At 37.8% G+C, this 105799-nt stretch overlaps 9 protein-coding genes, 2 long non-coding RNA genes, 1 other non-coding gene and 1 pseudogene across 15 annotated transcripts; 4 read left to right on the forward strand and 9 right to left on the reverse strand.

Moving 5' to 3' along the window:
* Positions 1-10590: 10590 nt before the first annotated feature.
* Positions 10591-10663, reverse strand: TRNAA-UGC. The gene has a single exon. It is a non-coding gene; the product is annotated as a tRNA-Ala (tRNA).
* A 12202-nt stretch (positions 10664-22865) lies between these two features.
* LOC122058248 (probable polygalacturonase) lies at positions 22866-25243 on the reverse strand. The gene is made up of 6 exons (XM_042620848.1): positions 25096-25243; positions 24517-24834; positions 24316-24436; positions 24032-24206; positions 23871-23941; positions 22866-23765 (listed from the first exon to the last, which is right to left on the reverse strand). Exons 1-6 carry the CDS (start codon positions 25126-25128, stop codon positions 23080-23082), a joined length of 1404 nt encoding a protein of 467 aa, XP_042476782.1. The 5' UTR covers positions 25129-25243; the 3' UTR covers positions 22866-23079.
* Positions 25244-28087: 2844 nt separating this feature from the next.
* LOC122094792 lies at positions 28088-33893 on the reverse strand (annotated as a pseudogene).
* Positions 33894-35030: 1137 nt separating this feature from the next.
* Positions 35031-37357, reverse strand: LOC122057404 (probable polygalacturonase). Its single transcript, XM_042619484.1, has 6 exons — positions 37199-37357; positions 36597-36914; positions 36396-36516; positions 36112-36286; positions 35951-36021; positions 35031-35844 (listed from the first exon to the last, which is right to left on the reverse strand). The coding sequence occupies exons 1-6, from the start codon at positions 37229-37231 to the stop codon at positions 35159-35161; spliced, it is 1404 nt and encodes a 467-aa protein (XP_042475418.1). The 5' UTR covers positions 37232-37357; the 3' UTR covers positions 35031-35158.
* Positions 37358-40238: 2881 nt separating this feature from the next.
* On the reverse strand, positions 40239-44147 carry LOC122058173 (probable polygalacturonase). The gene is made up of 6 exons (XM_042620705.1): positions 43988-44147; positions 43458-43790; positions 42756-42876; positions 42486-42660; positions 41210-41280; positions 40239-41127 (listed from the first exon to the last, which is right to left on the reverse strand). Exons 1-6 carry the CDS (start codon positions 44012-44014, stop codon positions 40406-40408), a joined length of 1449 nt encoding a protein of 482 aa, XP_042476639.1. The 5' UTR covers positions 44015-44147; the 3' UTR covers positions 40239-40405.
* A 12890-nt stretch (positions 44148-57037) lies between these two features.
* Positions 57038-63491, forward strand: LOC122057431. Its single transcript, XR_006133528.1, has 2 exons — positions 57038-57415; positions 63210-63491. It is a non-coding gene; the product is annotated as an uncharacterized LOC122057431 (long non-coding RNA).
* On the reverse strand, positions 59430-60202 carry LOC122057430 (protein SPIRAL1-like 5). Of its 2 annotated transcripts, none has more exons than XM_042619532.1 (2): positions 59903-60202; positions 59430-59799 (listed from the first exon to the last, which is right to left on the reverse strand). In XM_042619532.1, the coding sequence occupies exons 1-2, from the start codon at positions 60110-60112 to the stop codon at positions 59725-59727; spliced, it is 285 nt and encodes a 94-aa protein (XP_042475466.1). In that variant the 5' UTR covers positions 60113-60202; the 3' UTR covers positions 59430-59724. The 2 variants fall into 2 exon arrangements, with proteins under 2 accessions (XP_042475466.1, XP_042475465.1); XM_042619531.1 differs by having other exon boundaries at positions 59885-60202.
* Positions 63492-70397: 6906 nt separating the features above from the next.
* Positions 70398-72451, forward strand: LOC122057800 (beta-carotene hydroxylase 1, chloroplastic-like). Its single transcript, XM_042620072.1, has 7 exons — positions 70398-70937; positions 71068-71127; positions 71216-71287; positions 71375-71509; positions 71743-71868; positions 71962-72018; positions 72111-72451. Exons 1-7 carry the CDS (start codon positions 70536-70538, stop codon positions 72186-72188), a joined length of 930 nt encoding a protein of 309 aa, XP_042476006.1. The 5' UTR covers positions 70398-70535; the 3' UTR covers positions 72189-72451.
* A 7647-nt stretch (positions 72452-80098) lies between these two features.
* Positions 80099-85284, reverse strand: LOC122057798 (putative septum site-determining protein minD homolog, chloroplastic). 2 transcript variants are annotated; one of them, XM_042620071.1, is made up of 3 exons: positions 83847-85284; positions 80403-80510; positions 80099-80293 (listed from the first exon to the last, which is right to left on the reverse strand). In XM_042620071.1, exon 1 carries the CDS (start codon positions 85015-85017, stop codon positions 84016-84018), a length of 1002 nt encoding a protein of 333 aa, XP_042476005.1. In that variant the 5' UTR covers positions 85018-85284; the 3' UTR covers positions 80099-80293; positions 80403-80510; positions 83847-84015. The 2 variants fall into 2 exon arrangements, with proteins under 2 accessions (XP_042476005.1, XP_042476004.1); XM_042620070.1 differs by lacking the exons at positions 80099-80293; positions 80403-80510 and adding an exon at positions 81159-81596.
* A 1334-nt stretch (positions 85285-86618) lies between these two features.
* Positions 86619-87853, forward strand: LOC122057528. The gene is made up of 3 exons (XR_006133549.1): positions 86619-86775; positions 87099-87247; positions 87344-87853. It is a non-coding gene; the product is annotated as an uncharacterized LOC122057528 (long non-coding RNA).
* LOC122057527 lies at positions 87595-89574 on the reverse strand. The gene is made up of 6 exons (XM_042619653.1): positions 89151-89574; positions 88961-89075; positions 88499-88580; positions 88361-88412; positions 87855-87909; positions 87595-87770 (listed from the first exon to the last, which is right to left on the reverse strand). The coding sequence occupies exons 1-6, from the start codon at positions 89529-89531 to the stop codon at positions 87595-87597; spliced, it is 861 nt and encodes a 286-aa protein (XP_042475587.1). The 5' UTR covers positions 89532-89574.
* A 4110-nt stretch (positions 89575-93684) lies between these two features.
* Positions 93685-96016, forward strand: LOC122056941. Of its 2 annotated transcripts, none has more exons than XM_042618906.1 (2): positions 93685-93920; positions 94785-96016. In XM_042618906.1, the coding sequence occupies exon 2, from the start codon at positions 95202-95204 to the stop codon at positions 95856-95858; it is 657 nt and encodes a 218-aa protein (XP_042474840.1). In that variant the 5' UTR covers positions 93685-93920; positions 94785-95201; the 3' UTR covers positions 95859-96016. The 2 variants fall into 2 exon arrangements, with proteins under 2 accessions (XP_042474840.1, XP_042474841.1); XM_042618907.1 differs by lacking the exon at positions 93685-93920 and adding an exon at positions 94042-94452.
* Positions 96017-98372: 2356 nt separating this feature from the next.
* Positions 98373-105594, reverse strand: LOC122058172 (deubiquitinase DESI2-like). The gene is made up of 4 exons (XM_042620704.1): positions 105158-105594; positions 100805-101066; positions 100089-100156; positions 98373-99437 (listed from the first exon to the last, which is right to left on the reverse strand). The coding sequence occupies exons 1-4, from the start codon at positions 105290-105292 to the stop codon at positions 99189-99191; spliced, it is 714 nt and encodes a 237-aa protein (XP_042476638.1). The 5' UTR covers positions 105293-105594; the 3' UTR covers positions 98373-99188.
* Between the last annotated feature and the right edge of the window lie 205 nt (positions 105595-105799).

Consider the following 105799-nt stretch of genomic DNA (forward strand, 5'->3'; position numbering starts at 1 on the left):
TTTTTTTTTTTTTTAGTTATTAGGGGTAATTAATGCATTGGTTGATAAACTCTAAAAACCAGCAGTGAGTCGTAGTACAAGTGTTAGATCTGATGTGGTAATACTTGCAACGACATCATGATGTGGCAGTGTTGGAAGTGGTACACATGTGATTTGGTAGTCCAAATGCTGATGTGGCAATGTCCATAGTTGTCGGGCTAGTGCTAGCAGTCTCTGACAATGACTAGGTAGTAATTAAGGCTGAAACCTTAGATGAAAATAGAGCAAAGAACAGAACCTAGGGAAAGTGGGTTAGAATAGAACAAACTTGTATAGAACTCATGTTTCTAACCCTTTTTTGTCCTTTCAATGCATTAAACTTGCCAAAAAGTGCAGTTTAAATAATATCAGAACCAATATGAGCAATAAACTTTCATGGAGGAAAATTAAACTCTGCAACTTGTTGGATTTAGATCATGCACACAAGAAATATGATCATCCTTTTCTATGAGCTTCTACCGTTGATGGCAACTACATTTGAAATCCTCAATAAAAGTGTAATTAGGAAAGATTACAGAAAGAGTGCATTAGAGCAAATTTCTTGGGTTCATCAATTGATTCCCAAACCAACCTCCAAGACAATAAATTTGAGCCCTAACTATTGTACGATATTATAATAAGAAGAAAGAATGTTGTCCATTCACATTCCCCCGCCTAAACATGGCCACTGGTTTTAGGGGATTGTGAAAAGTTGTCCTTGTCCCTTAAAACCAAGGACTGTATCTAGACATGAAGAACCGGAATGGCGGTGTTCGACTTTGCTTAAAAATATTAAGGTTACGTATGAAGGATTTTCTAAGATGATCACGTAAGTATTGAGACTTAAAAAAGAAAATCTTGGTTGGGAAAAATTGAGCTCTTATGATGGCATTAATGTAATCTCGTAGTCAAAAGATGGTGGATAATAAGGATCATCTTTAAAAAGAAGCCCATTCAGGATTCAGGAAGGGAAGCTTTAAAAACAAAAAAGCAAGAAAGTGAGCTCATTTAAGGGCATTGTTAAGACATCCTGTGTTATCAGATGATGGTGGAAACCCAAGTCCACCGAATGCATATAATCACAGCTCACTTGATATGGATACTGGAGATACAGGGTATCGAACCCTGCACCTCTCGCATTCAAAGAGGCCATTGTGCCATTTGAGCTACAATCCCATTGTTGTGTAGGTATCATCCATTTTCTATGATACATAATATATCTAAAACGATTTTTTATTCAAGTAGCAATAAGTTGTACCTTCCTGGGAACTGTCGGATTCGAATCCAAATCATGGATTTAGTAATCAGTATTAGCTATAGGAAATGTCAATCTTCTTTGATTCGATTGATTGCCCCATAATAGTCCAGATTAGATGGATTTGCCCCGTGTTTCAATAAAATTCAGTTTTTACTTACATTTTTACCCTTGGTCCATATTGGTGAATTGATATTGTATGATTTGTACCAGCCAAGAATTGGTACCCATTGTGAGGATAGAATGGGTCCATGCAGCATGAAGTTCATACATATTTTCAATGTAATTTCCTTTTCTATCTCAAACTTTGTCTCTCTTTCAAGTCCTCTCACCCCATCTCAGCCATTCAAAAAGCTCTCGCCATGAGACCTCATCACTCTTTTATACCCTCCTTCCCTAATCCTTCTTAAACGTCGCTCTTACTTTTTGTACTTGATATTAATTTTCAAATCCATATTGCTCCTTTTCTAACCTTGTCCCCCTTTCCCTTACACCTGTATTCTCACCCTTAAACCCCCCTTCTCTAGTTTCGTGAATCTTTACGTATGTGAATGTATATGAACGTCATTGGTCCATGGATATGACATCTATTAAATGAGGAGAGAGTAGATATCATATTCACAGATCAGGAACGTTCATGTACATTTCTCTAGTTCATCTCTGCATTTGCATCCTTACTTTCTGGACAGCCGGAAGCGGTGCTGGTAGGTGTCTCTCTTCCTTCTCATTCCATTTTTTTGCTTTTTTTTTTTTTTTTTTAATTTTTGTTGTCCTTGTTTTCCTCCATGCAAATGTTATCCCCGTCCCTTGATATCTCTGGTATCTGCTTTTTCAATCAAACGGCTGTTAGCCTCTTGTTTTATTCTCATCACATTCATAAGCGGTCTCCACTTCCCCCTTTGTTTTTTTATTTTGTCTTTCTATTCCTGGTTGTCTCCCCTTACTATACTGTTTTTCTTTGTTTGTGGGTCTTGAGGCGGTTGTTCTCCTTTTTCCTCTTCAGTGAGGTTTTTTGTTGGTTTCTTTGCGACTTCTTTGACTCCTCCCTACCGGCCCACCACCTCAGCTTTCAACTATGCCTGCAATCCCAATTATCTCCACTATTTGTTCTACCACTAAAGGGTGTTAGATCAAACACCAAGAAATAAGAAAAATAAATAGACAAAAAATCATCACGACACAGAGATTTAACGAGGTTTATACACCGAGGTAGTGTGCTACGTCCTCGGGTGAAGAAGAAGATATTTCACCATGCAAAAGAGAGATTACACCCAAACAACGGCGAGAAAACTCGGCCTGAAACCCTAGCTCGAAAAACCTTCAAAATACAATGACTTTCTCAACAAGACAACTGTACATTATATATAGACTCCAAGTCACGGATCAAACCATCGGGTCAGAGTCGATCCGGTCGAACCATAACGCGAGGACTACGCCCTCGCACCCCTATACGAGATTAGTGCTGGGCTCCGACCTTGGACCTATCAGCCTAACCCCTTTACTTCCATCAAAGATCTTAGAAAATTTTCCATTCGGATTGCCACCAAAATATGTTGGAGCAAGTCAATCTTCAAAACATGTCAAAAATTCAAGACAAACTTAACAAAGGGAACCCAACCTCTATCGCCTCGGCTGTTGAAGCGCCCTATGTTCGATTCTACTATTCCTTCTATTTCACCATAAACCAAAATAATTACCATGGTATCACTGAGTCCTCTAATCCCAAGTTGGCCACAGTATCCCTTGGCCCTCCCCTGTTGGAACCTAATGTGGCGAGTGCACCTACCACTCATCTTGCTCTGAAAAAAATGCGTACCGAAACTGCCAAAGAAGCCGATGTGGTTGCTCTTGTGGATCTTATCTCGAGCACCACTGCCCGAGCTAATGACCCTCTTTGTTTCCTCAAGAGAGTCTCAGAGCTCATTCAAGATCACATGTCTTTCACCTTGCCAAAACCCTTTTACTCTCATTTTAGAACTGATATTTTTATAAACAATGAAGGATCGAGAGGAAACAAGGGTGGAATTTGTTGCTTAACTTTCAATTCTATCATTCTATCCAATACATTTAATGGATCGTGCTTCATAGCTATTTCCATTCTCTCCATATTAGGGAAGTGGATGCTTATTGGAATCTATGGCCCACCTCACCCTTCTCTGTATGGAGAGATTCTCTTCAAACCCTCCCCGTCCTCCTCTCAACTAGAGCACCTTTTTACCTCCCACAACCTACTGGAAATCCAAATTCCATCTAACCACTTCACCTGGTCAAATCGTCAGAAACCTCCAAGCCTTATTAAGGAAAGTCTTGATAAAGCGTTCACCTCACCTGCTTGGATTTCCATCTTTCCGAACCCTAGGTTAGCTAAATTATCCTCGCTCAGCTCTGACCATAACCCCATTTTCCTACATATACCCTCTCCCCCAACACCGGTCGAGGAAAATTTTTCACTTCCAGGATGCTTGGACGGCCCACCCTAACTTTTTTCACTCCCAGGATGCTTGGACGGCCCACCCTGACTTTTACTCTTTTTGTTGGAATAAATGGTTGGCCCTTGATTCTGATGTGCTCCCTGTTAGGTTGGCCTGCTTTAGCAGAGTTCTTGCTAAGTGGAACCGAGATTCTTTTAGGAATATCATTAACTTGAAAAAACTTTGTTCAAATCTCATTGTTTGGCAGAAGATGATGTCCATCCCCTCTCTGATGATTTGAACTTTGAGGCTTTGGCTGATAAATTCAAATGGGTCCTTGAGGCTGAAGAGATCTTTTGGTTCAAAAAAATCCAGACAAATCTTTCTCAAGGAGATTTGAATACTAAGTTCTTTCATGCTCTGGCAAAGCTGAACCTTAAAAAAAGAGGTTTGCATTTCATTAAATTAAGGGATGGCAGGGTTATCTCTGACCCGTGTCTTATTGCCAATGAGTTTTCCTCCTTCCTTTCGTCCCTTTTCTTGACCTCAAACCCGATGGATCCAACATTTATTGAGTGTCTCTTCCTATCAATCATGAGCCCTTTGGATGTTACCTCCTTACAAGCCATACCCTCTCTTTATGAAATTCGAAAATCGGTTTTCTCTATTGGTGCTTATAAAGCACCTGGCCCTGATGGTTTTCAGGTTATTTTTATCAAAAATTTTGGCAACTTATTCGTATGGATGTTATCAATTTGGTCACTAGTTTCTAGGGACAATCTGCTCCCGTTGAGTTTGAATCATACCCTTGTTTGCCTGATACCCAAAAAACAAAATGTTACATTTATCGAGGGATTCAGGCCTTTTAGTCTTTGAAATGTATCATACAAAATCATTGCAAAAATTTTAGCTAATAAACTCAAAGGTCTTCTCCCGCTTTTATCTCCCAGTACTAATATGCCTTTGTTCCGGGAAGACAGATCTCCAACAACATCATTATATCCCACGAAATCTTCCATTTTCTTCAGAAAAAAAACCAAAGGAAAAATCGGATATGTAACTATTAAATTAGATATGGCCAAGGCCTATGACAAGCTTGAATGGGGATACCTTAGAGGTATTTTTGAATTTTTAGGCGTCGGTGACAAATGGGGAGATATAATTAGCCTTTTAGTTAGCACCGTGTCTTTTTCCATTAAACTCGAAGGGGCTGCTTTCAATTTTTTTAAACCTTCTAGAGGTATCAAATAAGGTTGCCCTCTCAACCCCTTCCTCTTTATCGTGGCCATGGAGGGTTTTTTAGACTTTTATCAACATATAGGGATCTTAAACTTTTCAAAGGAATTAAGGTGGCCAAAAGGGCACCTGAGATTTCCCACCTCTTCTTTACTCATGATACTTTCATTTTTTGTAGAGCAGCCCCTGAGGACATTTCCACTATCAAATATATAATTGATTTATTTTTTTATTTGTTGGGCCTAACAGTAAATTTTGAAAAAAAAATGACATTTTTTTCAGCCCTAATGTTACTAATACTTGCAGATCTAATATTGGGAATATTCTCAATATTAAAGAAATGGGTAAAGTTGATGTGTACTTAGGAACTAACCTTTTCCAACCAAGGGCAAGATCTGCTAGCTTTGATAAAATTTTCCAATGGATTTCTAACAATATCTCCTTGTGGAAAGTCAATTTATTGTCTTTTGCAGGACAAACTATGCTCTTACAATTAACTTTGGCCTCTACTCCTGCATACCTTATTGTTTTGCTTTTCCTAAGAAAATCCATCAAAAGTTGGATTCTACATATCTGCATTTTTGGAATGGGGATAACAATAACTTCATTTAATTGGCTGGTATAAGATTTGCAAACCAAAGCTGCAAGGAGGCTTAGGGGTAAGAGACTCTGAAACCCAAAATAGGGCTTTTCTTTTCAAAGTAGGCTGGAGGCTCCTCTCCGAGGATAAAGCTCTTTGGTCTCAAGTCATTACACAAAAATATTTTCCTAATAGATCTATCTTTCATCCTTCGACATTGAAGAAGAAAGGATCCACCATTTAGGGAAGCATTGTAAGTATTCTTCCTACCATATTGTCATTAGAACGATTGGGAATGGAGATTCAACACACTTTTGATATGACCCCTAGATTCCAAACACTTAAGTAACCTTCCAAACATGGATTCCACTAGTTCTCCTTTACGTAAGGTAAGTGATGCTATCACTGCTCGACATTGGAACCTCGATGTGCTTTACGCCTCTCTCCCTATAGACATTATGAATAACATTTTGAATATCCCACTCCTACAATGTCAAGACTCTTGGAGATGCAACTTGTCTCATAGTGGAGAGTTTTCTGTTAAATTGGTAGCTAAATATTTGCAAAATATTTCAAACTCTGACCCCCATGGAAATTCCAATAGGTGCCAATGCTCTTATCCCTACTCACATTGGTGGCGTTTCTTCAGGAAACTGGACATTCACCCGAAATTTAGAGTCTTTTTCTGGTGACTTGTTCTTGGAGGGATCCCTACCAAAGATCTGGTGGAGAGATGGATGACAATAGACCCCAATTGTGGTTTCTATCATTCCCATCCTGAGTCCATCTGACACACTTTTTTATCATGTGATATCATCAAAAGGATTTGGGCTTCAAGCCCTCTCGGACTGAGAACAGAGGCTTTCACGACTTTTAATTTTCGGCAACTTATTTTGTATTTGTTTAATTTTAACACTGTTCCATCCAATTGCAAAAAAGTTTTCTTTAGAATTATTATTATTATTTTCTATTTTATTGGAAGCACAGAAATGAGACTACATTCTCAAATCAGAAACCAAACCCGTCTAGTATATTGGAAAATGCCAGATATTGGTTGAATGTTTCGAACATATATGAACCACAAAACCCCATACTCACTACCTCCCTCTGTTCCCTAGACCAAACTAACCCTAATCCATGCTGAAATCAAAACATTCTTGTCTGTTCCACTGTTTCTCACACAACATCAGTCATGATAGGGTGGGCATACTATTTATTCTTTCAAAACACTTATATCTCTTTTATGTCCAATTATGTGATGAGAGGAAATCATACTGAGGCAAGCACAAGAGCTCTACTATTTGGACTAAAGTAGGCCAAGGAGTTAGGATGGAGTGTGGAGGAGATTTGGAACGACGCCAGTGAATTACAATTTTTTTTGGAACCCTAGTACCAAATTGTGGCCTTTGAGCGTTTTACCAATGGTTTTTGATGTACAGTTTAATCCTAACCACTTTTTGGTCAAGCTTAGGCCTACCAACGAATTGGTACTCTTTGTTAGTAAATTAGCCAAACTCTCATTATCTACTAAATCTATAATTAATAGTGGTCCACAGAACATACATTCTCTCATAGATTTTAAATAGATTTTTACTTAGTTATCAAAAATAAAAAATAAAAATAAATAAATAAATAAATTGTGAGGATAAAGAAGGTTTGGTGAGCCCACCTTAAGAATGGGACATTTACAAGTTCATTAATCTTTATTGACTAAGAGTTGCCACCTGAAATTCAGGTCTATAACCTATATCTTAAAAAAGAACAAAATCCATTCTAAATTAATCTAACCAAGAGGTTAGTTGAATGGGTTGCAAGGAGAGAGAGAGAGAGAGTGAGATGAGCAACCAGTGGGTTGTAGTGGTGGCAAACGGAGAGGGGAGAGGGGAGAGAGAGAGTGAAAGAGAGATGGTGGATTTGTAGTAGAGATAATAAGGTTGCAACAACTGGAAGATTTAATGTTTAAGATGTCGAGAAGGAGATTCAATTAATGATCAATAAGATGCTAGTGTATAATTTTTCATTACACATTGCTAGTGTATATATCATTTTCCTTACTTTGGGATATAATAAGGCTCTGTACAATAGCATTCCAAAGAAACGATTCTAGTGTTTTTCCTGTTTTCGGACTTCAATTTGGCTGCCTTGCCGAATGCCTCCCTCCCCTGCCCCCCACCCTTTATGGATTTTCCTATTTTAATTTGTACAAGTGTTTCTAACAATGCCCAAAATATCTCTAGATGGGCTTGTGGTGTTTTTTCCATTGGACACTTTGTCTTATTGTGTGCAGATTACATGATTGGAAAAAGTATTGATGCAAATTCAAAAAGCTTATTCTATGGGTTAAAGTACACAACAAAAGAAGGATGTGATGTGATTGATGTTTGGAGTGATCCTGTGGATGTGCGTAACCTGATCTAGAATACCAGTACATGTTCCTAGCCTTGGAGCTCAATCCCTCTTTTTTTGGAGGTTTATAATTTCCTTTTTTAATCAATTTTTGACTCAAGTTCTCTGACAAATACATCCTTCTATTTAAGCTAATGGCTTACCTTGTTATGCATAGAAAAACTAAGTTATTTGACATTGGAACTAAGTTATCTCTGTTAATGAATTATTCTTGTCTCATAAAAATATATATTAAGAGGACATGAGTTCAAATTTCCTTGGGGTTAAAAAGAAAAAAAAAAAAAAAACCTAGCCTCCTACAGGTAATGGCAGATGTGTCAATAGATAGAGCAGGCGAGGCAACACAGTCGGCAACACATTACGGAACATATGATGTGGTAGTACAGAGTACAATGGCAGTGCTGATGGGGTAATTAATGCATTTTTTTTTTTTGTTATCAGGTGTAATTAATGCATTGGTAGATAAACTCCAAAAACCAGCAGTGGTTGTAGTACAAGTGTTAGATATGATGTGGTAATACTGGCAACGGCATCATGATGTGGCAGTATTGGAAGTGTACACATGTGATTTGGTGTGTTGGAGATGTCAAATGCTGATGTGGCAATGTCAATAGTTGTCGGGCTAGTGCTAGCACTCTCAAACAATGAATGGGCAAAGCAAGCAATGATTAGGTAGCAATTAAGGCTGAAACCCTAGATGAAAATAGAGCAAAGAAGATAACCTTGGGAAAGAGGGTTGGAATAGAACACAATCTTGTATAGAACTCATTTCTCTAACACTTTTTAACTTTTTGGTGCATTAAACTGCCAAAAAGTGCAGTTTAAATAATGTCAGAACTAGCATGAGCAACAAACTTTCATGGAGGTAGATTAAACTCTGCAACTTGTTGGATTTAGATCATGCATACACGAAATATGAACATCCTTTTCTATGAGCTCCTACATTTGATAAAATTCGGCAATTACATTTGAAATCTCAAATAATAGTGTAATTAGGGAAGATTACAGAAAGAGTGCTTTAGAACAAATTCATGGATTGATTCACAAACCAACCTCTAAGGTTCACAGCAAATTTGAGCTCTAACTATAGTACGATATTACAAATAGGGAGAAAGAATGCTGTACATTTGCGTTCCCATGCCTAAACACAGCCACTGGTTTTAGGGGGGTTGTGAAAAGTTGCCCCTGCCCTTAAAACCAAGGACTATAACTAGACATGGAGAACCGGGCTGATGTGTTCCACTTCGCTTAAAAATATTAAGGTCTCGAATGATGAATTTTCTAAGATGATCACATAAGAATTGAGACTTAAAAAAGGAAATCTAGGTTTGAAAAATTTGAGCTCTTAGAAGGGCATTAATGTAAGCTCGCCAATTACATTTGAAATCCCAAATAATAGTGTAATTAGGGAAGATTACAGAAAGAGTACTTTAGAACAAATTCATGGATTGATTCACAAACCAACCTCTAAGGTTCACAGCAAATTTGAGCTCTAACTATAGTACGATATTACAAATAGGGAGAAAGAATGCTGTACATTTGCGTTCCCATGCCTAAACACAGCCACTTATTTTAGGGGGGTTGTGAAAAGTTGCCTCTGCCCCTTAAAACCAAGGACTGTAACTAGACATGGAGAATCGGGCTGACGTGTTCCACTTCGCTTAAAAATATTAAGGTCTCGAATGATGAATTTTCTAAGATTATCACATAAGAATTGAGACTTAAAAAAGGAAATCTAGGTTTGAAAAATTTGAGCTCTTAGAAGGGCATTAATGTAATCTCGCCCATTCAGGAAGGGAGGCTTTGAAAAAGATAAAGAAAAAAATGCAAAAAACTGGGAAAAAGTGAGCTCATATAAGAGCATTATCATCTTGCGTAATGAGAAGATGGTGGAAACCTTTAGGGGGGTTGTGAAAAGTTGCCCCTGCCCTTAAAACCAAGGACTATAACTAGACATGGAGAACCGGGCTGATGTGTTCCACTTCGCTTAAAAATATTAAGGTCTCGAATGATGAATTTTCTAAGATGATCACATAAGAATTGAGACTTAAAAAAGGAAATCTAGGTTTGAAAAATTTGAGCTCTTAGAAGGGCATTAATGTAAGCTCGCCAATTACATTTGAAATCCCAAATAATAGTGTAATTAGGGAAGATTACAGAAAGAGTACTTTAGAACAAATTCATGGATTGATTCACAAACCAACCTCTAAGGTTCACAGCAAATTTGAGCTCTAACTATAGTACGATATTACAAATAGGGAGAAAGAATGCTGTACATTTGCGTTCCCATGCCTAAACACAGCCACTTATTTTAGGGGGGTTGTGAAAAGTTGCCTCTGCCCCTTAAAACCAAGGACTGTAACTAGACATGGAGAATCGGGCTGACGTGTTCCACTTCGCTTAAAAATATTAAGGTCTCGAATGATGAATTTTCTAAGATTATCACATAAGAATTGAGACTTAAAAAAGGAAATCTAGGTTTGAAAAATTTGAGCTCTTAGAAGGGCATTAATGTAATCTCGCCCATTCAGGAAGGGAGGCTTTGAAAAAGATAAAGAAAAAAATGCAAAAAACTGGGAAAAAGTGAGCTCATATAAGAGCATTATCATCTTGCGTAATGAGAAGATGGTGGAAACCCAAGGTCCACCGAATGCATTTAATCACAGCTCACTTGTGAATAATAATGGAGATGCAGGGTATCGAACCCTGTACCTCTCGCATGCAAAGCGAGCGCTCTACCATTTGAGCTACATCCCCATTGTTGCTTAGGTATTATCCAGTTTACAATATAAATAATATATCTACGATTATTTATTCCCCATTTTCTTTGTTGTTCTATATATAGATCTACGGACCAAGTAGCAATAAGTTGTGCCTTCCCGGGGAACTGTCGGATTCGAATCCAAATCATGGATTTAGTAATCAGTATTAGCCATACGAAATGTTATTCTTGTTTGATTCAATTGGATTGCCCTATAATAGTCCAGATTAGACGGATTTGCCCTTGTTTCAATAAAATTCAGTTTTTATTTATATTTTTACGATTGATCCATATTGGTGAATTGATATTGTATGATTCGTACCAGCCAAGAATTGGTACCAATCGTGAGGATAAAGAAGGTTTGGTGAACCCACCTCAAGAATGGGACATTTACAGGTTCATTAGTCTTTATTGACTAAGAATTCCCACCTAAAATTAAGGTCTATAACCTAAATCTTAAAATAAGAAAAAGATCCATTCTAAATTAATCTAACCGAGAGGTTAGGTGAATAGGTTGCAGGAAGGAGAGAGAGAGAGAGAGATAAGCAACTAGTGGGTTGCACTGGTGGCAAACGGAGAAAGGGAAAAGAGAGATAGTGTATTGGCAGTAGAGATAATAAGGTTGCAACATCTGGAAAATTTAATGGTTAAGATATCAAGAAGGAGATTCAATGATCAATAAGATGTTGGTGTATAATATTTCATTACACATTGCTAGTGTATATATCATTTTCCTTATTTTGGGATATACTAAGGGCTGTTTGATTTTGTTTTTAAAAATGGTTTTTCTGTTTTTGTGCTCAGAGACTGAAAAATACTACAAAAACAGTTTTATTTTTTATTTTTTTGGAAACTAAAATTGAAATAGAAATTTATGACTATTTTGTGTCTGGAAACAAGAATGGAGCAACAGTCCACCCTATTTTCCTGTTTTTTGAAACAAAGAGGGGAAAAAATTCAAAAGAATCTCGATAGATTAGGCGATCTACCCAAAGCCCTTCTCACAAAATCCCGATAGAAGGCACTCCTCTCCATATCTCGCTAAAACTCTCAAGTAACGACTCCAAAGGAAAACCTGAAGGTGAACCTGCAACTCCCCTTCTCCACTCATCTTTGTCCAAACTTTCGAAGTGGCAACTCCATCTCCAAGCTCTAGAAGCTCAAGGTTCCTGAAGCTCAAGGTTCCTTATAGTTCCCGTAACCCAGAGCTGAGGAACTCTCTCATCCCTATAGTTCCTGAAGCTCAAGGTTCGTCGTCTTGCATCGATCAGTTAGATTCATAGGTAGTATCTCTACCTACAATTCCACTGTCATCGTCCAACCCATTCCAGAGTTCCTTCTTTGGGCCTAATTTCTTCTCTGAGAATGGTGGGGGTTTGGGGTTTTCTCTTGTTGATCTTTGTGGAAAAGATCAACAAAATCCCTTTCTGATCTCTAGCTAGATTGCGTTTTTTTTTTTGGATGCTCTAATTTGTGTTATTGGGGAAGTGATTGCATTTGGAACTGAAAATTTCATTAGGTTTTGGGGTTGCTCTATGCATCTGAAACTGGATTTTATTTATTTTTGTTTAGATATTTCTGAAACTGGTATGCATCATTAGAAGCCTTCATCCCTGCGACTGGTTATGCATGGTCAGGATATTTTTGAAACTGAGTATGCATCATTAAAAACCCACCTCCATTTTTACTCTGTATTATCAAAAGATAGCATTTTTTCCCTTTTTTCTTACTTGGCTGTCTCTGAAACTCAACCCATAATACCAAAGTGAAATCTTTAGAAACTCTCCCTAGATCAGAACTTCATCAATTGATATGAAAAAGCTGAGGTAACTGAACTAGAGAAAGACCATTCCTTACACCAGAATGCTTATGATTAGTAACATAGTAGTTTTCTCTCATGATCAATTTCACTTTGTTTTTCATTTGTCTTTTATAATAAACTCTAAACCCAGGGATTGTTCTTGAGATGGGTCTTAGCTCTTCACAAAACGAGAATCTCAGCCCCTGCAAAAAGACAAGGATAAAATGTGTTTTGTTTTAACCATTTTCATAAAACCAAGCTTTGAACATGGACTCTTCCCCTTCAAATACATTATATATATGCAAGAAATCGAATTAGCAACTAGTTACCGTATCACTCCATTGTTATTTCTCCCTATTTCCTTCCAACTACTACTAAATTAATTAACCTGCAAAAAAAGTGAACTTTACTACTACAAAAGCTTTTATGCATCAGATCTCAGCGGTAATACTTCGTGATCAAGATCCCTACCAGCTCCTACTCTTAATCATGGCCTTAGATCAATCTTAATTAGTGAGACCCATTTACTTATAACTCCAACATTATGTCTTCACTCGTGAATTACATTCCTATAACGTCGTGCCTTCACTCATGACCTGAACTCGACTATACTGTTGAAAACGTTTTAGGAAACAAAAAAATTAAACACTTTTTTACAATTTCAAAAAAACGTTTCTTAGCACAAAAATGACAAAAATCGTTTCTACTGTTTCTAGATACAAAAAAAAAAAGGAAAAACAAAATCAAACAGGCCCTAAGGCTCTGTACAATAGCGTTCCAAAGAAACAATTCTGGCGATTTCTTGTTTTTTGGGACAAAATGGAGTAGATTGTATATGTCTGGTCCGATCTGTTTCTGTGTTTTTGGAATGAACTAGGTTAGAGAATTAGTTTTGAGTCTTTTGACCACATTTTAGAAGAAAGGGAATTTACTAAATTGAAACATGTGAACAACCTAAGGCTCTGGACTCACAAAGCCTAGAAAGCCAAGGATGGAATGTGGCCTGTTTGTCCTACACATGATAGACAATACCTTCCTAGCCAGGGCATCAACAACATTGTTCATAGCCCTTGGAATACAAGAGAAAGAGATAGTTAAGAAAGAGGGCAGAGAAAGCTTGATGTCCTGTCATAAAACAACAATCTCTAATGGCGGTGGTCGAGTCTGATCTTGAATCAGGTCGTAAACCTCCTTATATCTCCACAACAAGGCTATCAAACCCCAACTCCCAAGCATGAGATAATGCACTTCGAATAGCCAAAGCTTCACCTTGAATAACTGAAATAAAGAACTGTGGAATATTAAAGGATTTAATAATTTTCCCCTATGATCTCCGAAAATAAATCCCAAACCACCCTTCCAGAGTGCCTCTTGATAATGCAGCATTGCAATTCACTTTCAAGACGCCTGTGTTGGAGCCTACATGATAGAAAACATATACAGAACGATTCATGAAGATCGATAAGCATGCACGACAAACACTATAAAATATATGTTTTAGGCATACCTGAATCCATGGTTGAAGAATAAGAACTTCTCAATGTCTTCTTGTATGCTCCTTGTATAACACGATCAATGTTGGTCTGGTCTACCCTCTTTCCCTTATGCTTTTGATTGTTAGCTTCACTTAATGGGTCAGTGATAACTATATATAGGGGTGAGGGTAGGGACCAACCCTGCAATAAAATTAGGGTTTTCTCCCCATTAAGGAAACAATACCTTAGGTCCACACATAGAAATAAATATTTCATACTATTAAGGTGTGCTAATAGAATCCAATATCTCCATAAAGATCACTTACCAATAATATTGGATTCTTTATGCTTACTCCATCTTTAGTCAACATCACTAAATCGGTTTTGGAAACAAATCTTTGACTATGCTAGCCCACCTAATAGGAAATCTTACAATCTCCCACTTGGGCAGCATATGTCACAAGTTTTAGATTTTAAAATTTATTTAAAACGACTTTCCGGTTTAGATAAACTGAATGTGGCCACAAACAAAACAGTGCCGAATGGAGTGCACCTTAAACCAAATGCCTTGGTCCGAATGAGAATTACAAACACCCAACCGTATTGATCATCACATCTAAAGCGATATGAGACCACACACGTCAAAGTGCTCATAACATCACCGACTTGGGCTGAACAATATGAAAGTGTGGTATGGAAATAACATGCAATAGTGATCATCATGTCTATTTCCAAATTGGTCCTGGCTCGAAAACCAAATGAGCCTTATGAGACAGATACCGAAGGTCTCATTAACTATAAGCGTCTCCCAAACGCTTAAGCTTCAATCAAAGAAGCTCATTGGGACTAGATCCGGATGTCCCACAACACTAGCACTAGACCTCAATCAAACGAGGCTTTACTAGTGACTGGATGTATGTGTATTGACTGGAACCTCAGATACCGAATGAGGTAAATACACCACATATAACCTCAATTTTCTGTAGGAGGCAAATAGATAAGTGTATACACATAAAAAAATGGTCATAAAAAAATGCATATATATATATATATTCTTGAGAACAATAATAATGCAATAAAACTGAAAGTTAAATGCAAACATATTGAGCAAAACTCCCACTAATAAATTGCATCAAAAGAACTAACAAGTCCTATATTAGTGACATGCTCTTGAAAAACTTTTGGAGTCAAGCCCTTAGTAAGAGGATCTGCAATCATGTTTTCTGTAGCAATCTGCTCCATTGTAATCTGTGACTCTTGAACTTTCTCTCTGACCAAAAAATACTTAATGTCAATGTGTTTAGAGCCTGAAGTACTTTTACTGTTATGAGAGAAACGTACCGCAGCGGAGTTGTCACAGAACATCCTCAATGGTTTAGATATAGAGTCAACAATCTGTAGCCCTGAGATAAAATTCCTTAACCATAAAGCTTGAATAGTGGCTTCATAACACGCTACATACTCAGCTTGCATAGTAGAAGATGCAGTGAGTGTCTGCTTGACACTCTTCTAAGATATAGCCCCACCTGCCATCACAAAAGCATATCCAGAAGTAGACTTGAGGTCATCTAGGCATCCAACAAAATCTGTGTCAGTGTAACCAACTACATCAAGAGAATCGGTTCTTCTATAAGTAAGCATAAAATCCTTAGTGGCCTGTAAATATCTCATGACTTTCTTAGCAGCTACCCAATGCGCTTCACCAGGGTTGCTTAAATATCTCCCAAGTACACTAACAACATAGGCAATGTCTGGCCATGTACAAACTTGAGCATACATCAAACTATCAACAGCAGATGCATAAGGTATGTTCTTCATCTGATTGCACTTCAATTCTGTCTGTGGACATTGAGACTTGCCAAATTTGTCCCCTTTTACAACTGGAGCCTTACTAGGGGAACATGCTAACATATTAAACCTTTTTAATATCCTCTCAATGTAACTTTTCTGAGACAAACCAAGAACGCCACAAGACCTATCACGATGAATTTCAATGCCCAAAACATAAGAGGCCTCACCAAGATCCTTCATATCAAAGTGATTTGATAATAATCGTTTTGTCTCATGCAAAAGATCAACATTATTGCTGGCAAGAAGAATATCATCAACATAAAGCACAAGGAAAATGAACTTACTCCCACTGATCTTCAGATAAATACACTGGTCCACAAGATTTTCTTTGAAACCACAAGAAGTGATAACTTCATCGAACTTAAGATACCACTGTCTAGATGCTTGTTTCAAACCATAAATAGATTTCTTAAGTTTGCACACAAGGTGCTCTGTATCAGCTTGCCTGAAGCCAAGGGGTTGTTGCATGTAAACATCCTCTTCAAGATCTCCATTTAGGAAAGCTGTTTTGACATCCATCTGATGAAGTTCCAAATCAAAATGTGCTACTAAAGCCATGATGATTCTGAAAGAATCTTTTGTCGAGACTGGTGAGAATGTTTCCTTGTAATCTATGCCCTCTCTCTGGCTGAATCCTTTTGCTACAAGTCTGGCCTTGTAACGCTCAATTTCACCTTTAGAGTTCCGTTTGGTCTTGAAAATCCATTTACAACCAATCGGTCTGCATCCTTTTGGTAATTCAACCAAATTCCAAACATCATTAACAGACATAGAATTCAATTCATCTTGCATGGCAAACATCCACATTGATGAATTGGGATCATTGGCAGCCTGGTCAAAACTGATTGGATCTGAATCCAAAGTAATATCAAACTCATGTTCTTGTAAATAAACAACATAGTCATCAGATATGGCAGGCCTACGAGTTCTCTTTGATTTCCTCAAGGGAACATCAACAACAATATGGTTCTGAATCTCATCAACAACATGGGGTGCAGGCTCAACCACTATAGGTTGCACAGGTTCGTGAGTGGGGACATTCTCTTGTTCAATGTGAGGCTGTAATACAGTAGACGGCAGTGTCACAGGCATAGGTACAAGAACACGTTCCTCCTCAAAAACAAAGTTACGTGGTTGAGCAGACTGAAAATCTAAATCATCCTCAAAGAAAACTGCCCGATTTGATTCCACTACTCTAGTAGAATGTGTAGGACAATAGAATCTATATCCTCTTGATCTTTCAGAATAACCGATAAAATGACCACTAATGGTCCTTGGATCAAGCTTCCTCATCTGAGGATTGTAAAGTCTCACCTCTGCAGCACATCCCCATATATGAAAATGAGATAAATTTGACTTCTTACCAGTCCACAATTCATAGGGAGTTCTGGGAACAGACTTGCTAGGCACTTTATTCAAAATATATACTGCTGTTTTCAAAGCATCACCCCATAAGAAATCAGGTAAAGTTGAATTACTTATCATGCTTCTCACCATATCCATAAGGGTATGGTTTCTCCTTTCAGCCACCCCATTCTGCTCAGGTGATCTAGGCATAGTGTACTGAACGTCAATACCACATTCTTGTAAGAATCTGGCAAATGGTCCAGGGTTACGCCCAGTTTCATCATATCTACCATAAAACTCTCCACCTCGATCAGATCTCACACTTTTTATCTTCTTTTCCCTTTTAAGTTCTACCTCTGCTTTAAAAACTTTGAAAGCATCTAAGGATTCAGATTTTTCTTGAATAAGGTAAATAAAACCAAAACGGGAAAAATCATCTATGAAAGTAATAAAATATCTGTATCCACCCATGGTAGTAGGAGTGAATGGACCACAAATATCAGTATGAATCAGTTCCAATGCTTCATCCTTCCTGGTTGCACCTTTCTTTTTAGCTCTAGTGTGTTTCCCCTTAATGCAATCAATACAAATTCCAAAATCTGAAAAATCCAATTGAGGAAGTGTACCATCCTTAATCAATCGTTCTATCCTCTGTTTAGAAATATGTCCTAAACGTTTATGCCACAACATAGAAGAATTTTCATCAAATCTAGCACGTTTAGGATTTGTAACCACATAATTTATAATAGAAGAACTGTTGGCATATTTGGAAGAACTAATATCCAAATCAAATTTATAAAGACCATCATATAACAAGGCAGATCCAACCATGAGAGAATCAGAATAGAGAGTAAGTTTTCCATTGCCAATATTAAAAGTGTAACCACAACTGTCAAGTTTAGATACCGAAACAAGTTTTCGTCTAAACGATGGTACATAAACCACATCATTCAAATTCAAAACAAAACCAGTGGATAAAAGTAATCTAACTACTCCTATAAATTCAACTTTGGTCTTCTCTCCATTTCCCATGTAAATCATCATCTCTCCCTCACTTGGTTTCCTCCTGCTTCTTAATTCCTGCAAACAATTAGTGATGTGAATAGTTGCTCAAGTATCAATCCACCACGAATCAGGGGAAACATCTACAAGATTGGATTCAAGACACACTAGAGCTAAAGATGTACCTTTCTTTTCAAGCCATTTCTTATAGCCATAGCAATCTGTCTTCATATGTCCATCTTTTTTGCAGAAGAAACACTTTCCCTTAAAAGCCTTAGTCTTTGGTTTCAGATTCTGATCGGTTTTCTGTTCTATTTTTCCTGATTTTTCTTGCTTGTTGCCTTTCCAATTTTTCTTGAATTTCTTCTTACCCCCATTATTGGAAACAAAATAAGCAGAGTTAAATTTTTCCTTCTTCTTTCTTTCCTCTTCCTGTACCAATATGGAAGTCATGTCCTCAAGATTCCACTCCAATTTTTGTGCATTATAGGAGGTCTTAAGAGTATCAAACGATGATGGAAGTGATTGCATAATTTGCCACACAAGGAAAGAATCAGATATCTTCACTTCCATCTCGCCCAATGTGGCAGCATAATTGGTCATTTTCATAATGTGATCACGTACTCCACTTGTGCCATCATATCGAGTGGATGAGAACCACTCTAAATATGTTCCCTTCTCAGCCTTATCAAATTTGGTAAACTTTGTATTAACGGCTGCAAGAAAATCCTTAGCATTTTCTTTCGAAGGCACACTTTTCTTAATGGTCTTGTCCATAGTATGCTTCATAACAATCAGGCACAATCTATTGGACTCCTCCCACTTTTCATAAAGTGCTTTTGCAGTAGCATCACTCTCAATTGTGGGCTCGGGGGGTTTATCAGTTCTCAGGGCATAATCGAGTCTCATGATTGCAAGAGACACAGTAAGAGAGTCTATCCACTCCTCAAAATTGGAACCATTCAGGACTTTGATGGAAGATAATTGGGAAGTCATAGCTGGCAATAATAAGTACCAAAATTTTACCAAAACATAAAATATGCAATAACCAAAAACATATCAACATCCCAATAATATAATGAAAACTGACTAATTAGGGCTTATTAATCAGATTTATCCCAATACCAATTTTAACAATTGTATGAAAAACATAAATTGGGAAAAGATCCAGCATCATTGGGGTCACACCTATGGTGGCAAGATCGCCCAACATGCAGTAAAATCTTTCACATGTAAGGCGAGACACCAAAAAACAACACCATATTGTAGATTCCGTCACCTGTGGTGGCAAGACAAGAACCTCAAAAATAGTGAAGCTCAAAACGTCACCCTCACACCATCAAGCAAAACCGACCAAACGAAGACTCACCTGTGTTGGCAAGAGCACATCGTTCGCCATATGGCTTTCTTGACTGCAATCCATCTGGATGATCTATAGTGATTCTGCATCTTTAGGAATTAGCCCACTAAGTGGAAGTCTAATCTCTAAAGTTACGAAAACTCTATAGACTTGGATTGTAACTGTATGCCCATTATATTTTTAATAATTTTTCATCAAAGAATTACTGAATAATAATATGAAAAACAAAAACACATAAAATTTTAATATATAAAATCATCAGTGTTCCTATTATGACAGATCAGAACAACATCATGGGTTATTTTCTTTGAATAAGATCTGTTTCGATAGAAAAAGAGAGAAAAAAAAAAAGGAAAGACAGTAGAACTGGAATCAAGAAGAGGGAGGATTGAAGAGGAAGAGATTCATCTTTTTATCGTCTCCTTAAGTACACCAAAATAACACGCATAAGAAACTGGAAATAGTAGAATGGGAGTAGTCAAGATCTGACAAAACCGTACTTACCTTTTACCCTTTTTTTTTATTTTTAACCAAACCGTAAAAGCAAGTACAGTTGCTTTTGTCACCCTTTTTTTTTTTTAAACCAAACAGTAAAAGCAAGTACGGTTGTTTTTGTCACTTTTTTTTTTAAATAAAACTTTGTAAGTTTTATCCTTTAGTAATAATATATTATTTTTCTTGTTTCTTCAAAACAAAACGACTCGAGGAGAAAAAATTGATGTTTATTACTGGTGGTACAGCCGATCGATTTTTCATGAACGAGGCTCTGATACCATTGATAGAAAACAGATACGGAACGATTCATGAAGATCGATAAGCATGCATGACAAACACTATAAAATACACGTTTTAGGCATACCTGAATCCATGGTTGAAGAATAAGAACTCCTCAACGTCTTCTTGTATGCTCCTTGTACAACACGATCAATGTTGGTCTGGTCTACCCTCTTTCCCTTATGCTTTTGATTGTTAGCTTCACTTAATGGGTCAGTGATAACTATATATAGGGATGAGGGTAGTGACCAACCCTGCAATAAAATTAGGGTTTCCTCCCCATTAAGGAAACAATACCTTAGGTCCACACATAGTAATAAATATTTCATACCATTAAGGTGTGCTAATAGAATCCAATATCTCCATAGAGATCACTTACCAATAATATTAGATTCTTTCTGCTTACTCCATCTTTAATCAACACCACTAAATCGGTTTTGGAAATAAATCTTTGACTATGCTAGCCTACCTAATAGGAAATCTTACAGGCTGCAGTAAGACTCTATGGCTTCGGTATCCTTCCCCTGCTTCCAGTACCAGTTCATGAACGTCACATTGATGACTCCATCATAGACAAGGCAATGTTTTCGAAGCTCATCAAAGAGTTCATTTGCTCTCTCTAAGTTGCCCAAATTGAGGAACCCAGCGACAAGAATGTTGAAGACTAAAGAGTCAGCACCATGGCCCTTGTTGACCATCTCACGGAGGAGATTCATAGTGTCAGAGATCCGACCAGACCAGCGTCAACTAAACCCTTCTTGAGATGAAGGTAAGTCACTACCGAAGGGCTAAAAGGTGCGTTTGCGAGGATGTGGTGGTCAATTTCGATACTTGTATTGACGCGACCAGCAACACAATGGGTGTTGATAAGGACAGTGTAAGAGACCGCATTGGGAACAAAGTTCAACTGCCTAAAGAAAAAGGTGAAGGGACTGATAGCGTCGCCGTAGCGGTCAACGCGATACATAGCAACCATGATGGCATTGCAGGTGAAGACGGTAGGGTAGGTATTGAGAAGACTACATGGCGGGCGGTGGCGGAGGCACCATCGAGGTTGCCCGCTCGAACGAGGCTTTGGACTTTATCGTGAAGGTTTAAGCAGGGACCAACGAGTGCAGAGGTGGAATCAGGGAGGCAAGGAGCGTTAGGTTCGACGCGAGGGAGAGGAACGCTTGGGTCGCGACGGAGTTCGTGGAGTGGGGGGGTTCGATTCTGAGGCAGCGCTTGCAACAGCGTCGCTCTGCTGCGGCGTCTTCTGCCGAGGAGAAGACAAAGGAGCGAGATGAGAGTAGGTTATGATTCAGCTGTTGCTGCTGGTAGAGAGCAGAATTGGTGCAGGTGGAGGAGTAGGTGGTGAGTTGGGAGAAAGAGGGGATGATCGCCGGAGGGATCTGAAAAGGATACGATTAGAATGCCGGTGAATTTTTTGCATTAGCAGAAATTCAGGTCATTTGGGGTGCCCCGGCGAGAGGTTTCACTCTGAACAATAGAGACGAAAGGGGTAGCGGCTTGGGTTGAAGACAATTTTGGGATTTTAGGGTTTGATGTTCAAAGGGTAAAATGGTGATTGACTCTTTCTATTTTTTAGGGAAAGATATCATAAGGGTAAAATTGTCTTTTCAAATTAAAAAAAAAAAAAATAACACCCGTCTCACGATGTTAGGTTGACTAGATTTATTTGTAATAAACGAAACGCGAGGGGGTTCAATGTAATAAGGGAAATGTAAAGGGAGGTGGATGCAAATTTTCCTAAAAATAACATCAAGAGATAGTTTAGGATTTCAATCGTTGCCTCTACTTTTTTTTGTCCTTATGCTTAAATAGGATAGGATAACAATTACAAAAGAGTTTCAACCTTTTACTCTACTAATGCCACTTCTTTAATAACTACTACTATAATCGATAACTCCTGCATAATTGATAATTTCTAAACAAACAAATTCTATCTCAAAAGTAACTATTCCTGCTCATATTTGCACGTAAGACATTACTTACAATTGAAAAAAAAATATTGTCAGTTTTGCATGCTTAGACTATTAAGGGCCTGTTTGATTTTGTTTTTAGAAACGGTTTTTCCATTTTCTTTGTTCAAAAACGGAAATACACCCCAAAATCCGTTTGATTTTTCTGTTTCGTTTCACTTATTTTTGGAAACAAAAATAGAAATGTATGCCTATTTCTGTGTCTAGAAATAGGAATGGAGAAACAAGTTTGACTTGTTTTTCTGTTTCTATTTTTGGTACTTCACTCGACCTACCCAACCCATTGTTGACACTTTTCGCTATCCAAATGTGGCAATTCCAACTTGGTTGTGCGAAGCTCATAGTTTTGGATTGCCTTCATCCTTCTGAAGCTCATCTCCATGAACCATACTTGCAACTCCGACGCCATACCATCACTCATGAATTGCATTCCGATAATGTCGTGCCTTCACTCATGTCTTAAACTCAACTACACTATTGAAAACGTTTCGGGAAACACAAAAATCAAACACCTTTTTGTCTTTCCAAAAATCGTTTCTTAGCACAGAAAAAGCGAAAACCGTTTCTGCTGTTACTAGACACAGTAACAAGAGGAACAAAATCAAATGGACCCTAAGAATAACAGACATATTGATTCGATAAACTACATAAGCAGCATTGTGGGTTTGAAGCTACACTTGAATACAAAAAGTTCAGTAAATTTCAATACTGTCTTTTTATTGTTTCCTACGTTTTTTCTGGTCCAAAAATGCCTTTGCAAAAGCTATGTAGTAGGAAATTAATTTATAGTGATAGAACTAGTACAGTATCATAGGTTGCCTCAGTAAGAACATGTTTGCAATTTGACATCTTCGATTGGTAGCTTGTTGGTTGGAAAAGGGCAAGTGCTCTTGCCATTATCTAACAACAGAGAACAAGGTGGAGGAGTCACTTCACTGGTTGTTCCGGCGATATCGGTGCAGTTCCACTGCAATTTCTTAGGTTTTGCAGAGAGCCCAATTGTGACATTAGACATGCAAATTCCAGTAAAGGGATCATTGTCAATACCAGCCAAATTTGCAGCCATGGTGACATTCTGGGCAACCATGTAATTGTAATTAATCCCTTTAATAACAGGAAGTGCTTTGGGATCATAGCCATCATCTGGGTGAGAACCATAAGCTCCTGTCATCCAGAAGACATACTTCATTGTATTCAATGTAAATCTTCTTACAAATATGTCTTTCACATATCCACCTCTCCCAGGAGCTGATTTGATCCTCACCCCGGACTCTGAGTTCAAAGCATAAATGTCTTCAATCCTGACATCCTCGATGCCACCGGACATCTCACTTCCGAGAGCGATAACAGCACTGTCAGGTGAAATGCAGGTGAACCTTCTGATAATGACATGCTTCGTGGGCATCCCGAAAGCTATTCCATATTGATCCCAACCACTCTTTATTGCAATGCAGTCATCTCCTGAAACTACAAAACAGTCTTCAATTCTAACATTTGTGCATGAATCTGCATTTCATAGGAGAAAACGAAAACAACAATTCAGTGTCAACCCAGTTAGTAGAATGAATCAAGAATTGAATTGATACATAAGGAGCATCGTCTCTGACAAACCCGGATCAATCCCATCAGTGTTTGCTGAATCAGTTGGTGCAAGGATGGTAAGGCCCAACACTAACACATTACTGCAATGACAAAATTTTGATCAAAACTGAGAGATCTTGCTCATGGAGACAAATTAATGAGATTCGATTTAAGAATTAATAGGATCAAACCTGCTATAAACAGGATGAACAACCCAAAATTGAGAGTTAAGAAGAGTCAGATTGGATATCTGGACTTGGTTAGAGTACATGATCTCAATCAGGTGAGGCCGAGTATAGTTAGTCTGGTTATTGCGGAATTTTTCCCACCAAATAGCACCTTGGCCATCAATGGTGCCGTTATTACCTGAAATCAAAGAACCCATCACAGTCGAGCAATAAGGGAGAAAACCCAGAAATCCAGAAACCCAGAATCTATTTATTGTGATTTTGTTGTAATGAACAGAGACGTATACCTGTAATGACAATATCAGTTAGGTTTGTACCATAAATGAAAGCTCCATATCTTGGACCAGGTAATTCTCTTCCTCTCCCATAGGAAGGCAAAGGAGGGATAATGGGATAGTCTTTCTCATCCTGATCAAGCTAAGCAAATCAAAAACAAAACCAGAGAACAGGAGGTGAAGATTGAAGAACAATATAGATTAAACAGAGACCTGGGAAGCAAGGATAACAGCATCCTTGTGTAGAAACAGAGTGAAATGACTGGTAAGGTTGAAGCTCCCAGTGAGCCATTTTCCAGCAGGAACGATTAATTGGGATCCACCTTGAGCTCCAAACTGGCTGAGATGTTCAATTGCCTTACGGAAGGCAATGGTATTTGAAGTCTTTCCATCTCCAACACCTCCAAAATCGGTCAGTGACGCGCTGTGTTTTCTGCAATTTATCGCTTCGTAACTGAAGCTGGAACCCGATTCAGCTCCTTGTAAGCCCACCAATCCAAGCAATACTATCACTGCGACTGTCTCAATTATCTGTGATTTGCAGTTTTGGAAGCACAAAAATTAAATATTTAGACACAAACTAATAAACCCAACTTCAAACAAAAAAAATTGAACTGATGGAGGTGAAAGTAAAAAAATGAATCTGAAAATGAAAACCAGACGTTTTGTGATTTGAGATTAAAAAGGGGAAGAACAAAAGCTTCAGACGATACAGAAATGTTTAAAAACAAGAAACAAACAAAGAGAAAATAGGAAAACAGGGAGGAGTAGAAGAAGAAGAAGAAGTGTTACTTGTTTTATTCTGGGATTTCTAGAGGAAGCCATTGTGAGAAAGGAAATTCTTCAGAAAAATAGTAATGGGTTGCAGAGTCAACATGACTTGGCATTATTTATAGAGAAAAAAAATGAGAATTTTAAGGAAAACCCTCGACATAAAAGATTTAAATCCCTTAGTGGTAGGTAGTTTTGAAAATCTATTATAAGTGAGAGGCTCTGTAAGAGGAATCCATCTCTATCTATCACAAAAAACTGTTCTTATTCACATATGAGGGTAGATTATGAAACTACTGATCATTTTTGGGAAAAAAAAAAAGTTAGAAAAGATCAATTATTTATGGCAATTTTGGATTGATGAGTCTACCAGATTATTTTTTACTATATATGGAAAATTAGGTGGGATTTGAAAAATTCTATGATTAGTTAGCCTCTATATTTAGGTTATAATTGATTCCGAGCACTAAGGGTTAGTATTAGTATTATAACTTTTTTTTTGGTAAGGAGTATTAGTATTATAACAGTGTCTGTAATTCCAAAACATATATTCCTATTTATACAAATAATTAAGTAATTATTCATAAGCATAAAAATATCCAAGTATCCATCCATAAAGGCTTAGTTAGAATATTAGGTTTGAGTCAAAGTGAAAAATATTGAAAACTGAGTCAAAAGTCATGTAGACCTCTATATATAAAAAATAGCAAGATGTGGTCAAAGTCATTCTAAATTTCACTTGATGGAGTTTTTCCCAAGTCACACGCACGCGAATCTAGTTATCTCTCTCTCTCTCTCTCTCTCTCTCTCTCTCTCTCTCTCTCTCCTTTCGCTGATCTAAGGAGGTCACTCCCTCAAAGTGTAGTATGTCTTCTTTTTTTTTTCTAGCTTACTATGATTTGGAAATTCATGAAGAACTATGTTTCTAAACAAAAGAGTTCAACTGCGTTTGGTAGTCATCTAGAAAACGTGTTTGAAGTTTTTTCGTTCTATGGAAACAAAAAAAAAGGAATAAAATGTTTGGTGTCAACTTCTTGTTTTTTGGTTTTTTTCTTTGGAACAAAAAGGGGGAAAAATGCTAGAAACGTAAAATGATGGAACGACAAAGCCTTGTTCCGTCATTTCAATTTCATTCCAAATACATAAAAAAGTGAACAAAACTAGGCACCATATTAGATATACTCCAGTTGTTATGTATATTAGATCCACTCCAACTAAGGACCATGAATCGCTTTCTTATTTCCTGAAGATACTATATCCCATGCAATCTCCTATGATCCTATCTATACAAGGATCTCATATATCTTGCATGGGTTATCTAAGGCAGTGATGGGTTGTAATCTAGTGACTTTCTATATTATGTAATTGGTAATTTTTTAACAAAGTAATGAAATTATTCTTTAAAATCCCTGTACCATCACTGCCTTGTGATTCCTACCAATAACGTAAAATAGAAAAATACAGAGATAAAAAAAAAAAAAAAAAGGGATAGGATTGGCTTTAATGACAAAACCATAGCATCCAGTCTGTCTAAGTAGGAGGTAGCCCGCCTCGACTCAACAGTTGCGCATTACCGTTTTCCTTCGCTACTTTCTATACTAATTCCTATTATATAGGATAGGATAAATGGTTGCAACTTACAATCCACCCTCTCCACGTTTTCTTGGACCCTCTCTCTACTCCACCTTGTAACTCCTCCTACAACTTCTCCCTTAACCCACTAGTAATAACTCTCGTAACTTCTATTACCCACTAATACAACTTCTCACAAACGACACCAAGATGAAGCGGGATTGAGCTCCTCTATGGCCAACACAGTGTCCGACATGCATCCAATGGCTAGAAATGCCTTGGCACAGAGCCCAAGGTGGTCACACGTAGCCCAAGGCATTGTTAGGCATTGGATGCGCACCGGACATTGTCTTGCGCCACAGAGGAGCCAAATCCGATGAAGCGTGCAGAGATCTGTAAAGAGAAAATAGGAAAATTAAGACAAGAGAGGGATTGAGATAAAAATAAATAAATAAAATCTAATAAAGGATAATGTTGGCTTTACGGACGAAGTATGACGTCCCGACCTATTGGGAGGTAGCCGACCTCTTCTCAAGATAAAATCAAGAGATAGTTTAGGATTTCATTCGTTGTCTCTACATTTTTTCTCCTTCCTCTTAAATAGGAAAAGATAACAGTTACATAAGAGTTTCAACCTATTACTCTACTAACACCACTTCTCTAAATAACTACTACTATAACCGGTAACTCCTGCATAATTGAAAATTCCTAAACAATCAAATTCTATCTCAAAAGTAACCCCACTCATATGTGCACGTAACATTCCATCCCTATTAAGAATGGTCTTGTCCTCAAAATCACTTGTTGTAAATTGCATCTTCATTCTCTAGATCCTCCCAAGTCGCTTATCATGTTGGTTGTCTTCCCTTGGCTGAATTGAGGAAGTCATGATCTCGTTTCTCTAAAGAGAAGTTGTAGAAATTCCACTGGTGGATCCCTTGCCTGAGCGCAGATACCAGATGATGCGTGCAAGGATTTCGTAAAGAGAAAATAGGAAAATTAAGATAAAAGACGGATTGTCATAAAAAAAAAAATTAAAATATAATAAAGGATAGGGATGGGTTTATGGACGAAGTCATGGCATCCCGGCTTATTGGGAGGTAGCCGACCTCTTTTAATAATAAAAATAAGGGATTTTTACATCCACCTCCCCTTGCGTTTGCCCTTATTACATCGACCCCCCACGCGTTTCGTTTATTACAAATAAACCAACCCAACCTAACACGGTGAGGTTGGTGTTATTTTTTAAGTTGAAAAGATGATTTTACCCTTATAATATCTTAACCTAAAAAGGAAAATGTCAATGACCATTTTACCCTTGCTGCCCCCTTCATCTCTGTTGTCCAGAGTGAAGCCTCTCGCCGGTGGCACCCTAAATGACTCGAATTTATGCTAACGTAAAAAACTTTCCGGTATTCATGGCATAAGGCTTCAACTTGGGCTAAGTTCCAGCCTTCTTAAACACCTCAATCACCTCCGAGAACTTTCCCAATCGGGAACACTCATTCACCTTAATATTAAATGCATCCGTATTCACAGCTTGGTAACTTGGTGGGTGTGGTTGTCCAACATTTAGTGGAAAATAGTCGAAGCCTCTGCCTTCTTGTCATACTTGAGAAGTACTTTCAATAGGGAATTGCAAGTGACGGGACTCATCTTGAATTGACGAACAAGAAGGCTGTGGTAGGACTCCATGGCTTTGGTATCCTTCCCCTGCTTCCAGTACCAGTTCATGAACGTCGCATTGACGACTCCATCATAGACAAGGCAACATTTTCGAAGCTCGTCAAAGAGTGCATTTGCTCTCTCTAAGTTGCCTAAATTGAGGAACCCAGTGATAAAAATGTTGAAGACTAAAGAGTCTGCACCATGGCCCTTGTTGAGCATCTCACGAAGGAGATCCATAACGTCAGAGATCTGACCAGCATCAACTAAACCCTTCATAAGATGACGGTAAGTCACTAGCGAAGGGCTGAAGGGTGTGTTTGCAAGGATGTGGTGGTAAATTTTGAAACTTGTATCGACACGACCAGCATCACAATGGGAGTTGATAAGGATAGTGTAAGAGACCACATTGGGAACAATGTTCGACTGCCTAAAGAAAAAGGTGAAGGGCCTAATAGCGTCACCGTAGCAGTCAGCACGATACATTGTAGAAGTGCAACCCTAAAACGATGCAGAAGATAATGGAAAAACATAACAAACAATGCTTACAAATTTACGAGGTTCCGCAAGGCTTCCTATGTCCCTAGTGAGATGAGATCATGCTTCACTATCAATGGAGAATAGAGTTACAGTGCTTGTCCCTCACCCCTCTCAGTATTGCTTGCATTACAAAGAGAGAAACCTTCGCTACAAATATATAGTGAAAGACTCTAATCCGAAAAGTACACAATTATCCTCAAATAAAAAATTTGAAGTGCTGCACCAGTACTCCCTGGGTTAAACTGTGATGGAATACAAGACATCATACACCAACAATCTCCACATTGGCTTGAATTCTGTCAAATCTCCTGTAAAGATATCTTGTAGACGTCTTCATCCTCGTACCTCATCAGAGGTACAAACCCGCTCCTATTTGGTGCGCCCCTCATCTTCAACAATGAGTAACTTTAATCAAGTCCAAACAGGACTTGAACTTCTCTGTAGTAACTGGCTTGGTAAACATATCTGCAGGATTAAGATCTGTATGAATTTTTCTCAAGTGAATACTGCCTTCTGACACAAGCTCCCTGATCTTGTGAAATCTCACATAAATATGTTTTGTCCTTGCGTGAAACACCTGATTCTTTGCAAGATGTATGGCACTCTAACTGTCACAATGTAACACTATACCTCCTTGCTCCAACCCCAACTCACGAACCAATCCAGCCAACCAGACTCCTTCCTTGGCAGCCTCAACTGCCGCCATGTACTCTGCCTCTGTAGTGGACAATACAACTATAGACTGAAGCATCGCTCTCCATGATATAGGTCCACCAACTAATGTAAATACATACACTCTAGTAGACCTCCTCTTATCTTAATCACCGGCATAGTCAGAATCAATATAACCACCAATTCTGTGGAACTTCCCTTACCACTGAACATAACACCTATATCTTTAGTCTTATTCAAATATCTGAAGATCCACTTAATTGCATTCCAATGCTCCTTACCTGGATTACTCATGTATCTGCTAACAACACTGACTGCATGAGACAAATCCGGACTGCTACAAACCATAGCATATATGAGACTCCCAACTGCGTTAGTATAGGGGACTTGAGACATATGCTCCACCTCCTCATGTGTTGTAGGGCATTCCCTTTCAAATAACTTGAAGTGACTGGTTAACGAAGTGCTAACCGACTTGGAATTTTTCATATTGAAACGCTCTAGCACCTTTTCAATATACCTCTTTCGAGCTACCCAAAGTTTACCTGCATTTCTATCTTTAAGGATTTCCATGCTAAATATCTTCTTAGTAGCACCAAGATCCTTTATCTCAAATTCAGCACTCAACAAAGACTTTTAAGAGACTATATCATGTTTGTTCTTTGTAGCAATGAGCATGTCATCAACATAAAGCATCAACAAAATAATGGAATTATCATTTGACACTTTATAATAAATACAACTATCATACTCACTTCTTATGTAGTCAATCTTCAGCATGTGCGAATCAAAGCGCTTATACCATTGCCTAGAGATTGCTTAAGACCATAAAGCGACCTCTTAAGCAGACAAACATGATCTTCTTTTCTTTACACTTTGAAACCTTCAGGCTGCTCCATGTAAATCTGTTCCTCCAAGTCACCATGAAGAAATGCAGTCTTCACATCAAGCTGTTCAAGCTCTAAATCATACATGGCCACCAAAGCAAGTAATACCCTAATCGAAGTGTGTTTCACCACTGGAGAGAATATTTTATTATAGTCTATCCCCTCTTTTTGTGCATAGCCCTTGGCTACAAGTCTAGCCTTATACCTTTCACACTCTTTCTCAGATGTTGCCTCTTTCTTACGAAAGACCCATTTACACCAAATGATTTTTCTTCCCTTGGGTTTTTTCACAATCTCCTAAGTCATGTTCTTCTATAGAGACTCCATTTCCTCTATCATATCTACCATTTACCATGTTGTCCATCACTCAAAGCATCATGGTAGGAAGATGGATCACCTGTACCTACAGTGAGGGCGTAGGCAACTATGTCCTCAAACCCGTATCACATAGGTGTTTTGTGAGTACACTTCCCTTTACCCTTTTCCCTTTGCCACAGTATAGGGAACTTCTACTGCTTCCTGTTGTCTTAGTAAGTCACTTGATGACTCATTCCCTTATTGTTTTTGACTCAACTAACTCCACCTGCACAGTAGAACCTTCTTTATTTTCATCAACTGCTTATGAATTGCAATTTGACTTCACCATACGAGACTCATCAAACACAACTTCCCTACTAACTACAACTTTCTGTGAACTTGGATCCCACAACTTGAATCCCTTTACGTTTTTCTTAAAACAAGAAAGATACACTGCTTAGACTTTAAGTCTAACTTGGAACGCTACTCGCTCTCAATATGCGCATAGGCTGGACAACCAAATATTTTTATAATAGAATAATTTACTGGTTTTTCTATCCATACCTCTTCGGGAATTTTACAATCAATCACCTTTGATGGAGACCTATTGATGAGGAAACATGTGATATTCATTGCTTCTGCCCAAAATCTCTTGCTCAACCCTGCATTCAGCCTCATACTCCAAGCTCTTTCTAAAAGTGTTCTGTTCATCCCTTCAACTACACTATTTTGCTGTGGTGTCTTTGAAACCGTGAAGTGACGTGTAATCCCTTTAGCTTTGCATAATTCTAGAAACAACTTGTATGTGTACTCCCCTCTATTATCTGTTCTCAAGTACTTAATTTTCTTTCCTGTTTTCCTTTCTACCTCAACATTCCATTCCTTAAATTTAATGAACACCTCACTTTTATACTTCATGAAGTAGATCCAGATTTTCCTCGAGTAATCACCAACAAATGTCAGGAAGTATTCTACCTCACCCTTAGATTTTGTTGTTGAAGGACCTCATACATCACTGTGTACATAATCAAGCACCCCTTTACTCTTATGTTTTGCAATTTTGAAACTAATCTTGTACTATTTTTCAAACACACAGTGCTTACAGAAGTTCAGTTTACAAGTTTTCACTCCCTTCAACAGTTTCCTTTTATGAAGCTTCATCAATGCTCTTTATCCCATATACCCTAACCGCATATGTCATAAATAAGTATTATCTGTATCAAATCCTACATCTGTAGTCGTAGATGCTCCACCTGTAATTGTGCTCCCTATGAGTCTATATAGGTTTCCTATTAGCTGTCCCTTCATGACAATTATAACACCCTTAATAACTTTGAGAACTTCACCTTCTGTTATGTACTTGCAGCCATTTGAGTCAAGTGCCCCCAAAGATACTAAGTTTTTTTCTTAATTCTGGTATATGTTTCACATCTGCTAAAGTTCTTACTATCCCATCAAACATCTTGATTTTAATAGTGCCTATTCTAATAGTCTTGCATACAGCAACATTCCCCATTAGGATAGACCCACCATTATGTGATTGATATGTATCAAATCAATCCTTATGCGGACACATGTGATATGAACATCCAGAATCTAAAATTCAAGAATAAGAAGGTTGATTCTTACCTGATGATATAGAGAGTACATCTCCATCATCTCTGTCTGAACTATCAGCCACGCTAGCTTTCTCAGATGCCTTATCTATACCTTTTATCTTCAAGTCTGCCTTTTTTCTTCAAGCACTCTCTCTTTAGATGACCTTCCTTCTTACAATAGTAACAAGAGACCTTTATTTTTGCCCTTTTTGATTTCGATTGACTCTTCCCAGATCCCTTCTGATTTGATCTCCCTCTTTTTTGCTCCTTGTCACCACCGAAAAGACCATCTCTTTGAGATTTTTTACTACTAGCTTTCTTCCTTGTACCATTAGACATGAGAGTAGCTGCGATTTCATCAATCTCAAGGGTCTCCTTCCCGTACAAGAGAGTTGTTACCAGGTGAATATATGATTCTGGGAGCGACGACAATAACAATAACACATTGTCTTCATTTTCGATCTCAACCTCTAGGTTTGTAAGTTTACTTATGATCTGATTGAACATGTTAAGATGTTTTATAGATCCGTACCTTCCTCCATCTGTAGAGAATACAATTGCTTCTTCACAAATAACTTATTCGTTAAGGACTTTGTCATGTAGATGCTTTCAAGTTTCACCCATAACTGTGGTGCAAATTCGATACACACAGCATATTGTAAGGCATCATTAAAAAGATTCAATCGAATAGCACTTACCGTCTTTTCCTCCAACTCTTCCCACTCTTCGTCAGTAATTTTTGCAGGTTTCTTTGACTTTCCCAACAATATTTTTGCCAAACCCTATTGTATTAGAAGATCTTTCATCCTTTGACGCTAGAGAGTGAAAATGTTCTTCCCATTGAACCGCTCAATATCATACTTGACATTCGATCCCTTCCTTGCCATCGTGATAGTAAACCCTAGAAAAATGAAAACCTAGAGCTCTGATATCAATTTGTAGAAACACAACCCTAAAATGATGCAGAAGATAATGGAAAAACAGAACAAACAATGCACACAGTACTCCCTGGGTTAAACTGTGATGGAATACAAGACATCATACACCAAAAATATATAGCAACTATGATGGCATTGCAGATGAAGACGGTAGGGCGGGTATTAAGAAGACTACATGGCGGGCGGTGGTGAAGGCACCATCGAGGTCGCCTACTCGAACGAGGCTTTGGACTTTATTGTGAAGGTTTAAGCAGAGACCAACGAGTGCAGAGGTGGAATCAGGCAGGAAAAGAGCGTTAGGTTCGACATAAGGGTGAGGAGTGCTTAGGTCACGGCAGAGTTCGTGGAGTGGGGGGTTCAATGTGAAGGCGGCGCTTGCAACATCGTCACTCCGCTATGGCGTCTTCTACTGAGGAGAAGACAAAGGAACGAGATGAGAGTAGGTTATGATTCAGATGCTACTGTTGGTAGAGAATAGAATTGGTGCAGGTGGAGGAGGAGAAGGTGGTGATGCTGGGAGAAAGAGGGGATGATCGTCAGAGGGATTTGAGAAGGATACTGGTGAATTTTTAATGTTAGTAGAAATTCAGGTCATTTTGGGTGCCCCCAGCAAGAGGTTTCACCATGAACAACAGAGATGAAAGGGGCATCGGCTAGGGTTTGATGTTCAAAGGGTAAAATGGTCATTGGCTCTTTCTTTTTTTAGGTAAAGATATCATAAGGGTAAAATTGTATTTTTAAATTAAAAAACTAACACCAGTCTCACGGTTTTAGGTTGAATGGATTAATTTGTAATAAACGAAACGCGAGGGGGGTTGATGTAATAAGGGAAATGCGAGGGGAGGCGGATGTAAGTTTTCCTAAAAATAACATCAAGAGATAGTTTATGATTTCAATTGTTGCCTCTACTTTTTTGTGTCCTTCTTCTTAAATAGGATAGGATAACAGTTACAAAAGAGTTTCAACCTTTTACTCCACTAACGCCACTTCTCTAATAACTACTATAATCAATAACTCCTGCATAATTGAAAATTTCTAAACAAACAAATTATATCTCATAAGTAACTATTCCCGCTCATATCTGCACGTAACACATTACTTATAATTGAAGAAGAATATTGTCATTTTTGCATGCTTAGAGTATTAAGGGCCTGTTTGATTTTGTTCTCAGAAATGGTTTTTCCGTTTTCTTTGCTCAAAAACGGAAATACACCCCAAAATCCGTTTGCTTTTTCTGTTTCGTTTCACTTGTTTTTGGAAACAAAAATAGAAATGTATGCTTAATTCTGTGTCTTGAAACAGGAATGGAGAAACAAGTTTGACTTGTTTTTCTGTTTCTATTTTTAGCACTTCACTCGACCTACCCAATCCCTAACCCATTGTTAACACTTCTCGCTATCCAAATGTGGCAATTTCAACCTGGTTGTGCGAAGCTCACAGTTTCGGATTGCCTTCATCCTTCTGAAACTCATCTCCATGAACCATACCTACAACTCCAATGCCATAACTTCACTCGTGAGTTGCATTCTGATAACGTCGTGCCTTCACTCATGTCTTGAACTCGACAACACTGTTGAAAACGTTTCGGGAAACAAAAAAATCAAACACCTTTTTGTCTTTCCAAAAATCGTTTCTTAGCACAGAAATAGCAAAAACCGTTTCTGCTATTTCTAGACACAGAAACAGGAGAAACAAAATCAAATGGGCCCTAAGAATAATAGACATATTGATTCTATAAACTACATAAGCAGCATTGTGGGTTTGAAGCTACACTTAAATACAAAAAGTTCAGTAAATTTCAATACCGTCTCTTTATTGTTTCCTACTTTTTTCTGGTCCAAAAATGCCTTTGCAAAAGCAATGTAGTAGGAAATTAATTTATAGTAATAGAACTAGTACAGTATCATAGGTTGCCTCAGTAAGAACAAGTTTGCAATTTGACATCTTCGATTGGTAGCTTGTTGGTTGGAAAAGGGCAAGTGCTCTTGCCATTATCTGGCAACAAAGAACAAGGTGGAGGAGTCACTTCACTGGTTGTTCCGGCGATATCGGTGCAGTTCCACTGCACCTTCTTGGGTTTTGGAGAGAGTCCAATTGTGACATTAGACATGCAAATTCCAGTAAAGGGATCATTGTCAATACCAGCCAAATTTGCAGCCATGGTGACATTCTGGGCAACCATGTCATTGTAATTAATCCCTTTAATAACAGGAAGTGCTTTGGGATCATAGCCATCATCTGGGTGAGAACCATAAGCTCCTGTCATCCAGAAGACATACTTCATTGTATTCATTGTAAATCTTCTTACAAATATGTCTTTCACATATCCACCTCTCCCAGGAGCTGATTTGATTCTCACCCCGGACTGTGAGTTCAAGGCATAAATGTCTTCAATCCTGACATCCTCGATGCCGCCGGACATCTCACTTCCGAGAGCGATAACAGCACTGTCAGGGGAAATGCAGGTGAACCTTCTGATAATGACATGCTTCGTGGGCATCCCGAAAGCTATTCCATATTGATCCCAACCACTCTTTATTGCAATGCAGTCATCTCCTGAAACTACAAAACAGTCTTCAATTCTAACATTTGTGCATGAATCTGCATTTCATAGGAGAAAAAGAAAAACAACAATTCAGTGTCAACCCAGTTAGTAGAATGACTCAAGAATTGAATTGATACATAAAGAGCATCGTCTCTGACAAACCCGGATCGATCCCATCAGTGTTTGCTGAATCAATTGGTGCAAGGATGGTAAGGCCCAACACTAACACATTACTGCAATGACAAAATTTTGATCAAAACTGAGAGATCTTGTTCATGGAGACAAATTAATGAGATTCGATTTAAGAATTAATAGGATCAAACCTGCTATAAACAGGATGAACAACCCAATTTTGAGAGTTAAGTAGAGTCAGATTGGATATCTGGACTTGGTTAGAGTACATGATCTCAATCAGGTGAGGTCGAGTATAGTTAGTCTGGTTATTGCGGAATTTTTCCCACCAAATAGCACCTTGGCCATCAATGGTGCCGTTATTACCTGAAATCAAAGAACCCATCACAGTCGAGCAATAAGAGAGAAAACCCAGAAATCCAGAAACACAGAATCTATTTATTGTGATTTTGTTGTAATGAACAGAGAGGTATACCTGTAATGACAATATCAGTTAGGTTTGTACCATAAATGAAAGCTCCATATCTTGGACCAGGTAATTCTCTTCCTCTCCCATAGGAAGGCAAAGGAGGGATAATGGGATAGTCTTTCTCATCCTGATCAAGCTAAGCGAATCAAAAACAAAACCAGAGAACAGGAGGTGAAGATTGAAGAACAATATAGATTAAACAGAGACCTGGGAAGCAAGGATAACAGCATCCTTGTGGAGAAACAGAGTGAAATGGCTGGTAAGGTTGAAGCTCCCAGTAAGCCATTTTCCAGGAGGAACGATCAATTGGGATCCACCTTGTGCTCCAAACTGGCTGAGATGTTCGATTGCCTTACGGAAGGCAATGGTATTTGAAGTCTTTCCATCTCCAACACCGCCAAAACCCGTCAGTGACGCGCTGTGTTTTCTGCAATTTATCGCTTGGTAACTGAAGCTGGAACCCGATTCGGCTCCTTTTAAGCCCACCAATCCAAGCAATACTATCACTGCGACTGTCTCAATTATCTGTGATTTGAAGTTTTGGAAGCACAAAAATTATTTTTTTAGACACAAACTAATAAACCCAACTAGATATCAAACAAGGAAATTTGAACTGATGGAGGTGAAAGTAAAAAATGAATCTGAAAATGAAAACCAGACGTCTGTGATTTTTTATTAACAAGGGGAAGAACAAAAGATTCAAACAATACAAAAATCTGTAAAAACAAGAACCAAAAGAAGAGAAAATGGGAAAACAGGGAGAAGTAGAGGAATAACAATAGAAGTAGAAGAAGAAGAAGAAGAGTTACTTGTTTTATTCTGGGATTTCTAGAGGAAGCCATGGTGGAAATTCTTCCGAAAAATAGTAATGGGTTGCAGAGTTGATATGACTTCGCATTATTTATAGAGAAAGAAATATGAGGATTTTAAGGAAAACCCTTAAGACATAACAGATTTAAATCCCATAGTGTTAGGTAGTTTTGAAAATCTTTTGGAATTGAGAGGCTTTGTAAGAGGAATCCATATCTTTTTATCACCAAAAACAGAATTTAACGGCTGTTACTTGATTGGGTTTTTATTCACATAAGAGAAATTTAAGGTTATCTATCTTTCCTGATCTTGGAGAGGGTTGATTCTGAAACTACTGATCATTTTTGGAAACGATCAGTTATTTATGGCAAGTTTGGATTGATGAGTATACCAGATTTGTTTTACTATATATGGAAAATTAGGTGAGATTTGAAAATCCTATGATTAGTTAGCCTCTATATTTATGTTATAATCGATTCCGAGCTCTAAGGGTTAGCCTCTATATTTAGTGTTAGTATTATAATTGTGTCTGAAATTCCAAAACATCCATTCTTATTTATACAAATAATTAAGTAATTATTCATAACATGAAAATAACCAAGTATCCATCCATAAAGTCTTAGTTAGAAAATTAGGTTTGAGTCAAAGTGGAAAATATTGAAAATTTGGTCAAAAGTCATGTAGCAAGATGTGTTCCAAGTCATTCTAATTTTCACTTGATGAAGTTTTTCCCGAGCTCTCTCTCTCTCTCTCTCTCCTATCGCCAATCTAAAGAGGTTGTTTCCTCGAAGTGTAATTCGTCGTCTTCTTCTTTTTCTAGCTTACTATGATTTGGAAATTCATGACGAACTATGTTTCTGAACAAATAAGTTCAGCTGCATTTGGTAGTCATCTAGAAAAATATTTTTTCGTTCTATGGAAACAAAAAACGGAATAAAACGTTTATGGTGTCTTTTATTTTTTATTTTGTTGTTTGAACGAAAAGGGAAAAAAAACAATAGACATGCATAATAATGGAACGACAAAACCTTGTTTCGTCATTTCGATTTTGTTCCAAATACAAAAAAGGTAAACAACTAGACACCATATCAAATACGCTCCAATTGTTATGTATATTAAATCCACTCCAGCTAAGGGCCATGAATCACTTTCCTATTTCTTGAAGATACCATATCCCATGCAATCTCCTATGTTCCTATCTATAGAAGGATCTCATATATCTTGCGAGGGCTATCTAAGGCAGTGATGTGTTGAAATCCAATGACTTTCTATATTATGTAATTGGTAATTGTTGAACAAAGTAATGAAATTATTCTCTAAAATCCATGGCATGGGCCGGTGGAGGTGGGTTTCAGAGACATACTCTTTTGTCAAGGCCTTGGCGGCCATAGTACCTGTGGTGGTGGGTGTTGGCTTCCAACTTCCAAGTGAAAAAAGCCTTGGGTTTCCAAGATTCCCATGTGAATATTAGGCGAAGAGAAGTCTTCTACTATTACTTTCGCTCTTATCATTAAAAATGGAGTAACTTGTTGAATGTTCTTTCTTGGTTTAGTAAAGCAAGTATTGGACCAGTCAGTTTGGAAAAAAGATTAATGTGTTAGGGATGAAAAGAAAGGCTAATCTAAGCATAGTGATGACAGCTTTGTTTTGAAAAGTCGGTGGCAGTCAGCACCTAGGGAGGGAGGAGGTTGTTATTAATGGTGTCAAAATATAACTGAAACCGTTTATTAGAATCGAAATCAACCGGTTATAATTGAACCGATCCACATCATAGTAAATTGATCTGGCTTTGGTTTTAAAAGCCATAAATCCGATTCGGTTTAGTTCAGAACCAAAAAATCGATGGTTAACCGGCACCTAGTATTAAAGACTTAAAGTGTTTTGAATTTCGATACATCTCTACAAAAAAAAGGGGGAAAACAAAAAAGAAAAGTACTAACTAGAAGGGAATTTCACTTTCACACAATCACACCTCTTAATTTCCTAATTTCCAGAATCATAATTAATTAGCTATCATATGTGTAGTCTTTTACATAGAAAGTATATTATTCTTATCAAAATAAAAGTATATTGTGTTGACCCTTTAGGAAGTTTAGTGTATGTAGAACACACAATCATACTTATTGATTTCATAATTTCTAGGATCATAGTTAATTAGTTATCATATGTGCAGTCTTTTACATAGAAAGTATATTGTCCATATATTGTTTTGACTCTTTAGGAAGTATAGTATATGTAGAATTCACACTAGTTGTGGAATGCAAACAATTTTCTAAAACGGCACTATTAACCGCATATAAACCAGTTGTGAACCGAATAACAATAACCAATTAGAAATCGCTAAAACCGAAACTAGATGAAAACAATTCTGATTTCACCTTATTCCTATTCAATACAGTTTTGATTTCACCTTATCAAAATGTAAAACGAACCAAATAACCAAAACCACACCATTTGATAGTCCTAGTTGTTCTATGAATGGATGGATGTGTTTAGGAATGGGTGGCTATTGTCCCTATTAGCTCCCACTAGTTTGGCCATTGGTTGTCAAACCCTAAACCGAGTCGGTAAAATTGATCGGGCCAAACCAAACCAAAGCCTTATTGGGTTGGTTTTGACTTGGAGTATTGCAACCCCAAAATCAAATCAAACCACATCGAAAATCTAATGAACCTGAAACCAAACGAAACAGGTTTGAAACTTTGACCAAAATCAAAACCAAACCGGCTAGAAACCGAAAACAATCCAAAATTTATTGAAAAAAACAAATTTTACATAGTTTTGTATATGTTTGTATGGAAAGTCGAATCCAAACGAGACCGAAAACCGCAACCAACCTAATTATAAACCAATATAAAAAACCGAAGACAAACCCAAACCAAATCGCACTGAAACCAAAATTTCCTTATTGGTTCAGATTCGGTTTCAGCATTTCCACATTGAAACTGATTCAACCCATACCAAAACTGAGCCGGACCGACCTGTTGACACCCCGCTGACGGCACTCAGCACGATAGATTAAAAAAAATAAAAAGGAAATTGTTCAAGCAAGAATTGAACACCTATTATTCATGATCTATTCATATCCTCCTCCAAATTGTCCATCAACACTTCTATCCCAATTCACAGAAATGGTATATCACTACAACCATTACAATTACATTACAGAGGTCCCAAGTCTTAATCTGCAATTCTGAATTACTAGTTCATAATATGTAGTTTCTTTTATAAGAGCATTTTTTGAACTCCATATTGTCGACCGGAAGTGTATCAGTCGGAAAAGCACAGGAGGTCATCCCATCCGGCGACTCCGCACTCTTTTCCGGCAACAGAGCACAAGGCTGTGGAACAACACCGCTGGTAACCCCTTCCACGTCTGTGCAGAGCCATTGCACCTTCTTGGGTTTTGGGGCCAATGCGATAGTAACATTAGAGATGCAAATCCCGGTGAAAGGATCGCCGGAGATTCCTTCTAGCCGTCCGGCCATGGTGACGTTCTCCGCCACCATGTCACGGTAGTTGATGCCTTTTATTACAGGAAGTGCCTTCGGGTCGTAGTGGGTATCTGCGTGGGACCCATAGTTTCCGGTCATCCAAAAGGCCCACTTCATCGTCTTCATTGTCATCCCCTTAACGTATATGTCCTTCACGTATCCTCCTCTTCCAACTGCGGTCTTGATCCTTACTCCAGATTCTGTATGGATGGCTACGATGTCCTCTGCACGGACGTCCTGGATTCCCCCTGACATCTCGCTTCCCAACGCTATGACGGCACTGTATGGAGAGATGCAGGTGAGACGTCTGATGATGAGTCCCTTGGTTGGCATTCCGTAGGCGATCCCGTATTCGTCCCAACCACTCTTAACGGCTACACAGTCATCCCCTGATATTATGTAGCAGTCTTCGATCTTCACATTCGAGCAAGAATCTGCACCGTTCATCCATCATGATGGTCAATGTCAAATCTAATTCAATAAAATAAAGATTTAGATTTAGAAAGCTCAACGAACCTGGATTAATTCCATCAGTGTTTGGTGAGGTGATGGGGGCGATGATAGTAACCCCTTGCACTAGAACGTTGCTGCATTACAACATAACTTAACCTTTTAGTATATTTCTGTCGGCAAGACATCGCTGTCCGGTTCCATGGGCCATGAATCAATGTGGGGCCAATTTGAATACATGCATGAGCATCAATATGGAATAGATTTTTTTTTTTTTTAAATAAAGATAGGTATTAGGGGTGTCAAAAAAGTCCAATCAACCCAAACCCGCCCTGAGAATAAACAAGGCCTGGGCTGAGAAGTCAATTCATTAGGTGGGTTAGGGTTGAAAATTTTAGGCCCGAGGAAGGATTGGGCTGGGCTTGGGTTGAGACCTCAACCCAACCCAACCCAACCCTGTATGTTAAGTATATAATAGTATAAATATGTTAATAATTACAAATTGGTACTTTCAGAAAAAGATCTGCAAAAATGTTTCTTTTTCCGCAATCTACATATATGTAAAAATTTTGATCTTTGGCCTCTACAATGCATTAAGATCAAGCAACCAAGTAACCTATAGTATTTGGTTGGGCTGGATTGGGTTAAGCACAGCCCAATCAAGGTCCATCAGGGCGAGGCTGGGTTGGGCCTGGGCTGAGATATCCCAACCCGATCTAGGTCTGGATAGGGTTTAGATTGAGTTATGAGACCTTAGGGTTGGATTGTGCCCATTAACACCCCTAATGGGTATTTTGTACAGGGCCAATGAAGGTGCGCACATGGGCAATACCGCAGTGAGTTTATTGCATTTCACAAGGATGGAGTCACCCGTTCTCCACCCTGTGTTTGGGTGCAAGGACTGACCACAAGGGAGTGTTCTTCCCCACCTTTTCGCTAGTGCTTGGGCTAATGGTAGTGCATGACCACACATCCAACCAAAGTGGTAATGGTAAAGGGCAACACTTTTTCCCTTCCCTTCCTTCACGTTTGGAGAGAGATAGGTATGCTGTCAGTATGCAGTCAACTAACGGATTGTATATGTGACTCATTTCATAAAAACAGGAAGAGAGATGGACACAATGAATGATAGCTTACGCCTGCATACACAACCTTTTTTCACCCACTTTTATGTGAAAAAAAGCTGGGTATACTAGCTATCTCTCTCCTCTTCTCCATGAAAAAAACTTCATCCCTAATCCTCTTATTGGTTGAGCCGTTGGCTACATAAAAGCCAGCGGCATACCAAACCTTCAAATTTTTGTTCTTTTATCTAAATAAGAAATAATAATTAACAGAGCACCTGCTGTAAACGGGATGGACGTTCCAGGATGGAGAATTGACGAGCGTTAGATTGGATATCTGAACCAGATCGGAGTGCAGGATCTCGATAAGGTAGGGCCGAGTGTACTTCAACTTTTTCCCGTGAAATTTTTGCCACCACAGCGCACCCTGACCGTCTATTGTTCCATTAGCACCTGAAAAATCCATCCAACGGCACAGAATCAATCAATCAACCAACCGATTAACACACAACAGTGCAACACAACACACAAACTAAAGCTTTGCTCACCAGTAATTACGACGTCAGTGAGGTTTGTTCCGAAGATGAGGCTGATATACCGTCCACCTACAGCGTCTCTTCCTCTACCGTACGATGGCAAAGGATTGATCACAGACCATTCGCTCACGTCCTGACCCAATTCAACAAATTACATATAAGATTTAATAACTTTTCAGAACCATTGGATTCGAATCATCTCTAGAAAATGAGGATTGTTTAATCGGACGGCCAATTTTGACAGAAGTTCACTAATGAAGATCATTATTTTGTGTACACGTGTCGTTATTCCGTACACCCATGACCCCACCAACCCGTAATCAGCGCTAGTGCAGGTACCGTCATGGGTCCCACACATCACAAGTTTTCCTTAAACCTTGTCGGCTTGGCTTGTCTGTCTCTTTCCAGAAAATCCCAAAAAAAAAAAAGAGGAATCCCGTTAAAGCTTTTAACTGCTAAAGCTATGGCGTCCTCACCGAAAAAAAAAAATCTAAAGCCAAGGCGTTACATGAAAGACTATAATTTTTACAACTTGCAGAGGCGTTACGCGATTTCACTTCAAGTGCCCTAACTTGCGGAGGATTTCCAGCTTGAAGTTGAAGAATTTGAAGAAAAAAAGAGTAAAAAAGTTTGGATTTTGGGAAATTTGAAGCTGCCCTAACTCAAATTATTCTGAATGTGAAGTGTTAATGAAGAAGCGATGGATGGAGGAACCTGAGATGCGAGAAGGACAGCGTCTTTGTGAAGATAGAGAGTGAAGTGACTGGTGAGATTGAAACTTCCCGTCAGCCATTTTCCTTCGGGGACGAACAGCTGAGCTCCACCGTCTGAAGCGTACTGGCTGAGACTATTAATAGCCGATTGAAAGGCCTTTGTGTTCGATGTGATTCCGTCGCCGACTCCACCGAAATCCGTTATTGAAGCACTGTGTGTTCTGCAACTTATGGCACTGTACTCGAAAGAGTCCAAAACCCTTCGATTCCTGGATTCTGCTCCCTTGGAGCTCAATAATCCCACCACTACAAATGCTAAGAGTATCTCCATTACCTGTTAAAGATCAATGAGACTCGTTAATGGAATTTCAGAATTATAAAACCAAGAAAAGCCACACTTAGAAACCAAAACAGATGTAAAAAATCCCTAAGTTCAAATTTTTGATTTGAGAATCGAAAGAGCCATTAGAGGAGGAGAGGAGGAGTGGGGAGAAAATTAAAATGGTAAGAGGAGATGGAAGGTGGAAGTACTTGAGTTTGTCTGAGACTGATCTCCATTTGACGGAAAGTAGCTCTGTTCTCTGCTGTCGTTCTAGGAAGGAAAGGGATATTTATAGACACAGATTTGGAACTCGGAAGGAAGAAGGATACACAAAAATTAATTTTCTGACAAGTCTACCCTTGCGTGAGTCTTCCCGTCACCCCCTTCGCTAACGTGCTAAGAATTAAAATGTCTTTAAAGGCATTTACCAAAAAACAAATGTCTTTAAAGGCTTTTCCAGTTTCTCTGGCACAAATGCACAATCTATCCGTTTCTTAAGGACAATAAAAGGGTAAGGGTAGTATGGAAATTATGAGAATATGTATTTTTTTTTTCTCTTTTTTGGGTGTGTGTAAAAAGATTTTCTTGGGTAGAAGTTTGGTGAAAAGATTGGTAATTATCTAAAGAAATGTTTATGACTTTTTTCATTTGATGGGATAAAAAAAACAAAAAAATAAAGCATTTGGTGTCAAGTTGGTATTTTTCAATTCTATTTTTTAACGAAAAATGGGGGAAAAATGTTAGAAACACAAAATGATGGAACGATGAAATTGTGTTCTGTCATTTCAGTTTCGTTTCAAATACAAAAAGAGTGAAGAACAACTAAGGTAATCGTTCCTGAAACATGTTCAACAAACACCAAATTTTTTGTTTTTAACAGAATTTTGACAAAGAAACTAAAAATTCTATTTTTTACACGAAACATCATTTCTGAACTGAATGACTACCAAATGCAGTGCTAGAGTCAGAGTTTTTGATAGTTTCATGGGAAAAATATTTTCATACCATGGGCCGAAATGGAATGGTGGTCCCCTTCTTCTATGGTTTCGCAGACACCTCTATAGGTTTTACTATTTTTCAAAACATCACTCGAGATTTCATTTCTGCATGTGATTGCAAGCACTGAGAACATTCTTATTGCCAGGTGGAACATTTTGCCTAATTTTCCAATCTCAAGTTTTCATTGAGAGGCTCTGGTTGCTAAAGAACCAAAGGTAAGGAAGCTTTAGTATAAAAAAAAATTGAAATTTTTATATTAATGATGGTTTAATTTCACGTTATTTTGTAATCAGATAAAAAATAAAATAAATTTATTCATTAGATATAATTAGAATTTTGGGTTAGTTTATCATGATAACGAAAGCTTTCCTTTTTATTTTCAAATGTGATTCCCTTTCTTCTACTCTCTTCACTTTGCTTGCAATCAAACAAATTGGATTGCTGGTGACATTTTTGTTAAGAAGTTAGCAAACAATTCAAGACTATTTTGCCTTTTCTTTATTTATATTGGAAAGCAAATAAATAATAATAATAATAATAATAATAATAATAATAATAATAATAATAATAATAATAATAATAATAAAATAATAATAATAATAATAATAATAATAATAATAATAATAATAATAATAATAATAATAATAATAATAATAATAATAATAATAATAATAATAATAATAATAATAATAATAATAATAATAATAATAATAATAATAATAATAATAATAATAATAATAATAATAATAATATAATAATAATAATAATAATAATAATAATAATAATAATAATAATAATAATAATAATAATAATAATAATAATATAATAATTAATAATAATAATAATAATAATTAATAATAATAATAATAATAATAATAATAATAATAATAATAATATAATAATAATAATAATAATAATAATAATAATAATAATAATAAGCAAATAAATAATAATAATAATAATAATAATGAACTGTGCTAGTGCATACTCTTATTATCCTAGACTTTTTAAAACTCTATTTTGCTACTTGACAATTTTTTTTTTCTTTAATGGGTACACTAAAAAAAAGGGGGGGGGAAGGGGAGGTAACATCCAGGAGATTCAAACTCGACACCTCCTAATGAGTGTTAGCTTCGCACAGCACAATCTCATCAACTTTATTAAGCAATTGTTGTTCACTTGGTAAAGTTTATTTGGTTTAAAATTACAATTGTGTCAATTTAATGATTCACTAGGTTTCCTCTTGTTTTGAACTAAAAATCATATGGAGAAAAAACATTTTTTTTGGGGTGAAGACATGAAGAAAAATATATCAACATAAGAAAATGACATTTGACGAAAAAATTAATCCTTATGGGCCACAGGAGGATTAAGGGGGGAAAAAAACGGAGAAAGAGAATGTTAGTTTGCTTCACGTGACAGAACAAGGTAAGAACCTCAACCACGTAAGCTCTTGAACAATCTTAACCAAATTTGAGGAAGCTAAGGTAAACATGCCTGGGTAGTCTCTGAGAATGGGGAAAGGGAAAGGAAAACTACATTATTGAGGGAGGATTACATAAGTGATGATAATCACTCATTAGCAAAGGCCGGACTAAGGCATTTGACTCAAAAGGATTTGGCTCTTATTAGAACTGTTAAAACCCTAGTTTTAATTGTTGATATTGTATCGACCGGGACTGATACCAAGATTTAAAGTATTAGTATCGGGTATTATAGTGGAAGAATGATTTTAAGAGGAGTATTATATCGTACCAGAGAGATACAATATACGATAAAGATATGTATGAAAATAGTCAAGAAACATATGAAAAATTTTAAAATATGCAAACTACAATTTTTGAAGCATAAAAACACTATAAATGAGTATTATGTAAGACAAAAATTTCTCTAAACTAGGCGGTGAGGTTCACATACCCTTGATACCGCTCTTGCACTCCTATCCCCCATACCCCGGGTGAATAGATTTCATTCAACATGTATGCAAAATTTGACTTATATATAAAGCAAGAGAATAAAGTACGACGAGATGAGTGCATTCAATTAATTATATATAAAGGAGGAGATTTCTTACATGTACTAATACTAAATTTGTATTAGGTATTGAAGGATATAAAAAGATACTTGAGAACCTTATTGATACCAATACAATATCGGTGAAAAGTCAATGGGCAGACCAAATCGATTAGACTGACAGAAACTAGTCAGTTCAACCCTAAGTGCTTGGTGGGGGTGGGTGAGTTATAATCTTGCTAAAATGAAAGCCATATTGCATGTTTGCTATTCAACTCCTTTTGGACATTGAGAAATTTGAAGGCTTCATGATCAGAGTACAAAACAAACTCCTTTGAAATCAAGTAGTACCCTCAAAGTTGTATACTTGCAAACCCTAAATTTCATCAACCCCATAATATCCTTAAATATAAGTGATGACAAAAGGACCAATAACAAATCGGACTGAAATCGAACAGTCTTTAAAGGTTTGGTTTGGATTCGCTCAATAATTGATCAAATTCAATTCAATTAGACCAAAACCGGATCAAACCAACCGATTGACACCCTTGCATGAACCCTAGTTTTTAGGTAAAAATGTTGATTTTTTTTTATCCTGTACAGACCGATGACAACAATATGTATCGGTATCAGCAGTGACTGGTGCCAACACTAATACTAAAACCATTGTTAAAAACTTGTGGGAACCATGGATTTAGTGTATGGTGATGGTATCGGATACCAATACTGATTTGGATTGAATCAAATTGATGGGTATCGATCGATTTTGCCCTTGCTTTTCTTAAAAAGTACTACTTTTTTACTATATTACCCCTAAAATGATACGGATAATCGATCTGAATCAATTAAGGTTCGAGGATCGGTCTCAACCAATACCATATGAGACCGATAGTTGAAGCCATGGTGGGAACAAGACTACCCAACACTGTCCAAGAGAAAGGAATGTGGATGGGGAATGGCCTAGGGCAGTTGGGCCCTTAGCCTCGACAAGATTTGAGTCACATTTCTTTTGGCTAAATCTCCGGTGGAATGTAGTGTGGTGGGGGGCCTAGGCCTCCGCCACTTTGCTTTGGCGATTGGCCATATTCAGTGGTGGTGCATATCATCTTTGCCAACCCGTGAAACATTCTCTCTCTCTCTTCACGGATATGGCAGTTTGAAACAAGTTCACGGGGCCATGTCACAAGCTGCAACAAAACCATTTCTCTTCGTCTTGTTCCTGATGTATACCCATTTATACACGGGACTTCTGTTCATTAATCTCTGTAGGTTGGCTTGTGAAGACCTTCCAAACACTATTTTAATGGAGATGGGCGAAGTGTGGATCCCTTTCTCTTCACCAGGAAATCAGGAAAGAGTAAGCCCATACCCTTCTAGAGTATAAAATGTCGCTCTCCAGTCTCCACTCTCCACCGTCCCATTCAATCCCCATCTTAGTTCATTATCATCCTTACCCCTTAGCCTTCTTTCTTGGGAAGTGGAAGAAAAATCCCCAAACAGAGCATGATAGTGGGGGATTTTCATTTTGTGGTTTGGAGCTCAAATAAGCTTCTTTAATCATTAGTGTATCCCACATGAGTGCAGCCCACATCTACAAATCACTTCTGCAAATTTTACAAACCTACCGTCCAAATATCATTCAATATTTATATGTATACTATGTGTTTGTGAAAAGTCCTCAATGGTGGAACCCAGGTCATGCTCATGCACTTCTCTCTCTTACCTTTTTCTGCAATGGATAATGGAATACCTTGTTGGCATTGTATGGTCCAACCTTAAATTAAGCCTTGGCCTGCAAGTGAAGTAGAAGCAATGCCTGCGAAAAGTGGGTTAGATTGGAGGGGGGGTGGTGGTCACTAGTCCACCGTCTCCATTAACTTAAGCTGATTGTGATGCGTGGTTGGGTTTTGTTTGACTTTGCCTTCTTCCTCTCGTTATGGTAGTAGCTGAATAGGTGCCCCCACCATTAATCCATGAAGTGATGAACTTGATGTGCGATTTAAGTAGAGATCATGGTGGTGAGTTGATGTGCTAGTTTTCCCGAGGATTAGTCGAAGTGCACGTAAGCTGGCCCGGACACCTTGGTTAACAAAAAAAAAGGGAAAGCCTTGAAATGGTAAGGGGATGCGCCTTTGCAGGTCAAAGTTGCAATGGAAAGGTGAAAGGTCAAAGCCTAGGTTTTCTATACTAGCAGATACAAGAAAACGAAGAGAGAAACATAATAGGTGCTAGCTTCCGGTATATCGATGGCATACTCAACATTTTCCCTTAAAAAAAAATTGGAAAAATATACATTTGATCCTTTAACCATAAATCCAGTTTTGTTTGTGCATAGCAGTACAAGTCAATCACCTCATTTGGAGGTGCGAAACAAAAGTTGATCATTTTCGTCAATTGTAACACTTGAAAAGATAAAGATATGTAGGTTGTTCCATGGTCACTTGCACATTTTCGAATTCATCAAAAGTTGTCTCTTCCTTATCGAATCACACCAAACTTTCAAAATGCCTCAATCACAATCTTTTGCTATTTTCAATCCTTAGAGTAAAGAGTCTGCTCATAGTTAGCAAAAATGAGAACGGCAGAAAAAGGGAAACGAATGGTATGGCTTTTAAGTAGTGAAAATTTTCGTAAGATACGATCAAATAAACAGTAAAAAAGGGGGGAGGGGGGGGGGAACAGACACTACAATGTTTAAACATGTAGATTTCAAACAAACATGACCAAAAAAAGAGTAGTATGCTCTTATGAATTAAAGAATTATTACATGAATACATGCATCTAATGTTCAAAATAACTACAATATCCAACATTAATGCATATATATTTTATATATGATTACAAGTTCTAATATATATCATTGTAAATCATCCAACTCCAATTTTAAATTCACACACCACACATGTCCAAAGTCTTATTGAGCAATGTGGCTTAGCTATGATATTGTTCATTGTTGTCAACATAGTCGACACACTCTCAGAGTGATGTATGTTCACTTGGAGTTGGGGCTCATCACATTAGTTTATAGCTCAATTTTGAGGTCCGTGCATTGAATTTTAGTTGAAGGTGATCATGAGAAATATAAGCGATCGAAGTTTCCTTTAAGCTGGAAAAAAAAATTAGGTCGAACGGAGTTCAAGAGAGAGAGATATGGTTAATTAAGTAGACAATATGTTTAACAAGTCAAGTCTTAAAAAACGCCAAAAAAAAGAGAACATGTTTAGAATGGAAACGGTTGCCATTTGTCATTTTTTTTAGTATCTTTGGGAAGCATATGACAAAACGTGCTTTAAATGATTGAAAACGAGAACACATTTAAAATGGAGTTTCAAATGCGTGTTTTACTAATAGTGAGTCTACTTCAATAGTTTAAAACATTATTGTATCATGACCATGGTTTCAAGTATCAGCCTCGTATCACCCATATAGGCCGTAGCGGATTGGTATTGGCCGAGATCGATCCCCAATCTTTGACCGATTTGGATCGGTTATCTGTATCACTTTAGGGGTAAAATAATAAAAAAAAACTAGTACTTTTTTTTTTAAGGGAAAAATCAGCCAATACCCAGATTGGATCGAATCCCTAGATCCATAATCATGACTCCAATATGCCTTAGGGGTGCAACAGGCCGGGTTGGGCTGGGTTTCTTAAAACCCTAGCCCAACCCTGAGTCCCCTTAATTGGGCCCAAACCCACCCTCACCCTGACCCTGACTCAGGGCCGCAAAACTTCAACCTTGGCCCTACCCTTCAAGGTTCAGCCCAACCCTTACCTGCCCTGATTGGCCCTGATTTTTCAGGTTGTGCCGGGATGACCTTGACCCTGACCCTAATTGACCCTAACCTTGGTTTGCCATCAAGGGCTGGGTATACCCTGACCTTGCCCCTGCAAAATATGAAATAACTTAAAAATAAAAAATATTCATAATAAAGAGGAGATAAAAAATACAAAGTTACAAATTTCTTGGTAAAAAAAAAAGCAAGAGAGATCTTTTTTTTTTTGGTAAAAAAAACAAGAGAGATCAGTGAGAAGATATATTAGGAGTTTTGAGGTGTCAATGACTTAATGTCAAACAATATATAAAATTAGGTTAAATTCATGGTTAACACCAGGGTCACAACCAGGGTTAACATCAGGGGCAAAAATCAGGGATGGGTTTAGGGCGGGCTGGGCGAGCCAAAGACATCAACCCTTACCCACCCTGACCTTGACTCAGGGTCAGAAATTTCAGGGTTGAGCCGACCCTCAAGGCCAAAAATTTTGGGTCAGTACTTGTTTGGGATCAGAGCGGGCCAAGGGCGAGTTCGGGCCGTTAGGGCCAAGGGCGGGTTCGGGCTGTCAGTGCCAAACTTGCACCCCTAATAAGCCTAATACCATCATCGAAACAGTCAATCATACAAGTTTGGGTATAAGTGCTAATACCATTACATATTGGCCTGACTTGGGAAACCTTGAAATAGTGCGACCCTGCGAGTGTTTGTAATAACTGGGAAGACCTATGTCGATCAAGCCAATCCTTTGTAGTAGGGTTGTCAAACGATTATTTTGCCGGGCTAGACCGAAACCAAACTGATAAAGTTTCAACCTACGAAAGCCGTGTTGAAATCAATCGCTATTGATCCGACCCATTTCAATATGTGTTAGTGGTTCTTATCAGTCTATTATTGGTCGAATCTCAAATTTTCATATATGTAAAAATATGTTGAAGCAATAACGCTTTGATGCTTTAATTAATAATTGGAAGAAAGATTTTTTTTTTTTTTTTTTTTGATAGGTGATTTATATGTATTAAGAAAAAAGAAAAAAAATAATAACACAGAGAAAGGAAACCCCTACAACCTTCTTTGGGCATATCAAAAGAAAGGAAGAGAAAGAATGCTACCTCAAGTACCTGCGTCTAAACACAATGGATGCAGAAAGAAAGCTGCCCCTGTACTTAAAATGTTCTAGTGCGTCCTTCCATTGGTTACACCCGCTGGTGTGTACGCATTATGTTGCCTTAAAAATTATGCATCCCCTCCATCTATGAAACACTGGTTTTAAGCCTTCAGCGTTTTTGGGTGGAAATTAATTAACTAAAAAAAGTTATAGAGAAAGAAAGAGAATAAATTATGGTAACGAAGTAAGAACATTGTCATCCAATTTACAGCTGTTTAGAAATTGTTTCTAACCATAGCCCTGCATGCTGGGTAGGCCAAAAAAAAAAAAAAGTCACTTCATTGTTGGGCCTGAGCCAAAAGGAGAGAGAGGGGAGAGTACTATGAACATCTAAGAGGAGGGGGACTACGCTCCAAGGCCATGAAGTGGGTGTTCGGTTAAAAAAACAGGATATATAATATATCTTCAGAATTTGTCCAAAATTCCCTTATGCTCCAGCCCTTCACTTGCGCTTGTTGAATTCCCAAGAGAAACCCCCCTATGGTTGCTTCGATGGGATTCCCTATCATCAAATAATTGATTGTGAATGAGATACATTCTCCTTTATAAATTAAACAAGTTGCCCAATCACACAAGTTAAGACCTGAATTTGAAACATGTACACATAATTGTACCTTAATTAATTAATTCAACTTACAAGAGTTTCCTTCAGTTTTTACTTTAATTATGTGCAGGTACAACAAGTGCCTCAACTTTAAATTGCCAGCTCTAAGTCACGGTATTAAATTTCAGTGAAATTTTAAGATCAGTTTAAGAGACCGAAATTAAAATCTAAGAAATTTTCAGTACCTGACTAACATATCAATTGAATTTTTTAATAATCTTTTTTTTTTTTTGAGTAACTTATTTTTAAAGTATTAGTTAATACAAAATTCTCCCTACTCTAATATTGTTAACAGTTATCACTCAATTAATCATAATATTTCATAACATTATATATATATATATAAGAATTTAGACAAAATTTCCAAACTTCCATTTATTATCCTAACTCGTGTTGTCCATGTCTTTTCATTTTAGGGTAAAAGAATGGTCCCTAGTTGTGTGGCCGCTATGCTTAGACACAGGGGGGAGAAATGACGCACTCACCCTTGTGAAATACAAAATACCCACCACTACTGAAGCCCATGTGTGCCTTCTCATTGGCCTTTGTGCTGACAGTGGGGCTACACGACCAGGGAGCTTTTTTTTTTTTTCTTTTTTTTTTCTTTTAATTGTTGGGAAAAGGTCTAAGATGGAAACTATGTCAACATACATCTCTCTCTCTCTCTCTCTCTCTCTAGCTAATACTCTTTTCTTTCCCCTATTGATTAGGTTGTTTCCATCCCCAATTGATGTGCTCCTAATCATAGTTGGAAAATCAAATTTTGACTTAAGCATTCACCTAAGTCAAGTAAAAGGAAAAAATGAAACCTTGTCAGGAGCCATGAAGGTTTGCCTAGGATTAAGAAATGATAAAATCAGTTCCCAATTAGCCTAACTTGGTGTTTTTGCTCAAGTCATACGAAACTCACAACGTCTTGTTTGGTTTTTTATTTGGCCATATACTATTCTTAGGCCATAAATTTGGTCTACAAATAAACAAAATCCTAGAATTTTTGTTTGTTGTCTTCAATAGGTGGTCATTCTTTACATTTCATCTATGAATCAACCATAGCCTTAGTCTCTCCTCACTAACAAGATATTAAAAAATAAGAAAAGAGCATGACTTGCCTGACTTACTAGGTTTTGAAAAGAATGAATCAAGTCAAAAAGCATGGTTTTCCAACTATGCTAACATTGTCTGCATTGAGAACCCTCTCTCTTTAGCATGGACAAGTTGAAACCCTAAGATGTTAGTCCAATGGTGATTTGATTCAGATAACAACACCTCGGAAAGCTTCTAAACTGGGTTTGAATCACCTTGGTAGCACCTTTGGCCACTCACAATGAGATTAATTTGGCTTTTTGGTTAACGCCCTGTTGGTGACCCGGTCCAGTGATTCTTGGGTTAGCTGGACCCAGGGGAATAGTAAACCTTATTTAAGAAAAAAAAAAAAAGTTGCATGCTTAAAAACAAGTCCCAATTATTTACTCACATGATTGATGACCATGGATTAAGCACACGTCAATTATTAGGGGTGAAATCGGGCCGAGTTTCTTAAAACCCCTACCCAAACCTAGGTCCCCAAAACTCAACCCAGGGCCAACCCAACCCTATAGGATTCTTGCTCAAGCCCAACCCTTTCGGGCCGGGTTGACCCTGGTTGGTCCTATATTATTATTCCTACAAAGAATCACAAATGTTAAACCTATACTTACCAAAAGGGGATGGGAAGATGCTAAGACTATGGCCATCCCTTTTCCACCCCTAATCCATACAAATAATAATAAAAATTTGATAGAAATCCCAATCCATAAATTTGCAGCAAGCAAAGTTGTCAATTTGATTATTAGATAGACCTTCTAATTCCCTGGCATCACCACATCTCCCATAAAATTGGATATGTTAAATTTTGGCCCAATTCTTCATGATTGCTACTGTATCTAAAGTTGATATCAATACATGACTGGAGACTCAAAGATAGCCTATTTAAAGAAAAAAGGGGGAAATAGTTTGTCCATTTGTTTGTTTTAGTTCAACAGGTAAAGATTATGTGACTTTTGTAACATATGATTTGGTTTGAAGTCATATAGACAACTTGTGTAATGCTTGTGTGATACATGATGTGGGCCTAGGGAAAGAGAAACACTATTACTAAACACAATAATTGATCAAGGTTAAAATCGGGCGGGGTTAGGCCAGGCGAGGGCTAATTCTCAGCCCAGGCCTAGCCCAGCCCAGCCCAGCCCAGCCCTAGCCAACCCAACCCAACCCTGATCTAGATTGGGCCCCTAATAATCGGGTTGGAGAGGGTTCAGGTTAAGGAGGATTCGGGCCATCAAGGCCAAACTTACACTCTTACTTCAAATTATGCACAAAAATTATATCATTTGTTTCAATATTTTGGATGGTCCTGTTTAAATTCTTTTTTTTTTTTTTTTTTGGGTGAATAAATAAATATATTAAACCCAATTGGGAGAGAAAAATAAAAAGAACATTACAAGGCAAAGATGCCAATCAAAATTTGGACAATAACCTAAAGATACAAAAACCCCAAGATTTTTAAGAATAAGATATGTTCAAGGTATTTTCGAGGCATTAGGTTTTTCAATCGGTTGAAATAAGAAAATAAGGGCAAACCTCATACGGTGACTCTTCAACCTAGGCCAAACAGAGACTTAAATATCTTCCCAATGAAGCTCCTTCTCTTTTTAAATCAAATCTGAAACTTCCTCTATATTGCCAACATGTTGGATCACCTCTTCTATCTCTTCCTCCTTGGACTCTTCTGAGAGATCAACTAAAGAAGTTGCATGCTAGTCTAAAAGATGAAGGAATGATTTTCCCTCATCTGAATCTGTCTCATTATCATGCGAAAATGCCAAAGATTCTAAAAGCTCCTCCGAAGAAGCAACTGATGAACTTTCAGTCCCACAATTCAAGTTACATTGAGGGGCAATTGACTTCTTATTCTTTTTCTTCTTCCTAATGCTAGAAGAGGTAGATTCCTCCAAACGTGAGTGGGCATCAAACCCCTCACACTTATCCATCCCGCTCGAATTATGCTTTCCATTCTCAATTGAACTAATAGGAAGATCCCCATCCTTTAAATCTGGAACCATAATTGACTCAACTAACTCTTCGTTATTAGATAGAGTTGTAATTCAAAAGTAACTGGCTTCATCTCCCTTATTGCATATGTAGTAATGGCCACATCATCATCCTTACCCTCATCCACATTTCCATCAAGCACATACAGGATATTTAAGAAGGAATTTTCAAATTCATCTTTCTTATCCAAGTTGTCCTTCTCACCTTCAACAATTGACGAGATAATCTCTCCCTGATTTAGCAAAGCAAATTGATTATAATCAATAATCTCCTTCCCTTTCTCGTCACCAGCTGGAACAAATTTAAAATCTGAATTCCAAGATTCTTGAACAGCCTGAACCGATCCTCCATCCAAGCCCTGATTTGCTCCACCTCTTGCAGCCACCGTAGGAGGCTGAGCAACCACCTGTTTATCAATATCCTGGACACCACTAGCGACTGAGGATTTCTTGACCCACTCCTTAGGAAGAACCTGATTAATCCTACCACTACATTGGCTAGATGCATGGCCAAAATTTTTACAATGACCACAACATGGCGGCTTCCAATCATGGATAACGTTCTGGTAAAAAACCATACCATCTTCATTATGAATGGCCACATAATCAGGTAACTCCTTACCTGCATGAACTTCTATACATAACCGAGCATAAGATAGTCTTTCCATGGTTCTAGTTCTTTTATCAGTTGTAATAGGGGTTCCGATGACACTTCCAATAACACTCAAGGCGTCTGCAGTCCAGTATTGAAAGGGGAGATTTGGCAATGAAACCCACAAAGGAACTGAACTTAACTCCACCTTTCCCAAGGAAGAAGATGGACTCCATGGAAGAACAATCATTGGCCGTTTTTTGAACAAACCATGGCCCTCCTTCCTTCTAGTACTTTAGTCTTATCATCCTCCAGGTTGAAACGGAAAACAAAGATACCACTGTCCAGTAAGTTGAAATCTACCTGACCTGATACACGCCATTGCTTCAATAAAACTTCTCTTGTAAAACTAAACAGAGGTTTTCTCCCAATGAATTGACCAATCAAGGCATTTTCCCAATGTTTAATTCCTCCATTAATCATGTCTGAAGGGCAACAAGCCACTGCAATTCCATCCACCACTACTGGATCTACAAAATTTAATTTCATGCCTTCCTCATTCTCAATCGATTAAGCAGAAAATAAACCAGTCCACGGCACACCCTTGGCTTTCTCACTATCAGGAGTACCTTCATTTTCCACGACTCGAACCTGTTTGTTATCACCATGAGAAGACTTCAAAGTGCTCCCCCCAAAACTACTCGAACCTGCAATGTGCTTACCTTTTTCCTGAAACCTCTCACCATCAACTCTCCTGGGCTGCAACCCACCATTCAGGGTAGGAGGGCCAATAGCTTTACCGGCCATCAAAAGATTAGTCCCCTATCCTCCTATAGGAGGAGGTGGCTTTACCCATCAAGTACGAAACAAATCAAATTTCAGAGCTCCTTTGGCTAAGAAATTAGCCTCAATAACCCCCTGTTTAAATTTTTATTTTTATTCTTTAACTATTTTTTTTTTTTCCTACTTAGGCTATGTTTGTTTGTCAAAAAATAATATAAGAAAAAGAAAGATTTAAAAGAATTTAAATTTGAGAAAAAAGAGATTCACATAAATCAACCATGATGAAAAAAAAAAAAAAAAAGATTATAAAGAGGAACTGATGGAATTTTGTGGCCAAATGAATTGCCAAGTGGCAAATATTTCTTTAGTTGGCAAGACTCGTTTTGCTGCCACGTACCCTTTTTCTGCTTTCTGTTTTCTGTAAATTCATAAAGCAGCTTCAGCTTCAGCTTTCCATTCGTAGTTGGTGCCGGGCAACGGCATTGGTGCCTGAATATAGTGTGTTCGATCGAACGAGTTCCTTTTTTTTGTTTCTGCCTCTCGGCCTAAAAATCGTTCGATTAAAGAGGTTTCTCATGATGGATTTCACCCGCCACCTAGTTTTTGGCCTTTGGGAAGGTATCACTCTCTCCTACTTGTTCTTTAATTGGATTTTTAATGAACAATGAGTGTTCTTTTGTGATTCTTGCAATGCTTGTCCCTCACCGCTTTGTTTAAATTCTTACTGTTACATCAATGGTGCTGTTTTAGTATTCATGACTTACCACACGGCAAATCTTTTTTGTTTGTACTTCTTTGTGGGTTAGGTGTTTGATTAATTGTGGCAAAGACAGTGGCAAGCTTTGGCCCATCGCAGCTCCCATTGATGCCTGTTTGTGCTCCCTCCTAAGTCATATTCACATTCCTCTCTAGTTTCTTCTGGTCATTCATTGATACTTGAAATTGATGTCTAAATATACCTAATCAATTATTGCAATATTGCAGTAGTCACTCAAGTCAGGTTTTGGGTTATGGCCCATCTGTGAATATGTGGTTGCCCAGCTCTTGTACTGTCCTAATTCCATATGGGTACATGTAAAGGCCGCATTTATCCTAGGACATATATAGGTATCTTTTGTCTTCACATTTATGGGAACTATAAAAGGAATTATCTGGCTCTTCAATCTTGGCTGATGGTGATTGTAGTATTTGCAGAGTTATCCCTCTTTGCTCCGTTGGCTGGATGTGTTGTTAGGAACAGAATAATCATTCAAATGAGTTTTTTCTAGCTAACGTAATAACCTCAAAGGATTGTAGATGATGAATACGGGCAACCAAATGTGGCTGAGATTGCATTCCTCCAAACAAGTTACTGTTAGATAGTGAGAATTGACTGAACTTTTGATGAGTTATTTCTGCGGTTTGATATCTGTAGTGAGTGACAGAGTAGTTACTCTTCAATGAGGCTGGCGATATAGATCATGTGAAAGTTGGGGAGGGGGGGACTAATCAGCATGTTTTATACCTATTTCCAAAGGGCATGAGTGCACTATCTCATGATGCAGACAAGGATTGTCTTGAATGGCAGCTAGGATGAGGGTGGTACTAAATCAAGAATGCATATTGTTGTTGAGCAAAAGTAGTAGCTCTTTGCCTTCCTTGGGACTCATTTTCTGTCGGTGATGAAGTCTCCTCCTGGCTTGCTATTCTGTTTTGACATTAACAAACTGATCCAAGACCCAAATCTCTTGGCCAACAAGATTGGGAATAAAGTCTGAAAACCGAATTGACGATAATTTAGTCTGGATCCATGAAAACACTAACATATCAATCAACCTCACAATCAAGATGATATGGGGGAAAAAAATATTTTAGTAATCTGAGCCAGTGGATGCATCTCTTCACATTGGTGTGCCTATCAGCTAGTTGGAGTCACCAGTAACTTCACCAGAACCAAAGTTGAGAGTATCTTCCTCACTACAAGGTCATCTTGTCATTGTTGCTCCTTAGTTCCGTTAGCTGGGTCAGCAGTTAGTAGGTTATGGGGTCTCGACATTCACCAACTCACACAGTCAATAACCAAACTAGTTGGTTTATCGTTCTCCGAAGAAAGTACTCAGGAGTCAGGACTGAATACAATGGTCCAATTTATCCATATACAAACTTGATACATGTTGAAAGTTGGATATGAGACCCATCACTAAACTTGAGTATCTATTGACTCTTAAACTATGGGTGGAAAGCAGGCATACAATGGAATTTCATGGGATTAACCTTGGTTCCCACCAGATTTTCAATAATTGAAAAGTTGAGGAAGCAAAGAACACAGATAAATTTGGGTTTAGGTTATTATTAATTAGGGGGAAATGTTTGTAGGATCAATTCTGCTATGATGCCATGAACTTTTGAAAAGTGAGTTCTGTGCACTTCCACACTCACAAAACTTCAGTCACCATTGAGGAAGACATGGTGTCTTAAGGCATTGCAAGGAACAATCCCTAGAAAATAGATATCATTTTTCTGATTTTCTAATCTTTTGTGGGTATCTACTACCATTCAAGCTGTCATCATGGGGAGTCCCTTCCATGTCAGAAGCTCTTATACCTTTTTATTTGGATTGGGAGTCCATTATTTTAAGCAGTCAAGAGGCAACTGAACAAAGCTAAATAAGGGAAGTATCATTCTCATCCTTCAACATATTAAGAGCAAAAAACATCACCATAAATATATGGAAAAAATATACACATGCATTGAGAATAAGTTTAGAAACCCCAACTATTGTCTTTGTCTCATGAATATAACCCCTTTCCATATCTATACTAAATCAAACAACAGCAAGGCACTCAGTGAACCCATTTACTGATGGAAACTGAAGCCCTTATTTTACTCGGTGGAAACCCACAACTGTACTTCATAATCCACTAGAGAGAGAGTGGGAGAGAGTAACATCACTTTTCTCCAAACAAGTAGCCGAGAGATGAGTCTCCCCCAGGAACTGATTGAACCTTTGTAGTTGGACGCTCCTGAAATAGGGAAAGGTAAATAAATCCAAATAAATTAGAATAAAAATTGATCTACCAAAGAACTCATCTTCAAGAGGATACTCACAGTAATGATGTTTCCTACATTCTGGCCATGAGCTCTGGGATAGTTGTTGGATCTGTTTGATTTCGAGGAAGGTGCAGAAACGATGGGTGCTCTTTCTGTGCTGTTATCATCACCCCATGGCGGTTTGTAAACCACTGGAGAGGCTGGCGATGCATTTGGTTGCTGATCAGACCCAAACAAGTAGCCCAGTGAACTCTGACCACCACCAGAACTTTCACCTCTCTTCATGGCTCTAAATTCCTCGAATCATCTATTTAACAAGAAGGAGACACCTATGTTTATAAGGATTCAGAATTAAGGTAGTTTGGGGAGAGCGAAGGTAACTAGAAATAGTGGACATGTAATAAATTTTATGTATGTACTTAAGTAGTTCTATGGATGTTTTTTCTTAGTATGCATAATGTGCATAGGCATGATACACTAATGATATTTAACAATAATTTCATGAACTTGCACTGGAACTTCAATTCCCACATATGTTAAGTGTTAAGCTGTGGATTCACCTGCATGGATTCATGTGTGTGAAAATGTGTTGGAAAGCTTGAGTTTGAATAAACATGTATGGTGCGGCATATGTGTTACAGATTTTACTAATGATATCGTCATGCAAACGCTAAAATTAGAGAGAGCCAAAATTGCGGATAATTAGCTTTGTTTAGTCAAGTCAGTTGGCAATGAACCATTATCAAAACTGGTTGCGCTTTCATGATAGTTATTATTGACAAGAAACCCAACTTTATTATTCCTGTCATTTGATCAAGGGTCACATTTAAGTGACTGTGTCTGAACAATAATTTTGCAAACTCAAGCTGAGATATTTTATGAAACCAGTAAGAGCCTATTCATCATATATGTCTGCATAAGTATGTGATCAGTGGGAATTTGTTAGATATATGTTTGTGAGCACGTATGATGCACACGAATGGCAATCACTTGAGTAATTTCATCAATGTAGAAGGATCCATGATAATTAGCCTTCTTTTTTCCTGGTAAGTTGGGATGAAATAGTAATGCTATGCTTTTCCAACTTTTCTATGCTCAATAAAAATTCAACGAGCTATAGAGCCTATATTTATGGATAGGGTAAATCTTTCCTTCTATTGGATTCATGCATTCTCTTCTTTCCTAATGTTTGATCCATGGAGAAGAAAAATCAGTTAAGCAATAGAATATTGGGTTTACTTGGCTGAGATCAAATAAAAAATTATTCCTGCCTTGTACTTTTTATTGAGTATACTGGATCAAGCCTTTCAGTCTCTCAATAATTAACCCTGCAGAGTATTGACTTCGCCAAAATAATCACAGGGTGGGAATGGTGGTGTTTTTTTTTTTTAGTGGGAAACTAAAGATACTTATTGAGCTCATTGAATATAATATATTATCCATCCCAAAAAAAAATGAAAATTGGATAATAAAATGCACATAACTGAAACAAAATGCCAAACTATTAGTACACTGGGAATCCTACATACAATACACTCATATAGTAAGGATCAATATATCTTGATTTTCTGGCAAAGCTGTGCTTGGCTTAGAAGGTTCTACAATCCTAAAATGCACCCAAACAGGTATATTTCTTTTTACCCAAAAAATTAACCTGTTACTTAGCTTGTTTATTCACATTTGATTTGTTTGTCCATGTAGAAGACTATCTATCATGATTTACTAACAATAATGTATCAGCTTTTTCTCTCTCTCTAGATTATGCATTTATTTACCCCGTACATTGCATGCCTATATATATGAAGCAGTCACTCTCAGTTTCTGGTTATTATTCTCTGTGAAGAAGTAGGTCTTTTTCTTTCCTTTTTGCTCACTGGATCACTGGTTGTCTTTCTGTGGGTGAAAGTTTTGAAACCAGGTCCATGGTATGAACCCCCTAAATTTTGCAAGCTATTATTTACATATAATTTCTAAGTACATGGATTGATGCATTTGTTAGGTATTATGTATATGCTACAGTATTTGAGCACACAATAATGATTCTTCTTCTACAAAATAGAAGATGAAGTTGGTCAACTATCAATGTCTGGTGGGGCTCTTAAGTGACATGAATCATTCTAGAGTTTAACCATGGTTTGGAGAACTCTGGCATTGGATACCAAATCACTTGCCAGCAGTAAATACTTCTGGAGCATTTTGTCCAATAAATACTTGGTAGTCCAAGTGACTTGTGCTTACTAGCATGTAGACCCCATTTTGGGGCTTCAGATTGTGATAGTGGTGCAACATCCCAAGTGATTGGGATAGTGGTGCAACATCTCAAGTGGCTAGTGCTTACTAGCATGTAGACCCATGGGAGAAGACACCTGCATCATGGCTTCAGATTTTGATGGTGATGCAACATCACTGCTGAAGCCTCCATGTATCTATAATCTAAACCTAGGACTCACAAAGTACCTAGTATTGTGTAACCAAGAAATGATTCCACTTACCTAAATGCTTCTATTCAGCTGTGTCATAATATCTAATACAGAAATCCTCAATCAACATAAGCTTATGTGGATTGGCTGGCTCTAACCCCAATACCATGTGGACCAAAGAGATGATTACATCACATGAGATCAAAGGTACTGGTGTTGGGTAAATGGAAAGCTTGATTGACCTGGTGCTACTATTGGACCCCTCGATGACTGGTATCTTCATAAGTTAAAGTAGAAAAGGATCTGTCCTAGTTTTATTCAAAAAGGATCAGGTTCAAGTTGTGTGGTTTATTCAAGAAAGGAAAAAGAAGTTGTGAGGGAACTTGTAGGCCAAAGAAATTTTTATATCTTTCTTTTCCTCTGAAAAGACGTAAGCATCTATTGGCTGTAAAATGTGTCTTAGGTAGCCTGTAGCACTCCAATCATTTCCAGAACTTCTTGATGTAGTTGATGAACATTAGTTGTACCAGGCATATCTTCTTATTCAGATTTTTATTTGTGCTATACATCTTGGTGAACTTACCTCAAATAGCTCTGTTCCTGTCTTACATAGGATCCCATCATTACCTCATCAGCATTGTGATACAAAGAAATATTATTAATAGTACTTACTGAGACCTATAATGTAAAATGTTTGGGTGCATCGAACTTCTAAACAGAAATTTTTATGTGTACTTATGAACTAATATGTAAGAAGATAACTGAGTTTGCACTAAGCATGAAAATAGGCTTTTCTTTCTTTGTTTGTCTTGTTATGGCAAGGTTGGCCAAAAATTGTGCCCATCTGATTATAAGTTTCAATACCTGAAAATAGGCTTTTCTTTCTTTGTTTGTCTTGTTATGGCAAGGTTGGCCAAAAATTGTGCCCATTTGATTATAAGTTTCAATACCTTTCTTAATAGGTGATGGAACTCTTATGATGTCTGTGGGGCTTGGAAGATTCTAAATGTCGACTTCATTACTGGAAAATGGGTTCTGTAGTACATGGATGAGTCAATGAAACAGAGATTTTGGTATTTAAAAGAATCAGTAGAGTTAATAGATCCTATGAGAGGCATATTCAGAACTTAACACCAGATTGGGCTTTATTGAAATACAGTAGCCTTGGCTTCTCTATTAGACTTTTTTCTTTGGACCTTGTAGCCATAATAAAAAAGGTAGAAGTAGAAGAAATTCGTGTTTAATCTTGAGGCCTCTGGCATCAAAGTTTTGAACTTGTGAGGCTGTGACCAACTATTGCTGTCACATGTTCAAAACTTAGAAACAGCCTCTCCTGCGAAGGAAGGGATAAGGCTGCGTACGTTTGCCCCTTTCAGACCCTACAATAGCGGGAGATTTGTGCATTGGGTTGCTCTTTTTTTCTTTTTTTTGAAACCAATACTAATTACTAAACCATTAGATAATTGTTTAAGTCTCAGTTTCATATAAATTTTTCCTCCAAAATCATAATTCTGAGCTTTGGATGTCATAAACAGATCCTTCTTGCAATGGACCTTGAGCATTTTGGAAGCTTTTGTAAGTTCATATGTTAATATTTCAGATATATTTGTGTATTCCGAGGGCAGGCCTTGGCACAGTGGTCAGATTGTTTCATTTTGATCTAGTGGTTGCGGATTTGAGTCAAGAAATAGTCTTTTCATAAAATGGGGGTAATGCTGCAAACATTATGGCCCTACCCAAACCTGCAGTGGCAGGAACCTAGTGCACTGGGTATTCCCTTCTTGTAGCTGTATGAATCCGCAGTTGAGGTTGGGCTGCGTTGGTTTGGTTTGGAAATACCAGTGTTTAACACAAGCCCAAAACCCATAAGGGCTTAATATGTTTAGTCCAACCCATCTATCAATCCATTGTCCATAAGAGTGGCCAAGAAGAGGGCCTAGCTTGGTTTCAGTTTAAATATTCTGGACAAGCTCCTGGAAAACCTATCGAAAGAGGAAGGTACTTGGTTCTCCCCAGCCCGCTCCCCCAATAAAATGTTTGCCTTTAGACTCTCTCTGTTTCTGTTAAAAAAAAAAAGTCCTGATTTGTAATAAGGAACGTGGATCGAAGGGGGACAACAATTGAGACCCCTCTCCCAAATCAAGTGGCTTTAAGGCCATGCGGTGTATGCATACCCTTTCAACGTGGTCTTAGGAAAACTAGGTCCATAAAAAAATATGAACAAAAATACTTACGCTTAAGGGTGAGGATTTTCTTCATTTGAATGACTTTGTCGAAAAAGAAGGTAGGTTTTGGACCTTTGGAGGTTCATTGATTGGAAGACCTCCGGCTGGCAAGGTTGAGACTGGTCGTTCATCTTTGGTTTGCTGACCAATAAGATCTTTGAGATTGATAAGCACATGCGCATGCAGACAAATGCACACACACACATATGAAATGATCTCATTGTCGTCCTATGTATGAAGTCATTTTATGGCACCTTATCAGTGTGTTTCTCTATGCCACTTGCTCAAAGTACTCTCTTATATGCAAGTCTTAAATGGGGCTTGGTAGGTGGTTTTGGTTCAAACTTCAAATTGATCTTTTGGTTCTAGAACAGTTGAGAAACATGTCTTAGAACCGACCTATTCTGTTTATTATCTGATATTAAAATTCAGATCCAAAACTAAACCAATAACTTAGTATGCGCATTGGTCCAGCTCTTCATGGAAAAAATTAAATAAATAAAGAAAATTTTCAAAAAAGTTTGCATTAAAAAAAGATACGGAGAAAATTATTTATAATTATGATTTTTATCTTATTATGTTTTTCTTTTCTTTTCTTCGCTTTGCGCCCAAACATAGACTTAATTATTGTTATGTTTGTCTTGAATTCTTGACCCGTTTTGAAGATTGATCCGATCCGACATATTTTGGTGGTGACCTGAATGGGAAATTTTCTGAGATCTGTAGGCCCAAGCCCTCTGCTTCCATCACTGATCTCGTATGGGGGTGTGGGGGCATAGCCCCCGCAGTATGGTTTGATCGGATCAACTGTGACCCGATGGGTCGATCTGCGATTTGGAGTATATATAATGTACTGTTGCTTATTGAGAAAGTCATTGTATTTTGAGGTTTTTCAGTTAGGGTTTCAGGACTAGTTTTTCTTCGTCACTGTTAGGGTGTAATTTCTCTTCTGCATAGTGAATCATCTTCTTCTTCGTTCGAGGACGTAGCACATCACCCTAGTGTATGAACCTCGTTAAATCTCTGTGTCGTACGGATCTATTGTCTCTTTATTATTCGTGTTTCTTGGCATTTGATCTTACAATTACTAATAATCATAATTCACATTGAATCACAGGAATATGCAATAGGGACTGAGGGGACCTTTCCCTGTTCTTAGATAAGAATCTCAAGAAATAAAAAACGAAAGATAGTCAGTGTGAGGCATAGTAAGGACCAGTGACAGTTGATTGAAAAGGTGGTTTGTTTGGGAGGTACCTATCCCAATTCCATGATTTTCCTATCTATGGTTCGAGGGCTTTCTATATAATAAGAGAATCCAAATTCCAAAAGATACTTTTTCTCCAACCACTGATCACTCTTCGCGCCGCTCCTTCCGCCTCTCATTCTCCTGTGTCTTTTCTTTTGACATTTGTCTTCTTTCCTATTTGCCAACTCATAATTTCCACCATCTCATCTTTTGCCCTTCACCTTCCTTTTAATTACCAAATTGCCATTTTTCAAATTGATTTTCGATCTTAAACTAATGAGGTACAATTAGGGATGTTAATCAGTATGGTTTTTGATATTGATTCAGTTTCAGTATGGTACCAAAACTTAATACTAGATATTGATCTCGTATCAAACCGTTAACATTTTTAAGTTTGCAATACCGATACCAAACAGACTTGTTATGATTTTGGTACGGTTTGGTTTTGATTTACAAATGGTTTTGATATTCAGTATAGAAATGGTTTTGGTATTCAATATTTGGCATTCTGTATGCATTCGGTTTCTAATTCAGTACAGAAACGAAAAAGACAAGTGTCTAAAATGGTTAGGGTTTTGAGAGAGTTCTCATGTGAGAATAGAATTTAGGGATTTAATTTAACTCACTTTAAATGGGTTCTATCCCTAGAAAAAAATAAAATAACTTTGGGTTTCTCAGTTTTTGAATTCTGGTTTTGAGTTTCTCACGTTTTGGGTTTTTTCGCTTCTAAAAAAAGGAAAATTTTTGACGTTTTGACAGTTTCTCAAGAAGTGTAGGTATTTGGTTCGGTTTGGTATACCGAATGGTCAATATCGATACCAAAATGAACCAAAAAAGATTATGTTTTTTCATACCAAAATTGTATCGAAAATCCTTTGGTTTGATTTGGTATGGTTTTAAACGGTTGGTTTTATTATCGGTTTTTGGTATTAGTATTAAATTGACATCCTTAGGTACAATAAAATGGTATCGTACATTGAAGAGTAGTGAGGTCATTTTGTATGATAAATAGGGTGACTCAGAAGTTTGACTCCTTTGAGATGAGAGCGATGGTAAACTTTTTCTATCGTCGTTGGCACACATCATCTTATTATTTATTTATTCCTTTCGTTTTCTTTCGGTGGTCTCTCCACTTTTTTCCCACTCAAGTTATACCACAACTTTTATAAAGATAATTTGTTGAACATTCATAGGGATAAAAGCTTTCTCAAATCCAAATACTTTCGTGATGAGAATGAAGGTTTTTCTCTTCATGTTTATTTTGTGGTTGTCCATGTAACAATGGAAGGTGATGTTTTCAAAAATTACAAGTTAAATCTAATCATTTAATTTTATGTTTCTATTTTAGGGATTGAGTTCTCTGTTCGGGAGTATAACCTAAGCTAGCATTTCCTGTCTCTCTATCTTGTCCCACAATAGAGGGGCAGATATGTTATTCATTGGGGAGGCAAGAGATAGGATAGACTTAAGGAGCCTCTAGCATACATTGCTGCCTAACAAAGTTCATTTCCCTTTTTTTTTTTTTCTTATTTGAATTGTCAATTCCCATTTAGATTTGGGAGAGTTTATGGTAATACCTTGAGTATTAATATACATGCATATATATGAACATATACAAGATGTAAGTCAATACAAAAAAGGGTATTTGATTGAAAAGGTAATGGTTTCTATAGGGAAGTGTGGTTCCTACACTAAGACACATGAGAGTGCAAAATGATCAGTCCATCCCTATGAAATGAAAAATGACACTTCTATCAATTTTTCCTCATATGTTCCTATTGACCCTCACACGTGTAAGAGCCGCCTTCTCTCATAAAAAATTCTTACACTTGATTGAATTAAACTTTAAGATTTAAGAAAGGAAACATAGGAAGAAAAATGTAATACACAACACATGTGAAAATAAGGAGAAGACTCACCAGAAGAGACAGATCTCTCTGAGACCTACCGCCACTCTCTCCTATTTATATATGAAATGAAATATGAGAAGGATAAGACATTTGGGTGTTTTCTTCACGACCTTAAGAAAACATGTGGATCCCCCACCCTCCATGTGAAATAAGGAAGCCAATCTCTCTCTCTCTCTCTCTCTCTCTCTCTCGTGGAGGGAGGAGGTATAATAGTCCATTAGTGTATCTTATGCATATGTAATCTCCAGTGAGGAGGCTCATTGCCTATCGAGTAGGCCCCACCATGTGTATGTGTACCATGTAAAGCAAATCATTTTGAAGGAATATACTAAAGATTAATATCCTCTAGGACTATATATATATACACGGGTTGGGGTTTTCTGGTCGATTTTCTCATTTAACAATCTTCTGTATGGTATTTTTTAAACTATCTGATTACAAGTACATGAATTTAATGCATTGATGTAGGATATTCTATTATGTGTTTTAAAAGAATTCTATTAAAAATACGATTGGTATATACGATCTAGGCGAATACCCTTGGTTCCATACCGCATGTTTCATCTTATATCCTCTTCTTCCACCATAACAAGTAGTAGAGCTCTGCAGCAAAGAGCTAAGAGCAGGCAATCGAACATCAGAATAAGAACAATAAAATGCTCAAAGGCCATATCCTCGTTCCAGAATCACATTCCACATTTACTATTGTTATTCTTCTTCAAGATCACCTCAGTATCTAGTATCTGATTTCCCATATATTTGCACAGACCCACTAATTAACCTAAATCAAGAATTTCATAAACAAAAGAGACAAATTTAAAAGGTAAAGTCAAAACCAAATATCAAGTTTACAGAAATTCACAATAAAAAACCCTCCACTTCCCAAGCCCCTAGGATCTGAGATTCCTACCAGTTTCAACGAGATGTGAGATTTTTGTCAATGTGTGATTTCTGGGCAAAAGGCGAGAGAACCTCGCGCTTTTATAATCATGGCATGTGGATTTCGAATATGATTTTTCGGCAAAAATGGCCAATTTTTTTAGCTATTTTGACGGTTGGGTGGTATTGGGTTTTGTAAATTTCCGTCGGTCAAGGCAAACCCTCCCCATTTCCATCGGTCAAGGAAGCTACTTTCGCCGTCTCTCTGCTTCAAAATCACGGCACAATAAACACAGCCGAAGGAAGGTATGGTATAGTCTGCAGAAAATCCGGTGAGAAAATGACTATCAGCATTTCCGATGCGGGCTTTGAACAAATCTCTTCAATACCAATACCTAATCGAAGATCCATGCCTCTTATGAGTACCCCACAGGGTTGCTAGTTTTGATTTCTTTCTGGGTTCCGCCGAAGGAAACAGCAATCACCTTGCCGAGAAGGATGGTGAGCATTCATCGTCGTCTTCATCTGATTCAGATTTGGACTCTAATGATACATCGTCTGTCAACAATTACTCTGTTCCACCCCGCTGATAATAATAGGAATTATGAAAAACTGCCGGTATGTTGTATATACGAAAAAGTAATTTTAATGAACGACTTAGATTTTCTGATTCTATATGAAGGCATGAGATTATTCTACACCAGAAAATCCCTTAGCTGATTGGTAGACTAGAATTTTTTTTGCAAATATATATATATGAAAAATTATTAACATAATAAGGATATGTTATTTTGCATTATATATTTGCAATTATCTATCAAAGTTGCCACTAATTTGTCAACCCTGACACTATATACCGCACAAAGAAAAGTGATCTTCCACCCTGTGTGGTGTGTTTTTTTAGGATCATATGAACCCAAATATTTACTATTTTTTTTTAATAAATTGTATTTATTCCACATTCCTTCTTTTTTTTTTTTTTTCAAGGTCCATTAGGCTAGCAAGACCAGCTCGAGGGCCACATAAAGAATAATGAATCTTTTACATATACCGTCATCTATATAAATGTTAGAAAATGGGACAAATATTGATATTTGAAACTTCTGATCGAAAGAGGAGAGGAAGTTGTGGGTGTCGCCTATGCGGCTGCAGATGCAACATTAGAGAATTTGAGCCGGCATCACATTTTGCAGTTGGATGTGGTGGTGAATCAGAGGAGTAGGGTTTTTTGCTTGGTACAAAATGGAATTCTAGATATGATGACTAGGGTCGTGAAGAACTCGACGGCAAAAGCCTTGAACTCTCAACGTTGTGCGTTAGCGTTGACATTCAGGTCTCAAGTGATTCACCTTACCTGTCATCTCCTCTCATGTCCATCATCTTCTTCTTTGCCTTTTTCCCGGGCCACAACAATCTCCTTCAATAAATTATTATGTTGGTATATAATGTCTTGTATTCCGTCACAGTTTAATCTATAGAATATTGGTGCAGACGCCTTACAGTTTAAACATGTGTGCATTGTTTGTTCTTGTTTTTTCATTGTCTTTTACATCGTTTTAAGGTTGTGTTTCTACATATTCTTTCTCCCAAACCATTTCAATCAATCAAACGAGTTGAGGTGAGATGCTAGAGTAACTCTTCCCCCCACTTTAGACATGTTAAACTTTCTCACCCCATACTTCCTTCTTAAACAAATGCGGTCTTACTTAAAAAAAAAAACAAAAACAAAAAACCACCCAAGTTGATACTTGATTAAAAGTGGAAAATGGATCCAAACCGTAGTTATAATTCAAAGGCCTTTTTGTAATTTTGACAAAGGGAAGTGGCAATACTGTAGGGAATTCAATTCAAGAAGGACAAAGCTCAGAAAATGGGATTTTCTGAGGTCCCTGTGCATTTAACCTTTCTTTCGTTCCGGTCGATTCTCTCTCTCTCTCTCTCTCTCTCTCTCTCATAGTGTCTTTCCTTTCCTGTGGAGTTGTTTCTGCTTCTGAGTTCGTAGTTTGTTGAGCTTGCTTCCCGCACATGGCGACCGGAATTTCTGTCGCTACGAGCTCGAAAATGTTCCTAATCGACCGAAATACATCTCTCTTTCGGAAACCCAATTCCGTAAACAGTAGTTCCTCTTCGCTTTTTTCTCCCATCGTTTGCCGTCCACTCGGTGTTTTCCAGGCGAGGAAGAAGGTGAATGTTACTCTCTGCTTTGTTGTGGAAGAAAAAAATCAAGGAATTGGTCGTACTGAAGAAGATGATAGCAAGGTAGAGAGTCCCGATGAGGTTAATCCGATCTCAGACCGCATGGCTGAGAGATTAGCGAGGAAGAGATCAGAGCGGCGTGCTTACCTCGTCGCAGCAGTCATGTCCAGTCTTGGGATCACTTCGATGGCTGTTGCCGCTGTTTATTATAGATTCTATTGGCAAATGGAGGTCCTCCCTCTCTCTCTCTCTCTCTTTCTCTCTCTTCCTCTCTCTTCCTCTCTTTCAGTGTGTGCTTGTTCTTCACTGGCTCTTCTTTCTCTGTTAAAAATCGTGGATTCATTTTAATTGTCATTGGCAGGGTGGATTGGTTCCTGTTTCGGAGATGTTCGGCACATTTGCTCTATCTGTGGGCGCTGCTGTGAGTATAATTTTCCCTTTCTCTGCAAGTTTTGATTTCAATCAGTCTCTTTTGGGGCAATTTGATGAATTGTGCTAAGAAATTTCAGGTGGGAATGGAGTTTTGGGCTCGATGGGCTCATAGAGCTCTTTGGCACGCTTCGCTATGGCATATGCACGAGGTCCCCTTCTCTCTCTTGTTCTTAACCATTTTTTGAATTAAAAAATGTTGAATTTGAAGCTTAATTTAATGGCGATTTGATGCACAGTCTCACCATCGACCAAGAGACGGACCCTTTGAGCTGAACGACGTGTTCGCCGTCATCAACGCTGTTCCTGCCATTGCTTTACTCTCTTACGGCTTCTTCCACAAGGGTCTCCTCCCTGGCCTCTGTTTTGGTGCTGTGCGTCTCCCTCTCTCCCTGTAGAAGATGACTTCTTTGCAGTTTCCACATTGCTTTTCCAAGAACACTATAAAGTTCTACACTTTTTGGTTGACCTTTTGGGTCTTTGATTACACTATTTTAGCTTTAAAATTGAAAGAGAAAAAACACTTTTTCCAATTTTTTTTTTTCTCTGTTTTCGATTAGAGACTAAAGATTTAAGAATAAGGTTTTGCTGGTTTTGTTATTCTTAGGGTTTAGGCATAACAGTGTTTGGTATGGCTTACATGTTCGTCCACGATGGTCTGGTTCACAAAAGATTTCCAGTTGGACCAATTGCCGATGTCCCTTACTTCCGTAGAGTTGCTGCAGCTCACAAAGTAAGTAATTCTTCACCTGAGAAGAGAGAGAAGAAATCAAATTTGAGAGTTGAGACGGATCTGTGTTGATTACTTATGTTTGTTTATGAATAGATTCATCACTCAGACAAATTTGATGGAGTACCATATGGGTTGTTCTTGGGTCCTAAGGTGGGTCTCTGTTTTCTACATTTGAATCAATAAAGGAGGTTTAGGAACTGTGCTGTTCATCATTTATGTGCTTTATGTTGTTGTTGTTGCAGGAGCTAGAAGAGGTGGGAGGATTGGAAGAGTTGGAGAAGGAGATCAATCGACGGATAAAGCCATGGCAGAGGTCCTGATGAGAGCTGAGCACAGCCATTGACCATCTCTCTTTCTTTTTTTTTTTTTTTTTTGGGAGTTGGATTTGTTGGTGCTACATGTAGAGATGAAATTGAGTTACAGTGTTCTGTTTTTTTTGTTGGGTTTTGATAATTGTTGGGTATTGATAAATGAGGAGAAGGAAATGTATAAGATACTAACAAAAGTGAAATCAATTTCCTTTTGTACTATATTCCTGTATTTCAATTTCTAAGTCTGAATAGAAGGAAAGTGGAAAAGATAACAAACAGTGTTACATGGGGACTTTCTGTGTGTGTGCGCATCCAACTAACCATCCATTGAGAAATTCTACTCCAGAATGATGAACCAAGTATGTTCTTTCTTGTTTGGGCTCCAATTATACTACCATGTGATGCTGTGATGCTTATAAGGGTTTTGCAATTTTTTTTTTTAATTTATTAATTTCAATCTTTTACTGTTCTTTAAAATCAAAATCAATAAAAATTCAGTCAATCAAGTTCAGTTAATTCTAATTGATCCGGTTGCATTTTTAGAGTTTGGATCCTCTTTCCACATGCAGTGATCTCTTTACATGGGATCCCACCGTTCATAGAATATCTTATCTGATATCATAAGTCAGATGCATTAATCATTTTGACTCATGATCCGGATTCCATTTTAACTCTTCTCCCCATGTGAGGAGCTGATCCATATTGTGTGTATATATGTGTGATCAATTCAGTTCTCAATATTACAGCCATTATAGAAAAGGAGGATTCTTAAAAAAAGAGAAAAAATCCTGCATTGTTGCACAGCTCTACGTCCAAACACAGGTAAATACGAAAAGATTCTCCTCTGCCCAGATACCCTCGATTAGACAGACTCCTATTGTTTTATAGATTGGTTCAGTCACTGCACAAATAAATAGGGTTCTCTTATCCTCTAAAATAATAGTTGTTATGAGATGACTTGTGATAAGATAAAAAGCTTGAGTTAACTATATGATTGCTACGAATATAGGATGGGTGGATTGGTCGGCTAAGGTGCAAGGAAACTAATCGCTTGTGGTAGTGGAGGGGGACCTTTTGAAACAGAATTTTTGGTTAGGGTTGGATTAAAGACCCAACTTTTGAAAAAGCATTTGACACCATCAACATATTAGGGTTATACACGTGTCACATGCATAGCATATTCCAATATTCCAATATTCCAGGTCAAGTTCACCACCACGAAATGATCCCTCATGATTTACCCAATCAGAATTGGGATTGGGTCTATACAACAATCTGTTATATGATCTCTCTAATGAGATGATATTATAACTTCGCATATTATGAAGCCAACTATTAACTTAGACTAAATCAAAGTTTGAAGAATTGGAATTGATATCGAATTGATTGAACTTCAAATCGAAATGGACTATGATCGATCTTGATTCGAGCCGCAAATTCCCCGTCACATTTATAAAGATCAGTCAATTCAGGCTGATTCTTGATTTTAATCAATTTGGTTACCTGATTCTGTTTTCTTGAACCTTGGATTGATGATTTTTTTTTTTTTTTTTTTTTGTTCATCTTTCCCAAAGACTCGGGTCAAGATCCATACACATATGACACCCACAATAAAGAAATGAGTTTAGATATTTCTTTCATTTGATTTGACCATAAATATTTCCTTCTCCTTCTAACTATAAAGATAATATTTAATCGAATCTTCATATCTCTGTGTTGCTTCTGTCTCTTTTACAAATTAAACCTACCTTCAACCTCGAATCCTTTTCACCAAACTTCAAACTCATTTGAGAGAGAAAGAATGTCACATTTTCCATGCGGGGAGAAATTGGGCCAATTCATTAATGTGTGAAGAAGACATATGAGGGGAATTATAATCTTCTCTCAACCAAGGAGTTGTGATTGACCAAAGTGTCACACACGCACTAGACATGGTCCTACTTTGACATTGTTCATCTATCTCTCATTTCAAAGTTAGGATAGTGCATTATAATGGCTAAAGTATTGGTAAATATGCATGCCACTACATGTCAAATATTTGATTAAATTAGGCTCTAAATTTTAACACATGTGTATTATAAATTGTGTGTCCATTCTATCCACGGTTGGAATGAACACATCTTTTGTTCACCAGAGAGAATCATTGTCTTGTGATGTTTGAAAAAGTCGCAACTCTCAGTGACAGCAATATTTTTCCTTCATTAATATTATCAATAGGATACACCTAAATATTTTTTTTACTTATAAGGTCATCCAAGTATTCAAGTGTTCTAATTGATAATAATTCTTGGCCCCATATTGGCCCTTTTTTCCTAAAAATTGATTTTTTTTTTTTTTTTTTTTTTTTACCATTACTATTTACGGTTACGCTGATAGTATTGCCCAAGCATTGTTATAGCCAATACCAATCCGAGACCAAATACTTGAAACCATGATTATAAGTGGGATAGGCTACCTAGCCCTTATTTATTAGCCTCCCACCCTTTTCTCTCATCTGTTTCTAATATATGGCTGCCAACGAGGTTGGTATAGCCTAATGTAAGGAAGCCCTTGTCTATCACTGCTCAAGTCAATTAATTGTAGGTTCAAGTCAAGGTGCCTCACTATTGCTGCCAGAAGCATTGCTTGTTGTATGTGGACTTCAGCTTAAGGGTTATGATCACTACCAATAGTTTCTAACATAGGGCTGAAAAAAATTTACAATATAATCTCTAAAATTTAAGAAGTGGAAGGAAGAAGTGTCTATCAATGATAGAGAGACATACACCCGATAAGGTAGCTCAGTTGGGAAAGACCTTAACTGTTTGACTGATTTGGGTTGTGTGATATGTATTCTCAAAATAGATTCTGGGTTCATAACACATTATGAAACACAATTATTCTCAATTTTCTCACTTCAAAATGCGTCCTAGACCCAAAATTATTCTAAAAATATGTACCAAACACTGCCTTATACTACTCTGATGGGATAGTATCTGAATACTCTGTAGACCAATTTGATTTGTCGGGCTCCTAACAACCGGGGACCAATTAATTTCAGCCTGAACTGAACCAAACCTTTATTAGGCTGGCTTCGTTCTGGACAATTATGAAGCCTAGAAACCCAAATCGACCCAAACCAAAAGAAAACTTACCAAACCCGATAAAAAATTGAAAAAATAAACCGGTAACAACCCGATGATGGCCTGACAAGAGACCATGCCAAACTGAAACCAACCAAAACCGAACTTTGGTTTAACAGTTTGGTTTCAAGTTGGCCCCATACCATTCCAAGACAGGTTCAGCCCAACCAAAAACAAACCAAACTAACGGACATTCAATGTCACAAACAATATGTTAAGAGAGAGTGATAGTGTTACATGCATGAAGTGGATGTTAGAGGATGTGGCGGTAGGTGCCTGTTAGTTATTAAGAAGTTATTTTTATATTAATTATTATGTGGTTATTAGTAGTTATAGAAGAGTTAAATATTATGTGGGAAGCGTTGTACGTGGGTGGAAATTATTATTTAAAATTATAACTACTTGTATTACCTATTTAATAGCGAATAATCTTTATTGAATGTAGACTTTCGAACTAAACAAAACTCTATGAGTTAAGGTAGGCTTCCTTATTCAAGCTAGACGCCAGACTTTGTCCGTAAAACCAACCATTTTTCCCTAATTTATCTCATCATTCCTCCTTTATTTTCTCTTTTATCATTTTTTATTTTTTATTTTTCTCCCTATTTTTCTCATCGCCCCTTGTGTGCACGTAACATATAGGGAATGGTGATTTCCTTTGATGCCTTCTCTACTTCCATGCAAAAGATTATGTTTCTTTAAATGCAATTTTCTTCAAATAGTCCTGTTTTGGTACTAATAAAGACTGGAATGGAGATAGCCAGTTAGCCACTCTATTGTTAATTATTATAAGGAAGAAAGGAGAAATCGAAGTTTGGAGTTGAGACTTGAGACTTGAGACTGATCTGTGTGGGTTTTCTTTTTTTTTCTTTTTTTTTTGAGGGGGGGTGTGTGGGGAGGCGGGGCGTGGTAGAAGTTGGATTTGTTGGTGATGTATGTGTGGACATGAAATTGAGTTACATATTCTTTTTTATTTTATTATTATCATTATTATATATATATATATATATATATTTTTTTTTTTTTGGGTTTTGATAAATGTTGGGTATTGATAAATGAGAAGGAAATGTATAAGATGCTAACAAAAGTGAAATCAATTTCCCTTTGTACTATATTCCTGTATTTCAATTTCCAAGTCCGAATAGAAGGAAAATGGAAAAGATAAAACTGTGCTACATTGGGACTTTCTGACCATATCTCTCTCTCTCTCTCTCTCTCCATGAGAAATTATACTCCAAGGCTGTAGTAGTAAAGAGGCATCTATTTCAAGTATAAAAACCTTGTCATTTTTACTTCTCATTATTTATAAAAAAAAAAATTAAGGTGGGGATTCCCTCTGCCCATTTTTTGATTTGGTGCCTGAGGGTTCTCTCTTTCGAATCTTTCAAATGGATCGGGGGAGTGCTATTTTAGATATTTCATGATTTTGGATGAAAAATTAACGTGAGGGAATGAGTGTGCAAAAGGTACTGGCATTGTAAGAATCTTTTCTCCCAAAAAAAATTAAAGGAAAATATTTCTAGTTGACCTTGAGTTAGAGGTGTTTCCATCATGTACAAAGAGTGGATGTCTCAAAACTGGAACCTTGATTTCTTCATCCGCTTGCATCCTACTTTGTAAAGTACATGTGTAGTTTGTGTTCCTTTTTTGTTTCCTTAAATTTGGGTTCCATTGCCAATTTTTTATTTTTTTCTTTTTTATTGATTTCAATCTAAATTCTTGGTAAAGTACTAAAGTTTCGACCTTTTACTAGTTTTTAAAAATCAAAATCAAATCAACAAAAAAATTGATCAATCAATTTCAGTTAGTATATGTTTCCACATATACTAACCTCTTTTAATAAGATTTCACCATTCATAGGGTGTCATATCATGAGTGAATGATACATTAATTGTTTTGACTCGTGGTCCCGGATGTCACTTCTTTCTGTCTCTCTCTAAAATGATAATTCTTAATATTTTGAGATGAGGTGAGATGAGATAAGACAAAAAACTTGAGTTAGCTTTAAGATTGCTTAGGATAGTGAGAATGTAGGATTGGTGGATTGGTGGATTATGGGCATGCAACTTATCTTCTTTGTTTTAACATATGTTTGGTTGTGGCCTTGTGGAAGTGGAGTAGGGGACCATTTTCTTTTGAATCAGAATTTAGTTTCAGGTTTGGATTAAAGACCTAACTTTACAAAAAGCATTTGTCAGGTTCACCACCACGAAATGATCTCCCTTTGATCTACGGAATCAGAATTGAGAATTGGGGTTTATACAACTATCACCATCTTTATGATCTCCCGAATGAGATAATATTACAATCTCGTATATTGTGAAGCCAACTATTGACTTGAACTAAATCAAAATTAAAAAAATTGAAATTAAAATCAAATTGATTGAATTTCAATAAATTCAAATCAAAATCGACTCTCATCGATCCTGATTCAAGGAATGAATTTCCGGTCATATTTTTAAAGATCAGTCAGCTCAGGCTGATTCTTGATTCTAGTCAATTTGGTTACCTGATTCTGTTTTCTTGAACCTTGGATTGAATGCAATAAAGAAATATATTTCTTTCATTTGACTATATATATATATATATATATATATTTCCTTCTTCGAACTATTAAGATAATATTAAATTAGATCTTCATATCTCTGTTTTTGTATTGCTTCTGTCTCTTTTACCAATTAAACCTACCTTCACCCTCGGATCCCTTTGACCAAACTTCAAACTCATTTGAGAGAGAGAGAGAGAGAGAGAGAACATTTTTCCATGTGGGGAGAATTTCGGCCTATCTAACACCACCCCATCACAGTCCTTAGTCTCGTTCTTACTTTGACATTGTTTTTTCTTTTTGGTAATTATTATTATTCTATTCTTTAGCGTGTGAAGAAGACGTGGGAGGGAAATTACAATCTTCTCTCAACCACGGAATGAAGAACGGCCAAAGTGTCATGCACGCACTAGACATGGCCCTTGCTTTGATATTGTTCATCGATCTCTCATTTCGTAGGATAGTGCGCTATAATGGTTAGAGTATTGATACATATGCATGCCACTACAAGTTGGATATTTGATATGTTAATTCGACTGGGTTGAACTGGATCTTAATCCGATTCATTCGTGGATCGCCCACGTGGAGTAAGTATAATAAACTCATTAGAATTAGAAATCCAGCTGGCCAAAACAAAGTTTTGGACCTAATCTCAAGAACACACACTCTCTCTTTCTCTCAAAATTGAAAGTGTATGTCTCTAGGGATATCCATTGCAATCCTTGGATTTGGAGAGTGAGACTTAGCCTCGTGAAATTGCCGCAAGCCATCAATCGTCATAGTCCGTGCAAAGACATCGCGTATGAAAATCAGATCCATTTCACTGTGAAGAAAACTACATCGAGATAATCCTAAATACCAATTTACTTTTTGTTTTACATGATTGAATTAGGCTCTAAGTTTTAAAGCATGACAAATATAGATTGTGTCCATTCTATCCAACAGTTTGGAATGAACACATCTTTTGTCTACCAAAGAGAATCAGTGTCTTCTGATGTTTGAAAAAGTCACCTACTCTTGTGACAATTATATTTTTCCTTCTTTCATATTATCAATAGAGTACACCTAAATATATATTTTTTTAATTATAAGGCCACCCCAGTATTCTAGTGTTCTAATTGATATTAATACAAATTGATTAGATTGGTCCCATATTGGCCAATTTCGCCCCTTTTTCTTAAGATTGATTTTTGGATGGTTTTACACTTGCCATGTTACCATTACCCCGATATAGTAGTGGCCAAGCATTGGTATGGCCAACACGATCAACCCAATACTAAATATTTGAAACCATAATTATAAGTGGGATAAGCTACCTAACCTTATTTATTAGCATCCCACTATTTCCTCTCATATGTTTCTAGCATATGGCTGCCAATGGGGTTGATATCCTAGTGGAAGGAAACCCTTGCCCCCTAATCATTCATGTCAATTGGATATGTATTCGAATCAACACGCTCCACTATCGCTCGTTGGTCCTAGAGAAGCACTACGTCATGTATGAAAGGTTCAACCTAAGGGCCTATGGTCACTACCATGGAACACCCTTTTTTTTTTATTAAAAAAAAAATACTGAAAAATTATTACACTAGAACCCCACATTGAAAAGTTAAGAGGAAGGAAGAAGTGTCTATCAATGACGGGAAGGGACATATACTCAAAGAGGTAGCTCAGTTGAGAAAGACCTTAACTGTTTGACTTGAATTGTGTGATATATATTCTCGAAATAGATTCTGGGTTCAGAACACATTCTAAAACACAATTACTCTCAATTTTCTCACCTCAAAATGTGTTCTAGACCCAAAATTATTCTGAAAATATATACCAAACACTGCCTTATACCAATGGGATAGTATCAGGAATACCCTGTGGACCAATTTGATTCGTTGGGCTCCTAATAACCAGGGACCAATTAATTTCAGCCCGAACTGAACCAAACCTTTATTAGGCTGGCTTCGTTCTGGACTATTATGAAGCCATAGAAACCCAAATAGACCCAAACCAATAGAAAACTGAGCCAAACCCGATAAAAAACTGAAAAAAACAAACCGGTAACAACTCGATGATGGCCTGATATGAGACCCTGCCAAACTGAAACCAACCAAAACCGAACTTTGGTTTAACGGTTTGGTGTCAAGTTGGCCCCATACCATTCCAAGATAGGTTCAGCCCAACCAAAAACAAACCAAACCGACTGATTGACACCCCACCAAGCACATTCAATGTAACTAAAACAATATGTTAAGAGATTGTGACAGGGAATGGTGATTTCCTTTGATGCCTTCTCTACTTCCATGCAAAAGATTCTGTTTCTTTAATCTTCAAATAGTCTTGTTTTGGTACTAACGAAGACAGGAATAGAGATAGCCAGTTAGCCACTATTGTTGATAACATTATTAACTTCAGTATAAATGTCTGTGGCGCAGGGGCCTCCGGCAGACAGAAAACTGTCCAAAAAATAAAAACCAACAGGGACACAGATAAATACTGCACAATTGAAACAACATGAAGTAATAGATGATCAAAAAATACTGTAGAGTATCAGGTGAAAACAACCTCAAGAGATCGAGATTCAACACATCTGCATGAACCCTCTTCCCTTATAAAGATGCTGTTTATTTTTATTCACTTGCATGATCTTCCACTCGCAATGAACTATTTCTACTGTGATTGAATCAGAGACAAACATGTCAAGGGAAGAACTGAAATTGGAAGAAAGATAAGGGTAATTGAAACAAAAGGCAGAGCAGCTCTCTTCTCCATATGCTCCTTAATATTTCTATACGATTTTTTTATTCTTTTTTCTGTTCCTCCCACATTCTCCCCCTCCCCAAAAATAAAGATGAGAAAAAGAAGAAGAAAGAACAATCACGCTTGGTTGGATGGTTAAACACACAGCCGACTCATTGGTCTGGCACACCTACTATAATTGCATGAAAAATAAGTGTAGAGACACCAGAAGCATCTGCTGCATACACTTTACGGCTTTACCCATGAAATGTTTCCTAAGTTCAGCACTAGGCCAAGTTAGACAGACACAAGTAAGTGTCCTTCAAAATTATCATATGAATTTTAATATCAATATCCAACCATTTTTTCAGCCTATTTAACTCCATTAAACACAAAATCTGGCTGAATCAGGGATCATAGTGTTGCAGAAAAGTAAGCAATGCTAACACCAAACAGCTAATTTGATGGGTTGTGGTACATTGTCCAAGACAAAAGATATCAAGCCCATCAGAAATATGTAAACTTGACAATCCATGTCAGCCCAGTTTAGATAGACCATAACAATAGTAGCAAATATCATCAAACCACGAAAACAATCAACAATGAATACAATGAGGCTCAAACAATCTACATAGCTATCTAAAACAATATTGAAGCAAGCATTACGTCTACCAAGGACACAAACCCAAGACGTTGAAGGAGACTAAACCAGAACAACGAGGGGAAAGAGAGACCCACATTCATCACAGTTAATGGAGAGAAAAGTCAAGATGCCAAAAAATTGTGATGTATCTAGAGTTTCACTAGCTAGAGAAAGCCCAAGCGGGAAATCATCACATCTCTTCTAATTTGTTTGCTGGGAATTGTCATTGTTAAATCAATGTGAGTTTCTTGAATGCTATAAGAGTAACAGCTGCAATGTTTCTATAATTGTCCAAAAGTGGCCATCAGAATATGTTAAAGTCTCATGTTCATGATGGAGAATGACAGCCAGTTGTGGGATGCTCACCTAAAATATACCTGAGAAAGGAAGGTTAGAGTTCATGAGTAAGAAATATGCCTAACATCGAATTCAGAATGAGCAAGAAACTCCTGTAAATTCTGGCTCGATAGAGTGTGGATATCCCTAGTTTGTCTACGAGATGTCCTTGACTAACAAATTGCCTAATCTATTAAGGGTGTCAGTGTTACCAGTTCTTCTTTAGCAGGTAAGAGGTAAATGGATTAAGATTGTAGAAGAAGATAGAGTCATCAGCGGATGATGAAGCCCAAGAAGATGCTCCAGGCAACTTCTGAATCTGGAGCAATATGCAGATACAATGCACCAAAACAGATAAATGATTGGCCAAGTTAGAACACTTAGCTATGCTAAAAAGTTCCATGACCACTCTTTCAGTGCCTACTAACTTGTGTGTGTGCAAAATAATGATATATTTATTAAGGTGGTTACCAAGGTATCTAACAGTGAAAAAGAGAAAAAACTTTAAACAGTGGCCCATAAAGTAAACACAAACATTCTTCTTCCATAAACCATCCTGTGCTACTGGTTCTTGTGTTGTTGCACCAAAAATATCTCACATAAGAATACCTCCACCGGAAGTGCATTATGCATATATGATTATTAAGGAGCTACTAGTACACCACAATCACTCATACTGTAGAATAAAAACTTTTGGGGGGTGGGGAAGAGAAGAAAGAAAGTACTTAACTCTGAGGCTAGGAGTGTATCTCTGAATATCATCCCTGGAACTTGTTTCACAATAAATGAACCATAAAACAAGTAAAGTTGCCATCAATACTTCAAATTTGAAAATGCAATGTCCAATGAAGATTTCCAAGATTCAGCACAATAACTCTTTTAACTAAAACTCTTCAATCAAAGAGAAAATTGGCTGAAGGTGGACTCCTCATTACAATCTTACCTATCCAAGTTTACATGGCAAAAGGTCCTCTGGTCTGCACAAAAAATGTAACTAACCTGGTCCGCATCTAGTTTTGTCATGAGAAATGGAGATGTGACACTGATCTGGAATTGCCACGTGTCAAATTTGAGACTCAAATTGTCCAACCTGTGAACCTTCTTGGTATTCCATAAATTTTCTGGCACTTTAATTTGCCACATGGAAAACCCCATTTGGGCTGAAACTTGACATCTGAGTAGGGGACTTTGGGGCCTAAATGTCCAACGAATCTCAGTCTCCGCAGACCTATGGGAAATGGGTGCAGACCAGGAAGGGTTATATGGTCTATATTCAATATGAAGGAGAAAAAAATTCTCTCTCCCTATTCAACTGCCCATCCAAGAGAATTTTTACATCAGAATACTTGTTTTTCTTTACATTTTCTATGGACTGCATAAATCTTCCAGCCCACAAAACTGAGGATAATCTAATCTCTTTTGGAAGCTCTATACTCGTAGTAAAAATTATTTCAATTATGCCTAAAAATCTCTTCCGGTGATCAAAAGGGCCCCCTTTTTTCAGTAGATGATACTAGGATGAAAGCTATTAGCTCAAAGCTTCTTTTCTCTGGCTCTCTTCAAACTAGAATTTTGGCCTTGTTTTGTTCATCATCTCCTAAATTATTTTTAAACTTTTACCCATTTTATATAGTCAAAGGGCAGAACTCAATACAATGGTAAGGTTGCTCCATTGCGACCTAGTGGTCAAGGGTTAGGGTCGGCAAACAGCCTCTCCGCAAAGTGAGGGTAAGGCTGCATACATTATGAGTCTATGACCCTCCCCGGACCCGCGGTGGTGGGAGCCTCGTGCTCTAGGTCAGCCCTTTTTAGCCTTTTTATACAGTCCATACATAATATGTTCTCTATAAGTCTAGCCATTTATCAAGAACTCATTAGCTGTCAAAATATCCAAAGAAGGTAATGCAAATCTAACCATCAGTCCAAATCATGCGCAACATTGAAGTGATTCATATCCAAGGGCTACCTCAAATCTCACTACGATGCAGTAAATACTAGAATACCCATTAAACACCTCAATGAAAACCATCATATAAAGTTAAATGACACCATAACTTTACATATTACAATTTTGAATACGAATGAGTGGAAAAACAACTCTGATAAATTCCGTAGTGTTCTATATACATGCCATACCAGGAAAAAATTCTACCAAAAACAATTGACATACAGATGTAGTGGTATCGATAGGAAGTTGCAAGATCAGTCATAAAGTAACCACATCCCACCCAAACCATGAAGCAAACAGATTTGGTTCACTGAAACAAAGCACAAAGCAAGAGAAAGTTTACCTAATCGCTGTACACAGCGTCTCACTTAACACTGTCTTCGAACAAGTAGGTGATGCCAAAACCCAAGCAGATTACTTGCATTCGATAAAGTCCCCATACGTTTCAAGCAACAAATCCAAAAAACTTAAACTTTGAGAGCACCAGATCCAGTGAGTTCAATTGCTATTTGCTACACCCCAAAGAACGAGAAGAACCCACGCTTTTTGGGCTCCTCCTCAACCATGACAGCAGTCATACTATCCTGTTCAACAAGCCTCCATGCCGCCTGCTCAAAAGCTAGTCCAGCCAATGTTGGTGGCTTATTTAATACAAGTGGGTACCCTCTGTTCGTACTCCGAATCACCTCAGAATCCTCCGGAATCACACCTAACAGAGCCAACCCCAACATTTCCTGAACATCGAGAACTGACATCATATCCTCCCCTCTAATCAAATCTGTCCTAACCCTGTTCACAATCATCTTTACATCCTTAATTCCATCACATTCGAGCAAACCCGTTACCCGGTCAGCGTCCCTCAAGGCAGTAATGTCTGGAGTGGTGACAAGAACTGCCTCATTGGCCGGAGTGATAGCAGTAATGAACCCAGCATCGATGCCCGCAGGACAGTCAATGATTATGAAATCTGGGCAACCTTCTTGGCGGCCTTTTAAAGCATCAACAAGCCAAATAAGAGCTTTTCCGCCAAACCCAAGAGGAAGCTTAGTCCGAGCCTTCGAAATACACAGGAGCTCGAAGTTGGACCAACGCTTGTCCCGGACTAACGCCTGGTCAAGGCGACAATCGCCATTAAGTACCTCAACAGCAGTGTAATTGACTCGATTTTCCAGGCCAAGAAGGAGGTCTAGATTGCGGAGACCAACATCGGCATCAATGGCGACAACGGAGAAGCCAAGACGAGCTAGGGAGAGGCCGACATTTGCAGTGGTGGTAGTTTTTCCAACACCACCTTTGCCGGAAGTGATGACGACAACACGGGGAGTCTCGCCGGCTAATTCTGGTTTCCTGTTCCATTGGAGAACTGATTGGATGGTATTGCCGTAGTGGGTTCTGTTCTTGAAGTTAGGTTTTAGGGTTTTTCTGTGAAGAGGTTGACCAAAATGGAAGATGCAAGGAGAGGTTTGGAAAGAAGATTGATTAGGGTTACTAGTGAGCAACTGCAGAGAGATCATGGCTGCTCAGAGAGAGAAAGAGAGAGGCAGGGATTTGGGATTTAGAAGGGAGAGTACATTTCTATTGCAACTTGGAACGGCAGAGGTGTGATCGAAGGAGAAAACGTCGGAGTCCTTTGAGAATCAAAGAACAGAGATGCAGAGACACCAAGTTCTAAACCTAATCGATTAACTCCGGTTCATGTTCAACAAGGACGGGCTAACTCTGTAAGCAAATAGACCAATGTAACCCCGTTCTCGGGTTCGAGCCTTCAGGACCTCACCTCCGCTCTTCTCCCAACCAGGGCCATCACCCCAAAAAAACAAGAGTAAGTGTTTTCTATCCGTAAGAGGCCCCGACACCCAAATATAGGAGCACACAACCCCATGCAAGGGCACAGTGGTCATTATGTACCCCTGTGTCTATGGTATAGGAGCCTCTCACGGACATAATACTCTGTCCTAAAATAAAAATATGTATTATGCATGTGTGTTTGGTATGAAATAAAAATATCTTTTTTTTTTTTTCACCATTTCAGAAGTCTCATAAGAATCCCCAAAAGTGATGGGGAGGTGTTGACAGGGTTTTAGAAATCAGTATTAGATCGGTAATAGATATTAGTATTAGTTGACATCGATATGGTATCATATCGGTGTTTTTGAGAGAGAAAACTTCTAATAGGGATCTATACATATCAGATATGATATCGATTTTAAAATTGAACTATACCGTTATGAGACATTGTAAAATAAAACATTGGGTGTTGGTAAAGAAAAATTGGTTGGTTTGTATATTTTGCCATTGGATATTTTAAGAAATTGCTTAAATTGGTCACTTGTCCAAATTTTAGTCTCTAATTCAATCATTTAAGCACTCCATTTAATATCATACATTTCTATGTATGTTTATGCATGTGTCTCATGCATCTTCTTGTAATAGAAAATTCATGACAAATTCTGATCCAACTGAAACTAGCCACGTGAATATAAAATCTTGAGATCAATCAACAAATTTTTGGTGCCATCAATAGAAGAATCAAAGCCATGGTTATAACTATAAGCTCCCAACAAGAAATTCACATATAAAGCTCTTCCCAAGAATTAGTGATTGTATACATCACTTGTTTGGATCCTTCACTTGCTTGAATCTTATGTTATTGATACTAAATCATATCATCTTGTTTTTTGGGGTTTTATTTCGTTCAATGTAACCACGCATGGTTATAACAAAAGTTTAACAAAAAAATAAAAAAAGAATTAAAGGGAAAGGGCAAAAAACCTCTGTCTGGGAGCATGGCCTATGCCGATTCTCCATGCATTTGTCTCTTTCTTCCTCATGTGAAATGACATGTGTTCTTTGTTTAGTGGAGAAGAGAGATATTATGGCTATGCTCTTGGATAGAGAACCACTTCCCATAGGAATTGATTTGGTTGCTGTTGGGTTTTATAAAACATATAGAAACCAAAATCACATCAAACCGGATTTGATTTGGGTTGACCCATTAACAGACCAAAGACTTTGATTCAACCGACCGAATCGGACCGAACCAATTGATTGACAGCTTGACACCCCTGTAAGGACGCTAATAATTCGTGGTTTTTGTAATGACCAAAATGCCCTTTTGAGTACGAACTACGAAATGGCCATGATTCTCCTGAAGGTTCAAGAACTTTCCCTTCTCCTCCCTAGATGTCGCAGATGAATAAAACTCCGAATCCCAAACTCTCTTTCCTTCTCTTCCCTTGTTTGCCTCGGAACGACTTTGAAGCATCTGCGAGGTATGAGAAACATTCTCTTCTTCCGTTCATGGTTTCATTCAATTTCCATTTGGTGTTCTTACCGAACAACAGAGGCAATTTTCTTCTCTAATTCTTTTTTTTTTTTTTTCCTTTCTTGATTGCATGGTAGATTGAATTGGAGATTTTATTGAAGAAGTTCACTTGAATTTAACAATTTTGGATGGAGAACCACTAAAACTGTTTGAATTATTCATTTTTTATGTCTTCCATAATCAGTTTAGATAGTTGCAGTAACAGTAATTGAGATTCTTCAATATTTAGTAATCACTAAACTGATTTCGCTCCTTGAAATTAAATTCCAGTCTGCAAGAACACGAGTTTCACACTCACTAATTTAGAGAACCTTCAAGAGGTAAGATTTACATAGCTTGGACACACATGCGTGGAACCTCTGCTTTATCCCCTGCAAAGAACATTCTCAAACAAATTTATCCTATCAGAAGAACTTGGGGTAATTACTCTGCTCCACTCTGCTCAAAAGTCTTCTGTTTAAGTCTTTAATACTTTGTTTTCTGATCAGTAATATAAGTTGTAAATTTGTGTACAGTGTCAACTTCAATCCCGAAGAAGCAAAGCAATGATCTTGGAGATGGTGAGAGACCTACTATGAATAACAAGGCTGAGCCTGAGGTCATTGTTGCCTTCAACAAACCGCCACTTCCACCTGTTCTTGGGCCTTTTATTGTTATTTCACTGCTGGAAATGGGATCAAGCGGCAATGATGACTGAAAGGTGATTTAGCTTACTTCTATAAACCCTAAAGTTGGAGATGGTGTGAAGCAGCTTACCTCTCTGTCTTTATTTGAAGGGCTTTGATATGGTTATCAAAATGTTGAGTAGGTAACCTAGTGTTTGAGAGACAAGTTTCCAGAGGTTGATGTAGAAATCAAGAATTGGATGGATTAAAGGCTCAAAGAATATATTGTAGATATTTAATAGCAAATTTAGTATGGCATGTGGCCTTTGTAGGAACCCTGCGGGAATGAATCATCACTGATTTCAGAATGTATTTTGTATGATAAGAGTAAATTTTGAAATTTCAGGGCTAGTTAACCTACTTTCTGTCGCCCTTGGGAAGTTGTCAAATATGTAAGTGACCATCTTCAATAGAGTCTGTGAATCACAGTTTGGAGATACCCATTAGAAGAAATGCAGAGTAGTGAAAAACAAAAAAAAGAGGACTGATGATTGTCAAGAATTTTCTGTTGAGGTTCAAAAAAAAAAAAAAGAGTTTGATTGGTTCTTTTTGAGACCAACCCATTATTAAACTCAGGTTGTAATGGGAGTTTTCTGTGTGGCTTTCATCAGGAGTAATCTTTCTGTCTCAATGATTTGTTTTCCCCCATGAGACAGCAGTGCCATTTGTAGTCTTACAAAAATAAGACTACTAGAATTATTCTCCCCTGATTAGTCATAATTCTTCTTTGCAGGTGTTTTTGGCTATACTCAGTAATTAAAATAGAAGTTAGCCTAAGCCATAATTATGATAGGATTGTTCCCAATATTTGCATCTCTGGTTCAAAACCATGGAGAGGTATAGAGGGTGTGTTTTTTCTTAAATTACCAGTACTAGTACACCCAGCTTGATCGGTGATTCGATCATGACTCGAGCTTTTCTGCATATATTCATGGCAGTCAGTTTGTCTGATTGATAATTTTGGTAGATGGAAATATTGAATTTGTGAGTGAGGTTGGTTACTACTTGATAATGAGCCTTTGTCCGTGTTCTGAACATTCGTAGAAGCTGCAGCCTCTTGTGAAAGGTATTGGTTTCTCTTTCCAATCTGCATCAGCATGACAAGCAAACACTGTTGTTACCAAGCCATTTAATTGAAACAGAGAAATAAATAATATGGTGATGGAAAAAAGATGGGGAGAGGGAAGAAGCCTTCCTCATGGAGATCCATGTGGATGGATACCCTCAAGTACCATCTTGTTCCCTTTGATAAGATTCTGCAGTTTGAGTTGATGATCCTCATGGGCTCTGCCTATTTGAATATTATGAGCTTAGATGATTCAAAACAGATAATGGGATTGACCTATTAGCAGGAATAGGATAATTGACTCCTTCCCTGGTTGTCCTGGTACTAATCTTCTTTCAAAAACAGTTGCAGAAATTGGATAAAAATAGATCATTGATGAAATGCAGAGTAGAGAGTAATACCTAAGTGCCACATTGCCCAAACTGTTAGTTCATCACCTTCACAAACTCTTTCAATGTTAAATTTTACATTAGAACCTGTGCTTTCCATCAGCTGTTCAAAGAAATGCATTACTTCCTGCAGCAGTTCAAGCATGCAGTCCATTAGGTTTTTGTAATTAAGATTAAACATAGACGAGGAGAAGCATTGAACCTCTTTCCCTTCAAATGCTTTGCTAAAAGAATATTCCTCAAAAAAACAGTCATTTGAGATAAGCTTCCTAAGCTCCTTCTGGTCCTTGCTGTTGATGCAAGTGTAGAATTGTTGGATAATCTCCGAAGGTGTGAGTAGGCTAGGTTGATGTTCTGAGTTGCCCTCCGATGAAATCAAGCAATGCCTGTTGAGGTTGAGTATTGGTTTGTGCACTGCCTTCTTCATCCAGCAGATGTGCTGGGCATGGTAGTTTGTCCTTGCCTCTGTGCATGCTAATGTAGATGGTCTGCTGATAGCCAAGGATCTTGGGAGAAGCTGTGGACCTGCAACTGAACGAGTGCCCTGCCTTGGGGTTGGGCACCTTAGACCCAAGGTAGCCATTATCAGTCTACGACTGCTTAGATCTTAGATTCTCATACAAATAACGTTTCAAGGTTCTAATGAGTGAAGTAGTTATAGGGCAAAGAATAAAGGGCGAAGGAAGGCTTGCTTGCCATGGGAAGAAGGCAATGAGCCACTCCCAGGTATCTAAAGACTTGCTTGGTGGTCAAGTTCACAGGCAATAAGCTGAAAGTTTGGCTTACGTTAGGTCCCTTTCTCTAGACGAAACACATTGAAGCTTGGGGGAGAAAGCTTATCTATTTAATTTCTTGGGAGAAGGTTCCCCACACCAATGAAAGGGCGAATGGGAACACCCATAAAAGCTTCAATAGGGATAGGATTTCCATCTTTCATAAGAGGCAGGGGTCATTTTGTCGCCCTCTACGTCTGGGCATAGGATTCATGTTGCCTTTTAGGCTACTTTTTTCCTAATTTCTTTGATGGAGGTATAGACCTTGGGGTTGAGTATGGCATTTTCTGCACCAGACCGGCAAGGTTCTTTCGCCTTAGGGTATTGGATTGGGTTATGTAATTAAGGGTTATTTACAGCTTCGCACCCACTTGTAGATCTGTATTGGGAGTAACTGAAGTTGTTTTACCTTGATCCCTGGCAATCAAACCTCCTAAACTTCTCATAAAAGTGATCTCCATTAGTTCTTTAATAGGAAATGATGTGAGACTTTTTGTAAGAGAATTCTTTAACAATTGTTCTCTCCCTTTTGAGGTAAATCACACGCTAATTTGTCTGATACCCAAAAAAGAGGAGGCATGTAGAGTTGAAAGCAATGTGCCTTACAAAATCATGGCCAACGGACTTCGAAATCATCTTTCTAGCTTTGTTTCTCCATTCCAAGTAGCTTTCATCTCAGGACAATAAATTTCTAATAACATTATCATAGCTCATGAGAATTTCCATTTTAAAAAAAGAAAAAGAAAAAAAGGGCCTTGTTGCTATCAAGCTTGACATGGCAAAAAGCATATGACAAACTAGAATGGGATGTCATTAGGGCAATCTTTGAATTCCTGGGTTTTGGTGAGCACTGGTATGACCTAGTATGTTATCTTGTCAACTGTCACTTATTCCATCAAATTGGAAGGATCTTATTATGATTTCTTTGAACCATCTCGTGTATTAGACAAAGCTGCCCACTAAGCCCATATCTTTTTATAACGGTGATGGAAGTCCTAATCTGTCTTCTCTCTACCTACAAAGACCTTAACTTATTTAAGGGAATTAAAGTGGCTCACCATGTTCCTGAAGTTTCCCACCTTCCATTTGTGGATGATACTTTTATTTTTTGTCGAGCCACTTCAAATGATTTATTGGCTATTAAGGCTATCCTAGAACTATTCTCTGGCCTACCAGGACAACACATTAATTTTGATAAAAGCAGTGTCTTCTTCAGTAGAAATGTCCCTAATTGTGACCATATCCATTTGAGTTTTGTCATTGGAATTAAGGAGATATCCAGAGACACTACCCATCTAGGAACTAATCTTTTACATCCTAGATCCTGTGTAGCCAGTCTTCGTGGAATTGTCGAGCGTGTAAATAATTATCTCTATATGGAAGGCCAAGTTGCTTTCCTTTGCTGGCCGCAAGATTCTCACTCAATCCACACTCTATTCAGTTCCTTCTTATCTCATGTTATGCTTTGCATTTCCTACCAAAGTTTGTGGGAATATCGATTCTATCTGTGCTCGTTTATAGAACAAATGTAACTCTAAAAATTCTAGAAAGATGCAACTCATTGCTTTGAAAAACATTTGTCAACCACATCATCTTGGATGATTAGGAATTAAGGATGCTGCCACCCAAAACAAAGCACTTCTACTTAAGCTGAGATGGAGATTAATATCTTAGCCTAATGCTATCTAAGCGAAGATATTAAGGAACAAGTACTACCAAAACAATTCTTTTTTTACCCAAAGGTCCTTAACAGACGCGCGTCATCGGTTTGGAATAGTGTGGTTTCAATTCTCCCTATTCTCAAAAAATGCGTTTTGTCAATCATTGGTAATGGCAAAGATACCTTCTTCTAGCATGATCCTTGGGTTACAACAGGGACTCTAGACTTTTCAACAACCAACTCACAGATCTTCAACACTATGGACGGGGTCGATAGGTTCATCCTGAATAACTCATGGAATTTGGATTTACTCTTGCCCACTCTTCAACCAAATTTGGTTAATGAGATCATCAAGATTACTCCATCAATCCAAAATGATAAATGGAGGTGCTCATTGACCACAAACGGCTCCTTTTCTACTCGTCATGGGGCTCATTTTATCAAAACAACCCCAAGAAATGTCAATCGGAAAAATTTGAGGGATATTCCAGGTAAATTGTGGAAATTTCTATGGAAATTAACTATTCATCCCAAATTTAAGATGCTTCAATAGTGGACCCTATATAATGGAATTACGATCCGAGACATTTTGGGCTAGTGGATGGATATTGATAAATCATGTATGTTTTGCAATTGCCCAATGGAAATTATCCCTCATTTGTTTATAGATTATGATTTCACATCACACATTTCGGTGGCAGGGCCACTCGGTCTATGATTATAGAACATTAATGCATCTTTCCTTGAGCAAATGGTGAAGTATTTTTTCTTTAATAAAGTACTTTCTAGAACTGATCATAATTGAATTTTTTTTAATGTCTTTGCTATCGGTATCTGTTTTATTTGGAGACATAGATATTATGTATTTGCATCTAATGCTGATCCCAACCTTGATATCATATTAAGAAATATTCATAGATGGATTTCTGATCTTAATCTTTACCCTGCAAGGCTAAATGATAGTGTCTTACTCAATATAGATGGTTCGGCCAGCTTGAAAAAAAAGATTTCCCATTCCTTTTTTGACATACCCAATTTTGGTTTGTTCTGGTGCAACTAATCTTTTGAATTCAACTTTATGATGGGAATATGGAATGTTATCATAGGGTAAGTTTAAGATCTTTGAATCAGATACTATTATAACTATTTAGAGAGAATCAATGAAAGAGGAAGGTATTTTGGAAGGACTAAAGATAGTAGCTGCAGGAAAATGGAATATACATGAAGTTTAGATCTCAAACAGGGAATTACTTCATCCCATTCCACAACCAAGGAAGGGATCATGACCCCTTTTGCATTTTGCAACCTTCCACAAGATAAAAGAATTATTAAGGTCTATAAAGTTCATTCATAAAGAAGAAGGAAGTCACTCAGCTATGGACTATGTGTTTGATTTAGCTTGTAAAATCGTCAATTGTAATAGGGGGTATGGACAATATCAAGATGATTTAAATATTTTAGACATTTAATACTAGTTTCTTTTCTTTATTAAAAAAAATTATAAAAAAAAAATTGTGCTTTTATTGGCAATTATAATAACAAAACTAAAGGATGGAAACAAAAAAATCAAAGTCAGAGTTCTTTCAGAGGGAAAGGATTAGGGAGAGAAGAGAGTTTTGTAAAGGAAAAGAACAAAGATGACTGGTCTCAACTCATCAGTGGATTGTCTAGATGATTAGGGCAAATTGAAGATTGTATGGATAGGCGTAGAGTTTCAAGTTCGATTCTCATCTGTGCATCAACAATTTAAATGGAGATCCTGACAATGAGTCACTGCGCTAGTCTCCTTGAAAATTAATACCTGGATCCAATGAGCTTACGTTTAGACTTGGAGCCCAAGCCTTAAAAAGCCCATGAGCAAGTCAATAGTTTACCAACTACCACTCCTACACAAATGTTGCTGTTGCTTGTGGTTTCTTTCCTTTTCGATATTTTCTATTGGAGATCGGATGGTTGAGATCCTCTAATCATCAGTCAACATGATTAGGAAGTGGAGACAAATGTGGCTGTCGTGGTCGTGGTGGGGCCCATTCTTTAGTAACGGGGCCAGGTGTCGTCGGTCCAGGCAACCAAGACTTGCAACGACCGCTGCAATAACTCGTAGGTATATAAAAGATCTGCCTCTAAATTTAGGCCTATGGAGATCATAACACGACACGTGTCATTCAATTTTGTTAAAATGACTTAAATACCCATATTCCTTTCCCTCTGCCGTCAGCCCATCACTGCTCACACTTATCCCATGGGATTGTGGTGGTCCCCTTTTCTTTATATCCTTTCTTCTTTCACCTTCTTTATATCCTTTCTTCTTTCCCCACCTCTTTTCTTTCTCTCTCTCTCGGCTCTCACTGTTCTGTCTCTCCTTCCTCTGTAAGGCTTTATCTCCGAGTTCGATCGAAACTAGTTTGGCAGGCACAGATCGAAACCCATCACGGACAGATCCTAATCTCTATCTCTCTCTCTCTCTCTCTCTCTCTCAGATGAGGGCATGAGGGCAGTGGAGGTTGGAAATAGTCCCTCTCTCGGACAGTACTACCTGGTAAGCTTCTCCGCTGATCTGTTTTTGTAATTGATTTAACGAATTTGATCTTTTTTTTTTTTTTTTTTTTTTTTGATCTAGATTAATTTTTGGTAGTTTTTTCTGGTAATTCGGTCTGTTAATTAGGGTATCCTTTATCATCTTGAATTGATAATTTTGTTACTTTTTAGTGGATCGATGTTCAATTATATGTTCTTTGACGGAGACGGATTAGGAATTTGGTGTGTGGAAGAAGATTTACGGTTTAATTTTTTGTCGAATTAGGTTTTCGCTCATTTCAAAGCCATTGATGGTCCTCTGAGATTGAGATTAATAAGTTTGGTCTAGATGTTAAGAATCGCGATTATAGTGGTACGGATCGGAACATGAGAAATCTCCAGCTTAATTAGGGTCTAGGGAATTGGGTTGGTTATTCTGTCTAAATTTCATTTTTGGTGTTGGGGTTGTTGTGATTGAATTCCGTCTTTCTCTGTGTGGAATGTAGAATTTAGTGCTCTTTCTACAGTTTCTGGTTCGGATATTTTACCAACAAGTGAGTTTTTTTATTGAATTATCGAACGAGGGTAACAAGGTTATCAATATTTGTATATTTTCAGGTTCCCTGTTGCATAATTTTTCATCTTATCCCCAATTTGATATCTTATGAGCTTCGAATGGATATTTAGTTTTACTGAACTTCCCATACCTTTGGTTCTAGTTTGGACACAGCCGATTCATGGTTGAAGCCTTTTAAGTAGGCCTAGGGTTAGGGTTTGTTATTGCACCCATGTAAAGGATGCGTTGCTCTGTCAGGGTTCTTTTGTAGTTATTGTAGTTTTCATATATCTAGATCTTGCTGATTGTGTTTCTTCATTTCCATTGCAGTAAGGGAGGCCATGTGAGCTGCTTGGTCAGAGGTGTGATCCTAATTCTTTTGTTTTCGATCTGCTTGATTGTTCTCTCTCAGCGCTAAGATGGGTAAATGCAGAGGCTGTGGCGAATTGGGGAGAATGGTACGGAGGGATGTGTCTGAGAATGCTTACCGTTTCACTCTTCTTCTATCTCCTGTGGTTTCTGTCTGGGATTGCATTGTTCGTAAGATGAGATATTCTTTTAGACCTGAGTGGGTGTAGGTTTGGGCTTGTTGATCTTACATGGTTTTCTCCTTACCCTTGAAACTTAATATAAGTTAGCTTTTAATGTCAGTGGAAATTTGTTATAAGAAAGTGTACACTTCTAATAGAGTTCTTTATAAGAAAAATTGTTGTGGTAGGATTGATTGATTATAGAGTTGTAGTGCTCATGGATAATATGGCGTGTGTTCAAGTTCCACCCATTGTTAGGAAGGAAAAGAAGAAGCAGGGAAAAGATGAACTGGATCGTCAAAAACAGGCTGAGAAGAAAAGAAGGCGCTTGGAGAAAGCACTGGCCAATTCTGCTGCTATCCGGTCTGAGCTAGAGAAAAAGAAACAGAAAAAGAAAGAAGAACAACAGCGCCTTGATGAAGAGGGTGCTGCAATAGCTGAGGCAGTTGCTCTGCATGTCCTCGTTGGTGAAGATTCAGAAGATTCATGTAAAATCATGCTGAAAAATGATGAACGGTTCAACCCTTGGGGTCATGCATCCAATATTGGTCTTTTCATGGGAGGCCGGAAGACAAGCTTTCCTATTCAGGGCATTTCAAAGCATTGTCTTGGAGGATTAGGGTGGGTGCCTGATGCACCTGGGTGCAAGTGGAGTGATTGGGAGATTGGTGCCTGGACACTGTCGCCTGGAGTTTTCAGTAGAGATCTTCATGAACCATATTTTGGGGAGAGAGGGAGAGGAACAACTGAAACGTCGGCTGAGCTAATTGCAGCACAAGCAGTTTCATCCCTTCAAATTGCTGAAGATACACATTCGGATTCAATTTTCATAAATGGAATGCTAGAGAGTAAGTTTAAGGAGTACAAAAAGTAACCAGGTCCTGTAAAGAGGTTTGATTGTAGTTTCCAATAATGACTTGTATATAATATGGTTAATGTATCCTTGTTTTTCGGATAAGAGTGTCTTGCTTCCTCATTATTGAACATCGTTGTGGTGTATTTATTTTGGAGTATTTCATCTTTTTGTTTCAAGCAGCCATCTTCTTCTTCCTTGTTTTTTGTGTGCGTGTGTTTGGTTGTGTGGGTGTGTGGGTGGGTGGAATGAGTCCCAGAACTGTGTATGGCATTTGGTTCAGGCATTGGATGTGCCCAGTCTTCCCATGTTTTGAGGCAATGCCAGGTTTTAGGAGGCCTTGACACTCATTTCTAGATTTGTTGTGTAGCCTCCTTGGGGATCCCCCATGCATCTTCTGTTTCAGGAAAAGTTCCCCCCGCTCTCTCTCTCCTCTTTTGGGTGTTGACCTCTTATTCAGTTCTTCGAAAACTAGCTAGTGATGGCAGTTTTGGCTTCAGAGCAGGCGCCAAGGGAAGGAGGTTGTGGCATCAAACCTTGTCGTATGCATGTTTGTGTGGATGTGGCCATGTCGGTGTAGGAGTAGGTGGTCAATGGTCCACATGGCCGCCACTTCCAGTCTAGTAGCTGTGAGTTGGGTTAGGGCGTTTGGTTGGCAACGATCAAATACTAAAATTGATTGGTGGGAGCGACCTCCCTTGGGGTGTTTTAGACAAGCATGTCCAGGGGGACTTATTTTCCCTTGGAGGACAAATTTGACTATTGGATATCTTCTTTAAACGTTTTCCTGCTCTCTCATTTTCTCTAATCACCATAGATTTAGTTATTGGATATCGTTACGGATTATATCTGATTGGTATGTATCAATCATTTTTGCCTTTATTTAAAAAAAAAAAAAAATACATTCTCTTTACGGTCATCTTTTATATTACATTAAAAAAAAAATGTATATTTTCTTTATGATTTTACCACTGAAACAGTACTGGTAACTGATCTAAATCGGTCATTTATTGGTGTTGGTCTTGGCCAATATCAATACGATACAGCTGATCCATTCTGATACTTAGAACCATGCTTATCACTCTCCTTCACTTATATTTTATACACTTTGATGTACTTCCAATCTTTAATAGTTTTTCCTATGACTTGTTGAGCACTACTCTTAGCCTATGTTTGGAAGCTAAGAAAAGAGATTAAAAAAAAAAAGAATCTTAGGGTAGAGGCATCAGTCATATATGTTTCATCATTTCTAGAAATGACTTTGGAAGACAACCATTGTAAAAAGCCCGATAAAATTCCTCAATCCCAAAAGCAATGAAAGAAAAGCCACTAAAGGTCGCTTTCTTTAGTAGCAGAAAGACGATTGAATCCCAAAAATCCGTTTCAAGAAACAGGTTTATCAAACACCCAAAATCCCTTTCTGTTCCTAGAAACATGAAAAATCGTTTCTACTGTTTCTAGACATAGAAACGGCAAGAACGTTGTCAAACAGTGCCTTAGTCTCAACTTGATTCAATAATTGAGTGCAACAATTAGATCTACTTGTGTTATTATATCTTGGAGGTAGATTTATAAAAACTCGACTTGCACCATAAGAAGTGAACGGAGGCACGTCTCAGTCCGCTTTCAATCTCATCTTTGAAGTCTTTGCGACTAGAGATCTGGGTAGCTCTGTAGAAAAAGGCCATGAAGAACTTGGATGGAGGTAGAGGACATCTTGAGGTTCAAGGCCGCCATGGATGGTACTGCTTTCTTCCCCTTTCTCTGAGTCATGGAGACATTTTAAGGTGGATGCATCCATAGATTACAGTGGAAATGTATTCTCTTTTTGATAAATAAACTGCAAAAGAAAACTGTTGGGGACTAGTGAGATCTCCTACTCACATGTTAAATTTCAATATAGCCAAACTATATCAAATAACAAAACAAAGCACAAAAAAATTAAGAGAAATCTAAATAAGAGTTCAAGTACCAGTAGTCAGTAGAAGCGCTACAATTGATTAAATTAGACTTTAAAATTTGACACCAAAAATCCGATTGATCACATCACCTTTTCACATGGCTTAGTAGGTGGTCCAAACCAGGCATTGTTCCTATACCTGGGACATCCCCCGTGAGAAGATTATCTGTCATTTTAATATTGATATAGATCGATCCGGATCAACCTGTATCAGATGGATTTACCCTCACTTTTGATGAAATTTTTTATTTTGAATAAATTTACCCTGAATCAGATCGTCGATACAGAATCGGGCGATTTGGTATCGGCATATAGGACCAGCCTAAGCAGTATACATGCTTAGCGCAAGGTGGGGGCAGGTCTCTTATTCAAATCTGAATCCAGGTCCAAAATGCCAACTCTTCACATGAAAGGCCCAACTGATCTCATTCCTTTAGTTTTCCCTTTTTCCTTCCCTCCCCCTCCTGGTTTTCTAGATGAAACCACTGGGCATGTCCCTGGAAGTGGACAAGGGATGCACAGATAGACATCTTAAATAATCAGATCAATGCTCATAGAAAGGGGATGCACAGTAATAAAACCAAATATGCTATACATTATCAAAAAATAAATGTATTACTCAATACCACTCCACTTCTACCCCTAGCTCCCATTCATTGCCTTGAGCCAAATTATAAATATGAAACCTGAAACCAGCTTCAAGTTCCACGCAAGGTTCTACAGGACCCATACCCATATGATCTCTGCTGTCAGACCAGGTAGATAATATGCTGGGGGAAGAAGAATAAAAGTCAACAGATATTCCCAAGAACTCAAAACAAAATGTCATACTGATATTTCCGGAGAAAAACTTTGCTGGCATGCCTCCCAGTCCACTTGATGAACAGCCTTGATTATATAAATCTCTAATAAAATCCAAGCAATTTGGTCACATACACATTGTTCAGATTCTGAGACTTACAAGACGCAAGGTGATTTGTCCATCTTCTGCCCAGAGCCACAATGAGCCACAATGTCAATACCACTCCTGCTGCAGCATTTAGTGAAGGAGGTTTTCATGGCAAAAGACCTCTACTGAAGCAAGGGCAGATAAAGCACAGGATAGCAGCAAACGCATTCCAGTCCATTTCTGTGTTTACAGCTACTTCCCATTGCTCAGATTCCAATCACCAATTCTACTTGAGTGAAACCAAAAGCATCAGAATGTAACATGAAAATTGTATGATGGATGACCACCTAAATGTATCTAATCTTTCAACAAACATTTCAGTTGGAAAGAAACCAAATTTACAGTGTTCAGAATTGAATGATATATCATTGTCTATGAATAGTACACTGCAGCAAATGATGCCACAGAAGCAATCTTCACACACATCACACCCTGAATTCTGTCACAGTTGTTCTATCGGTTGTTTCTGTTGTTGGGGTGTGCCTTCAGCCTGATCTTCAAGTTCAGAATCTGATGGCTTGTTGCCTACAGAAGAAACGAGGTTTCTGAACCAACTGGCTTGGAATCTAGGGGAGCCTCTATTGGAATTGCTTGGGGAATCCGGATTGACTGGCGTGTTGGAGCCAACACCAGCAAGGAATCGATATGCCACTTTGCTAGCGGATATTATCTCTGTCTTGGCTTGCCTCAACTGTACCCACAGAGAAAACCATCAGGAAAAGTTCATCAGCCATGCACTACTCAAGACACAAGCTCAAACAAGAAATGATTTACATGATAACATTAAGGAGTCAACAAATCATCACTTGCATTTAATCTACCGAAAGGTCACATTTACAGCCCATTCAGCATTCCAAACTTGAACCAATTAATAATGTCCTCAAACTGTTAATTGATCATGTTCAATTTTTATGACACCCCAAATCAGTTCCATTGTCACCTTGAAGGGAGGACTTGACCTCAACGGTTTTATTCCATGGCAAGTCTCAACGCTTGAGAGAGCTTCAAATTTACAAGTTCTAATATAGTAAGAAAAAAAATAACATATTAAAGCTATTATCCCTACGCAGAAGTGCAACATTTCAAGGGATACAGGCCAAACATAGATGAGGGCACCATAAAATCCCTCAGATTTAGACAGCCACATATTGGATGGACAGTCTAGTTTCACCATGCAGCTTCCACATGAGATGAAACCTATATAGTGCACACTTCAAATCCAGAGCAGACAGAACAAACAGATTTGAGCCACCAAATGTATCCAAGCAACAGAAAGAACTCAAACAGAAGGAGATTTGCAAAAAGAACTTCATCAACCAAAAAAGAGAGGGAAGCATCTCACTCGTAATGCAGTGTTTCCAGCAGCTTCCATAGCAGCATCACCAGCATGAGCAAACCGGTTAACCCAAGCTGTAAAAGACAAAAGCTATAATGTAAGGACATGCTCTATTCATAGAGTACAAGACCCATTGTTTTCTACTTTAACCATTTTTTGGTTCACTATGGATTAGTCAAAAATTAAAAGATTTGACATGAAAAGTGAGTTCCAAAGCTGATACTCATACGTTACTACAATAAACACCACTTGATTTGAAAGTAACCGTTGAGCTATGCAGAAAATGAAATATCAACAAATATTTTAGACTCCCTCCTCTTTTCCTCACAACCCCCCCCCCCTTCTCTTTTTCTCGTTATCATTAATTCTCTTTCAAAAGCTATATACAACATAAGTATGTTTAAGTAACTGCACGCAAGTGCCTCAAAGTAAAAGGAAAAATGAAATGGAAAACATAAAGATGGATAACTTTTAAGGAATTGAAGTTGATAAAATTAGCTAAATCCAAAGTGAACCATTCAGATTAGGCAAATCATTGACGGTCACCTACGATGGGTTTGGATTTCCAAACCCAGTTATGCTGGTCCAACCAGTCAAGTGCTACTGCATCACATAACTAAGAGACATGAATATATAAATTTGATGATCACAAAATTAAGTAGTAAATATTTTCTCAACAAAGATCCATGGCAAATCCAAAACAACCAGAGCAAAAATGTTACCTGGAAGTTTAGGAACACCAAGCCTTTCACAGAACTCATCACAAAAGTGATTGCAGTTTTTCGCTAGTAGATCATAAGAGTTTCCAGGCCACTCTCTGCTAAGCTCCCGCAGAATCTGGTTCACCTTGAAGACAGGAAGATCTGTCTTCCCAAGAATAATGCGTTCACGATATGTGTACATTGGATTTTTAGTAGGAGGACAACTGAAAACGCCTGTGTCATTTTCACAAAACCCAAATGACCATTCCTCATTTCCATAAACCTGCATATGGAGTTTTTTTTTTATTTATTTATTTAAGAGATAAGAGGTCAAAAAATGTCATGCATCCATGCACAGAAATTTCCAATTCAACTTTCAAGGAATAATAATACATCAGTGACAAGGAAATTATGTTTCATTTAGAAACAACAAAGGAAATAATAAGGCAAATGAACAAGAAGAATGAAATGAAACCATGAACCAAACCTGTTGTATGGTTATAATGAACAAGAGCAGAAGGCTTTGACCGGCAAAGAGCCCACAAGAGAGCACAGCAAGCACACTAGAATGAAAAAAGATAAAAAAAAAAAAAAATCATACAAGTTTGGGGGATGGTTTCTCTGGTCTGTGCAGTCTAGAGGATATCTCTGGATTACGCAAAAAGTACTGCCACATGGCAAATTAGATGGGGTTGAAATCTTATTGACAGAAGATAGACCCCAAGGTCCCCAAATCAAATGCAAGTTTCAGCCTAAATAGAGCTATTTAAATGGAAAAACAAAGCACTGAAAAATCCAGGATTATGGAGAGGGTGCACAGATTACTGAGGTGAAAATTTGGGGTGGCAATTTCCAAGACGAGCCGCAACTTAACATGATCACGACACAGGATTATAGGGTTGGGGTCGGGGAAAATTTGGCGCAATATAAACTTGACACAAGTATGGAGGTTTGAATTTCAACTTACCTCCTTACCAAAAAAAAAAATTCAACTTACCTTAGATAACTCATATTACATGAATTTTGTACGCCCCAACATGACCGCCCTTGACCCGATACTAATACCATATTGACATTACGTGTTGTCGTGAATTGATATGAACACGACCAATTAGTAATTGCGTAGTTTTAGGGTTTGTATAATTAATACAATTGAGGAATGGGTCAGGACGTTGGGTTATGGTTAAGGCAATTTCTACATGGCTCAAATTGGCACCATTATTGCCACCTGTAATGCCAATACATTGGAGTATAAGTGTATAACAACTGAAATTTGAGTCTGAAATCAGCATGTAGTCAATCTACACCATTTCCTACACATCCAATGATCAGAATTGCAAATCACTCTTTCACGGGGCACAACTAGGTGCCCAGTCCAAAGACACCACTCCAAAATGCACAGAACTGAGACCTATTGCCACAATTAATTCTTCTTTTTTCACCAAAATTATGCAGAAATTACAAGTTTATTTCCAAAATGTTCCACTCCAGACACGTTCCCTGCATGGTACATCTTAAATATAATTACAAAATTGTCTGCTCAAAAGATAGTCTGTAGACATCATCACTACTTTGGAATTCCAAAGAACTGCTTGCATAAATTCCCCAAAACAACTTCATCAGGAAATGAAATGAAAATCAGGAAGCCAATTGATGCATAACCAAAACTTAAGCAGGAGATCCAAACAACGTTGCAGAAAAGAGGGTGGGGGGAACTGGGTTCCGTATGAGGATCACACAGGTGTATCCTCAAGAATGGGATACCCTCGAGATCATAGGCCCTGATGCAGATCCCGGGTTTGATAACCCCAAATTGGATTTGTTATGGGCCCACTCAAATTTGAAATCACTAAATATTTAAAAATAATTGCAATTTCGTAAATAGATCAAAGGTAGCAAAGGAAAGTGGCAATTTGGAAAATAATCAGAATTGCAAAAGGGTGTGATGAGAGGTGAAAGTGGTATGGGACACAACGGTCTTTTCTAATTTCTGTATGGGACAATTCTGGAAACAATAATGAGGTAAGGGTCCCAACAGAATTAGAATAAAGAGAGAGGGGTATTTATAGGATGTTACAATAAAACTCACTCACGACAGCCAAGGCGGCAGTCACGTGGAACACCAAAAGAGGAAGTCAAGCTTCAGCCCTTGGAATCTCTTTCAACAGCTCTGAAATTCCAGATCTACTATCACCTAAGCATGCTGGACCAATCCAAACCAGTACAGCTCAAGGATTGAAGCAATATTTGGAATATAGGGTTCTGAAACTTGGAATCAGCGGTGTTGCAGGAATGGTCTGCCACTGAGTTCATCTCTTTTGAATTGTGATTAAGGGGTGATTTGAAGAGCAATGTCCAAGGATATGGAATGCAGGCAGTAGCTTCACCTTCGGCCACAACCACAAGACGAACAAAACTCTATCGAAGGAGATTGAACCTCCTTTCTTTGCTGCAAGTGTCGCCTGGACAGAAACAGGGAAGAACAAAAACAGGAAGGCAAGGAAGGAAGAAAGGAAAGAGGAAAGAAGACAAGAAGATCAGGGGAGTAAAGAGGTATGCGCTCAAGGCCATAATACCAAAAAACTATTCAATCAATTTTCTCTTCCAGAATCTATCAACAATGGACTACACAGCCGTATATAAAGACTCAAAAACCTACCTTCCTAACCTGAAATGGAATTAAATTTGCATCTAAATCTCAAAATAGAAATAAAATCTCACTCAAATAAGAATACTACCAAACTAAGTTCTAACTCTAAAAAGGAAAGAAAGAAATGAATAAAATCAAAAGATATATCCCTATACCGAATGCCCAGCTGCATCAGGCCCACTAAAGTCTATCTAAATTTAGTTCCACATCTCCGACTGTGAATTCACATCACCCTAATTTAAGGCTATATCTTCGGGGAATCAAAACCTATCCATTTTCAAATGGAGACTTCTCATTAAATGCCTTTATAAGCTTGCTAGTGCTTTATTTGCATATAATTTAATGAATAATACTGCTGAGCTACTGTTGCTTTGAGACTTGGTTCAAACTTAAAAAAGTGCAGGGGAGCAGTGACACCTAGAATGCTTCTGGGTTAATCTAATAAGCATGTCTCATTATTCTTTTTTACTTCTCTAACTATTTTTTCTCCTCTGATTCATTATTTTCATTTATGTTCTAATGAAAAAAAAAAAAAAAAATCCTTATCATACAAAAAGTATTGAACAATTTACCCCGTTTCCCATAATCCTGCTTCTGCAACCAAAAATTTCAGATTCTACAAAGAAAATACAACATGCAATAATCTGTCTCATCTGCCTTAGCTGACTATCATGGAGGAAGTAAATGGAACTGAAAAAAAAAAAAAGAAGTGTTTGTGCAGGATGCCCACCAATAAATTAGTTTTAAAACATAACTATAGAAAACAGAATTTGATAATTTTACTAGGACATGAACTTTTTCTACAGATTTCAAAAAATATCCATCCTACAATCCCCCCCCCCCCAAAAAAAAAGGAAGCACAATGTGACCGGAGTATGAACACCTTATGCATTGGCTTGTAGATCTTTAACATAAGGAAGGTCCAATTATACATGAAACTTCTGTAAATTTTTTAAGTTTTTAATCAAATGAAAGTGGTGTAGCTTTAATGAGTGGAAGACAGTAGTGAATACTAATAATTTCCAAAATCAACAAAAGAGATATTGAAACAACGGAAGTCTGGATGGTTTTCTAAAATTATTGATCTCAAATGCACAAAGGGCATTGTCATGTTCCTTAAAATTGTTGCAGAATTTCTATTCATTACTTTCAGGAGTAAATTTAGAGAAAATTACTCATGAAAGTCGAAATTTGAAACAACCAAAACTTACTTCACATGTTTATCTCCCTTAAATTTGGAGAAAATTATTCATGAAGATCGAAATTTGAAACAATCGAAACTTACTTTACATGTTTATCTCCCATCGTAAAGTTTGCAAAGATTGGAAGATGCTAAGGAATTTTTAAGAAGGATAGATAATGAAAAAGAGGCAAACTTCCTTCCGGAATACTGGTCCTCAATACTAGACACTTCTCTATAAATTGGAAACAACATTCTCCACGAAATCACCCATTCCAACCTAACATGCACGTCGGGCTTGCACATTCCCAACTTCAAATTATAGGATTCTCCAACAGTTTTCATGAAACGACAACGTTTGGAATCTACAAACCCTTCCATGATTCACCATGTGGACGGAAAAAAAAAAACTGTTCAAAAACCTAGATTCTGTTCACAAGAAACAACATTGCAGCAATCGTTATGTATATTTTAAAAAGACCAAGATTTCGATCCAACCAAATAAACATTCAGAAAATAAAAAAAGAGAACAAAAGGAACTAACCTGAACAGCGCTATGGAAGATCCCTCCCAAACCTATACGATCCTTGAAGATCTTGTTGATCTGCGTAATGGTGTTATTCGTCTTATCAGAACCACTGTTTGTCACATCGTAGACATGAAGGATCACATCCATCATCTTCAGAGCAAATCAGTAACTGTATTTCTATATTTCTTCTTCCTAATCCCAAGGTTTGATTTCAAAAAACCTAAAACCTAAAACTCTCCCCTATCTTACATGGCATCTATTGTATGGTGTGAATCACTCCAAACTCCAATAAACACCGACACCACTATCGATTTAATTACCAGAAAACAGAAAAAAGGAAAGGCCACCCCTTCTCCACCTTCTCCACCATCGCCACCACCTCCACCACTACCGTTCTTGAAGGTATCTCTCTGCGAATTATTTTTCTCCTTTGCACGATTCCTTGCTCTTAGAAATGATATAATCTAATTCTCATAATGGATAAATATGATTTTATTTTCAATTTTTCATTTTTAAAGATTCCGGTTCGATTCTCTAACCGGACCGGATGGATGGTGTACCGTGTACGGGAGTGGAAATCGGGTCAACCAGCAGATCGTTTTATTAAAAGCCATTAGGTTTATAGGAAATTACGAAAATGGCATATTCCCCCTAACC

This window comes from Macadamia integrifolia, chromosome 12 (genome assembly GCF_013358625.1).
Source record: "Macadamia integrifolia cultivar HAES 741 chromosome 12, SCU_Mint_v3, whole genome shotgun sequence".
Lineage (NCBI taxonomy): Eukaryota > Viridiplantae > Streptophyta > Magnoliopsida > Proteales > Proteaceae > Macadamia > Macadamia integrifolia.

Excerpts from the sequence above, each read along its gene's own strand:
- LOC122058248 (XM_042620848.1), bottom strand. The coding sequence starts at position 25,128 with ATGGCTTCCTCTAGAAATCCCAGAATAAAACAA. Across the intron at positions 24,835-25,095 it reads GAAATCCCAGAATAAAACAA|ATAATTGAGACAGTCGCAGT; the intron begins GTAACACTTCTT and ends TGCAAATCACAG. Across the intron at positions 24,437-24,516 it reads CTGTTATCCTTGCTTCCCAG|GATGAGAAAGACTATCCCAT; the intron begins GTCTCTGTTTAA and ends TAGCTTGATCAG.
- LOC122057404 (XM_042619484.1), bottom strand. The coding sequence starts at position 37,231 with ATGGCTTCCTCTAGAAATCCCAGAATAAAACAA. Across the intron at positions 36,517-36,596 it reads CTGTTATCCTTGCTTCCCAG|GATGAGAAAGACTATCCCAT; the intron begins GTCTCTGTTTAA and ends TAGCTTGATCAG. Across the intron at positions 35,845-35,950 it reads CACTGATGGGATCGATCCGG|ATTCATGCACAAATGTTAGA; the intron begins GTTTGTCAGAGA and ends TATGAAATGCAG.
- LOC122058173 (XM_042620705.1), bottom strand. The coding sequence starts at position 44,014 with ATGGAGATCAGTCTCAGACAAACTCAA. Across the intron at positions 43,791-43,987 it reads TCAGTCTCAGACAAACTCAA|GTAATGGAGATACTCTTAGC; the intron begins GTACTTCCACCT and ends GATCTTTAACAG. Across the intron at positions 42,877-43,457 it reads CTGTCCTTCTCGCATCTCAG|GACGTGAGCGAATGGTCTGT; the intron begins GTTCCTCCATCC and ends GAATTGGGTCAG.
- LOC122057430 (XM_042619531.1), bottom strand. The coding sequence starts at position 60,112 with ATGAAGAGAGGTGAAAGTTCTGGTGGTGGTCAGAGTTCACTGGGCTAC. Across the intron at positions 59,800-59,884 it reads ATGTAGGAAACATCATTACT|GAGCGTCCAACTACAAAGGT; the intron begins GTGAGTATCCTC and ends TCCCTATTTCAG.
- LOC122057800 (XM_042620072.1), top strand. The coding sequence starts at position 70,536 with ATGGCGACCGGAATTTCTGTCGCTACGAGCTCGAAAATGTTCCTAATC. Across the intron at positions 70,938-71,067 it reads GATTCTATTGGCAAATGGAG|GGTGGATTGGTTCCTGTTTC; the intron begins GTCCTCCCTCTC and ends TGTCATTGGCAG. Across the intron at positions 71,128-71,215 it reads CTCTATCTGTGGGCGCTGCT|GTGGGAATGGAGTTTTGGGC; the intron begins GTGAGTATAATT and ends AAGAAATTTCAG.
- LOC122057798 (XM_042620071.1), bottom strand. The coding sequence starts at position 85,017 with ATGATCTCTCTGCAGTTGCTCACTAGTAACCCTAATCAATCTTCTTTC.
- LOC122057527 (XM_042619653.1), bottom strand. The coding sequence starts at position 89,531 with ATGGCTACCTTGGGTCTAAGGTGCCCAACCCCAAGGCAGGGCACTCGT. Across the intron at positions 89,076-89,150 it reads AAGCATTTGAAGGGAAAGAG|GAAGTAATGCATTTCTTTGA; the intron begins GTTCAATGCTTC and ends GAACTGCTGCAG. Across the intron at positions 88,581-88,960 it reads TTGGGCAATGTGGCACTTAG|ATTGGAAAGAGAAACCAATA; the intron begins GTATTACTCTCT and ends ATGCTGATGCAG.
- LOC122056941 (XM_042618906.1), top strand. The coding sequence starts at position 95,202 with ATGGATAATATGGCGTGTGTTCAAGTTCCACCCATTGTTAGGAAGGAA.
- LOC122058172 (XM_042620704.1), bottom strand. The coding sequence starts at position 105,292 with ATGATGGATGTGATCCTTCATGTCTACGATGTGACAAACAGTGGTTCT. Across the intron at positions 100,157-100,804 it reads TGGTGTTCCTAAACTTCCAG|CTTGGGTTAACCGGTTTGCT; the intron begins GTAACATTTTTG and ends TGTCTTTTACAG. Across the intron at positions 99,438-100,088 it reads CTGGAAACACTGCATTACGA|TTGAGGCAAGCCAAGACAGA; the intron begins GTGAGATGCTTC and ends CTGTGGGTACAG.